At 34.6% G+C, this 134,467-nt stretch overlaps 7 protein-coding genes across 19 annotated transcripts; 4 read left to right on the top strand and 3 right to left on the bottom strand.

Annotated features, from left to right (window-relative positions):
* The first annotated feature begins 13,552 nt into the window (after nt 1-13,552).
* LOC129923758 (uncharacterized) lies at nt 13,553-17,609 on the top strand. Its single transcript, XM_056016282.1, has 3 exons — nt 13,553-13,824; nt 14,212-16,622; nt 17,347-17,609. Exons 1-2 carry the CDS (start codon nt 13,553-13,555, stop codon nt 15,812-15,814), a joined length of 1,875 nt encoding a protein of 624 aa, XP_055872257.1. The 3' UTR covers nt 15,815-16,622; nt 17,347-17,609.
* Nucleotides 17,610-25,261: 7,652 nt separating this feature from the next.
* LOC106073162 (F-box only protein 5-like) lies at nt 25,262-32,682 on the top strand. Of its 5 annotated transcripts, none has more exons than XM_056015818.1 (5): nt 25,262-25,358; nt 28,339-29,306; nt 29,951-30,071; nt 30,567-30,704; nt 31,447-32,682. In XM_056015818.1, exons 2-5 carry the CDS (start codon nt 28,339-28,341, stop codon nt 31,687-31,689), a joined length of 1,470 nt encoding a protein of 489 aa, XP_055871793.1. In that variant the 5' UTR covers nt 25,262-25,358; the 3' UTR covers nt 31,690-32,682. The 5 variants fall into 5 exon arrangements, with proteins under 5 accessions (XP_055871793.1, XP_055871795.1, XP_055871792.1 ...); XM_056015820.1 differs by lacking the exon at nt 25,262-25,358 and adding an exon at nt 25,797-25,925; XM_056015817.1 differs by lacking the exon at nt 25,262-25,358 and adding an exon at nt 26,060-26,396.
* Nucleotides 32,683-33,945: 1,263 nt separating this feature from the next.
* Nucleotides 33,946-48,787, bottom strand: LOC106073160 (tRNA-splicing endonuclease subunit Sen34-like). Of its 2 annotated transcripts, XM_056015816.1 has the most exons (8): nt 47,816-48,787; nt 43,701-44,718; nt 42,294-42,431; nt 38,818-38,918; nt 37,863-38,172; nt 37,135-37,293; nt 36,551-36,746; nt 33,946-35,122 (listed from the first exon to the last, which is right to left on the bottom strand). In XM_056015816.1, the coding sequence occupies exons 2-7, from the start codon at nt 44,311-44,313 to the stop codon at nt 36,559-36,561; spliced, it is 1,509 nt and encodes a 502-aa protein (XP_055871791.1). In that variant the 5' UTR covers nt 44,314-44,718; nt 47,816-48,787; the 3' UTR covers nt 33,946-35,122; nt 36,551-36,558. The 2 variants fall into 2 exon arrangements, with proteins under 2 accessions (XP_055871791.1, XP_055871790.1); XM_056015815.1 differs by having other exon boundaries at nt 33,946-36,746; nt 47,816-48,786.
* Nucleotides 48,788-48,980: 193 nt separating this feature from the next.
* Nucleotides 48,981-65,656, top strand: LOC106073163 (zygotic DNA replication licensing factor mcm3-like). Its single transcript, XM_013233653.2, has 20 exons — nt 48,981-49,314; nt 52,171-52,283; nt 52,406-52,528; nt 52,791-52,876; nt 52,991-53,121; nt 53,542-53,700; nt 54,364-54,443; nt 54,547-54,655; nt 54,831-55,018; nt 55,966-56,063; nt 56,693-56,901; nt 57,228-57,317; nt 57,497-57,581; nt 57,983-58,109; nt 58,938-59,091; nt 59,501-59,641; nt 59,882-59,979; nt 60,166-60,245; nt 60,368-60,461; nt 61,523-65,656. The coding sequence occupies exons 1-20, from the start codon at nt 49,246-49,248 to the stop codon at nt 61,722-61,724; spliced, it is 2,436 nt and encodes an 811-aa protein (XP_013089107.2). The 5' UTR covers nt 48,981-49,245; the 3' UTR covers nt 61,725-65,656.
* LOC106073161 (uncharacterized) lies at nt 65,388-71,735 on the bottom strand. Of its 2 annotated transcripts, none has more exons than XM_056015761.1 (5): nt 71,592-71,735; nt 69,916-70,193; nt 69,536-69,692; nt 69,239-69,388; nt 65,388-66,794 (listed from the first exon to the last, which is right to left on the bottom strand). In XM_056015761.1, exons 2-5 carry the CDS (start codon nt 70,081-70,083, stop codon nt 66,595-66,597), a joined length of 675 nt encoding a protein of 224 aa, XP_055871736.1. In that variant the 5' UTR covers nt 70,084-70,193; nt 71,592-71,735; the 3' UTR covers nt 65,388-66,594. The 2 variants fall into 2 exon arrangements, with proteins under 2 accessions (XP_055871736.1, XP_055871737.1); XM_056015762.1 differs by having other exon boundaries at nt 71,598-71,694.
* Nucleotides 71,736-78,102: 6,367 nt separating this feature from the next.
* On the bottom strand, nt 78,103-83,263 carry LOC106073164 (60S ribosomal protein L19-like). The gene is made up of 6 exons (XM_056015763.1): nt 83,179-83,263; nt 82,751-82,857; nt 82,024-82,158; nt 79,575-79,683; nt 78,364-78,474; nt 78,103-78,252 (listed from the first exon to the last, which is right to left on the bottom strand). The coding sequence occupies exons 1-6, from the start codon at nt 83,181-83,183 to the stop codon at nt 78,138-78,140; spliced, it is 582 nt and encodes a 193-aa protein (XP_055871738.1). The 5' UTR covers nt 83,184-83,263; the 3' UTR covers nt 78,103-78,137.
* A 165-nt stretch (nt 83,264-83,428) lies between these two features.
* Nucleotides 83,429-130,273, top strand: LOC106056319 (protein argonaute-2-like). Of its 7 annotated transcripts, none has more exons than XM_013213010.2 (23): nt 92,824-93,040; nt 102,956-102,979; nt 105,944-105,988; nt 108,566-108,610; nt 109,031-109,271; nt 109,969-110,089; nt 110,265-110,446; nt 110,626-110,762; nt 110,907-111,041; nt 111,336-111,423; nt 112,187-112,270; nt 112,409-112,472; nt 112,680-112,751; nt 112,841-112,888; nt 114,847-114,969; nt 118,071-118,204; nt 118,611-118,795; nt 119,476-119,635; nt 120,063-120,153; nt 120,378-120,572; nt 121,407-121,643; nt 122,086-122,285; nt 124,979-130,273. In XM_013213010.2, the coding sequence occupies exons 1-23, from the start codon at nt 93,022-93,024 to the stop codon at nt 125,085-125,087; spliced, it is 2,739 nt and encodes a 912-aa protein (XP_013068464.2). In that variant the 5' UTR covers nt 92,824-93,021; the 3' UTR covers nt 125,088-130,273. The 7 variants fall into 7 exon arrangements, with proteins under 7 accessions (XP_055871735.1, XP_055871732.1, XP_055871731.1 ...); XM_013213005.2 differs by lacking the exon at nt 114,847-114,969 and adding an exon at nt 116,476-116,598 and having other exon boundaries at nt 92,825-93,040; nt 124,961-130,273; XM_013213009.2 differs by lacking the exon at nt 114,847-114,969 and adding an exon at nt 116,476-116,598 and having other exon boundaries at nt 92,826-93,040.
* The last annotated feature ends 4,194 nt before the right edge of the window (nt 130,274-134,467 follow it).

Here is a 134,467-nt window from a genome sequence, read left to right as displayed (position 1 = left end):
ACTACTTCACGGTTAGTTTATCCTGGGTTTTCAAAAAAACAAAAACATGATGAGATGAATGCCAGGGATTAGCTTAGCTATGGTCAGAACAATGTCGCCCACACAGCAGTTCCATCTTCTTCATGCAGCTTATCTATCCAAAAGAACCGCAAGTGCCCACACAGTTTGGGATGAGTGGCGTTGCAAGCTCAGTCAGTGTGTGGCACTGAGTGCTGCAAGCTGCCTAAGGCCACAGGATTTTTCCTCATGGTTGATTCCCATAGCTTTTCCCCATGTTTGGGTAATCATTAGAGATTGGTGGAGTCTGGGGCATCCTTAAAATCCAAAGTTCAAAATCAGTCTTTATTGAGATTTTGTCATGTATCAGTTTTAGAACCCCTGTAATATTTGGTGACTAGTAGTCACTGAACTATTCCGTGCTAACTGCATGAGATTTTTTTCCTGGTCGGGGACTGACCACGAGGTGGACACCTCAGTAGATATTAGACTCTCAGAGCGAGAGGAGTGCTATGGATATTTTTGACAGCAGAGTTATGTATTAGTATTGAAGTATTGAAGTTATTATAATTGATTTGAGTTCAGAACTTATTTCCTTGGATATGTATAATGTGTGATGGCTGAAGTCGCCAATATCTTTTGTGATATATTATTGTGTGAATAAAATTCAAGTCTGCTACAAGAGCGTTTATTAATAATTCTAAATGTTGTGGTCGGAGAATTCAGTGTGTTAGTGTTCTCACGCACCTGCAAATCTAGTGCGTGTGAGAAAGTATTTAGTTAACAAGTCAGAGAACATTAAAGTAGTACCAGAAGAGGTATCTACAACGCACAGAGACATTCGCGTCATCACGCCTACAACAAGAACCAGGCCGTGACAGATTTCACCCCAAGACTCTCAGTTCAGAACCAAAGTGCTGTTATCACTTGGCCACCACACCCCCTCTTTCACTACTTTACGGTTAGTTTATCCTGAATTTAAAAAAAAAACCCATGATGAGATGAGTGCCAGGGATCAGCTTAGCTATAGTCAGAACAATGTCGCCCACACAGCAGTTCTATCTTCTCATGCAGCTTATCTATCCAAAAGAACCGCAAGTGCCCACACAGTTTAGGATGAGTGGCGTTGCAAGCTCAGTCAGTGTGTGGCACTGAGTGCTGCAAGCTGCCTAAGGCCACAGGATTTTTCCTCATAGTTGATTCCCATAGCTTTTCCCAATGTTTGGGTATATAGCTGCAAATCAGCAGAGGTTTGGAATTCAGAGCCCCTCCAGCTGAAAGCTTACTGGTTTAAGCACCACTTAATTGCCACATGTGAAGGCCAGCAATAGCTACAGTAGATCTAGAATACTTTAGATCTATTCTAGACTTCTGTATCTGTCTTAGTATCTAGATTCTATTTAATCTAACAATCAGTAACAGTAAGATTTTAGAATCATTTAGTTTAGAGTAGAATGAGTCTAGTCGATAAGATTGTGAATCATATTATATTATAATATCTATATTTAAATCAGAATAGATCTATATTTTAGGTCTATTCTCTAAACCTAACTTTAATTTGTAATAAATTAATGAATGATTCTACTAGTCAATTTAAATTAATAATTAGTTAGTCAATTAATGGATCTAGAGTCTAGAGCTAATTAAAGTAATTAATATTAGTTATAATACTTCAATATTAATTATTAGGCCTATAAATATATTATTTCAAATTTCATGTTATTAAATGTAAATTAATAGAGTGTAATGAAACTATTACTTTTAGAAAGAAGTACCTTTACCATTAAAATTTAAATCATTATTTATTCCACTGCCCAAGAAAGGAAACTTGGAGCAATGCCAAAACCAGGCATAGAACGATAAAACCACCTGAACAAGAAAATACTAAGGCTAAACTAGCCTAAACTAATGACTAAAAATTAGTCTAACTAATTTTAAATTTACTAAGGCTAAAATAAGGTATTTTCCAAAGAAAAGGCAGGGCTTCAGACTCAGAACAGGTAGAACTTAGAAGCCCTGTTCATCAGCCTGTTGAACAAATATTTAAAATCAAACTGCTAGATCTAAATGAAAAATGCCTTGAATTTGAGCACCATAAGAAACCAGTGTACAAGTTCATTGACTTCAAAATGCTTTCTTTTCTATAATGACTCCGATGAGTCTACAACTCAGTCAACTGCTATGCTTGAACTTTTATTTTACTTTGACACAACTTTTAATTTTAAGTTGAACTGGGCTTACTCAGTCTCAGTTACTGGGCTTACTTAACTTATTCACTTATTGGGCCTTACTAAACTTACTTACAAGTTTAAGTTACTGGTAACTGGGGCTGTGTTACACTGAATGTGACTGAGTGTTAGGGTAGCTAGCCTGAAATTAAATTAATGCCATAATGTGATATTTGTTACGCTTTCGATAACACTTATGACTTACAAACTGAATTAAATTTTACTTGGTTGATCTAGATTCTAGATCTAGATCTAGATCTATCTGTATACTCAAATATAGCACGTTTATTTTGCGTTTGACAACAGACTTCTTTTTTTTTTTTTTTTGACCCGGAATTAAAATGTTTTTATTAAGACTTATCGTTCTTGTCTCGAAATCTGGTATGCCAGGTTGTTAAAATAATAAAATGGACGGGAAGACTTCTGAAATACATAATAGAGATAGAAACTATACTAGATCTATATAATTATTCCGAAGGCTAATGCAGTAGTTAGACTTACATCCGCAAAATAACAGAAAAAAAATCCGACTGATTAGTTCCATCTCACGCGCCAATGACAAAGACTCTGAACAAGGCAAGCATAGCACATTTGTGAATTTAAATTTAAATATCAGGTGACCGAGCCTCGCTCGGATGAATAATTTGTTAAGGAAGGATATATACCCGAAGTCATTTTGAGAATATTTTTGTACCAGGTGGCCGAACCTCGCTCTGTTAAATAATTTCGGAAGGTTATATACCCGAAGTCATTTTGGGAATATTCTTGTAATTACGAAAATGAACGATCGGATAAAGACTACTAATCTGAAGAGTTGTTTTAGTGTTCTGTTAGTTCTAATTGTAGGCCTAATTGTACATGTCGATTAAATTTAAAGTCTTTTAAGTCCTCCTACAGTCTAGACAAACTACAGCTCACGTCCGTCTTATAGTTTTACAATCTATCTTTTGCGTAAAACTATTGTAGGCTTACTATTATTGGCTTGGAAGAAAGTCTTTGCAATGTAACTTCTCTACGTTATAGGGTAAAACATGCACTTAGTGACAAAGTAAAATGGCGCATTTTTTCTTATTAGACTTAAATCATGGCATTAGTTTTCTAAAGAAACGTTTCCGTGGGGCACCTCTGTTACGCCAAACAATATGCTCGTTACCCATACGGGATACGTGCCCTGCCCAGCCTGACAGTCGGACTATAGGAAGTTCATACCGGCTTTTGCCATCCATCCATCCTTGTGGTACTATGGCCTGCTTTTACACATCCATCCATTCAGATCTCTCCTGGCCCTAACTCCAAGCTTTTTACCGAGGTTTATAGTTAAATCAAAAGAGGCTGCAGTGTACTCAAACTCGTTGACCGCTAGATGGATATCATGTTTAGTGTGAGCAAGTAAGGCGTAGAGAAGCTGTGTTATGACATACATACATACATACAAGAATTGCTCGCTTAAGAGTATAGGATTACATGACTGATCCAAACTAATTGATACTATTTCACTTAACATAAGCTTTTTTTAAAAGTATTTTTTATTTTGCGTGTTTGTATTAGTTGTTTTGTTTAAAGCTCTACTGCGCGATACAAGTAGCCTTCATGCGAAAACTCCTTGGCTGTAACATATTAGTATATATGAACATTTGCACTAGTTAGTCTAGTTGTTCAGTCCACTTGTCTACTATATTATAGCATGGATGCAGTGGCGTATAGCATCCATGGCGCGAAGGGGTTCAATGAACTCGGGCCCACGACCAATAGGGGCCCACAGCTGTGGCGTAGAAACCATGGCGCGAAGGAGATCATTACGCTTGGGCCCGTGACTCGTGGCCAGTTGAAGCCCACAACTTTGGAAGAACATTTGTTCGTTCATTTCAAACACTTTTAAGTCGTTTAACTCTGTTAAGAAGCTGTAAAAAAAAACAACACTGACTTTTAAGACGCTATTACTTATATGCAGTCATAACTGAATCAAACTTTATGACATAATTACTTATTTTTAAAAAATGTACGATCTTTACATGGGAATGTGCTGCCTGAGGACTGTAGTAGGGACCTGGAGCGAAGCGGAGAAGGCTGTCGTTGGTCCGCATTCAGGTTGCTGGTGAAATGACTGGTAGAATTAGTAACAAGACTCTTGGAATGCAAAAGTCTGTTATGTGTTTGTCCTGGTAAATAAACACACTTATTTATTTACTGTAGAGCCTCGTTAAGTTGCCTGCCTTAGAGTTACAACAATACTGTCTCTAATTCAGTCACAAGAAGCACTGGTACTTGATTTCCAACATCAATTTATGCCATCTTCCATTTAACTCGATCCTGTCTTTATGGTCCCTTAAACTATGTCTAATTCATTCTCTAATTCTTTTGCTGCTTTCACATTTGATAAATTGTTATGCTCCAATCAAGTGTTATAACACACATGCTAGTCCGCACAGCTTTTCAGACGCTCTTGAAAGAACTGGATATCGCTTTAGTAAACCGTTAAAACGTTTAATTACAGGGAAAATGGCCGTCGAGTCTTCTACTCAAAGCTTCTCTATTCTGCCTTTCCTTAAATCCGGCCCAAAAAGCAAAAGGTCCTACCTGCTAACCCTTGTCTGAATAGATCCGACGTGAACGTACAAAATGGTGTATTTAAAATGTCGTTAAAAATCATTTTTATCTGGAGGCAGCAGAGTTTCTAATTCTGAGTTTTCCTTCTCCCTCGGGCATGAGGAACTCGTTAGCTTTAGGTGGCACCCAACCTTTTGTTCTACACGCTTAGCTCCTAAACGTTATCACTGACAGCACCTTTGGGGTGGGATGCGGCTGGGGGGGCGCGAGACAGCGGGAAGATTGGTCATGAGGCGACATTGAGGCCATAAGGTGAAAATCTGCAAAATCACTAACTCAGATTTGACAATATGTTTCAAAAGAGAAAAGAAATAAAACAGATTCCAGGAACAACATTTTAGACACATGCAGATCTAGGTATAATAAAAGACCAAAGACTGACTCATTTATTTCAAAATAAAATGCTGCACATGTTTGAATTGATTGTTGAGCGTCTCGCTTATGACACACAAGTCCTAGGTTCGATCCTCATACTAAACAATTTTTGTCAAGGACAAAAAAAATTATAAATATTGTTATAGCTCTACATTGCGCACTGTCATTAGGTGCGAGAATGTGCACCATGAGACTGTGACGATACGAAACTTGCATACAAAAATTCTTTTGAGTTTTTCCCAGCAAATCGTGGGAAACTTTTAATTTAACTTGAAACAATTATTTTCCTGTCCACCCATAACTAAATTCTTGTAGAATTTATCTCCCCTCGCACTGTTTCTCATGGGACGAACCTCGACGTAAAACATTAACTAGCTTCTCTAGAGCTAACTTTTAATTTTTGACCGCTGTACAGGTGACCAGCACACAATAGTCGCTGCACCAGCGCTACACGCAGCCCCCCCCCCCCCGGTAGGATACGCACCGCTCTAAGAATAACATTGCACTCGGGCTGGACAGATACATATTCGCTTAAGACTTTACTCTCACGGTAGGCAACAAATATTGACCATAATACTGACCTGACGCCTGACATCTCCGGTACATCGATACATGTGAAAAAATCAGCTAGATTTCTTCCCCACCCGTTAAACAAAATGCCCCAACTATATATAGAGAGAGGCCCAAGCATTCTTAGTTAGGCCCGCTAGAATTCATTCAGTCTCCTCTGTTAGGAAGTTTATTAGTGAGGTTTCATTAGGGACAAACGGGTGAGTGTAAATATTTTACTATACTGTAATAACTTAAGTGAGGCAACTCAACGAGGACATAGACGTTTATTTACATAGAGACATGACAAACACAAAGGGCATCTGCCTTGAGTACAGCATCTCCTTATTGGCTCTCTACATGTCAACATCCTGTTCTAGTTTGGTTACTAGAAGTGCGCATCTCTGCACTAGCCTGGATGCACGTGCGCATGGCAAAGTCATAACATTGCCCCCGTCTTAGCACTTTTCGTCCCGAAAAGAAACACTGCAGTGGAGCTTTGACAGTTCAGGTGGAGGTCGATCGGTGGGAACCACAGACGTTAGGGTGTCTGTTGCCCACAAAGTCATCTGCACAGTTTCCCGTGGTCGCTACGCTTGAGGCGATATCGTGGTCGCTGCTTCAACCTCATGACGATAGTCGCTGATGCCAGCCAGATAACACAGGGAGAGTTAGTGGAGGTTATGGTTGCCAGCCACGTAACACAAATGGAGGTTGTGGCGATCTTTGTAGATTCCAGGGTTGTTGTTCCAAGACGCTGAGTCAGCGGACCTTTTCCATGGATGTCTCGTGACACAGTTGTAGGCCTACTGGTAGCCATGGTTTCAGGCACATAGTCTTTCTCAGCCTCATCTGTTTCAGGCACATAGTCTTTCTCAGCCTCATCTGTTTCAGGCACATAGTCTTTCTCAGCCTCATCTGTAAGGTATGCCGATGAAGCATCCTTGTAATGTTCTTCCACCGCTACATCAGGTTTCGCTGGAATTAATTCACAACCGTTCAAGTCACTCTCTCTGATGTAGGCAGAAGTACACATTTCTGTCAAATTCAGATCTTGTAGCTGGGTTTCTTGGCATGGGCACTGTCCCCGCATGGCGCCGCATATACAGTTCATGTCAATCGTCTGGATGCAGTTGCCAAGCATCGAGTTCTCTCTTATGCCGCTGCCAAAGTCAAATTCTTTGTTTCTGTCTCGGCCATTGTTGGGGCCCGTATTCACAATTTCACCCGACGTCATCCAAGGCAAGGAATCAGAAACGGTCTTCAGGCTTTCATGGTTTGAATTCTCGTCAAAGGTACTGACAGATAAACAGAGGTCTTTAAGGTCCACAGCAGCCAGCTTGGACGCAGACCCAACGTTGTCTTGATCTGTCCAGCTCGTTGCAGGTATACCAGGAACAAAAGTTTCAGGCTCATAACAGACTTCTCTAGTTTCTTCATTTGTTTCTTTTCTTTCAATTCTGTATATCCCATTGATATCGCTGCAGCAATCGTTGTCACGTTTCTCGCCATGAAAGTCATCCCCGCCAGACTTGCCCACAACACAGTCACAGAAGGCGCTCCAATCCCCAGCGCCTCCATCACCACTGTTTGTGCGGCCACAGTCCTGACCAGGCAACTGCTCCTTCCCTAACGAGTTTATTCATCCTTTTGTTTGCGACACAATGTTATCACTTTGGTCTATTTGGCCTTCTACTGGCAACACACTTTCATCTACTTTGTTCCACATCATGCTCCTCATCTTATTCCTAATCATGTTCAATTGTTTCTTAAATGCATCCCCACAGTCTTGGATCTTGCCCATTACATCAACAATCCCAGGCTCAATTTCAAATTGATAGGTCTCCGGATCTTCCTTTTCATCGATCAGAGCTTGCCGCAGACGAGCCGTGAGCGTTTCCCTGCTACCGACATGTTTTAAACCTCGGTCTCGAAGCTCTTGTCTTAGCTCTTTAATTAAGAGCTGATGTAATAGCTTCAACGATGCCATAGAGATCTAATCCTACCTCCTCTCGTTGAGTTGCCTATAAATCCCACTTCTGACACCAATTGTAATAACTTAAGTGAGGCAACTCAACGAGGACATAGACGTTTATTTACATAGAGACATGACAAACACAAAGGGCATCTGCCTTGAGTACAACATCTCCATATTGGCTCTCTACTTGGGCGGAAATCGTTAGTCTCTTCATGTCAACATCCTGTTCTAGTTTGGTTACTAGAAGTGCGCATCTCTGCACTAGCCTGGATGCACGTGCGCATGGCAAAGTCATAACAATACTTATCTTATAGGAATGTGTGAGTACACATTAGTACACAACCACGTTCCCCGTCATTACATTATGACTTTATTATGTATGTACATTGTACTATTTTATGTCGATGCTATATCTTCATATATTATTATTAATGCCGCTATGGTTGTCTACCTTTGAAACCATAGTTATTATATTTGATTTGTCATGTTTCACTCATTCCTGTATCTTAGTGATTGATGTAAACAATAACCTTTCGTGAATCTAAGTAGTATCTAAGAACTTAGATCACAGTGCTCTAAACTTACAGAGCCCATATGAAATTAATTATTTCACATTTCTGTTATATCCCTCATACATATTATTATGTCTCACACACTTGTGAACTTATAGTTCCTTGGATGAGTTTAATTTTGATTAATTATATCAAACCCTTATCATTGTATCTCGATCCCTAGAATTTTATTTTCATCTTATCCTTTAGTATACTATGCTCATTCCCCATTTTACTATAACTGATTACTTATCGTCGTAATCAAATTTAATGGATGAATCTTGACTAGTATCATCCTACATTGTATGATAACACATTTATTGTGGTTATCTTACTTGTATCTTTTTTTATTATTGAGTTATATGCGTGCTTTAAGATTTTATACATGATTGTCTTAAATGCCCTATTGGGATTGATACCAATGCTTGCATCTGAATGATTGCAAGGCATATGGGACTCCCTACTCTATGCCTTGTCTGTCTTATCCCCAGCCCGATTGCTACACACGATTGCTACCCCCGATTGCTACACACGATTGCTACACCCGACTGCTATAACCACCAGATCTCCACCCAAAGCTGTAACCGGAGCAGACCACACCAGATACTCCCCCCCCCCCAATTACATACCTGTTAGCAAGAAGGCATTGCCTACTGTCCTTGGCCCTAACATATTACCCAGTGTCCACAGTGCCCTATACTGCCCAGTACCCGGCCCAAACTGTCCACTGCCCAATAGCTATTGCCTAATGCCGACAGATTAGAGCAACCTTCGCAGCAGAAGATAAACTGGTGTTGAGTTAGCACGGCTCTCTACGAGCTAGAGATCACAGCTGAGAGATCGTCCCACTACAACTTAGTCTGCAGCACCAACCATCTCTACTGCTAAACAGGCAGCGGCCTCACGCTAGAGCCCTAGAGCCAACCTGCCTACAGCATAGAGAACATCCCGAGCCGACGTCCTAAGACAGAGCCGGATGACTCATCCTTCTGAGTGCCAGTCCTACGACCGCCAGAAGACGACCCACGGGCTAGCAGCTAAGAAAAATAAGTAGCCAGACATAGGAACATTCTTCTCCTCCAATCACTCAATAATTAGCAATCCATGATGAACAGTTATGTTAGATATTAGCACCTTCATTTCATTTCTTAATTATAATTTTATTTGATCATTTTTCTTTTGTAAACTTTCATTCATTAAATTATTTTTATTTATGAACTTATAATATTGGTCTGTTCTTACTGTTAGTTGCGGTGTGCCTGTACAAAATCTTATATGTGAGCGGGATAATTAATAAAATTTCCCCTAGACCTAAACAAACCCGCCAATTATTAACTAATTAAACATCTCGTCACAGAGACACGCTAAAAGATAGAGAAAGTCGAAGATCTAGGATGTAAACAAGAAAGAGTGCTGCTATTATTGGTTACGCTAGTGGTATATTTGTTATCGCATTACTATTGTTCTATTATTAAACTGGTGTTTTGATATATCCCTTTCGTTAAGGTTCTTTGGGCTCGCTGTTGGCTGAGTTACAGCAATATGTTCAATGTTTTCTTGGAGGTTCAGAGTGTGCCGATTTAAATTATTCAGACAGAGGATTCCAGCGGTGGTTGATTTTGAAACCAATACGATGCCAATGCCCACTCATTCTCATCGTATGACCTCAAAACCATCCATTCGAAGTTTGTTTTTTTCTTGCGGTGGTTTATTTTGATACCAATACGATGCCAATGACCACCCATTCTCATCATATGACCTCAAAACCATCCATTCGAAGTTTGTTTTTTGTTATCGGTTTGAAAGTCTAACCTACAAGATTTCAAAAGAGAGTTTGTGTTTTCTGTCAAGAACTTGATACCAGCTCTTGACGGCTAGAGCTAATATCAGAGATGACGATAAAGTAAAGAAACACACTAATAATAATAATAATAATAATCTCACACTTCGGACACAAATTCGTATTTGAAATTGTTATATTGATTTACAATTAAGCGTTAACCACCAACATTGAAAATAAAAAGAAGTAAGTTGATGTTTATTAATATATCAAGTTAGCAAACGTTTCGAACGACAGTAGGGACTATAATATGTAAAAAAAAAAAAAAAAGTAATAATATTATAAAGTGTTTTGTTTAACCTTTGTGATTCCAGAACTAGACTATAGTAAATCCAGAGACATTAATACTTGGCTACGATGGACTTTCTCTGTCTGTCCCTGCATGGGCGTAGCCAGGAATTTTTTTTTTGGGGGGGGGGGGGATTTTTTCTCCCCCCCTCCCGCCGCGAAAAAAAATTATATGTATTTGTGTGTGTGTGTGTGTGTACATAATCTTTATTACATTCTGACCCTTCATTCTTTCGGAAGACGTTTATTGTGCACTAGAATAGGTTCTTCCATGAGTAAGTGGAAAAATTGTAGACTATATATACTAGCAAAGGGGTCTGGGGGAGCGCTAGGAGCTCCCCCAGCGCGGGGCGAAGCCCCGCCGCCAAGCACTATTTCTGATATTGAAAACCAACAAAATGCATATTCTGAGGTATCTACACTGCATTTTCCTGCTATTAAAAAGTTCTATCTCAAAAACCTAATGTGCTATTCTTAATGTCTTAGACCCTCCCTCGTCGTTCGGCGCATTTGCCATCAAGCTGTTTTCATAAAATTGTAGACTCCCCGCCATCACTATATTACTAGCAAATGGGTCTGGGGGAGCGCTAGGAGCCCCCCCAGCGCGGGGCGAAGCCCCGCCGCCAAGCACTATTTCTGGTATTGAAAACCAACAAAATGCATATTCTGAGGTATCTACACTGCATTTTCCTGCTATTAAAAAGTTTTATTTCAAAAACCTAATGTGCTATTCTTACTGACTTAGACCCTCCCACGACGATCAGAGCATTTGACGTCAAGCTGTTTCCATAAAAATCTTTCACTGGTAATGTCTGAAGCCTCTTCCCACCTGTGACGAACCGTTTTAGCTCACTCGAGGTATCACTCAGGTCTAAGCATTTAATTAATTTGTTTACTCGCTATTAATCATCAATTTTATTAATTTAGCCAATCAAGCGCTAAAAACACAGCCACCACCCCTCCAATCCAACCCTACCCCTTTGGCATCGATGTCACATTTGACTATCCCCACCTTGACACGTGTCACACTTGACTCTTGACAAGAGTACACTCCCTCCATCTATCGTGGCAAACATCCGTTGACCCCCCCCCCTTCCGGGAGCGGCTGGTCACTTCAAAGTGCCCATTCAACTCAACGCCTCGGGCAACGCTGTTCGTCTGGCACTAGCCTTTGTCAAGGTATAATCTCCCTTGATGTGCCGAGCTCTGATAATCTCCCCTTCATAATCCACCTGACCACCTGGGCTGATTTCCTGGACTTTCAACTCGCGCCTTCGCGCAATGTCTATCTACCGGAAACGCCGTCACGGTCAAGCGAGGATCTCTTTGTCAAAGACGCCAGATAGTCTAGACCACCTTTGCACTTATCTCCCGCCACTCACCCCCCCCCCTCTTTCTATCCACGTGTATATGGACAAACTTCATCGTCCGATCTCATTCACGCTGGAGAGCCGACAGGGAGCACATCTATCTCTTGCTTGAGCTCTAGACTATTTTCATTCCCTTATTTCACTTGGATTGGTGGTATGTAACTTAGTAAAGTGCTTGAGAACCATTTTACTTAGTAATGTATATATATATTTGTGCATTTATTACTACATTATTTGTGTACATATTTGTGCATTCTTATCATGGATAATGTAAGTAGATTACTGTATACTTATATTTTATATCATGACTTTTGTGGCTAAATGTTCAAACCAGCTGGACTAGAGTTTATTAACAATTCTTACCAGATGTATTTAGCTCTTTAACTATTATTAATTTAACTCGGATATATTAGCGCTCGGCACGAGCCCTCAATGTATTATCATTGATTAATTCCTTGGCAGGGAATTATCAAGACACTTATGTAAACATGTCGTATTACTGAGTATGTATTTACTTATGCTCTATGTTTACTTATGTGAGAGCACGGGCGAGTATCAGACGTTGATCTCCCCTTCCCCTTTCATCTCATTTATCTTAGTGATGTATGTACTTGCTATTCACCGTGATTGGTGAGCGTCACTTATATAACTTATCATATATCACTTGTTACTGTTTGTTATTTCCCTTTATGGGAGTCCCCATTATTAATGTTATCTCCCTTGATGGGACACTATATTCATTTGTTAGGTCCCTTTGATAAATATGAAACTAGCTTATGGTTTCTATACATCAGTCTGAAGATGTCCTTCACGGAAAGGCATCTACCTCCCAGTGTTATCATTATGGCTAAACCGACGCACACATCATATCATTGCAGCTTTTATCTATAGGCTACATCCGCCTGAAATCTTAGCAACCTAAAGCTGATAGCAGATTTGCTGGCACCAGATCTGTAGACATCAGACCTACTCATCCTTCAAGAGTCCAAGTAACAACGCTAGCCACAGACTCGTCACTGGCTTAACTGATTGGTAGACGCAGCTTAGCTCTGCAACCATACAAGTTGGACTGCACACGGAGCCTGGATCCGCTACGCCAGCCCACCAGCAGACAGCATCAGTACCAGCCACACCCGTCTCATCAGTGCGGCATCGGACCAAAAGCTAAGCAACCAGCCTAATGACACTCAGACCTCTTGGTTCTAATATCTGATGATGATAGTCTCCTACATGTAAATACGCTAGATCCTATTCTAGCAACTGTACAGCATTTCACCTTTCATTACCTTATTTTGTATAGTAAACTGTACATAAGTTTACATCTAAATATAGTATTTGTTGACTGCATTATAACGCTGTGCTTGTAGTTTATATGTGCAAGTAAGGATTCTCAAACTATAAAATCCCCTAGACACCCGAAACGGCCAATATCTTAATCCGACTTGTCACAATGGCGAGCCTCGTCCGGGATTTACCCAACTAATACTTCAAGCACAGCAGGCAACTCCCCAGTATTTTAACTATCATCATTGTTAGAGCACAAGACTATAGAGTGTCATTCAGAGCTATTTTAATTTTCTAATTTTGTATTGCTGTAATTGTACTTCTTTTACAGGTTCTTAAGCACCAAACAAAGGTTAATACCACCTTTCCTATTACTCTTAAGTAATTGCTTTCAGCAGCTCCGTCATCGTCTCCACCTCTTACTCTACCTTCCGCTTTTCCCCCCTCATTACCCACCACTCACCATCCTAGCACCCCTCACCACCATGGCCAGTGGCACACGCTCCAAAGCGGACTCTGACATGAAACAAAAAATAGCTGAACTCAGAGAACTCGCGGCCGTCCTGTATGACGATGAGGCAAAGCAGAAAGAATTTGTGAGGGCAGAATTTGAGAAGGAGAAGAAAAGGGAACATGAAATAGCTATGGAAAGAGAGAGAAGGGAAACAGAAGTAGCCATAGCCAAAGAGAAGGAAAAAAGTGAAGCTGAAATAGCTATAGCTATAGCTAAAGAAAAGGAAATCACGGAGCGAGAAAGGTAAAAAGAAAAACAAATAACTGAGAGAGAAAGGATAACCGCGGAGAAAGAGAACGGAACCGCCAGTCAAGCTTCCTCCGGATCTCGCCCGGCTAGCCCTGCCTCCCAGCAAAGTTCCTCAAACGGCCTACCCCACATGCCAATGGAGCACTTCGACGACAAGACAGAAAACATCGAAGTTTATCTTGTCCGCTTCGAAGAAGTTGCGAGCTACTACGGTCTGCCAGAGGAGAAATGGTGCTTCCGGCTATCCCAATGCCTCCGAGGCAAAGCCTATGAAGTATACTCTAAACTCCCCTCCGGCCAGCGAGAAGACTACGCAGCCCTCAAACAGGCGCTACTCGTCCAATTCGAGCTGACTGCCGAGGCTTACCAAAAGAAATTCAGGACATCCCGCCTAGAGCGCCGAGAGACCTACGGTAATCTCTGCGACAGGTTGGACAAATACCTGAAGAGGTGGCACACTCTTAGCGAACTGCCAGAGACCTTGGACGGCCTAATGAGCCTCATACTCGCAGAGCAGTTGCTAGAGTGCCTGCCGAACGAAGTCAAAATCTTTGTTAAGGAGCAGCAAGCCGCTACACCAGCCGACATAGCTTCAGCTGCAGACCGGTACGCGACTGCCCGCAAAGACGTTAAGGACATCAAAAGTAAGACCTCGGCCTCGGACAAACCAGAGGGCCAGCCCACTTCTTCCAACAAACACGCTCCTGCTAGCCAACCCTCTCCTTTTACTAAACCTCATCACCAAAAAGCACCAATCCAACGACCAGCCACGCCTACTAGCTATGACAGACGAAGCCACCCGCCTCGACATGGCCAGACCAATAACCATCACCGTGACCGGAACAGCACGAGTGATCACAGGCCCAATCGACAGCAGCAGGCTCCACGTACTGTGTCAGCCATGACTGAGCTCCCTGAACCCTCTTTGCATAATCAGCCATCGCCTCTTAATGAGGAAGAGGAGGACTATTACGTCATATCAGCGCTGACCGTGGCCCCTGTACCCACTGCTTGTGGCCTTACCCAACCGATACCGCCTCACTCCACCGTATCACCTCCTGGGGTAGAGACTATTCTGATTAACGGATCTCCTGTCCAGGCACTATTCGATTCCGGATGTGAGGTGAGCTCTGTCATCAGCAAAGCACTGGTCGACCCATCGGATCTCACTGGTGGATCAGTGACGGTCCAATCTCTAGACCGTGACATTCCTCCGAAGGTGTATCCTATCGCTCGGGTCCACGTAGAATGCAAGTATGTACATGGCACCATTGATGCAGTAGTCATGGACTCGCCAGTATACGACTTTGTTCTAGGCTCCAGGTACATACCTCTAGGAGTTGTCAATAAACCATACTTCTCTCTGCCTGTCGGTAGAATGACAAAGCAGAAACGTGGCAGCAACCAGCCGGTTGGAAGCCCTGGTCGCCACTCTAACAAACCCTTTACTGGCTCTTCAGCCAAGCTCAAGCCGCGCCACCCTGGCACTGGCACTGCTAGGAAGTCACGAGGTAAGCGAAATACCTACACTCGTGAGAGTTCTTGTAACTCCCGCTCTTCAGCTATCAAACCACTAATGCCTGGCACTGATCCTGCCAGGAAGTCCCAGAGGAAAGTGAACTTTCACTCTCGTGAAAGTGGGCCTCATCACGGCTCCACCCACACTATAAGGCCACTCTTCCCTGACATTGACCATGTCTGGAAAATTAGAGGTAAGCCGATCAATCGCACTCACGAAGAAACGCCTCACTATGGATTTAGAGATAAGCCCCGTCCAACATACGCGCATTGGGCCCTCCGCCATAACGTCCATGCCACTTACTGGTCTGCCCCAAGAAGGAGATGTACCCAGTCCTATCTACCCGGCCTATTTCCCCAGGGTTCCAGAATTGCCCCTTCCACGTGGCAATCCGCCTGCGGACAGAACATAGGCGACAGCGGACCCTTAGGACGGACACCCCTCTGGACCTTGGCAACCTCTTAACTACTGGGAAAATTTTCTTGAATGCTACGACCGACAGTAGACGAAACTTGAGCGATACCAACGTGAGCACTTTATAGATCTTTTAACCAAGACCTATCTTACGCGGGGAGGGTTGTGACGAACCGTTTTAGCTCACTCGAGGTATCACTCAGGTCTAAGCATTTAATTAATTTGTTTACTCGCTATTAATCATCAATTTTATTAATTTAGCCAATCAAGCGCTAAAAACACAGCCACCACCCCTCCAATCCAACCCCACCCCTTTGGCATCGATGTCACATTTGACTATCCCCACCTTGACACGTGTCACACTAGACTCTTGACAAGAGTACACTCCCTCCATCTATCGTGGCAAACATCCGTTGACCCCCCCCCCTTCCGGGAGCGGCTGGTCACTTCAAAGTGCCCATTCAACTCAGCGCCTCGGGCAACGCTGTTCGTCTGGCACTAGCCTTTATCAAGGTATAATCTCCCTTGATGTGCCGAGCTCTGATAATCTCCCCTTCATAATCCACCTGACCACCTGGGCTGATTTCCTGGACTTTCAACTCGCGCCTTCGCGCAATGTCTATCTACCGGAAACGCCGTCACGGTCAAGCGAGGATCTCTTTGTCAAAGACGCCAGATAGTCTAGACCACCTTTGCACTTATCTCCCGCCACTCACCCCCCCCCCCCCTTTCTATCCACGTGTATATGGACAAACTTCATCGTCCGATCTCATTCACGCTGGAGAGCCGACAGGGAGCACATCTATCTCTTGCTTGAGCTCTAGACTATTTTCATTCCCTTATTTCACTTGGATTGGTGGTATGTAACTTAGTAAAGTGCTTGAGAACCATTTTACTTAGTAATGTATATATATATTTGTGCATTTATTACTACATTATTTGTGTACATATTTGTGCATTCTTATCATGGATAATGTAAGTAGATTACTGTATACTTATATTTTATATCATGACTTTTGTGGCTAAATGTTCAAACCAGCTGGACTAGAGTTTATTAACAATTCTTACCAGATGTATTTAGCTCTTTAACTATTATTAATTTAACTCGGATATATTAGCGCTCGGCACGAGCCCTCAATGTATTATCATTGATTAATTCCTTGGCAGGGAATTATCAAGACACTTATGTAAACATGTCTTATTACTGAGTATGTATTTACTTATGCTCTATGTTTACTTATGTGAGAGCACGGGCGAGTATCAGACGTTGATCTCCCCTTCCCCTTTCATCTCATTTATCTTAGTGATGTATGTACTTGCTATTCACCGTGATTGGTGAGCGTCACTTATATAACTTATCATATATCACTTGTTACTGTTTGTTATTTCCCTTTATGGGAGTCCCCATTATTAATGTTATCTCCCTTGATGGGACACTATATTCATTTGTTAGGTCCCTTTGATAAATATGAAACTAGCTTATGGTTTCTATACATCAGTCTGAAGATGTCCTTCACGGAAAGGCATCTACCTCCCAGTGTTATCATTATGGCTAAACCGACGCACACATCATATCATTGCAGCTTTTATCTATAGGCTACATCCGCCTGAAATCTTAGCAACCTAAAGCTGATAGCAGATTTGCTGGCACCAGATCTGTAGACATCAGACCTACTCATCCTTCAAGAGTCCAAGTAACAACGCTAGCCACAGACTCGTCACTGGCTTAACTGATTGGTAGACGCAGCTTAGCTCTGCAACCATACAAGTTGGACTGCACACGGAGCCTGGATCCGCTACGCCAGCCCACCAGCAGACAGCATCAGTACCAGCCACACCCGTCTCATCAGTGCAGCATCGGACCAAAAGCTAAGCAACCAGCCTAATGACACTCAGACCACTTGGTTCTAATATCTGATGATGATAGTCTCCTACATGTAAATACGCTAGATCCTATTCTAGCAACTGTACAGCATTTCACCTTTCATTACCTTATTTTGTATAATAAACTGTACATAAGTTTACATCTAAATATAGTATTTGTTGACTGCATTATAACGCTGTGCTTGTAGTTTATATGTGCAAGTAAGGATTCTCAAACTATAAAATCCCCTAGACACCCGAAACGGCCAATATCTTAATCCGACTTGTCACACCACCTACCATGAGGACCTCCATGAATGAGTGGCGTCAAGTTGTACTAGGATATCATTGCAACTCTTCTTATGCGTAATTCATTATGTCGGAGAACATTTCCCGCAAACCTCATGCGTCGTTCTCTCACAATCTTACTAAGGGGTCGACTCCCAGTTCGGCATAGGATTTCCTTGATTTAGACCCGATCTCTATAACTGACTCCTAAAATCTGTCTTAGCCATCTTTGTTGAGCTACATTTAGTGTTTTTCGATTTCGGTAGATGACTATTCACTGCAGTTTATTAATGGAGCCCTGCCACTGGTAAAAATGTGTAACCTCTCTTGAATGCGCTCTTGGAATTAAGTGACTGTAGTTTGCTTTAGATTTTATATCGAAAAGAGAAGTTTTATCGTCAAAAACTTCTGTTGGGGCATTTCTACCTCAAAATGCTCTGTAGGGAGATCTTACACTCAAAACCATCTGGAGAGGTTTTAAACTTAAAAAAAAAAGCCATCTGTAGAAGAAGGGTTTAAACTCAAAACCCCCGATTGGCTTGGCTACGCTCAAATAATTTTAGTGTGTAATTTGCTTTTTTTTTATATTGAAGATGTATTTTAGCACCAAACCCCTCTGAATGGGGGTTTAAACTCAAAATCCCTTTCGGCAACGCTCATAGCATTTTGAGTGCGTAATTTTGCTTTTTTTTCTTACACTGAAGATGTATTTTTATCCTCAAAACCCCTTTGACTACACTCATAGATTTTAGAGTGAGTAATTTTCTTTTATTTATATTGAAGAGGTACTTTTTAGCTTCAAACTCCACTGGAGGGGAATTTAAACCCAAAACCCCTTAGACTACACTCATAACATTTTTAGTGTATAATTTGCTTTGTTTTTATTATTAAAGAGGTATTTTTTACCTTCAAACCCCGCTGAAGTGGGGTTTAAACTCAAAACTGAGTCAAAACCCATTTAGCTACGCTCATAACATTTTAAGTGCGTAATTAGCTTTTTTTATATTAAAAAGGGGGTTTATCGTAAATTTTAGACGGGGTTTTAAAATCAAAATCTTCCTTAACTGTTCTCTTGTAATTAGGGGATTTTCGTTTGCATTTTTCTTGTTTTGTTTTATAGAAGAGGGGGAGTTAACTGCAAAAACGCAGGTAGGGGGTTTAAAACTCAAAACACCTGGTAGGGGGTTTTAATCTCAAAGCCCCTAGTAGGGGTTTTTAAACTCGAACCCCCCTGGTAGGGGGTTTTAAACTCAAAACCCCTTTGGTTGTGCTGGGGCAAGTGGTGGTTTAGTATTAAAATCTCACCTAAAATAAACAAAATCAAAGCAAAAAATCAGTCACTAAATTCCTACTCGGGGGGGGGGGGGGGGGTTTGAACCCCAAACCCCCCCCCCTGGCTACACAGCTGTGGCGTAGCAACCATGGCGCGAAGGAGATCATTACGCTTGGGCCCATGACTCATGGCCAGTTGGTGCCCACAACTTAGGAAGAACATTTGTTTATTCATTTGAAACACTTTTAAGTCGTTTAACTCTGTTAAGAAGTTGCAAAAACATTGACTTTTAAGACACTATTACTTATATGCAGTCCTAACTAAATCAAAGGTTATGACATAATTACTTATTTAAAAAAGAAAAGGTACGATCTTTACATTGGAATGTCTTTACATTTAGATTACTCATTTTTTGTCACACACTAAATTTGTCTTATTGGTTTGAGGGGGGCCCACCAAGATGCTCTTGAACCCGGGCCCACTGGTACCTTGCTACGCCACTGCATGGATGGGTTGCCTGAGTCAGCCAGGAAAAGCAATAAATTGACAGAATTTGGCAGAATTTAAGTCGTTGATTAATATGCATGACTATAGATTGACATAGGAACATCATAGGAACACGCGTAAGGCGTGATCATCTTCTTTTCTTAAGTTACGTATGTATTTTATAATATAAGATTCTGCTCGAGTACATTGTTTGACTTTCCAGTGATCACTAGAACTTCTTGTCGCCATGTAAAATAAATGTGCGTAATACAATTAACAAGACAAGGGTTTTTAATGAAAGACATATTAGGAACTCAGTTTATTGTAAAAATACAAGCGGTGTTACGCTGTCACTTATGCAAATGTACATTAATACGAATATGTTACATTGGCCTTACAAGAATTTTTTTAGGCGCCAGGGGAGCATCAAGTGGTCCTGACTCGTCCAATCATTGCCATCCCTTGTGAAGTGTCCGAAAAGAGTGGGAGAAATACCTCTTGATCAAAAGAAAGGATTTCTCCAATGTGTCCGAAAAGCCCCCCATCCCCAACCCCTCTTAAAAAAAAACTGGAAGCTCATTTAATCACATCCGTTTCATAATCATGTCTACGGCTGAAGCGAATAGGCCACGAACCATGGGGGAGCTTTTCATGTCCATAATATCATGCAGCGCTTAAAACCGTTGGAGAGCTGCCACCTCGGGTGCGACTCCCGCGAGCAACGTTGTTGCAGATTCGGAACGAGTGGTTAGCGAGTTTTTATGACCTCTTACCTCTTACCTCGTGACGTATAGGCCCCCCTACTCGGTACTGCGCTTCGTTCTTTTCATTTCCTCTTTGTCGACGTTTCTACCAGGGCACCACGCTGTGGTCAGTAAATCTGAACTCCCCGACTCCCTCCCTCCCCTTTAGCCAGTCTGCTAGGACTACGAGCTTGTATAATAAGAAAGCAAGGTGCGTTTCTATTGTTTACGTGTTTGTAGTTGGCAGCTCTATTTGTCTACTATGGAAAAATAGACCTACAATTTTATGCGTTTCAATAAACTGGAAACTATTTGAATACTTTTAAATTTAAGAAGAGGTTTATGTATGGTTTATGTATAGTCTGCTGCATGGGCGTAGCCGGGGGGGGGGGGGGGGAGGTCGGGGTTCACCCCCATCTGAAATGAAATCCCCCTCTCGCTAGGGGGGGGGGGTGGAATTTTGTAAATGGTTTTTGGCTTTAATTTAATTTATTATAGTTGAGATTTTAATGTTAAACCATTACTTCCCCCCAGCGCAGCCAAGGGGGTTTTGAGTTTAAAATACCATCTTCCACGGGGTTTCGAAAGAGCATCATGGGGTCGTACTGTGGAAATTGGCAAACAAATTGCAAAGAACAAGAGAACAGCGCTGACAGTATAAAAGCGTTAGGAAAAAAAAAAGCAAGGTCAATTGCGTTAGTTCCAGCTTGAATAGCCTGATGCAGCCGAATATTCCGGGCTTACATAAGTCTCACCAGCCACATAAGAAGGCACAAAACCCCAGTACATAGCACTCAGCTCCTGGTTACAAAACCACGAACTATATATAAAGCAAACTACAGTAACCAAATTCTATAGGCGTAGCCAGTCAGGGTTTTGGGTTTAAAAATCCCGTTCAGATGGTTTTGAGTTTAAAAGCTCCCAACAGATGGTTTTGAGTTTAAAAGCCCCCAACAGATGGTTTTGACGATAACACTCCCCTTTTCGATAAAAATCTAAAGCAAACTACAATCACCGAATTCCATGAACACAGCCAAAAAAAGTTTTTAGGTTTTAAACACCATTTCCAAAAAGAAAAAGAAAAGCTACAATTACTAAATTTGATGAGCGTAGCCTATGGTCTGTTGAAAAGATTGCTTATTGCATATACTACGTATATATTAGATAGATGTGTGCCAGTTAGGCTCTACAGTAGTATAAACAGAAACGACAATGACGCATTGTATCATTTGTACTCGTTAAGAGGACATGAAGATTTTAAATTGATTTTAAAAATTCAGAGATCGCTATTGAGTTATAAGCGGGGGGGGGGGGGTGCAATGTTCTGACAAGGGGGGAGGCGAACGCGATTTTTTTTTCATGTAAAAAAATCTGTGGTATTTTCATTGTAGTTATCAGTAATAGACGTCTTGGCTGGCTTGAACATGCTCACAGAATGCCACAAGGTCTCCCACATGACATTCTGTATGCCGTGTTATGGTGAGGCGGGAGAGCTGCAGTTCGCCCATTTTAAATGTATATTGATGTATACAAACGCGACATTAAGGTCTTCTAAATCAACAGCAGCAGTTGGGGAAAAAGTGACCCTGGACAGATCAAGATGGGAAGCAAGCATAAAGGACGGGTCCTTGATAACAGAAATAGAAAGAAGGGTTAAAATGCAAGAGCATCTGGTAATTGCAGATTCCTAGCCTGTGACCGCAGCTGAGTATAAAGGAGTGGTCTCTTTAGTCACATGAGAAGTTGCAAAAGATCCTCTCACGAGACGTAGGCCTAAAATGCCACAGAATATAAATCCACAAGTCGACCCGCGGTGTAGCATATGCCGCTATTTACTATTTAGTAACTATTTTTTCGCCGCGAAAGTTACGTGGGGTAACTCTAGTCCGACTTGCAGAAATAAAAGAGTTATCTTTCCATGATGCGTGTCCCGCATGGTCGGGCGATGAAGAGAATTATATATATAGAGAGAGAGATATTATAGTATTGATTAAGTAAAACCGATTTTGTAACCGATGTTTAAAAACTACCAAAAAAAAATTGCGTCTTTCATCTTATCATAAATAGGCTTGTCTTCGAAGATTAATGAGGAGGGCAGTCCTACATATTTTGCCACATCCAGAGCAGACATAGCCATTGTCCGCCGGTGGCACTAGCGGATCCAGAACTTTGGAGTGGGGGCCGGCGATTTTTTTCCAAACCCTAACCCTAGCGCCCAGTAAACCCTAACCATATGCATAAACGTGCGTACAGCATATATATATATATATATATATATATATATATATATATATATATATATATATATATATATATATATATATATAAGACGACATAAGTGTTTTCTTGCATTCTTCACTGAAGAAACGCATTCTCCTGACCTTAAGACCCCAATTAAAAAAGGACCTTTTGAATAGTGTATAAGAATAAAAAAAAAAAAAAAAAGCAGTGTTTCTCAACCTTCGGCGAAAAAAAAAAACCAGTCATGTTGAGGCCTTTTTCTTGGGAGTCTGGGGGAACGCTGTATGCTTCTCCAGTGAGGTTCGGGGCGAAGCCCCGCCGCCCAATTCGTTTTCTTGCACTCTTCACTGAAGAAAAGTATTCTCCTGACATCTACAGAACATTATTAATCAATTGAGTTCATCCTCGGTCACTTCATCCCCGGTCACTTCATCCCCTGGTCATTTCATCCCCTGTTCTTTTCATCAGCTGATCATTTTACCTAAAAAAGTAATCATAGAAATCATTAAATAATATTTAATTAATATTTAGTATATTCATTTTTATTTACATGACATAAAGTGTAACACATTAGATAAGAATAAAATTAAATGCTACTCGAAACTATAAAACTATAACATTTATATATAGAAGTCATGTAAAATGGTTTTTATATGTCCATAGATATTAGCAAGATAGATAGGCTATTGTAAGTACAGAAGACGATGTTTGTAATTCTCTTTGCCTATAACACAATTTAGAACTTTAATGTTTAAATGAAATTAAAGCAAAACTTATATAGGCGACATGATATCCTGTGGATGGGTGAAGTCAGCCTTTATTAGAAAAAAATAAAACCTTATTTCAAGGCTAAAAATGACGCGCCCATATTCAAGAAAGAGCGTTTGAAAAATAAAATAAAGTGAAAGATGGTCGTCAGGAGTTATCAGCAGCATGATCATTAGTATTCTAATCGTTCTATCTCTTAAATGATTTCCACTACTTCCAGCACACATTGGCCTTTGATGATAAGTTATCAGCGGCATGGTCATAATTATTCTAATCATTCTCATCTCTCAAAAGATTTCCACTAGGCCTACTTCCACCACACCTTGGCCTTTGATCATTATGCCTACGTCATGCGCAGGATAATATTAGGCCTATAATATTACACCCCCACCCCCACATCCAATAGAAGCGCTATAGCTAAGTACATATCCAGATTTACAATACATTATAAGATTTTTCATCAAGAATGTAAAGTTGAAGGCGAAACACTATAAACGCATTAATAACAGGTAAAAAAAATATCAAAAAGCATTATACATAATCATATTTATATTGTTATGACTTTGCCATGCGCACCGCCATCCAAGATAGTGCAGAAAGAAGGTGCGCACTATCTGTGACAAAACAAGTCTGATGTTGACATTAAGAGACTAAGGATTTCCGCCCAAGAGAGAGCCAATATGGAGATGCTGTACTCAAGGCAGATGCCCCTTTGTGTTTGTCATGCCTCTATGTAAATAAACGTCTTTGTCTCGTTGAGTTGCCTCACTTAAGTTATTACAATATATTAGATAAAATGAGAGCTTAAAGTCAAAGCCCCACTGCACAATTAAACAATGAATAAGAAAAATATTTAATTGGGGATCAGGAAGTGACCGGGGACAAAATGACCAAGGATGAAATGACCAGGGATGAGGTGACCGGGGATGAAGTGACCAAGGATGAAATGACCGGGGATGAAGTGACCGGGGATGAAATGACCGGTCACCGGCATATGCAAACTAGGCGGTCGCCTAGGGCCTCTGATTGGTGGGGGCCTCTTGCATGACTCAAATATTTTTTTTAGAGAAAAAAAATGCGAAGCATGGATCAAATCTTAAACATAGCAGAACCAAATGGCTCTATGTTTACAAGCCTGGCTCTAAATGTCTACGAGCCTAGCTCTAAGTCTCTACTACGATTCAAGAATTATTCGAGAATGTTTAGATCTACATATGTTAGACTACATATGTTAGAAGACCTTTTTTTTTTTGTGTGTGAAATGTCGAAATGTTATTTCTAGTCTGGTGATCATAAATCGTCCTGGAATCACATAAGCCTATTGCTATCGGCGTTATATGAATTTAATAATTTTAACGTATTTGTTAATTTAGATATTGATACACTAAGGTTTTGAATTCATTGCATATTTTTCGGTCTTAATTTTTTGCTTTTCTATTTCTTTTGTATAGCCACTCTATTCACTTCGCCTAGGGCCGCCTTATTCGCTCCGCCTGGGGCCTCAAATTACCCAAGGTCGGCCCTGCAGGTTTCAATCCTTTTCGCCGCCATCCCCCGTTGAAACACGTGAAACTAAATTTTTTGGTTGTTTCTCCATCAGAGGATGTATATTCTACTATGAACATGTCAATCTTGATATTATGGTAGCAAGGAGATCGAGATTTACTATACGATTCATAGGTTAATATGCATGACTAAATGCATGACGCGTAGGACGTAATCATCTTCTTTTTTGAAGTAACGTCTGTATTATATAAGATAAGACAAGTCTTCTAATTTGTTCGCCATTTTCACCCGCATTTTTTAAAATTATTTTTCTAACTAAATCGTCATAAAAATCTGGTGCGTTTACCAAATGCTGTAATTTGATTGGTTGTTATCTAAAAGATTCCCAAAATTCGAAATCATGATTGCAAAATTACCCACGTAAAATGTACATTTGTTTGTTTCTTAATTTTGTTATTTACACTGTTTGATATCATTAATTATTAGATCTAGAGTGTATCTGTAGTTAAGATCTTAACTATTTAAGCTCTAGACTAGGACATTTCGATAGCCACTCCCATTTTTTTTTTTGCATAATCCTGGCTTAGGACTTAGATTCTAGACTAAGTTAGAGCAAAGGGTTGAACTTCAACTTGGGCCTGCCTTGTTAAATTTGTAACGTCAATCTTATATATTGATCATCTCCTCTGTTCTGTGATTTTTCTCCTAGTCGTGGACGTCGTCAGGGTTTGATACTTGTAGATCTAGTGATAGTGACTAGATCTAGAACCAGATTTTTACCAGATCTATCATTTAGTCTAGACTACAACATTCACGTTCATCAAGATTTACATTTACCCTAAGAGTCTAGATATAGATATAGATAAGTAGATTATAGATATAATTGATTATTAACTTATGATAAATTTAGTCTAGTGTTTACGTGCCTAAAAATTCGCGGAATCTGCAGCTTGAGCTTCCTGTGCATGGACTAGCTAGACCTAAGTTAGGCTAAGTAAGACCTACTCTAGACTAGATCTATCTATCTAATTCTAATCTAGTCAATTCTAGTCTAAACTCTTAGATTTCTAGACTCTAGATTAGTCTAGATCTATTATTCTATACTAGATCTATATATAGTATATAGATCTAGAGTCTAGATTAGATATTATATTAAAGGGAAACTCCCATGGTTTTTCAAATTTTAGTTATTGACATATTTGAATTCTGCGTAAAAGTTGTAATAGTAAACATTTTACCATTTTTTATTTAAATGCTTAGAAACATTTATATTTAATAAATTAGACAGTAAATTCTTGAAATCTCAAAATAAAAAGGGGTTCTTTGAGATTTAGTTTTTAGGTTAGGTATACGTCACTTCCATCAACAATACTGAAAAGGAAACTAGATTTAACCAATTGTATCGCTTCATTCTTACAGGCTCTTGGACTTAGCGACGGCCTATTCCAGAGCTATGGTCACTATGGTACAGTTATATATACATGTATAGGTAGATCTAAAGGCATTAGGATAAGCATGAAAAGTAACATTTTCATCTAAGCCTCTCCCTTTCCCAAGAAGTAAATAGATCGTGTGTCTGACTGATTCGAAAAAACTGGTCAGTGTAAGGCTAGTCTAGACTATTGTACAGTTATATATAGATAGATAGATTTAAAAGTATTAGGACAACCAACTCGAGAAAAAAAGTAATATTTTCATCTAAGCCGCTCCCTGTACCAAGAAGTAAAAAGATCGCAGGTCTGACTGATTCGAACAAACTGGTCAGTGTAAGGCTAGTTGAGACTACATGTAGTCGGTCATGACAAGACAACCAATCGATAGTTTTTGTTGTGTGTTGAGTGGTCAGGCGAGAAAATACACACTGCCTTGGTTAGTCAAGCATGTAAATCTACTTTTAATACACATTTTTTCTTTGCTTACAAGATCCTAGATCTAACTGCATAGACAAAGTTATATTTCTTTTACGAGAATGTTAACTTTGCTGTATGGTCTCCCGTTATACAATAAGTCAATAGATTAAATTAGTAGGCTAGTGTGACGTCACATAAAAACCCTGTGAATGTCTGTTTTGGATGCGCAGGAAAATTACGTCAGAAAAACATCTATTACTAAGTTATTATTGCAAATTTTAAAAAAAGAATAATATATTCATTATCTGTAAATCAAAACACATATTATATAAAAAAAATTTGTCAAAAACATCGGAGTTTACCTTTAAATACTAGGTCTAGATTAGATTCTTGACTATTTGAGTCTAGATCTAGCTAGCCTAGTCATCATATTCATATATATAGTCAGAAGATCTCATTATAATCTCATATAATAAACTAGCCTTTATTAAGGTGTGTAAAGTATGTTTTTATATTCTCAACTACTGTAGCTTTACTTTATTATTTATAACTACACTCTACAGTAAACTACAGTTACATCTAGATATAGTCTAGATTCTAGTTAATGTTATTATCATCTAGATTTATACTTTATTTCTATACTACTCTATAGTATAGTATAGGCTTACTAGTTACTAGACTATATATATTAGTATAGACTACTAAAGTACTATAGATCTACTGCCAAATGTGTACCACTTTGACTTTATTCACACCATGATAGTATAAAACCATACTCCATAGATAAGATAGTGATCATTTCATGACATATTTAGATCTAGATTAGATCTTTAAAAACTGGTGCAACTCAAATCTACAGTGACTGTCAAGTGTATTACTAGTGTTAGAGTGTGACAGTGTCATGCAAGCAGCAAATGGAAATGGCATTTATGACAATGTTTACACTGCTGCGTTAAGAAAAGAAATCACACACACTGCTGCATTAAGAAAAGAAATCACTCTAACTCATTGCTGATATAAAGTTTTAATTAGACACTAAAACTCAGTACTAAATTGACTGCAATAATTAGAATCTCTCATTCTCATTTTGACATTTCCCACATCTAAGAAACCCCTTGTTTCTGGAAAATTAGCAAAATATTTTCCAGATTACTAATATACATTTTTTTTTTCTAAATATAATGTCATGTTTCGAATTCTATTAGCTTGTGTGTAACTTTTGCTAAGGTCTAATACTTAGAATGACTGCTAGTCGTTAGATTTGGGTTCTGGATTGTCATTTGGTGCTCTCGATAACACCTAGTTTGAACCCTGCCCGCTGCTATCCCTCATCGTCCTGAGGGAGGTTTGGGCTTGGAAGTAATTATTTTCAAATCTGAAGAAACATCCAAAATATGCCAAACATTTTAGTAGTCACCTGGTAACTGTCATTTGTTACACACAAGACTTTTGTCTAATAAAATTACTACATTTAGTAATATGTACTTCTTATTGTAGCTGATTGTTGCTTTACAATACAATGGATTAGCCGATTTTAAAAATAATTTTTATGTTTAGATGGAGTTTGATGAGACACAAAAACTTGAAAGTTGGCAAGATGAAAAAAAGATGGAGAAAGTGGAGTCATCAACCTTACCAGATACTTTTATTTTTTCTACACCTCTTTTGCAACGATCCAGAGCAAAAAATAATTTAGGACTAACCAATTCAAGTATTGACAGTGGTTTTGGTAGCTCCTCAATTTCTGCTGCCAACACTTTTTTTTCTCCTGATGATGAAACAAAAAATGCAGGACTGTTGAAATCTGACTTTTCTCCTGTAAGGGAGCTCTCTGGTTTGCAAGGCAGGAGATTAACATTTGAATCAAGTGAAATTCAAGACTATTTCCCATCAACCGATTTAACATTGTCATACAGCAAGTTAGAATTGTTGGAAGGAAACATTGAAGATGAGAAAGTGGAAGAAAATTTTATGGAATCCACAAGCACTCATGAATCTACCAAAGAAGCATTCCCTAAAAGTATGCAGTGTTCTAGTCATTCTAGCTCATCACTTTCCAGTTCTGAAACTGACTTGGAATTTAGCCTTCAAGAAATGTCTCTTGATGAGCTGTCCTCTCCTGGCTCATCAGGCTCCAGGTCTTCTCCAAGTTGCATGAAACAGAGTGCAAGCCTGGACTCATTAGACATTGTGCCGCATTCACTTGACCAGAGCCAACAAGATCATGAAAGAGATGGAGACAGTCCAACTCACTTGGGTGACTCCCCCAGAAGTAGACACTCTTTTCAGAAATACTGTCATAAAAGAGATGTGACACTGACAAGTGATCTCACCTCTTTGCATAAAAAAAGTTGGTCCAAGTCACTGAAGAAAGTTATTAAACATTTCTTGCCACCAGAACCATCTCGGCTTATTGGTCGTAATACAGGAGTAAGAAAATTTGACATCATTCATCATCTTAGTGTGAACTTTCCTTCAATAGTGCAAAGAATATTCCAGTTGCTAAGTCCTTCAGATCTCATGAGGTACATTTACTCGTTAATATTTAGATAAATATAATATGTAGCTACTCAACTAACAGTGATTATATTTACAAATGTTTTTCATAAAATGTGTTAGTACTCTTAGTAGTTTTAAACCAACACCCTTGTAAGTGTATGGTTGTGTTTTGAAAAAACAACATAGGACTTAATTGCAAGCATCCAAGTTTTTATGATTAACAGCGGCTGAAGCAGTGAAGGGAGGGGACCATATTTTGGTGTTTCAAAACATTGATGTCAGTGAACTGACCCTATATTTTATTTTCTAGGAAGGATAAAGTAGTTCTTAATATCTGACTGAATGGACGTAAACCATTTGGCTATCTCAGCTGAGGATTTCAAGATTTAATGCCAATGTAGAATAGGAATTAATTCAAGATGTGACTTGAGCTGAGTTGTATTTGCTGGGTGTCTAAAGACAGCATAGAAACGTGAGCATCCACAAAGGAAATTAGAAGTTGCGCTAGATAAGAAATGTAATGTAGTTGTATTTACAAATTCAGGTGGCACGTAATACATATAGGACATGAAACAATGTAAGTCCAAACTGATCATGTATATAATGACATTTCATTAACCATTAATTTATGACAAATAAATAGTTATTTTTTTTTAATTATTTTTTTTAGTGTTTGTAAAGTGAGTTTAAATTGGGAGAAGTCTCTGAACAATGATTCTAAAGCATTCCAAAGATACAATCAGTATTTATTAGAGTCTACAAAGCAGTCCTATCTAAAAGAAAAGGACAAGGTTGGTACTTTTTGATAAATTCTGGTCTCTATATTTTATTAAGATTATTTATATGCATACAGAAGCAGCTAATGATTAATCCTGCTCTTCCTATCTCAGGCAAGAATAGATTTCATTACCGGTACTATAACATTTGTTTTATTTGACTTACTCTCTGCCAAAATAAAAAAATCTATAAATTCATATATTTATTATACCACACATACACATTTATTTTATAAATAAACTTAAAATTAAATTTTTTTTTTGTTGAACCTAGACTACAGACTACAAAGCAGTGGCTTGGTCCATGAAATGTTTAATTGCATTTTGTATAATAAAAATTGAAACCAATAATTGTTTCCCTATTGATCTTTACCTAAAGAGAAGAAAATACTCAACATATATATTCACTAGACCGTCATAGAATATATTGTGAACAAACAATGACATTGTTATTCCACATGTAGTTTGTAGATAAATGCATTATTTAAAAAAAAAAAAAATCTTCTGCAGGAGAATAGTTCTGTGGAGAAGCCCTTAGAGGAAAATCTACAAGAGACTTTGACAGGTACAAGAGGTCTTCTGACCACTTTACAATCACAAGCCATAACACTGACAGAAAGTAAGACAACAGGATTAAGTTCATGCCAGGTGAGTACTCATTGTAGATTTTTATTCAATTTTCCTTGGCATAGACTTCGAAAGAGCTTTCACCTCAGCAGCAAAAAAAAAAAAATGGCTAGAAGAAGATTAGTTAAGATGGTTTCTTGATACAGATGTTACTGAGAATTGACCCCACCCTTTGAAAACTTAAAAATCTTGAGAAAAAAAATTATTGGATGAAACATCAATTGGCCGATCTCTTAATATCGGCTTTGTTCTATATAATACTATCCTCAATTAGCTGCATTACGCATATACTTTTTCGGCTAATAACTGGACTCAACAGAATGAGACAACATATGTTCTGGAAGCTAAAAATTGGGACTAGTGAAACTTGCCTTTGTGGAGCATCACCAGAAAATGCCAACTATGTCCTTTATCAATAGGCCCAAACAAGACAATGATCCCGGAACCATCCTTTTCAAGAAAAAACTATTATGAATTGCCTGATCTGGAAACTACTATGCAGTTCATCTCAAATATTTATGAACCCTCCAGCATAAAATGAGAACGTAGAAAAATAGTCCGCATTATGTCATTATTACTTCTTTTTATATTAAGTGAAATAAGTTTACTATCTTATGGCACTCCTTTGAACTTAACAGCTTTAGAACAAATAATGTGTTCAAGTAGCAGTTTTCGTCAGTGATTTTATAGCATTACTTTTTAAATACTGAAGAAGAAAAAAAGACTGAAATAAATGTATATTTGATAGTTTGTTTTTTTACAGACAAATTATTTCCTGACATGTGAAGACACCCTTCGGAGATGTCCTCGGTGCCAGAACTCTGCTCTTATAAAACCTGCAGAAGATAGGGCGACATGTCTAAATGAAAAATGTGGCTATGACTTTTGTACACGCTGTTTCTCTGCCTTCCACCACCCAAAGCGGTGTAAGCCCTTGTGTAGATTGGTTTCCACTGCAGGTGTGGCGGGCACTAGAAAGAGCAAAAAAAACCTCAAACGACTGTGATATATATTTATTTTTATTTCTAGTCAATTGTATATATAATATTTTTAGTTTCTGCTCTGTAAATACTGTGTATTGTATATTATTTTAATTTATTTATTAAGGTAACCTTTTCATATGCTCAAATTTTTATAGGATAATAAATTTTTTCTAGTATTTAATTTAATAGTATGAATTCTCAATAGTAATTTATTTTATGTATGGTAATAGCATTTATCTCTTGTTTTGCTAGTTATCTGATCTAGTTCAATATTTTTGATCCATCAAGACATGCATTTGGCAAGAAAAACCATTTCCTCTTGATTTATAATAATTTCAAGAAATGAAAATTTTGGTAATAACCCAAAGCTAAATCAAAATACAAAAACTTTTAGATTTGCCTTTTGTACAAACTGGCAGCATAACTTTTAGGATTATAGTGCACATAACTAAGAGAGATTACTTACTGTTTATATGTTGAATGAAAGATACTTCTAAATAAAGTGTAGTCATTATATTTATGATTTGCTCATTATGTTACATTTTTATGAAATTTATTCAAAATGCATTTAATCATATTAATTGTTTCCTTTTTAAATAGAAAAATCAAATTTTACTTTAAAATAATATCTGTATTAAATTTAGAGAATAAAATCTTGTAATCATCTTTATTTAAAGAAACAAGTTGCAGAAGAGGATGTAGTCCAACTAAGAATACCAATTTATTGTAATATTTTATTATGGGATTCAGTTTGTAATCTAAAAATGTTTTATAAATATTTGTGATAATGTTTTTTAAAAAAAGTGGTAAATAATACTATTCAATACCGGTAGTCTTTTTTTTCTTCAGAAATCATGTACAAAGTTTTGATAATGTATATTTTCATGTCAAACTTCTTAGTCTTGTGTATATAATGTATATTTATTATTGATTTGTTTATATTTACCCCTGATTTGTTAATGTTTTTATTAATTTATTTAGTTGACTGATAATAAATAGCTATATATGGAAACTTATTGATGTTGTCACTTAAGTGTTATATTTTGTTGTATCTTAAAAGCCTTCTTTATTCATACAAATTGTAACTCTCAGGTTTGTATCATTAGTATCTAAGAAAATCAGATGAAGAAACAGGCTTGAAGAACCATTTGCAAATCAACAATGCATTGTGTCTTATTATGTAGAAGCTCATCCATTATATTTTCATCCACTTTTGAAATCAATAATTAAGTTAGTTTGATAAACAATTAGAATGTAGCTTGTGAGTTAAATTTAATATAGAGGGTTTTAGGGTTGTCAGTTTAATATGAGAAAGCATACACTAATTTGTGGGCAATGTAAAGGGAGAAGGGTATCACTTCATATTTTTGATGGTAATATTTAGGTAAATTAATTACCAAAAAAAGTCTTGGATGCTTTTAGTTTGATTATGGTACTTTAAATGTATGAATATTTCTGTTTGATGATCAATGTCATCAGTAAAGAGCATGCATGCTGTTTCAAAAACAAGATAATGGATGATAAATAGAATGAAATCTAGTTCATTTGTAGTGTTTTACATTTCTAATGTTTCTTCAGATTTGAAAATTATCATCCTAGCCTAAACCCTTTATGACATTAGGAGGATGTCATCTGGCAGGATGCAAACCCAGGACCGTTACGTCCAGAGTACATGATCCGAAACCATCTTATGTGCCAGGGAATGTGGAAGTGACTTTCAATTACACTGTTAACATTGGAAATAACTAATATCATTATTATCAAACTCCATTTGAATGAAGGCTTGAGAGGCTCAGATCCACTCGTTGTTGTGTGAGATGTACGTCACCATACAGGTCAATTCTGGGGTAGTCAAATAGAATGAGATAGTTTTCTCTTACAGCAGGCTACCATGAGTCAAATTTGGCCTGAACAATAGGAAATATTAACCAAGAGGACAGTGGCCCATCCTGCACTGTGCTATAATAGTTTGTTCAGGCTTGTCAGGGCACCTCATGTGCTCCCAGACTTTTTGGGATGTGTAGCAGCACTGAAACCATTTTTCCATTTCTATCAAAAAATGAAATAGATTGTTGACAGATCATGATAGAAACCCACAGGCTGCTCAGTAGTTGGTGTTGGCTCTCAAAAATAAACTTAATAAAATGACAATAAAAAAATAAAAATTCCATTGTAAAAACTTAAGACAAAATTAACCCCTCAGGCCCTCATTCCAATGGAGTTGGATGATGATGAAAATCCCTCCAATGTTAAGGACATGAATGCAAAATAAAAATGACTAAAGTTTTGTCAACATTTTTATTTTAATAAAAGATGCAGTGTAAAAATGAATATTTTCTCTCATGAAAACAACATTTTTGAAGGTCATACAAACTACCGGAACAAGATAAGGTCAATAAGGGTTACTGTATTGCACCAAAAAAAAAAATCCTTTGTCCCTGAGAGCCAGAATGTTGGAGAACAATTTTCAATCTACCTAATAACATATTTAGTTCACCCTTAGAAGATCTGCAACAATAGAAATATATATATTTATAATATTTAAGTCTGCATTACAATGTAAGTCATTACAATCTTGCTATCAAGAGACAAAGTGATCTTACAAGGAAATAAGTGTTATACAATGGCTATATTAGATATTTGTAACCTAGGCCTAGTACATAATTGGGTAGCTGCCTGGTCGTGCGGTTTGCGCGCTGGACTGTCGTTCAGATTTATCAATGGTCCAGGGTTCAAACCCTGCCCGCTCACATCCCCCGTCGTCCTGCGGGAGGTTTGGACTAGGAAGTAATTATCTTCAACTTTGAAGGAACATCCGAAAAATGTAAAACATTTACAAAACAGCTTTGATTAAAAAAAAACAACCTCATTTTAATGTGACATACCAGCATAAATTTGATATGATTTTTACTTCTGTGATTTAATAATGACAATGTATACAACAGTTGTGTAAATTTAGCTTTTATATAATCACACTACTAGTCTGGTAATAGATTTTCTCATTTTGTTTAAACTACCTCTGTACTTTTAGGCGGGAAGAAAGTGAAAGCTCCTAGATTTGAGTCACGATTTGCAAAATAAGGTGTAGGTGGTAAAAGTAGAGACTGTGTTCATGGTACTGGTGACACAATACCCTGTAAGCAAATGGTCTCAATCATGCTCCAACTCTGACTTATGACCCATTATTTAAAAGTCACCTGTTCTTGAGACCGTACTAGCGAGGGGGAGGGGGAAAAAAACATACAAGTACCAGTAATAAATAAAAGTTACATAAATGAATTTAAAAAAAACAACAACTTTGCAACACAGGATCAGAATGGATGGCTTCTTTGTCATGTGGTATGCACACTGGACTGTTGTTCGATATTCTCGATGGTCCTTGGTTCAGACCCTGCCCACTGCCATCCCCCATCATTTTGCCGAATGATTTGAGCTAGGATGCAGATTACTTCAACTCTGTAGAAACATCCAAAACATGTACATTTTACAAACAACAAAGGCTATATTTAAAAAACTGCTACAATGGAGGCCATTACAACTTTCTTCTCTTTACAATTGTTTGATTTGAATTTCATTGACAACTTTTAAATTTGTAAATATACAACTTATTTCATCAAATAATGAAAAGAAGAAAAAGCAAAAAAAAAAAACAATGACTAGATGAAGAATGGAATGTAGAAAAAATGCTTTAAAATTTTATACAATGCTATCAGTGACCTAATGACAGGCAGTTAATCTATTTCTATTATACTGAATTTGGATTGTTAGAATATTTTGTCTATGTCTATTTCTATAATTTATAACTAACAAAATGAACCATTTTGTTGATCAGGTCTTTCTAAAAAGTGTGAATAAGATTTAAGATAAAACTTTTTTTTTATGAAATTTATTTCATTAGCTTTCCAAATGCTACTTTCGTAAATGTATGCCACAGAAATACATTAGTCCCATGTCACACTGGTTTACTCAAAGTTTACAATTAATTTAAACCAGTGCCTCTTAAACATTTGCAGTTGATGCCCCCCCATCTCTGCCTTAGCTAGATGGGGACCATGGGGAGTGATGTAGGCTTTCACAGTGGGGTCTGGAGGAGGGCTTTTAAAATGTAATGAAAAACAAAAGAAACTTAAAAGACATAATTATAACACAATTTTCGGTTTTATTTTGTAGAAACGAATGTTTAGAATCCAAATTTACATACTAGATGTTTATTGAAACTAGTCCATTTATCCCCAGCGCCAAGCGTTTTCTGCATTCTGAGCTTCAGAACTCAAGTTTTCTCACAATAAGAAGTCAAATAAAAGTAAAAAAGGATGGGCAGGTCATATTTTTCTTGCAAGAGTGTAAATTTATTATTTTAATTTTAAAAATGTAGCAGAATAAATTTAGTCTAATAAAGAAGGAGGCAGCATTGGGCATACTATTATGTGAGAACATCGAGTTACATATGTAATGGGTGTCATCATTGTCGTGTTAAATGTCTTGCCCTTGATCTTTTTATTTTTTTTTTTGTCGCACAAAAGTTGTCAACGATGTACAAGTCAAGATTGATTTTCAATCATTCTAACATAAAGTTGAGAAGTATCATCTTAGCAGAGAAGTTTTGAAACCGATATTAAACATTAGTAATAATCTCATTTTACCTGGTTGATAATCAAATATGCATTTTAAAGACCTGCTTTGATCCACTTTTTAATATTGATTATAACTTTAATAGCAAACCATTAAATATGTTGTTTATATTAAACATCAATTCAGAATTAACTTTCTCTACCACTTCAAATATTTGGTTTGAAAAAAAGAACTCCTGAGTGATCAAGTTTTATCTGCAATTTTTGTTTTTTTTTAGCTGTAGAGAATCAATCAATATTTATTACATTTTACCAAAAAATTCAAGTTATCCCTGTCCACTTTATGGATGTATAAAGAACTTTTCTATTGTGATCCACACTGCAAATTAAAGCTGTCTTTCTCACATTGGAAGCCAGTCTCCCATAGGAAACAATCTCTAAGCTTGGTGTTTCATCATATTGATTTTTACAGATGGCGATATAATGTGAATGGTACCTTGCTGGGTCACCTGTTAAGTTTGAACAAAAAAAAGTTTTGGATATTAAAATCTAGCACAAAAAAAAAATATATATATAACCCAATGTAATTTCGTTATATGTAGTGATTCCCTTCTCCTTTTAACAGTTAAAAAGGGTGATGTGTAACCATCACAATGACCAACCACTTTTACTTTCCAAAGTAATCAAGTACAGATCAGGGTGAGTTCTAAAGGACATCCTCAAATCCCAAATTAAATTCCTAGCTGATATCAGAAAAAAAAAAAGAACTATACAATTTTGAAACCATGCCCACCATCTTTGACTTTATTTATCTAAACATTTACTCTTGATATTACTAAGAACTGTGCCCTTTGCTTTGATAAGTCTAAGAATAATATAGACACAGTTTTCATTTACCTGGATAAACTAAAAAGTCCCCGCCAAACTTGCTTCCTGATGTCATGTAGAAACCTTTCTTCCACAAGTCCTTAAAGACTAGATATCGAATCAACTCTTTCTCTGTGTTCGGGTATTCCCAGTCTTCATAGATATGAAGGCTTTGATTCCATGGGGACTCTGTTGAAAGGCAGCAACATGTATTTACATAAAGATAGTAGCAAAAATGGTTGTATGCAAATGCGACATGAAGCTCTTCAAAATCAACACTAGCAGCTGGGAAAAAGTAGCACTGAATAGATCCACATGCAGAGAGAGCATAAAGGAAGGGTCTCGGATTGCAGATGTCATACACAACATAAGCAGAAAGAAGGGTGTAAATGCAACGGCGCCTGGTGATTACATATGCCCAACCTGTGACCGCAGCTGTGTATCAAGGATAGGTCTCTTTAGTTACACAAAAAGTTGCAATGGGAAAAGATCGTCTCTCGAGACATAAAATATATTTAAATGGTACACATAATTCATAAAATATAGAAAGTTGAAGATAGACTCTTAATAAACCAACATATAGCTTTTAGAAGGACATTAAAGCTTCGGACCTGTATTGTTATCCCTGTCATCAAATGAACTGACTTGAGTGCTTCAATATAATGTATGTTTGCCTGTTCTAACTCACATATCATTGATACTATAAATATGACAACAAAGACAAATATAAAAATATTCACATTTTACATCTTCCTCACCTGTGAATATCTGAACCAATGCATGTTTTGATGACGGCTCAGACTGGACAATGTCCTGAACTGTAAGCTTATCTGTTTCATCATCTGTATCACTGATTGTATTGGTGCCATCTCCACCTCCAGGATTTCCAGATCTCTGTGGATCTTCATTTTTGCTAGGGTCAGATGCTGTTGCACTATTCTCTATCAAATTATCATCCTGCTTGCTGGAACTTTGAGCAAGTTTTCTTTTCTTGGCTTTCTTTCCAGCAATGATATCTTTAAATCTGTGCTGCACTTCCTGTTGACGTACTTCCTGGTAAAGTTTTTGCTAAACAAATAGAAAAGAATATTTAAATTGCTGCTAATTATAACTACTATAACAAAAAATTGCTTTGAACCAATGGTGCCAATCTATTATATCTGGCAGATTTGTAAAAAAAATAAATAATATTTTTCATTTAAAATTCCACTGTTTCTCTCGTCTATTAATAGTTTTCTGACCTAGATGACTGCCTGGATAATAATTTACTAAATTTTCTTAATCTTCAAGATTAAGTTCAAGCAAATATAGTCAAAACAAGAAAAGCATTAAAAATATTTTTTAAAAAGAGAAAACCTCCTTTATACAACTTATAGAGCAATTTTGTTTTCTTTTAATAACTATTAACTAATGAATATTAGATTTAAACATTTTTTACCATGTCCTATCCCCCCCCCCCCCCTTTGAGAATAAATCCTGGTTAAAGAGTTTTCATCTAGTGTGGCCAATAAGCTAGTTGTTCTTTTCCCAATGATATGCATCCACTGTCGTATTGCCAGGACAATCATTAATAGCCATTTTCGAGATCCATGTACAGGTTCCGCCCAGAAGGTTTTTCCCACCCAGAAATTTCCCCAAAGTTATGAATTGAACAGAGATATTGTAATGAAAGCTGAAACTAACTCTGATGTGTCTTTTTTAATTTCTAGTTACCTGAATCTTTAAGTTTTCTTCTCTAACTTCTTTAAAAGCCTTTTCTCTCTTTATTTTCAAGTCTTCACTAACTGGATCTTCCTCGACCACTACTGCAGCTTCTGTAGACAAAATGGTCATAAATATTTATTATAATATAGGCTACAGTATTCCCTTGACTTTTGCAGGGGAGATGTTCCAAGACCAATGGCTGCCTGGTTGTGCGGTTTGCGCGCTGGACTGTCATTCGGATTTATCGACGGTCGAGGGTTCAAACCCTGCCCGCTCCCATCCCCCGTCGTCCTGCGGGAGGTTTGGACTAGGAAGTAAACTATCTTCAACACTGAAGGAACATCCGAATTATGTAAAACATTTTACAAAACAATGCAAAAGTCAAATTTCTGCAAAGTGGAGACGCAGTATTTAATTTCATTTACGTACACTATTTTTGGATATGTATAGTGTTGCAGGACATCGCCTAACATTTTAAACCCCTAAATAACTATCGCCCTTTTCCTTTATGACTTTTACAAACTTTCAAAACGCTCCTTAAATGTTCAGCAAATTTTAAAAGTGCCATACAGCACTGTACTGTATGTCGCATCACAGTATAAAAAGAACTGGTATGTACAGTGAGTGTAATGTTTGTAATTTTTTTTTTTTTTTAAATTTGTGATTATAATGCAATCTTTGTGATTTGTATGCAATAATCTGTGGTATTCAATAAATCTTATTCTTCTTCTTCATTCTCATTGTTATGTTGGAGTGTTCAGATGAGTAGACCAATACATGAGATGAACTGCGCAGTGGTTTCCAAATCAGGGAGCTCTCCATATAGTTTCCTTTCTATTGGGGTGATTTGGGGCCAACGTCTTATACAGGCCTCTTGGTAAAGAGAGCAGTTTTGGAGGACATGGTCTGCATTCTCTGGTGATACTCCACATGGGCAGATTTCACTGGTTCCAATTTTGAGCTTCCGGTACATGTGCTGTAGCATTCTGTTGTGTCCGGTCCTGAGTCGAAAGATTAGACGTTAGTCTTGTCGGGATAGCTTATAGCAGTGATGCCCAAACTACGGCCCGAGGGCCGGACGTGGTTCAGACCGGCCCGTTAAATCATTGGCACAAAAGATAGAAAATAGAAAAAAAAAATTAAAAAGGTTGAAAAATTTATTTTCTATGTTAGCATTCACTTTTTCTTTGATGGATTTCACTCAAATTTTTCTTCTTGTAGTAGTCACGTTAATTATTTTTTTCTATAAGAGCACAAGTTGTTTTTTCGGCGACAAGAATTAACAGTTGTTTTAGAATCTTGGATAGTTCTGCGGCTGTCTTGAGCTAGCCATGTCCTTGACATCTCATGTGTATAACACAGCGCATCTTTTCTGCATCATTTTGATTCGTGTTCTTCTGACACCAACATGATTGGTGCCGTTCCATGTAACATTTGTTCGTTATTGAAATGGGATGGTCGAAGAAACGAAAATTGGAAGTTGAAACTTTCAGGAAAAGTGGACAGATCTTTTTTTTTTGTGGAACATAATAAGTCAATATGTTTGATCTGTACAGTAATATTTTTAAGTAACATAACATAAAATGCATTCTAAAACAAACCATTACAAAAATATTGAGGCATTGTTGTCTTGAGCCGCAAAGAAAAGATCGGAAAGTTACGTCAAAAGTTGAGTAAAGTTTTGCGATTGGCGAAAATATTGACCAAGAAGTCAAGAAATGAGTCGGCTGTAACAGAGGCTACAGAGTTGCTCACATTTTAAGAAGAGAAATGAAGCATAAAAAAGTGATTGCTGGCAGAGATTGAATAAATTCGTCCATAAAAAAAACAAAAGTTGTAGCTTTCAGCTTTTCTGCCATGAAAATTGAAAAATGTGTGAAAGATGTTAGTGAAAATCCAAATTCAAAACTAAATGACAGAGCAGCAGATTTCGAAATCTATTGCCACTGAGGAGTGACACCAACTGGAACTGATTGACTTACAAAGCCAGACTTCCCTGCTTGAGAAATTTCGTCAATGCAGACAATTGAATTCTACACCTTGTTGTCCTCATGAACCTTGCACATTTCTGAAATTCTGGGTATGATCACAATGTTTACAAGAACTTAATTTAGTGGAAAACTTTCAGTTGCCAGTTGCCTGAAACCACTGTTACATATTGATTTATGTGTGTAAGTAGATCTACAGCATACATGGGATTGTGATAAAACTATTTAAAATGTTTTAGTCTCTATTTCTTTTTTTATATCTTTCGTTAATGTCGGAAATTAAAATGGCCAGCAGGACGTATAAGGTTGGGCACCACTGGCTTATAGTAAGCGTCATCTTTCTTGTGATTTGGATGAGAGTTCGACCATTTCTCATTTATTTTATTTATGATTAATTTCTTCAATTCTTCTGGATAGAGTGCAGAGTTTTTTAGTGAGTTAGTTCTCCCACTCCTGGCGAGTGTGTCAGCCTTCTCATTTCCTTCTAGTTCTATATGAGCTGGTATCCATTGAATAACAGTTTTTTTGCTGTTGTTGTTGAGCTTTGTAAGTGCTGTTCTGAGGTTTTTAATATATGAGGAATCAGAGTTTTGCAGGCTTTGGAGGGTTGTTTTTGCATTGGTTAGAAAGACAAGCTGACTGTGTGGAGAACTTGGATGATTTGCTAGTGCTAGTGCTTCCCTTTCTGCTCTGTGACTGTCAGAGAGCTCTCCAGTTGCAATGGATTTTTCTAGTTTTCCTCCATCTGGCCATTCGATAAGTATTCCAGCTCCTCCATTTGAGGTGGCTTTCTGGGTTGAGCCATTCGTGTAAACTCTGATCCACTGATTGCTAGGATAATTAGTATGTAAAAAACAGTTCACTATTTTCTTGAGCTCTGTTGGTCTGTAATCAGATCTTCTTTTTATGCTTTCAATATGGTCCCTTATAGTAGGAAGAGGGCTTTTGTCCCAGGGTGGAGATTCATTATAGTGTATCGAGGATTCCAGAGTAATTTTTTCAAGTTGGTGTTTCTTTTTTAGGTTTAGAGATTCCTGTGTGAAATTGGTCCTTTTGAGACGTTTTTTTGTGCCAGTTTTGTGGATTTTTGTTCTGAGTGGGTGCCTCTCCATGGTTTCCAATTTAGTGAATTGGGAAAGGATTTTTATTTCTCTTCTTTCATCCAGAGAGATCAGGGCAATAAATCAATGGAGTATATTTTTTGAAAACCCATGGTAAAGCCCTTCTATTCTATGAAAGTCATTCCCCGAAAGTCAAAGGACCACTTATCTTTATTTAGAAAAAAACTATAGCAATACTGTGAAAACAACTCACTTTAAGAAAATAATTAAATTTTTCTCTGTATAAAGTCAATCTGATAATTTGAGATCCTATCCTCTAATAACAATAAAAGTATTTTTTTCAAAATTGATAGAATAATAATTTATATAAGTGTTTGATTATAATGAGTTGGAAATAGGTTTGGCAAACCAAACATAAAAATGAAAATATGCTGACCTATATCTACTAATAGCTTGGCCTCCTCTGGCATCAGCTGTAAAGGAAGCCCCAGATAATTGTTTTGCCGGGGTGCCCGCGGTAAACAGCCAGTCAGCTTTCCAATAATCCTGCATTCCTCACGCAGCATCTGAACATCTGAAATACATTCATATATATATTCTAACATATAGCTTAAGTAAACACATTTAAATATCTAATCAAATGCATATTGAGTTCAGCTGATTCTATCAAACTGGAGATTTTCAAAACAAAGGTTTAGCACAGTAAAAAGTAAAAGTAAAGTTTTCTTTTCAGACTTAGTGATCTATAGGGCAGATGATAAGGTCATCTGTTTCTTTAGCCAAAGTTAACAAGCAGGGTTTCATGTGGCCAGCAACAACCAACCGCCTTTACTTTCCCCAACTAAGGTCAGGTACCCATTAGAGTTGGGTGAACTCATGGGTGCTAAAAAAAAAACAAATTCAAAATCTCAGTTGTCACCCAGGACTCCAGGTTCAGAAGCCAAGCGCTTAATCACTCAGCCACTGTGCCCCCTTAATCACAGTAATCTTTTAGTTAATTTTAAGATCCGGTTTACATTCTTTAAGCAGTAAAATTCAGACAGATATGAAAAGAGGAAGATTTGAAAAGATTCTGAAATAAATAGACAAAATAAACAATGTCAAGGATGCCATATAATTAAAAGATCCCTTTTGCCTACTGAACAACAAATAAGCTTGCCAATTTGATTCTACAGTGCCAAAAATTGCTAAAAAAAATATCTACTTTTGTATTAGTACTCAGTGCACCAGTGTACTCAAAAAGTTTGCTATTCAATGATTTGACTCCATTTTAAAAATGAAAATCCTCCCTGGTGAATTTTAAAAATATTATACACAGATATAAATATACATGCTAATCATCTTTGGTTGTACTATATTATATTTTTTGCTTAACGTTACTAAAAAACAGTAGATATATATATATATCATATTGTTAACATTAAATCTAGTAAATTATATGAGCAATGCTGATCTAATTTAGAAGGCTAGTCAATTTTTTAGATCTATTTTATCAATTCGACATTACAAACATCTTGATCCCTTATCATACTGAGAATCCTATTCTCAACATTCTCATCAAAAGCTTAAAGCCCAAGAACCTCCAATTAAATTTTTTTAAATTTCATAATAGATTATAGATTAAATAGATTACTGATCTAGAACTAGATCAATATCTATACTGTCATAATTATCTTCTTTTTTTAAGTAATGTCTGATAAGAGATACTGTCTATAGTTCTATAGATAGATTCTATATAATAGTCTATATATAAATATAATTATTATAGTATATATTTTATCTAAGAAAATTAACAATATTATATATATCTAATTTTTTTTTCTTTCAAAATAAGCTTCCTTACCTTCTGCATTCCAAAGAAAAAATGATCCATGAGTGTAAAATATCTTAATTTTACCATCCAAATAAGCATCGGATTCTATGTAACTAAGTGAGCTTGACTCGTCACTTGAAGATTCTTCTGATTCTAAAGAAGTGTATTCATCATCATCTTCGTCATCATCTTCATCTGATTCTGTTGTGTCATCATCATCCAACACAATTTGGCTTTGAGTTTGAGGAAACTTTGGTTTCATAAATACTCCGCCATCAAGAATAACTACATCATCATCATCATCATCACTAATAATCTGTGCTGATTCAGGCCTGTCAACTGGTTGAGGTACGGTAACAGTAGGTCGATGGTTTTCTTCAAAGACTTCAGGTTCTAGATCTAGAACTGTTTTTGATTTGGGCGATTGTGACTGTGTTGGAGATGACAACAACATCGTTTCATCATCATCATCATTATGATCATTATCATTGTTATCAATATCAATTTTAACATCATCAAGATCATCTGCTGGTATTGATCTAGATTTTCTAACATCATCTGACACTGTGATGTTTTGTAGGTTTGAGCTCGACTTGTCACAATCTAACAACAATTCTTCTTCGTCATTTATATTACTAGCCATTTTATTTTATATTAAAATGATTTTCTTTCGCAACAACTAATATAATTAAATAGATTTATATATCTGATCTATTCTATCTCTATATCAAACATTTTCCATTTGAATGAGGTAGTTCGTTTTTCTGACCTACTTTAACCAAAGTCACGTGATAGTAGGACAACAAAGAGGAGAATGGCCTTTTCTTCCTATATTTCCATTGCTGTTGCTCCTCTATTTTTACGAAATTTTACATTTACAAACATTTTAAAATATACAGAGTACATCAACGAACTCCCTGAATGTTCCAATAATTATACAAATGTTTTCATAAAGGGCCAAGAACTGTTTAAGGATAGGTTTAAATTATCAATGATATTTCCTTTATAGTCATGACAAGCGTCAACACTTTGCCGATGATAGATCTATCTTATCTTCTTATATAATACAGACGTTACTTCAAAAAAGAAGATGATTACGTCCTACGCGTCATGCATTTAGTCATGCATATTAACCAATGACTTAAATTCTGCCAAGTCACTGGTTTTCCTGGCTAGCTCAGGCAACCCATTCCATGCTCTAATAGCACTAGGGAAGAAGGAGTATTTGTACAAATTTGTCCTAGCATATGGGACGAGGAATGTGCCTTTATCTTTGTGTCTTTCAGAGTATTTTATTAAATTTTGTTTTTGTATTTGAAGATTATGGTTCAGTGTTTTATGTATGATTGCTACTTTACTTTTGAGCCTTCTGTCCTGAAGGCTTTCTAAATTTAGTGATTTTACTAAAGGTGTTACTCTAGTCAAATGTGAATATTCGTTTGTTATGAATCTCACTGCTCTATTTTGTGTCTGTTCCAGTTTCTTAATGTTTTCTTGAGTTGAGGGGTCCCAAACGGAGGATGCATATTCTATTATTGGCCTAACCAAGGTTAAGTAACATTTTAGTTTTATGTTCTTATTTGATTTATAGAAATTTCTTTTAATAAATCCTAATGCTTTGTTTGATTTTTTTGTAGTTTCATCAATATGTGGATTCCATGATAGTTTTTCATTTATTATAACACCTAGGTATTTTGCGTTTTTAGTCTGTGATACTGGTTTGCCATGAATAAGATAAGTGGAATTAATTTGTTTTAGTTTTTTTGTTACTCTTAACAACTGACATTTTTCTGGGTGGAAAGACATGCTCCAATTTGATTCCCATTTCTGTAATTCATCTAATTCTCTTTGTAAAATATCTGTGTCTTGTGTTGTTTTTATTGTTCTATATATTATGCAATCGTCTGCAAATAATCTGACTTTTGTTCCTGAACTAATGCAATTTGGTAAATCATTTATGTAAATTAAAAATAGTAGTGGACCCAAGACTGTACCTTGAGGTACACCTGAGTTTACTGTTATCGGTGTTGATTTAGAGCCATTTATTATTACAGTTTGTTCTCTCCCTATCAGAAAGTCTTTAATCCACTGATGCAGTGGACCATTAATGCCGAAATATTTTAATTTTTTAAGCAAACTATGGTGGTGAACTTTGTCAAAAGCCTTAGAAAAATCTAGTAAGATAGCATCTATTTGTTCACTATTATCTAAACCTTTTGAAAAATCATCAATTAGTCCTATTAGTTGTGTTTCACATGATCTATATTTCCTAAAGCCATGTTGGTATGGTGTGAGGACATTATGTTTGTCTAAGTGGTTTATGATGTTGCTACATATTATGTGTTCTAGGATTTTACATGTGATGCTGGTAAGTGATACTGGTCTGTAGTTCCCTGGGTCAGATTTTTCTCCTTTTTTAAATAGGGGGGTGACATTAGCTTCTTTCCAGTCCTTTGGTACTCTGCCCTGGTTAAGTGAAGCCTGAAAGAGTATTTTGAACACTGGGGCTAGCTCATTACTTAGTTCTTTGAGTAATCTAGCTGGAATACCATCAGGTCCAGAAGCTTTATTTGGTTTGGTGTTGGCTAATAGTTTTTGAATTCCATTTTCTTGTACTACTATATCTTCTATGTTGTCTACTTGGTTCAAATTCAGTAATATGTCTTTGTCTCCTGGGGCTGAGAATGCTGATGCAAAGTATTTGTTTAGAATGTTTGCTTTAGTTTCATTATCATTATGTATTATGTTATGTTCATCTTTTAATGGCGCTACGCCTGTTGTTTCCATTTTCTTAGACTTAATGTATGACCATAGGTTTTTGTTGTTATCTTTAGATATTACATTGTTTATGTATTCACTCTGCAGCTGTCTGCTTACTTTTTGGGTTAAGTGTTTAATTTTTATATACTTTTTGTAAACTCTTTCTGCATTAGTTTCTTTAAATTTTCTATAGAGGTTTTCCTTCTGTTTACAAAGCTTCTTTAGTCTATTATTAAACCAGCATTTATTTATTTTGTTTGATGTGTATTTAGTTGGTATATGATTTTCTATTATGCTTTTAAGATGGTTTTTAATGAAATTCCAGAGGTCATCGACTGGTTGGTTAATGTCTTTTTCTAATAAGAATGTTTGTTGAAAGTTTAGTGCAGCTTGGTGTAGTTGTGTTAGGTTACATTTATTCCAGAGTAAGATTTTTCTTTTGGGTTTTGTATTGGCTACTGCTTTTATCTGACTGTGTATTTTTATGATCTCATGGTCTGATAGACCAGGGATAATTTCATAATCAACTACTAATCCAGGTCTGTTGGTTAAGAAGAGATCTAATGTGTTGTTTAATCTAGTTGGCTTTTTAATGATTTGATCTAAACTTAGGTTGTGTAAAGTTTCTATGAAAAGCTCATTTATGTCCTTAAGGTTTTGGTGTTTATCTATGGTTAGTGTTTTCCAATTTATATCAGGTAGGTTGAAATCACCCATAATCCAAAAAACTGCATTTTTATTTGTCTCTTTAAGTGTAGTAATCTGATTACATAGTTCCTGCATGTATTCTAAACTAGAATTTGGTGGTCTGTAAATGCTGCCTATTATTAGGGATGTTGAGGTGGTATTAATTTTACAAAATGTTGATTCTACATTTTTTGAGTTAGGTAAGGTAATTTCTTCTGCTATAAGAGTGTTTTTTATTGCTAAAAGAACTCCTCCATGATTATCAGCCCTATCTTTTCTAAAAATTTCATAATTACTATTGAAAATTTCTGCATTATAAATTTCAGGATGCAGCCAAGTTTCTGTTCCTGCAATTATGTCTGGTTTCTCACATTCTAATAAAATTTCTAAGTCTGCTGTTTTGTTCCTAATGCTTTGAAAATTTATAACTAAGGTTTTAAGGTATTTTGGTATTACTTCTTTAGTAGGTTTGTTTAGTGAGGCTGTTGTATTAATTTTAGTAGATTTAGGTTTAACAGGAGTGGATCTGGCTAGTGGTTGGTGAGTTTGGTTCGGGATGGTGTTTAGGATGTTGTATGGGTTAGAAGTGTCCGCATCAAAGGAATCAAACAGTCCTGATGTAAACTGAGGTAACCCACACGGTACACAGTGCCATGATGCGTCTTTGATCTACATTCTTAGATTCTACTTAGATCTACATTCACATACAGAAGAATATGTTTTTACAAACGTGTCTTGTAAGATAAAAAAAAAGGCTTGGTATAAACTACACAAACACACACACTTATATTTATATTTATAGGCCTATATATGGGATAATATGCATATTAGTTGAAACATTATTTTCATCAACTTCAGCTATTTTTTAACGTTATGTATTTCATATTCCGCCAATCACAAATACACTATGCACATCGATAACATTAAGAATTATTTTTTGTATTAAAAGTTCTATCATTTTTAAGAAATTCACAAAATGTTAGGCCTACATTAAAGTTTCACAAATGCGTCGACGAAACAGATCTAGATCCATTTTATTACTTAGAAACCAAATTTAACAATGAAAGGGCGGGGTAAGACACATTTAAATTGGCCTGTGTAACTGTAAGAGTAGATCTCGATTTATCCTTGACTATCAGATGTGTTATTTGTTCGCTAAACAACTGAAGCCTATTACGCACAAGGAAAACTCATGGCAGTCTTTTTATCTTTTCTAACAACTAGTCGACATATCGACTACACACTAGCCCTAGAGCTATCTGACCAATACACACTGGTCTGATGTCCAACTTGTAGTGTTCAAGCTTGTTTACTTTTGGGCAGAGAGGAAAAAAAAAGGGGGGGGGGGATGAAAGTGTTACTTTTTTTTCTAGGACAGGTTACCCGAATGCTAAGAACTGTAAGTGTAGTCATTCATTGTAGATCAAGAAATCTTGATCTCAGTATGGCAGATTATAGGCCAACGCTTCGGTACCTTCTATCAAAGGTTTAACTATTTGTTTTAGTTGAAACTATTAAAAAATGTATCTCTAGATTCTCCTGTTATTAACAAATTATAGTTTAGCGCTAATGAGTAAATTGAAACCACTAAATATTGACTTAAAACGCTTCAGATTCTCACTGCAAACTAACTAAAACTAAGCACGGTGCGCGTTGTATACACACAACCACGTGACTCGGGGGGAATTCGGAACTACCTCAATGTATCATGGGCAGCGCCATTTTTTTTTTATATTTCTTTGTAATTACTTCCGTAACACGAAATATTGACTTAAACCGCAAAATATGGCTCTAAGATCTATCTAGATCAAGAGTGTAGAACTTTTACTCGGATATTTTCGGTCATTTAATATTTCCCGCGAATTTTTTTTTTTGCAGCAGCGCGATGTTTCTTTATAGATCTACTCTAGATCTAGATTATATGAAAATTAAAGTTTAAATTGAATCTATCAAAGTCAATTCTAAGTCTATAGTCTCAGATTCTATTACTGATAGTAGTGATATATCTAGATTATTCTAGATCTAGTTGATAGTATCAGAGATCGCAGTTCGCTGTCAATATCTACTATCTAGTCTAGATCTATATTTTCTAGATTCTATATCAATAACAATTTAATATTTATTTATCATGGCTACTGAAATTGATCAGCGCCTACGTGAAATTCAAAGAGAATATCTTGATTTTCTGGATGATGATGTAAGACATTTTAACCTAGACTGGTCCTAGACTAAAAGTTAGATTAAAACAATTAAATGTCTTATTATAAGATTATTTGTATTAGAGATCGCTAGATAAAACTCATGATTAGATTAAGCTAGGTCAGGTGTATGGGCCACATAAAAACTTACTTTGACCTGAGGGGCCGAAGCCAAAAATCAATTGCAAAGAAGCCTACTAGTTTTATGTAAATTAGAAACAATAGATAATACAATAATATAATTAATGTCATACCTGTCCCTTACTGGCCTTACTTAGCTAAATTAGTAGTACTATTTGCTAATCATAAATTCCTAATATTACTCACTGGTACACATTGTGACATTATATATAATAATATATATCATTATTATCTTTATCCTGATGCTTGACATCCTTTCTGGGATACACGTTTATTAATGTCAGGTTGAAGCTTGTTTGTAACTGACACTTTCATCACTGATAACAAATTTTGATCAGATAATCTCGAACGGTGAGGTGTTTTTGTAGCTTTCAATATGGAAAAGAACTGCTCACGGAGATCAGTGCTTGCAAACATAGCAAGAATTCTGGCTACAAATTTTTGCAATTCAACGTACCGTTCAGGTAAATAACTGTAAAATTTTGGCACAGCCACTTATTTATAATTCACTTTCAACAAAAAATCAGACTGCTATATTCTATCAGCTCTAGTTGCACATTACCAGCAGCATTTTTAGAAGCAATTGAAAATGGAGATACAAACAACGAAAATTCTTGCTCGTATGAAACGAAGTCAAGAAAAGCATCTATTAACGATTCCAGGTGTAGTACATACTACATATTACTACATATTTACCTAATGTTGGAGCCGTATTTAATCTTTGTAGTTCCTGACACGTTGAGGAGTGAACAAGGTTTTCTCTTCATATTTAGTTTAGTTGTAATTTTGCTTGAAAGCACTTCATGATTACACGCAGTTGTGACAATGTTGTCTTTACTTTGATGCTTCAAATTCAAGTATTGCAGGTGATCAGTGAAATCAACTTCAAATGCAAAATCCTTAACCCATTCGTCACTTTGGAAATGTTCAACATTTCACCTTTCATGTTCAGAAACAAAAACAATACAATTTCCTCACCAGTGCAAAAAAATCTCTTCAATACTTTATGACAGTAGAGCCAGCGGACTTCTGTGTAGTAGGGAACACAATCAAATTCGTGTTCAATGTCATCCAGAAACATTGAAATTTGGCGACGATTTAAACCACGAGCACGAATAAAATTGAAAGCGACTGAAACCAGTCTTATGACATACATGTTAGAACTGTAATTGCTGTGTTCAGAATGCTTTTTGGTGATGCAATGAAAATGAGCAAATTTAAAATTAGTATCAGTCTCTCTTAATTTTGTAAGCAGCTTTGCATCAAAACCATTTCATTTTATGGTTGGTGCGCCATCCGTTGTTAGACTAGCTAGCTTTACCGAAGGTAAATTGTACTGCAATAGCAGTTTCTGTTATTTCTCACAACCTTCTTTGCTTGTTGTGGTGTTAAGCATAGAACAGAGCTCAAGTGTGAAGTAGCTCCTCATGTATCTCCACAATCCTGCCACATGCCCTTATGAATATAGCCAACTGTGCTACATCCATTACATCAGTTGATTCACGGAGAGGCAATGATAAGAATTCAAAATCAACTATTTTGTTCTTGAATTGTTCACGCAAGCTGACTGACTCGTCATTTATTCTATCTACCACAGTGTTCCTAGTTAACGTTATTTCTTATTTTCCAGCGTAATAGTCTAACATTATTTTGATAATTTTTTAGGTGGCCAAGCGGGCTGCATGCAAAGTGGTCGGCCCCTGAATGCCGTGTTTGACATGCCTGATCTAGATCTAGAGAAAAAAAGATAATAAAGTTAACTGAGGTTAATGATAAGGTAGACTAGATCTAGGTCTATAATATATATATAACATCGTCTAGACAGTCTATTATTAGTAGATACCTATAGCCTATCTATAGGCTCTCTAGTATAATTAGTATAAATAATACAATCAACAATGCATGATATCTTATCCTATCACTCAGTATAGCCTTCTGTAAGCAGTTTGCAGTCACCATTGCAGTGTTATTTATAAATGAAATTGAAAACCAAGTCACTCACTGTTTGTTGCCCAAAGTACCAAATTAGAAGATTGAACTAGAATAAATCTACCCACCTCTCACAACCGTGAACACCTTAAATTGTCACACATTCACCCGTTTGGGCATAACCACACAACTTGGTACCTAGGTTAGATTTTTAACATGGACTACTTACTTAGACTTAGGTCCTCCTGTGCCGTTCGGCGCATTGTGGCACTGTGCGGCAAGCTGTCCCCATAAAGATCTGTCTTTGGCAATGTCTGAAGCCTCTTCCCACCTGGTGTCCACTGTTCAGAGGTCCTCCATGAAGGCATGGTGCCAAGTGATACGAGGATGTCCCTGTTTGCGCTTTCCTCATATAGGCCTCCATGTCATTGCAACTCTTGGTACAATCAACATCATTTAATAAGTTTTTAAAATAAAATCTGGATCTTACTCTTAGGTTTTACTTGTATAAAGGCAGTCAGTCCTTTTCTCAGAAGTGAGTTCTTTTAGCTGCAAAGCAAATTTCAAAATCTTGAAAGCTCTCCAATAATGACTTTTTTATGAACCATAATGAACCCCCATTTTAAGGAGGCACAAATGACCTATTAGTTGTTTTACAAATATCTCTGTACATCTAGGCACAAATGCTTATGGAACAAAATGATCTGGGGGATGCTTTAGAAATAAAAATGTTTTGGGCATAATTATATATTTTTAATGTAATCATTGTTTTTCACTCTTACCAGAATGATCAAGGTATTTATATTCAGAAAGTGAGAGACATGGTGTCAAACAATGAAATTCGTATAAAAGTTAATGTCAATGACCTGAGGAGAAAGAACCCCAAAAGATGCTTCCAGTAGGTATTTATAGTAGGCTACTGAGGACTGTAAGAAAAAATAATAATTTCAATAAATTTGAGATTTTGTTATTGCGTTCTGCAGCTTTAATTACAAATTCTCATTTTCTAAACCATAACAGGCTTCTTAATGAATCATTCGAGGAGCTTATCTGCTTTCAGCGTGCTTTGAAAGATTTGATTTCCTCGGCTGATCCCTTGTATGGCAAACAACATGAGGAATTTTTCATTGGATTTGAAGGGAGGTAATGAATAAAAAAATTATATGAACTTCTTAGTTTTACTTCTGTTTCCATTACTTCCCTAATCATACTATGCAACATTAATTAGTTGCCTCGGCATTCATGAATGAAAAAAAAAATATTTACAAGAGTAGTTTTTTTTTTAAACTAATTTTGAAAAATGTGTTATATTTTCTAATGTTTATACCTCCCAAATTTGATGTATATGTAACTTTGTAAGACTTTATCAACTTTATAAATTATTGACTTTTTCTTCATATTACAGTTTTGGAGATAAGCACAATACACCAAGATCACTAACAAGTAAATATCTTGGAAATATGGTGTGTGTTGAAGGCATTGTCACCAAATGTGAGTTACACTTGTGGCGTTGGGCCCAAACTAAATGCTGACTTTGTATATATTAGTTTTCTATAAAAATGCCATATAAGCTTTCTTAAAAAAGATTCTTCTTTTCTTTTTCAGGTTCTTTGATTCGCCCGAAAATAGTTAGAAGTGTCCACTACTGCCCAGCCACCAAAAAGACTCTGGAAAGGCGTTACACAGATCTCACATCTCTTGAAGCGGTTCCAAGTAGTGCAGCATATCCAACTAAAGTAAATTTTTCTTTGAATTTTTTTTTAGATCTAACTTAGTTTAAAAAGCATGGTTAATAGGAACACGTACAATATTGTACTGCTTCTATTCCCTTTGTCCCTTAGAAGATAAATAATTACAATAATCTTGTCCATGAGATTATAAAGCTGTCCCTGTGATGTGATGTTTAATAGATGTGGTTGGTGTTATCACGTCAAAAATATATTTTATCATCTCTTCAGCAATAGAACTGTTTCTCTCTCATTAAGTTCTTGCTGCCATTCTTATTATGTATTTAATACATCTAAGGGAAAATATAAGTCTTTGGCTGTAACCATCAAATTGGATGTTCAATTGTATGCTTTCATGTTAAGTTTAGCTGTTACAATAACAGATACATAAAGATAACTTGTATGATTCATATACTAACAACTATAAAGGATGAAGATGGAAATTTGCTTGAGACGGAGTTTGGCCTGTCTGTGTACAAAGATCACCAGACTTTCAGTATTCAAGAAATGCCAGAGAAAGCGCCACCTGGTCAGCTACCTCGATCTGTAGATGTTATCATTGACAATGATCTTGTAGACAGTTGTAAGGTATGTATCATGTTAGAGGTATAACATCATCTTTGTCCCATTAGGAGTTTGTAGAGACATTCAAGGCAGTGTGCCTTAAGTCTTGCTTTCAAGATCATCTGCATTGTCAAAGTTTAAAAACATTTGTTAGTCAGTGCCAAGCCAACTGATTGATGGTCACATGCCCTTCAAAAGTTGAACTAAAATCTGGCTTTACTGAGTGAAATATGATTAAAACAACTGCTTTGCTGGCTTTCATTTAATATAATTTTAGTATTAGAGATTTCAGAAAAGATAGAAAGAATGAAAGATAAAACATATCAACTAGATTAGCCAGTTTCATCAAAATCTGCTTGAAGCACAGATTTTTTCATCACACCATCAGTTGTACCCCATAAAAGAAATAAGATTTCATTTCATACTTCTGTAATTTAGTCATGTAACCCATTTGGCTACCTATCAAGATAGATAAGTTCGAATCCTGACTCATGCTTTGCTTGCTGAGTACCTAAGTGCTATTCTGTGTTTTTGAAAATCAAAACATAATTTCCGACTCGTATAATGTATAGTTTATCCAGCTTTTAGATTACATTACCGAAAAAAAACTAACTTATGTGTATCTTTCTTAATTATTTTAATTAGATTATTTATCTGTTGTTTTGTCTTGATTATTTAATTTTAAAGCCTGGTGATAGAGTTCAAGTTGTGGGGATGTATAGATGCTTGCCTGCCAAAAAAAATGGTTTCACAACAGCGACATTTAGGTTTGTTTATAATGCTTTTTTTTTTTCATTCTACTTAGACCTTTTTATTTTAACTGATATTGAAATTAAATTAATACATCTTTTGCTCTATTTAACCTGACAGAACTGTCTTGATTGCCAACAATATATCCTTATTGAGCAAAGAAGTAGCTCCACTCTTTTCAGCAGATGATGTCGCTAAAATTAAAAAGTTTGCAAAAGATAAGAAACATGTAAGCTTTTTTTTTTGTTTGTTTGGTTGTAGTTGTTTTTTACAACTCACAACATATTCTTTTTTTTAACTTAACTCTTAATCTTGTAATACAAAAAAATAATTATTTATTTAGTTATATTGTGCCAGAGATTGTTTAAAACTATTTTAATACTAGCTTTGTTTGCATTGGTTAGGATGCATTCGAGTTGTTGTCTCGCTCTCTGGCGCCATCTATTCATGGACATGATTATATCAAGAAAGCTGTTCTGTGTATGTTACTGGGAGGAAATGAAAAAGTTTTGGAAAATGGAACGAGGCTAAGAGGAGACATCAATGTTTTGCTCATTGGTGATCCCTCAGTTGCCAAATCACAAATGTTGAGGTATTGAGTTCATATTAAGATTTGTTATAATTATTATATGACTAGTTTTATATTAGCGTTGGCTTATTTTAAGGCTATTAATTCAATGACAACAGAATTAACCTGTCTTCTTAAGGGACCCATGCAAAACCAGCCCCCTTGTGTCGTTTAGCTATTGACTTTCTCCAGTTTGTCACTAACAGATTCATCAGAGAAGGTTATACTTAGTCACCTACCTTGACCATGCAATGCTAATATAGCTGAAAACAAACAGCAGCGAATTCAGAATAGTTTTGCAAAGAAATATAAAAACCTCTCCCACCTTGACTTTGCAATTTTATGCTAGCAGAAAACAATGTTACCAAGCTACATTGAGTTCAGAATAGTTTTATGCAAGTCTTAATGTGATTCAGCAACTGCTTTCCTGCTGCACTAAGTTGATTTTTTGAGTGCAAGAATCTACCAAGGTGAAAACCTTTTGTCATCAGTGCATCTACAACGTTGAAATGTCCTTATACCTTAGAAACTGATCACTCTATAGGTACTTGCACTACTTTGTTTCTTCCAAACCTATACCGTAATTGACAATTATTTTTTTTACACTGATCTAATATTTAGACCAGATTCTTCATTACATTTAAGCCTTATCTGCTCAGAGTTTACTTAGATTAGTTTGGAATTATGTATGTTGTACTTATAAAGCACCTTGACTTAACATTAGATTTATTAATAGTGATATACAAGTTCAATTATTATTATATAGTACCGGTATCTAGTTAAGAACTGTTCTCAAGAATATTAAATGAGATTGTATCTATTTAGAAAAAACAAATTAAAAGAAGTTACATATTTTATTCACTACTCTGAGAGAAAGCATTGTATAAAAATGTTTTCCTACTATTGATACATGAATCTGTTGTAATGCGTTAAAAGTATCTTAATAATGTTATCTTATACTCTGTTCTCAGATATGTGCTCTTCACAGCACCCAGAGCTATACCAACAACTGGTCGTGGTTCTTCTGGTGTTGGTCTTACTGCTGCAGTCACAGTGGATCAAGAGACTGGTGAGTCAAGAATTTTTAACAAAATACAATACATATATACAATATTTTGTCAAGATGATTAACCAAGTTGTTGGAACAATTTTAAGAAAATGTGACAAAGCATCAAAGGTTTCATGTTTGTTAAGTTTCAGATATCATGCTTAATAGTTTATTTAAATAATTATAAAAAAAAAAAGCTACCCTATAAAAATGTTAAATTTTCACTTTCAAGCAGTCTTTTTACTTGGGTATTTTGTTGTCTGATTTTTTTAAGTTTCTCAGAATTATATTTCAAGGGATTCTGTCATTCATTAAGACATTTTTTTTTTTACTAAAAATGTAAATATTTTTACTAACAAATAAATTTGTTAATAAGCTCTTATTTTTTACTCTATCTGGATACTAATTGAACATTTTAATAAATTTATGTTGATTTGTTGCATTTGTTGCATTTACCAGTATCAAGCAGATAGTGTTTGTAAAGTCCAACTAACATTAAGAAGTGTTCAAATTGTATTTTAAGATTTAAAATGAGTTGGTAAATAAAGATAGAAAATAATGGAGGATAGACTGTGTCTTCTAAAAAGCTAGCTACATTTTAAATTCATTTTAAAAAAGTATGCTTTTAACACAGCTGTGACACTTTTCAGGTGACAAACGTCTTGAAGCTGGTGCCATGGTGTTGGCAGATCGTGGTGTTGTGTGTATAGATGAGTTTGACAAGATGTCTGACATTGACCGCACTGCCATTCATGAAGTTATGGAGCAAGGTCGTGTGACTATTGCCAAAGCTGGTATCCATGCCAAGCTGAATGCCAGATGCAGTGTATTAGCTGCAGCTAATCCAGTTTATGGAAGAGTAAGATGTTTTACATTTAATTTTAAATGGAAAATTTCTTTAAGGAAAATAAAATAAAGCAAGACTATTAGTTTCTAGAAAATAAAAATTTTAAAATAGTCAAAACTTTCATTAAAATTTTAATTATTGAAATGAACAAACTCAAACTATAATACTTTAAAAAAAAAAAACTTAATGTCAATTAGACATTTCTTTTTATATTTTCCATATGCACTGCTACATAAATTTATTACATTTGTAAAAATTCACCACTTTGTTGGTTTTTTTTTAACTTTAATGGAATAAAATATATTCATACTTGTTATCATTTCTTTTCTTTAAATTAGTATGACCAATTCAAGACCCCAATGGAAAACATAGGATTACAAGACTCTCTATTGTCTCGTTTTGATTTACTGTTCATTGTACTTGACAAGGTAATTATTTCAAAAAAAAAAAAGAAAAATTTTTTTTTTCAGTTCTTGTTGTAATCATTACTTACAATTTGATTACATATATTTGTTTAAACAAATTTTATTTCTATGACAAATTTTTTCAATCAGTCCTGGTTTTTGTAATGTATTTATGTTTATTTTGTTTATTGCATTTGATATAGATGGACCCAGATTCTGACAGGCAGATTGCTGAACATGTTCTGAGGATGCACAGATTTAGAGTGGCTGGAGAACAAGATGGAGATGGTAGGTGTATTTTATATACATATATAAATTATCTTTTATCAGTCATATGTTGTGGGTTTCCATTGTATTCAAAGAAAATGGCTAAACTTTTGTGTAATAATGTTTTTAAATTATGAGGCTGGGTGATAAGAGGCAATTGCTTTTTCCATAATACATTAAGATAAGAAAAGTATTGGTCAAAACTAATGGAAATTCAGTTTCACTACTATGTCCACCTCAGCATTACTACTTTAACAATAACAAAATATATATTTATTTTAATCATAATCTTCCTTTTTTTTTCTGTGTGAAGTGGTTACAGTTTTCATTTGTTTCTGTTTTTCTGCTTCAATGGTTGAATCTTCATATGGTGGTGTTAAGTTATATATTATATCAACTTTTAAAATTGTTCTTATTTCTAGTACTACCCATGGGAAACTCAGCTTTCATGTTGGCCACCCAAGATCCTGATGCTGACACTCAAGAACTTCAAGAGACTCCAATATATGAAAAAAGAGATACATTCTTACATGGGCCAGGAAAGAAAGGGTGAGATAAATTTACAAATGTCAATAAAAAAAAAAGTTTCTTTCTGGTTAGAAAATTATATAGCTTATTGTATATTACTAGTATATGTAAAGATTTGTTTTGGAGAGCAGTGTTATCTCTTGAATTATGTGATATGCTAGTTTGGAAGTGCTTCTATTTGAACACACGGAAGAAACAGTGTAGAAGATATTTTCCTTGAGATTAATGCCTTCAAGCTCAGTTTAATAAAACAAGTAATCCAGCAATGAACAAATTTACATAAAACAAATCATTTGTACAATTAGTATAATAACTTAACTGACATATAATATATATTGTTGAATAAATAAAGCAGAATGAAGATATTGATGATCAATAATTATCCATTAATTTTTCACGACCACGGAATAAGGGCCTTGATAGTTTTACTTCTCTTATATAGTCTTGTACATAGACTTTTCTGGATCATTTAGATAATTAATAGTTTTTTCTTCAACTCTCTTCAAAGCTCATCTGTTTCTATAATCACTTGTCAATGAGCTTAACAACCAACCTCCTTTACTTTCTCCAACTAATGTTAGGGTGAACTCAGGGTTGTCCTAAAACAAATCCTTCTTCCCCAACATTTGAACTTGATTTCTTGGTTCAGAAGTCTGGGACTTTATCACCTGGCCACCATGCCCATTAAGTATTATAGCTATGGTGTTTTTTTGCCTTTTCTCAAATATAGTAGAATTATTGTTATAAATAAACTAAAACACGCTTAGATGTGACTTTTCTTTTGATAAATTATGGCATCAAGTATAACTCATTTTATATTGTCTCAAAGAATTTTGTTGTTATTTTCAGAGAGAAAATTGTCAGCATGCAGTTCATGAGAAAGTATATCCATATTGCTAAAGGCATGAAACCCATCCTTACAAGGGCTGCTTCTGACTATATTGCTGAAGAATATGCAAAATTAAGAAATCAAGATAACTTAACACAGGACAATATTGCAAGGGTAAGACCCTTACCTATATATATCTCAAGAGAACATTATATTTATCAATTTATTTTAAGTGATGTTACTTTTCTGTTAAATAACAATTTAGGGATTGTTAATTAATTGAGTAATATAGCTGAGAATAAGGAAAGTCTTTATGAGAGGCCTTTTCTTTTTACATCACAAGGTACACTGTCCCACTAATGTGCAAATATACAATTACTTAATAATAATTTATAGGATTTAGTCCAGCAAGAATGATTTTAAAATTTATAAAATAGAAAATTCTTTAAAAAAAAATATTTTTTTTAATCTTCAAACTGCTGTCATTACTGTCCGAAGTTATCCAAAGCTCAGTCTGTTAATTATTGCATTCCTCATTAACACTTCTTTAGCACTTGATTATTAAATTTTTTTCTTCTTTTAGACTCAACCAGTCACTGCTCGAGCTCTTGAAACAATCATTCGTCTGTCCACTGCCCATGCTAAAGCAAGATTAAGTAAGCATGTTGAAATGCAAGATGCCCAAGCTGCGGTTGAGCTGGTGGAATTTGCTTATTTCAAAAAGGTCAGTTTTCCAAAAGTGACCTTTTCAACTTTGTTGATGTTTGTTAGATTTTTTTAATTAGTAAGTAGTTGTAAATTGTGTTAGAACTAAAAGGACTTATATACGAAATAAAAGCTTGTAATTATATGAAGTGATAATGCTTCCAATACAAATTTTAGATTGTCAATGTTCATTTAACCTTTTTTAAAAAACAATAGGCTATTGAAATTCAATATTACTTTTTCAATCTTTTCTTTCTAGGTTTTAGAAAAAGAAAAGAAATCTCGTCGCCGAATGCACAAAGGTAGTGATGACAGTGAAGATGAAGAGGATGAAGAAGACAGCCCTGCTCCTAAAAAGTAATTATTATTAGCTATGTCTGTCTTTGATCATTTATTTCAATCACATGAATGTTAAAAGAATATAACATTGTGACTAATCTGTAAACGTTTGATAGTGTTTTAATGATATTTAAAATAAAAAAGTATGAATTTATCACACTCCTTCAGGATTTGTTGTTTCATGATTTATTGTTTCTAATTTAGGAAACGAACCTCAAGGTCACAGGGTAAAGATGGAGATGAAAGTGATCCGTATGACTTTGAGGAAAGTGTGGAAGAACCAGGTAGCTTTATTGTCATTGACAGAAATTACAGTATTTAAGCTCTGGTTTGGCTGAGATCAGCCAATGTTGTTATGTTTTTAATGATTATTTTTAATTAAAATGTACTTGATCTTTATGTTCAGATACAGCTACAGTCATTGAAGAACAAAAGAAGAGAAGATTATCTGGCTCTGCCCCCTCTACTCCTGCAGCACCCACACAGATAACAGAAGAGAGGTGAGCAGTAATTGAACTCATTTTTAAGTGGATTAGTCTAGCTTATATCAAGTCTGGTCAAAATCTTGTTCATGCCATTTTTCTCACCTCCCATTCTCTGATGAAGTTGACACTTTTCACACTTTTTCATTGTCAATTACAGAATTTGAATCAATCAAAAAATTAATCAATTAGCCATGATTAATTAATTCTGTTTTGTATGGAAAATGTAATAAACTTGCAACCTGTGGCAATAATCACAATAATGTCAAGAATTAGGTCATTCCAAATTTAACTAACAATAAATTGATAAATCCATATTTTATTGCAAAGCATTTAAGCCTCTCATTGTTAAAGCATGAGTTGGAATTCAGACTTGAGCAAATTTTTGTTTTTTTTAAATTGCTTATGGAAAAGCAGCACAGAAACCTTCTACCAGATGATTCAAAATAATTAATGCAATTTCACTCAGTATAATCACGTTTTATATTTATATATATAATTTAGATAACCAAAAAAGAAGTCATGGCATACAATACACTCATTTTTTCCCCCTCCCCCTATTACTGAAGAAATGGGGTGACTATGCCACTGCTTGGCTACCTATCAAGTACCCCCTATTGGATCATAGCGCACTAAATATGCTTATAGAATGAAGTATTTGCTGCACAAAAGCAATTCAAAAAGAAGATGCAATCAATCCAATTCTTTCTAATGCTAGTTGAATTTTAAAGCACATTCATAACCTATCTACTCCAAGGTGTTGCTGTATCAATTCAAAGTTGCTGTAATGCTTCATAACTAATTATATTACTGAAAGTTTGTGCATGGTTTACAATAGCATCTATACAGTTGAGTAGATATGAAACAGAGACCTTAAAGCTACCTGCACTGTTTTCATAAGAAATTTAATATAATTTGACACTTTTTTTTAAATCTATTTTTTTTTTCTTTGTGCTATTTTTTATCTTAGAAATTATTTTGTTGTTTTGATCTCTCTCTCTCTCTCTCTCTCTCTCTATATATATATATATATATATATATATACATGTCTGTAATTAACTTGATATGCTTTGTTTCAGATTAAAAGTGTTTAAGTCATCTTTGAATCAGCTTTTCAAGAAGTCCCAGACACAGTCTATTAATCTGGACTTGGTTAAAGAACATATGGCTTCTCAGCACAAGGACACACCTTATACAGAGAGTGAAATTTTGGGTGCTATAGACAAAATGATGGATGAAAATCAGGTTATGCTATCTGACAATGTTGTATTTTTGATCTAAGAAATTGAGAATGTTCTGTTTAGTTATGATCTTAAAAAAAAAAATCAATGCTATATTTTGAATTTTTAATATTGTGATTAAAATGTATTTCAGTAATGTATTTTTTCATCAATTTGATACATTCAACTATTGTTTTGTATGTTTGTGTAAGTCTTGAAATATGATACTTCCATTTCAAATGCTTAATACCTTAGATTAAATATAAATTATTGAAAAAAAAACCAACTCAAAATGTAAAATTATTTAGTAAATGTAGAAAATAACTTTGTTCGAATACTTTTTTTTTTAAATGAAGAAAAGATTTTTTTGTATGCATGATTAATAATTAATTTGACTACTAAAAAGATCAGAACATTTCCTAATATTTTGCTGCCTCTGTGGGTTTGTGAAATGGCCTGAGCATATTAGTTCTTAACCAGATGTCTTAGGCCCACCAGATTGGGCGGAACCTCCAAAAATATTTTCCCCATCTTAAAATCTAGCCTATCTTACATAAAGGGTTGGAGAAGGGATCACCTTCATCTATCCCTTAGTCTGTTGGGGCACCACACAAGATTTTTTTTACCATCTTTCTCCATTGCTCTCAGTCTTTGTTTTTAGATACAATTTCCATTCTTTTATGTTGTCTTTCCAATGCGTTCTTTTGTCTGCCTTTTTCTTCTTTTTCACGGTGCTGTTTCCCAAAGAAAGGTCTTTTAGAGCCCTGAGGACCTTGTTGTATGGCCATAGCGTTTAAGTTTGCTCTTTTTTACAGTAGTTAGCAGGTCATTGTGAAGACCAATTGCTGTATTGATCCTGTTTATAATCTCTTCATTTGTGAAATGATACCTAGGATCTTTCTGTCATCATCTTTCCTTTTGAGTTCCTCTTGGAACATAGGCCTCAGTAAAAACATGCCACTCTCCACAGTCTCTTGCTAGTCTTTTAATGTTTTCCCAGCTCTTTCTTGTCCTCTCTGCTTCATCTAATACATTGCGTTTCCACATTCTTTTTGGTCTTCCTATGCGTCTTTTTGCCCTGGGGGTTCCTGTAAGGCCTGTCTACTCTGTTGTTGGTATCTTTTCTAAGGGTGTGATCAATCCATGTCAACTTTTGCTCTAAGATCTGCATCTCTATATTTCTCTGTCCACCCATCTCCCACAGTTTGGTGTTTTCTATGTTGTCAAACCAGTGTATTTTCAAGACATATTTGATGATGGTCTGTACTTTTGTTGTTGCTTCAGTTGTTCTCCATGTTTCAGAACCATACAGTAGGACTGCCTTTTTTTTTTTTTTTTTTTTTTTTTTTTTTTTTTTTTAAGATTCTTATTTTAGTCTTGTTAGAGATGTAGGGAGATTTCCACATTGGTTTTTATGTGTGTGAATGTCTGATGTGACATTTAATGACTTCATCTGTACTGCAGCGTCTGTTTCATTGTTTGGATCCTCCACTCTTGGTCTGCAATCAGCTTCCAAAATTCGCAAGCATATAAGAATGTGGTCATGACCAGAGAGCACATCCGTCTGATTTGGCGTTGAGGGCTATGCCTTTGTCTTTCCATTTTTAATTTTTCCTTTGTTTGACCTGTTATACAAGAAAGAGACAGATCGCTGATCTGTAACAAGTGTGAACGCTTTACCAACTAAGAAATGTTTCCATTTCCTCAGCGACTCAACAATGGCATATGCTTCTTTCTCAACTGAAGAATGTTTTCTTTCACATTTTGTTAATGAGCGAGAGAAGAAAGCAATGGGCCGGACATCTTGGTTGAGGGTAGCTGCAATGGCTATATCAGAAGCATCCGTCTCAACGGTTAAAGGGCGATTCGGATCAATAGTATATACGGCGGCTTTTTCAAGCTCATTTTTCAAACTTTCAAATGTTCTTTTGACTTCTTCGGAAATTGTTGATTTCTTGTTAACAGGCTTATTTTTGTTGAGAAGTTAGGTATCCACTGTGAGTAGTAAGCCAGAAGACCCACTACTCGTTTCTGTTCACGCATGTTCACTGGTATGGATAATTCCCTTAGAGCGCGAAATCTTTCAGGATCCGGCTTAAGTTGTCCTTTGGAAATCTCGTATCCTAACAGTCTCACTTTAGCAGTGCTAATTTCACCTTTTGTTTCATTAAGAGTGATTCCATACTTTTGAGCACTATCAAGAAATCGCTGTAGGTTTCGGTCGTGTGATTCAGAGTCCATACCGCAGATGGTCACATTGTCCACATAAGCAAAAGTGTCAGTGAGTCGTTCGTCTTCGATGATTTTGTCAATCGTACGCTGAAAACAGGCGACTCCATTCGTAACGCCAAACGGAATCCGACAGAATTGATACAGTTTTCCCACATGCTTCGAAGGCTGTGAACAGCCTTTCCTCTTCTTTTATAGGAATCTGATGGTATGCACTTTTCATGCCTTTGTCTTTCCAGAGTGTTTTGAGTTTTTCAAGTGTTGCTATGGACTGTGCAGTTCTGGCCAGTAGCATCTGAGATGATAGCTCCATGGTATTGAAAAGTACTGATGCTTGTCAGCATTTCGCCTCCAATACTGATATCCCTTTTAAAGCCCTGTTATTGGTCATAATTTTTTTTTTGGTATTAATTTGCATGACTATGGAAGTCTATGTGCATCACTATGTTATCTGCAAAGCACATGTTAACAGTAATTCTTCCTCCTATGCTTACAGTACCTTTGTAGCCCTCCAGAGCATCTTCCATTATCCTTCATTATTATTATTGAAAAGAGTATAAACCAGACCCCAATGTTGTTGAAGTACACTGCACTAGTGAGTACCCCATACCATACTCTGGAAAGCTTTCTTGAAATCAATAAAGACATGAAAAAGATTATGTTAGTGTTAAAAGTACTTCTAGCAGAGAAGAGATAGTTGGGAAGAAATGAGTTGTTGTTTTTTTTTCACTAAATAAGAAAAATAATTGATAAGATTTTTTTTTTTTTCAAGTTTGATGTGTTTTTTTACTTGAAGCACTTGTAAAAGCATTAAAAAAAAATAAGATGTTTACAAATCTTTCATGCATTTTTTTTGTAATAGTTGTAAATACTTATGTATTATATTTCGTTAGTAAACTTCAATGTATTATAATAAAGTAGATAGAGTAAGCAGGTATTATATTTAGTACTGGTATTATATTTAGTACTGGTACATTAGTTTCCCAGTCAACTTGTTCCATGTGCTAATAGTTCTAGGGAAGATAGAGCACTTATAAGAATTTGTCCTAGCCTACAGACAATTACTATGGTTAGTGGGAAGCGTGGTCGAGAGGCTAAGTGCGCTTGAACTTGGCTTGTCTTGGCTACCTAGAAGGGGGCTCGAGGTCCGACACCTGACTCGGGCAGAGTTGCGTTTACTGAGTGCCTAAAGGCAGCTCCTAGATACTCCCTCCCCCCCCACTGGTCCACAAATGAGATTGGACCAAAGCGCTCTGAGCATGCTATAAGCATGAAAGTAGCTATATAAAATCTACAATAAATGGAGTGGTGTATTTAGACTTGAAAAGGCCCTAAGCATTTGAGATTTAAAGTCCTGCTAAATATTTCATGGGGGGCCCTATGCTATAGATGTGTTGCCAATAGGGGAATCTGGTCCAGGGTTTTCTTGTTTTCCATAAAATTTGATTTATCTAACAATATCTTAGAACTAATGCTTTAATGTACTAGAAACAAATTTTGCTCACAGAAATATGTACATTTTTATTTTGAATGCTTGATTATATATAATGAATGACAAAAGTATAATTACAATTTATCCTTTTATTTAGTTAACATAACAAGGCGGAGGGGGGGGGGGGTGTTAAAAAAAGGATCTATAAATATGTTCGTGGAGTCTATTGTTTGTCACCCTCCCCTTTTTTTTTCTTGCTTCTATATATTGGTCTAAACAACAAGGATGCTAATTTTGTACAAAGAATGATAGAGCATTATAAAAAAAAAACTGTACAAAATATATACAATAAAAATACAAACACTCTTTGCATAAGTGCTATATCTAGAAAAAGTTTTTGAAACAAATGTAAATTACTATTTGTCCTTAATATTAGTATTTTTTTGCACACTTGTAAACAGAATAATGACAAAATGTCAGCTAACAGTGCCTTTATATGTCGATACAAAAAAAAAATTGGTGTCACAATTTTCACAATTATATAGAATGAAAAAAAAAAAAGATTATCATACAAAGATATATATATGAGTAATAGAATAAATTCCAAAATTAAATGGCACAACCAAGTCTAAAACCAAGATACCATTTCATTATGCTTTTTGGAATCAACCTGATACATTTCTGAGAAAACTTTCCAAAAATATCCAATATACATACATCTTAAACACAATTAGGTCAGTACAAATTGCTCTTCACTATAATTTGCTTTCCTTGATGCAGTATTAGTACAACTATAATGCAATTATGCTGCCAAATTATTTAAATTCATACATAAAAAAGGTATTGTCAATAAAATGTAGTAACTACAAAAACAGTTTACATGTTCAGCAGTTGGTCATTATCTTCATATAAAAAATGTATTTTTAAAAGAAAAATAAGATTTTTGAAGAGAAAAAAAGTTAAAAGGAAATTATGAATGTTTTGATTTAAAAAATAAAAAACACAAAACTTTATTTGTTAGAAAAAACACTCTCTAAACAAGTTTGCTTTGATTACAAACAAAAGTCAGATGTAAATAGAAAAAAAAAAAGAATCTTAATCTGTAACAATAGTAAAATGGAATGAGATAAATGTTGAGCCTTCAACTAGGTCATTTTAGAGTAACAGAAAAGTTGTAAGTCTAAATTACAACTTTTTTTCTTTTTTTTTTTTAGAATTTAAAAAGATTTTTCCTTCAATATAATAGTAATATTACCACCATAGTACTGGATTATTTATTCTTTGTAAAATCCATAATTTCAAGGATAAATGCACACAAAGAAACAAAAGATGCAATAATTTCAAAGGCAAAGCTAAAATGAAACTCAAAAGGATCATCATCATGGTCTTCATCTAAATATGGAATGGGAAATCTATAACGTCCAGGATGGCCAGCAGCAAACACTATCACCATTGTAAGGGGCAACAGAGCTGTAGTAAAGAAAGTGTAAGTGTTTTTACTAACAAAAATATTTTTAAGTACAAATATGTTTATGATTAAGTTTATAATTTTAGTAAGAGTATAAAAAAAAAAAGGAAAACAATTTCTTATCACTAAGGCAGTACAGTTGACCAATTTGAATTAGAGCTTTTGACAAAAGGTATGGCTAGCTCACACATAAAAATTATTATGAATGTAATTTCCTGCTAAGTTAAAAGTAACCTGGTTAGTAAATTTTTATACACAAAGCTAACAAAATTGTTACATTTTTTATGGGGGTGTGGGGTATTTCTTGAAAACTGAATTGAGTACAATGTCAGTTCAAAATGCAAAAATTAGCATTCATTCAGCCTCATGCAGAGCTGAAATCTGCCTTTCAAAGCCTGTAGGCAACATATGAGGGTGTGTGCACTTTTCATGTCCAAATCCTATACTCTTAAGCAAGCAAGCAATTCTTGTATATATATTTATATATATATATAAATTTTATTTCGAAAACGGCTCTAACAATTTTCTTTAAAATTGCAAGGTACGTGCATATTAATGAGAAAAAAATTCTCAACTCATTGGCCACATTGGGAAAACTCGAGGTTGACCGTTATATCGGTTTGAAAATGTCTCATTATCGAAAAATTAATTTTGGCTAGAATGTTTTATGAATGAAAATTTTCCGTGACGTGAACGGGAAAAACGCTGCATATGTCACTAGGCTTACTGCATTACACTAAAATATTTCTTTGCAAACAAGAACGAGTTTTAAAGAATCAATAGACCTAATTAAACATTTGCTCATCATCTTACTGTAGATTGATTTATTATTTGAACTATGAAAGAGAAGTAATGAAATTAAATGTGCCGATGTATGATTAGTTATTGTGTTTTGAAGGCTTTATAAATTGATAACACTTGAATTGCCTAGAGCGGTGTAGATACCTTGTACTTTGTTGTTTATTTTGCTGTTGACCTTCAGCTGTTCTATTTCAGCTAAAACAAGTAGGCGCCTAAGCTGGTCTTTTAAGCGTTTCGTTATTACATTGTCCACTTTTTTAGCTCAGCAAAAAAAGACTGCCTTTGGCATGCGTTCGTCTGAGATTTGTTTTCCATATAGGATACCGCTCTGTCCAGCATAACTGACGGACTTAAAGAATTACCTCTATTCAAAGGCCCCGGATACACAATTGAGACCAAAGAAAATCTGCTGCCGAGAACAGAGGCGGACGTAAAAAGAAAATCTTAATCGACCACCGGTCGATAATGGTTATGCTTGCCCTGGATGTGGCAAAATATTTAGGTCACAGCTGGGGCTGCGTAGCCACGGGAAACACTGCAATCGCCATTAATCTTCGGAATCGAATACAAGCTTTATTATTTATTTTTTTTTGCTGGTGAATTATTACCATGTGTTCGTGCTTTGTGTCTACTGTCCCGTACCAAAACAAAGGAAATGGTCATAACACAGCTTCTCTACGCCTTACTTGCTCACACTAAACATGATATCTAGCCAGCGGCCAACGAGTTTGCATACGCTGCAGCCTCTTTTTATTTAACTATAAACCTCGGTAAAAAGCTTGGGGTTAGGGCTTGGAGATGGAAGGCCCAGGTGAGATCTGAATAGAGGGATGTGTAAAAGCAGGCCATATCCCTCCACGGGCTGTAGCACCACTGGGATGGATGGATGGCAAAAGCCGGTATGAACTTCTTATAGTCCAACAGTCAGGCTGAGCAGGGCACGTATCCCGTATGGGTAACGAGCATATTGTTTGGCGTAACAGAGGTGCCCCACGGAAACGTTTCTTTAGAAAACTAATGCAATGATTTAAGTCTATTAAGAAAAAAATGTGCCATTTTACTTTGTCACAAAGTGCCTGTTTGCGTCACTTGATGTTTCGTACTAAAGACATAATGAATATACTAATTCCATAATTAAATGTCTGAACGTAACCATCTAAGAAGTTACACTGCAAAGACTTTCTTCTAAGCCAGTAATAGTAGACCTACAATAGTTTTACGCAAAAGATGTAAAACTATAAGACGTACGTGAGCTGTGGTTTGTCTAGACTATAGAAGGACTTAAGATACTTTATATTTAATTGCCATGTACAATTACATTTAGAACAGAACATTAAAGCAACTCTTCAGATTAGTAGTCTTTATCTGATAGTTCATTTTCGTAATTACAAAAATATTTCCAAAATGACTTACGAAATTATTTAACCGAGCGAGGCTCGGTCACCTGATATTAAAGTATTGTGACCAACCTAAGGAAGAGTTATAGTGGAATTCTAATGAACTGTTAAATGATGGAATTCTAATGAACTGTTTAAAGTTGGAATTACTTTACTTAACAGAGAAAATGCCACATTCAAACTGAACAGTTTAAAATTTAAACAATGAAAGTCATATCAAAATTTATATTAAAAAAAAATACTAATACCTGTAGCCAACGTTAGGGCAAAGTTAAACCACAACAATCCTTTGTACATTGTCCCTTTAGGATGCATAGTGTAAAATACATTGAGAAGGACAGCAGGCAAAAATATGACTATAGACATAAGCCCCATCGCCTGCACAGCATCATACCAAACTTGAATTTAAAAAAAAAAAAAAGACAAAATAGAATGTATAATTAAATTTTGCTGTTGAGTTATCTTTCTTAGCTTAAGAGTAAAGTGTGACTTTTTAAACAAGAAAAGAATGTATTACATAGTAAAAGTAAATGTACAAGACTCACCTGGAACTCCAGGTCTACTACTAAAGTAATCATAAGCACCACAGATCCATTTATTCTCCATCTCTTCTCTTTGACATGTCATCCAAACCCCTTCGTGCCATGACATCTTAGAACGTCTCCAGCCTGCAGCCCAGTAGGGTGCCGCAATAGCTATAAGCTGCAATAAACAATTTTTTTAAAAAGCACTTAACAAATAAAAAATTAATAAAATCTATCCAGGTGCCATTTTTTTTTTACATTTGTAACTGAAAAAAAATTTTCATCTCAATTAATTAAATTGTCACCTTGAAATATTCTTATGGTTTATATTATGTATATAAAAAGGATATTAATGAGAAATAGAATTTGAATTTAAAGATCATGCTTTTTATTGTCAATACCTGTAAAAGGCCACTGAAAAATAACAGAAATGAAGATAACTTGAGAAACAAGCTACCATTTCCACAGGAAAAACTCAGCTTGGTTTCCTCGTCATTAAATGCATAGGATCTCTGAGCTTTCGGGAGTTTAGGGTCCACTGCATAACCTCTTGGATTGCTAGAGGCCATTGTAAAAAAAAACAGCACCAAAAAAAAAAAAACTTTTAAAATGTACTTTCAAACTTGCATGTGCTCTTGCTTGTGCCCGAAAGTAGTTCTAATACAAAATTGTAGTGATCCTGTTTGAAAAAAAAATTCAAAGAATAGGAAAATAAATTTTGATCATTATGTTAAATTAGAGAAAAATTTGATAATACGTAAGCCAACTACTTAAATGATAATCTCTACTGACACTTTTACTTGAATAAGTTGGTGGTGATTATTCAAGAGTTGGTAGAATCTACATTCTGGTATAAATCTTTACATGATACATCTAAATAATCTATATAGTGATTGTTTTTTTTCAATTTTGGTCTACTCTAGTCATAGTGACACATTTCCTATCAACTTACTTGACTAATGACTGGTCTAGTCACTAGTGTTACAAATACAGAAATAGATCTAGAACTTGTCCTTTGTGGTGAAATTCTCAACTTAAGTTTTAAAATTTGGATTTTGAAGATACTAGTGCTAATACAATCTAGATGATGCTATTAGAACTAGATTCTAGAAAACTAAGTCTACTTTTTTTTCTATGATCTATCTAGCTGCCTGGCCATCGAGTATGAATATGTGCGCTGGTCTGTAGTTCAGTCATCTCGATGGTCCAGCATTGATACCCAGCCATCCTACAAGAAGTTTGGACTAGGAACTAGATTATCTGAAGGAACATCCAAAACATCAAAAAGTAAAACAAACAACAGTCAACAGAAGTTCTCTCATGTATTCATGTTTGATTTTATACATTTAGATATATAATCTCTCTATATATGGCTATATTATATATATATATAATAGATCTATACTAATCAGTGATCTAGAATCACAATAATGTGACAATATATTAAATAATAGATCTCTAATCAAGATCTAAAATCTAGATCTAGTACTAGTCTACAAACTACTATTACTTGACTCTTTCTAGAATTCAATCCAGATTTAGAGTAATTGACACCAATTATAATCTAAGACTAAGTAACTTTAGTAACTTTAAATTTAATTTTTAAACGAGTTGTTTTTAATGTAGATTTAGTAAGTCAATTAAGTTGAATAAGACTAGAATCTAGCATTAGGTTAGCTAAGTTCTAAAGGCTCAGTTCTATTAGAGCTGACATTGACATGGATTTGACATGGATTATCATTATGGATTGGATAGTCCTAAGTAGTCTAAGACTAAGTCAACTAATAAGTCCAGGTGAGGATAGTATACTTAGTATACTAGTAGTAGTAGTAGTATAGTCAATTATAGTGATAATAGTCATTATTATCATTATGATTATTTAAAAATAATATTTTATTTTATTTATATAAATATAATGTATAGATCTAGAATCTAGATCTAAAATCTAATAAATTAATAAATAAATTTTAATAATCTAGATCTACTAAATCTAGACTTAGATTAGTTCTAAATCTAGGTGTCTAAATATTTCTAAACTAAAAATCAAGAAAGGCTAAAACTATACAAGACAACTTACCTTTACCTAAACTAGAGTATAAATCTACCATTGAATTGAAGAAAACATGTAAAGTCGGCCATTAATTCAAGCGTCGTTTCCTGATTCATACCTGCGATTTACCTGTATTTTTTTATTCCCAGTTATGGTATCGATTACATTTGAAAAGTTGTTGTTATTATAATAAAAAAATGATTCTTTTACTTACTCTTTAATATTATATCAAAATGATGATACAAAAATTATTTCATGATTTTATTAGACCTGTTTATTAAAAGAAAATGTGAATTACAATGAAAACGTCATTGTGTTCGATTACTAATTCATATAAAATCGTGTTCGACTATTACTACAGGTAGGAAAATCCCTTACCTATGAAATTATAAACTAAACAAACAAAAATCTTGCACAGTACGGGGTGGAGATTAAAAAAAAAAGGTTTATTAGTTATGTAGTTTTTATTAGATTCGGATTTTCGTATGATGAATCGATTTATGTTGGATTAATTTTGCATACTGACGTAATTTACAGTATTGGAAAGGTATTTCTAACATATTGTCAGTAATGTGCAAAAAAACACGAAGATGTAGCGAAAAAAGCGCATGCACACACACTTAGAACTAGATTGCTAGAGACACAAAATTATTGTCTTTATCCTATAAATTACAGACGTTCCTTCAAAAGGGACGATAATTACGTATCGTATTGCTAATCTAATTGGGCATGTTAATTAAAGACTTAAACGCTGCTAAGTCACTGGTTGATTGGGATAACCCGTTCCATGTTCTAATGACACAAGGCATGGGCGTAGCCAGGGGGGGGGGGGTTCTTGGGGTTCAAACCCCCCCCCCGAAATGAAATCCCCCCTTGGGGGGGGGGGGGAGTCGGAATTTAGTGACTGATTTTTTTGCTTTGATTTTGTTTATTTTAGGTGAGATTTTAATACTAAACCATCACTTGCCCTATCACAACGAAAAGGGTTTTGAGTTTAAAACCCCCTACCAGGGGGGTTCGAGTTTAAAAACCCCTACCAGGGGGGTTCGAGTTTAAAAACCCCTACCAGGGGGGTTCGAGTTTAAAACCCCTACCAGAGCTGTTCGAGTTTAAAAACCCCTACTAGGGGTTTTGAGTTTAAAACCCCCTACCAGGGGTTTTGAGTTTTAAACCCCCTACAGTTTCAAAACCCCCTACCTCTCTTCTATAAAACAAAACAAAAAAAATGCAAACGAAAATCCCCTAATTCCAAGAGCACAGTTAAGGAAGATTTTGATTTTAAAACCCCGTCTAAAATTTACGATAAACCCCCTCTTTAATATAAAAAAAAGCTAATTACGCACTCAAAATGTTATGAGCGTAGCTAAATGGGTTTTGACTCAGTTTTGAGTTTAAACCCCACTTCAGTGGGGTTTGAAGGTAAAAAATACCTCTTTTTAATAATAAAAAAAAAAAGCAAATTATGCACTAAAAATGTTATGAGTGTAGTCTATGGGGTTTTGAGTTTAAACTCCCCTCCAGTGAAGTTTAAAGCTAAAAAGTACCTCTTCAATATAAATAAAAGAAAATTACTCATTCTAAAATCTATGAGCGTAGTCAAAGGGATTTTGAGTTTAAACCCCCCGCCATCTTCAGTGTAAGAAAAAAAGCAAATTACGCACTCAAAATGCTATGAGCGTTGCCGAAAGGAGTTTTTAGTTTAAACCCCCATTCAGAGGGGTTTGGTGCTAAAAATACATCTTCAATATAAAAAAAAAAGCAAATTACACACTAAAATTATTTGAGCGTAGCCAAGCCAATCGGGGGTTTTGAGTTTCTTCTACAGATGGCTTTTTTTTTAAAGTTTAAAACCCCTCCAGATGGTTTTGAGTCTAAGATCCCCCTACAGAGCATTTTGAGGGGGAAAACCCCCAACAGAAGATTTTGACGATAAAACTTCTCTTTTCGATATAAAATCTAAAGCAAACTACAGTCACTTAATTCCAAGAGCGTATTCAAGAGAGGCTACACATTTTTACCAGTGGCAGGGCTCCATTAATAAACTGCAGTGAATAGTCATCTACCGAAATCGAAAAACACTAAATATAGCTCAACAAAGATGGCTAAGACAGATTTCAGGAGTCAGTTATAGAGATCGGATCTAAATCAAGGAAATCCTATGCCGAACTGGGAGTCGACCCCTTAGTAAGATTGTGAGAGAACGACGCATGAGGTTTGCGGGACATGTTCTCCGACAAAATGAATTACGCATAAGAAGAGATGCAATGATATCCTAGTACAACTTGACGCAACTCATTCATGGAGGTCCTCATGGTAGGTGGGAAGAGGCTTTAGACATTACCAGTGACAGATTTTTATGGAAACTGCTTGACATCAAATGCTCCGAACGGCGTGGGAGGGTCTAAGTCAGTAAGAATAGCACATTAGGTTTTGAAATAAAACTTTTTAATAGCATTAAAATGAACTGTAGATACCTCAGAATATGCATTTTGTTGGCTTTCAATACCAGAAATAGTGCTTGGCGGCGGGGCTTCGCCCCGCGCTGGGGAACTCCTAGCGCTCCCCCCCAGACCCCCTTGCTAGTAATGGCGGGGAGTCCACAATTTTATGGAAACATCTTGATGGCAAATGCGCCGAATGACGAGTGAGGGTCTAAGTCAAAGTCAGTAAGAATAGCACATTAGGTTTTTGAAATAGAACTTTTTAATAGCAGGAAAATGCACTTTAGATACCTCAGAATATGCATTTTGTTGGTTTTCAATATCAGAAATAGTGCTTGGCGACGCTTCGCGCTGGGGGAGCGCTAGGAGCTCCTTTACTAGTAATGTCGGGGAATCTACAATTTTTTCACTAACTCATGGAAGAACCTATTTTAGGGCACAATAAACGTCTTCCGAAAGAATGAAGGGTCAGAATGTAATAAAGATTATGTACACACACACACACATAAATACATATAATATTTTTTTTCGCGGGGGGGGGGGGAGAAAAAAATTCACCTTCCCAAACACCCCCCCCCCCGAAAAAAAATCCTGGCTACGCCCATGACACAAGGAAAGAAGCAGCGTTTGTATGAATTCGTTCTAGCATACCGTATGGAAGAAGAAATGTAGCTTTATATTTTTACAAAGCTTATATTAACTATTAACTCTGGAAAAAATTTTTTACACGTTTTATCTCCCATACCCAATCTCGGATCAAGCAGAAATTTTGCACACTTATTTCTTTTACCTGACTAAAAAAAATTAAAACGAACTATTGGTAATGAATAATTTTGTTTGGTATCTCAAACAAGGGAAGGAAATTGAAATTGACAGATGTGGTGGTGTAAGTTGAATTAGCCCTCTTTATACCTCGTAGAGAGAACAGTTTGAAACAATAGATAACTATAAAACCTTCTATTTTCATAAACACTTTCCCGGTACAGTGGTTAGTATACTGGCTGAAGGAACCCGAGGTAGCTTTAGCCTTCGGGCTTAAATTTAGTTTGTTTAACTGTTTCTTTTAGAAATGCATTTAAAATGCGATCAAGGCAAGATTCACCAGATACCCCATTCTCCCCCCTTTTTCCCCAAATGGTCCAGACAAGTGATAGGATCATAGCGTATTGAGAAAGCTAAAAAAAAAATGAACTTGCACTAAACAAAAACAATTGATAATAATATTTCTAATCATTTTAGTCTTTATTTATTACAAATTTACCAGTACAAGACTGATCCAAACTAATTGATAAACTACCCTTGATACATTGGTACGGTAAGCTTTAGGGTTAAAAAAATGCATTTTTGTTTTTCTTGTCTTATTAAATTGTGTTTTATGTATTCCTGTACGGTATTTTTAAAGCATGGTTAAGTGTAATGTGTAACATTACTACTTTGTTTTTAAGTCTTCTGTCACAAAATGTCTTGTTTTAGTGATATTGTCAATTTTGTTACTCTACTCAAAATGTGAATATTCATTCGTTGTCAACCTTAAAGTTCTCTTTCCCCAATTAGCATTTAGTAGTTAGTATGACAGAACTTACTTAACTTAGCAACACAAATGAAAAAAAAAAAAATATTTTGACAAACCATTTCATAAATGTGTTGCAAATTTGGTAGATATAAATATCCCCTACTAAAGAGCCTTTGTGTTTGTTAGGCCTACTATAAATAGTGAATAGTTGTAAAAGTGGTGTATTTTTATGAAAATACTGCTTGCACAAATGATTTAAAAATTAGATTTTTCACTCTAAGAAAAGAAAAAAAGTAGCCATTGCATCAGAACTTTGAATGGTCTAAAATATTATGATTTGATTTGATTTTAGGCACATCGGCACAATTTAGGCCATGTCGTGCCCGCAGTCCCTCAAGTACCACTCTCTCTCTAAACAACAAGGGCCAAATTCTATACAGTCCTATCATTAAAATCAAGGTTTATTCACAGTTACTAAAATATTATGATGTCGGACTTTCTTTTCTAGTTTACGAGTTCTAAATGTGGGACGGACATTCCACACATAACCAGTAGCGGATAGCGTCTTCTCCTTTAGGGGGGCCATTAAAGAATTAGTGCTTTGGTTTCATTCCTGTGACGATCTTTTCCCTTTGCAACTTCTTCTGTGACTAAAGAGGCCAATCCTTGATACACAGCTGCGATCGCAGGTTGGACATATATAATCACCAGGCGCCGTTGCATTTTCACCCTTCTTTCTGCTTATGTTGTGTATGACATCTGCAATCTGTAACCCTTCCTTTATGCTCTCTCTCCATGTGGATCTGTCCAGTGTCACCTCTTCCCAGTGTCGATTTTGAATAGCTTCATGTCGCGTTTGCATACATCCGTATAACGTAAAAGTGGGCGACCAGCGGCTCTCCTGCCTTCTATTAGATCGCCATACAGGATGTCCTGTGGAAGTCGACCTATTGGCATTCTACGAACGTGGCCAAGCCAGCCAAGGCGTCTGCTGCTGATAACAGAGCGGATGTCCTGGCACCCTGCTCTTTGTAGCACTTCTTCATTGGTTATGTTATCTTGCCACCTTATTTTAAAGATCCGCCTTAGGCATCGGAGGTGGAAGACATTCAGCTTTTTTTCCTGCCATGAGTAGGTTGACCATGTTTCACTTCCGTACAGCAAGGTGCTCAACACACAGGTCCGGTAGACTAGGGCTTTAGTACTGCTAGTCAGCAATATGTTGTCCCAGACTTTTTTTTGCAACCGTGACATGATGGCCATTGCCTTGGCTATCCTGTTGTTTATGTCTTTATCCAGTAGAGTGTTGTTGGATATGATGGAGCCAAGATAAAAGTGATCAACAATTTCTAGTGGTTGGCCATTAATGCTTACTTGAGGTGCAGTGTTTATGATTTGGATAAGTATCTTAGTCCTGCTTTGACAGATGTTTAAGCCGAACATCTTGCAAGCAGCAGATAGTTTGTCAACCAGGGACTGTAGCTGAATATCAGAATCAGCCACAATAGCTGCATCATCAGCATACAGTTCCCTGACGAGTAGCTTCCTAACCTTGGTTTTTGCCTGCAGCCTTGATACATTAGTTTTCCAGAGGATCTTGTATGGAGAAACACACCTTCGTTTATGTCGTACGTATAATGCAGTAGACAGGAGAAGAATATGCCAAACAGTAGGTGCGAGCACACATCCCTGCTTGACACCACTGCAAACCTCAGAAGGCGCTGATTGGGCTCCATTGAATTTGACAGTACATTTAGTTTTCTCCTGAAAACACTCAATGAACTTCAGTAGTTTGGGAGGGCAACCTATTTTCCTCAGGAGTTTGAAAAGGCCACTTCTGCTGACCATGTCAAAAGCTTTAGTCAGATCAACAAAAACGATTTCATTATTTGAATGAATATACTGCTAGGTAAATTGAGTTTGTAACTGGGTTTCCAACACTTGAATTGTCTTGTTATATTGCTAAATTACTGTATGTAACAAGGAGAGACTTTTTTAAGCGCTAGCAGTGCAACTAATAAGCTTTTCTTTGTACGCTACTTCACAGTAGATTGTCAAATTCTATTATTATGTAATATGTAGCTGCCCTAATAATTAGTACTGGTCAAGTAGGAGCCTTTAGTAGACAGTGTAGTAATGAAATTCACATTAAGTTATTCTGTACATAGTAAAGTACCATACGGTACCAGTTAGGGTGAATGTTCAGTGAAATTATGAAATAAAAAACATTGTAAAAACTGAACTAGTCATCAGTTTCCACATTAACAGCTGCATGTTATGGGATCTCAATCTTTTATGAGGCTTAAGTTTTTACATTTCAAAACTTTTAGAACAAATAAATGTGGGTATGACTGTTGACAGTTGCACATAAATGAACTTTCCTGTGTAGTAAGGAAAATTTTTCAATACATTAATGAGATGAGACATCTGAGTATGGTATAACTTTAAAGGTCCACATAATTTGTAAAATATTATAATTTGTAAAAAAAAATAAATTTTGTATCATGAATGATTGTAGGCATTTTTCATAAATCTTGAAACTTTTTAAAGCAACAATATTTGAAATGAAAAAATGAAACATCCATTGGTAACACAGATTGAGAACATTTTATTAGATTATTATTTCTTAGGGTCTTCAATGTTTTTCAATAACTCATCCCTCTTCTGGGCCTGGCGCTCTTCTCGTCTCTTGCGAGCTTCTTTGACCTTCTGTCTGCGAGCTTCTGCTTGGTCACTGAAAAAGATAATGAAAATAACAAAATTAGAGCACTTGTAATAAAAAAATTAATTGAAATGTATAGTTAAACTTTAAAATGTCCTAAAAAGTTATTAAACAAAACATTACCTAAGTAATTTAGATCTGGCTTTCTCTGCCTTTCTCTTGTGAATGAATTCCATAAGAACTCTCTTGTTCTTGAAACCATTACCCTTGCATTTCATGTACAGTTCATGATACCTTAAAAAAAAAAAATTGCTTTAAATTTAGTCAGGTCTCTAATGCTATTATAATGAACATACAAACTATAATCAGTTCTCACAATCACAGATTTGTAGAATAAAATATATCTAGACTACTCAGCAACCATTTTCTTTTCATATAATTCAACATTTTGTTCTACCTCTTATAAGTATAAATTGATAAAACATATTAAACTAAACAAATATAAGAATTATGAAAGTGATATAGAGAAATGAATGGAACATAAAATGGAAGTAATCTAAAAAAAAAGTATTTTGCCTGTTCTCGATAATAAAGATGAAAAGGACAGGTAGCATGTTTTTTTAAGCAAATAAAAGGATCTATTTTTATTAATAACTAGGTCAGCCACATCACATTGCCATTAACCATTTCACCACTAAGCAGTTGTAAGAAACTATCTATCCCATCCCTAAGAGAAGGGATATAACTCTGTATCAGCTATTTTAAAAAATCGATTTTTTGACTAAATTCACAGAAAAAAACTAATAAAACCTAACAAAACCTTTTTATAATAGAAAAGACCTATGGTTAAGCATCATGTTTGAAGTCATAAATAGGCCTACAGAGCTCAAAAACATTAAAATATCACATCATATTTAGTTGCCTTCCAATCTCCCGTTTCACTAGATCTAACATATTCAATACTGGATCTAGCATCAATTTTTTATTTATTTTCACTACTATCGGTCTTAAATGCTTCTAAAACACTTGCCCCAATCTTTATATCATTCTACAGCATAAAAATTAATATTCCCATTAAAATCTTATTCTATTAAAGCCTAAACATAAGACTAAATATGTTCCATTTTCTAGGCTAGCCAAAAAAACAAAAAACAAAACGTAATTTTCAAAAAATCATAAAAATCCAATCTAACATGCTGCAGAGACAAAATAAGCACCTAAAAATAGCATCACTATCGCTCTTCTAGGTCAGAGTTAGTAAAGGTATAAATAGTTATTTAAAAACTAGCAGTGCGTGCGTAAACGAAACAACCCAAAATCGACGATTGCTGGCGACTCCAGTTGTCAACCAGTAGCGGCGACTAGTTGCCAAAGGGTTAAGAAACTATACTTACAAATGCTTGTCAATTTTTTTAGCTTCCCTGTACTTTCTCAATAGTCTGCGAAGTACTCTCATTCTCCTAATCCATAAAATTTTTGAGGGCATACGGGCATTGGCAGTACCTATTGGGAAAAAAAATATATTAATATGAATAACATCACACTAGACAGATCATTCTTTTCACCAGGTACAAATAACATTGTCTTCTACACCAGGTAGCTTCAATCAAGACTAGTAAAATACCAGTAGGTCTACAATACTAATAATTTTACTTATAATATTCTGAACTTTCTTGCTATATAGATCTCGGTTGTAAAAAAATAGTAATTGTTAACTAAGATAAGAAATTATTTGTATTTTATAAATAATATATAAATATTTATATACAAAAACAGATAGTAAAACATTGAAATATGAAATTTAAACAAATTTAGGAAGATGGACATAAAAATGTATTCATAAAGCCTAAAGTATTTTACCCAGTTACCTCCAGCTAAAAAAAAAAATTACCCGAAGGGAGATCTTAAGGCACAGTGATTACCATGTAAAAAAGCTCAACAAAATACCATTTTGATAATCAGATCACCAACACTTGGCTCACTGACATTCAGTTCATAGAAAGCAATATCTATATTATAAAGTAGAATGTGAGGGGTATGTATGTATGTTACTTATAGACATCAAAACCGCTTGACCAATCTTGATAAAACTAGGCAGGAATGTTCCTTGGGTACCAACTTAGACCGTAGTGTATGTATTGTAGCCCTAAAACAAACTTAAGACCCTCAAAAAAAATAAAGTTGTCCGACTCTATTACAGCTATAGTATTTTATGGATCTAGGCCATGTCTACAATGTTGACATACGAAAAGATAGAAAGGATTTAGACCTAGATCTAATTTTAAGAAATACACTTTGCGCAGATAGTTTTTTACTTTGACACATGAAAAGACAAAAGAAGATCCATTAATTTCATTATATAATAAAATTAACCTTCAATTTTGTGTTTCAAAAGCATTTTTTACATTAATTAGTTGCTTATATCTGTGATTACAGATTTCCTGACGAACATTCTTTCATTAGACAATTCCGTAATGAATCGCGTACTAAATATTAATTCGTTTAATTGTTTACTTTATAATCCCATCCCTAGATCTAAAACTCTAATTCAACTCTAAGATGATAAAACTTCTCTTCGCACGGATAGTTTTATACTTTAACACATAAACATATTAATTAAAGTCCATTCATTTCATATTTTGATCAAATAAACATTCAAATTTGGTTTTCTAAAGCTACATTCGTTTACGACAGCTGCGAAGCCGAGTTGAGATCTAGATCTATATTCATTCATGAATCGCGTACTAAAAATTATTTCGTTTAATTGTTCACTTTATAATACCATCCCTAGATCTAAAACTCTAATCCAACTATTTTAACGTATAAATATATTAATTAAAGTCCATTCATTTCATATTTTGATCAAATAAACATTCAAATTTGGTTTTCTAAAGCTACATTCGTTTACGAAAGCTGTGAAGCCGAGGTGAGATAGGCCTAGATCTATATTCATTCATGAATCGCGTACTAAAAATTATTTCGTTTAATTGTTCACTTTATAATCCCATTCATTTAACAAAGCTATCGCTCTTTTCGTTTTTAATAGATAAGAATGTATCGACTTCGGGTAAACCATTTTTGCAAAACTAATTTTATTTTCGCAGCGAAAGAGAAATAACGTGAAAGGATCATTAGCTACGTTTAACATACATCTAAATCCAATCCACTAGATTATTCAAAAGCAAATGTTTTAATTTTTAAAAAAATGGATTTTCCCCTATTAGCTATTTTGATCTGATAGCTTCATTCACACTATTTTTACATTGACACATTCGCTTTACTTATTACATTATTATTTCGTTTAATTGTTTACAAACACTCTCAGTGACTATATCGACAGTAATGCGCAAATAAAGACCCGCGGGTCGCGGGTAACATATGTCTAGTTATGAATATAATGCTAACACATTTAATCAGTAATGAAAGTACTTAACTCTGGACTAGCATTAGACATTTGAACTTTTTTTTTTTTAATTTTTATGTCTATAAAGGAGGAAAAATTGTATTAACTGGAAACATTTTTTTTTTCCTTCAAAATTCTATCATGCTTTAGAAAGTGCCATCCTGTACCACAATCCAATACAAAAAAATTGTTAGTGAATCCATTATTGTGAACCTTTTCATTGAACCAAATAGTCAATGAGCCAGTTGTGTATAAAATAGACTTAAGCTGAATAGGAATAGTGTCAGATTTTATAAAATGGCTAAATAAACAGATCTATAATAAAGTACTAAATAAGTGATGGGAAAAAAATAATGATTTTTAAATTATAATCTGGTGCAAATAATTTCTGTACCAACTGGTACAAAAAGATAACAAATAAACCAATACCAATTACGAACCTTTTCTTTTACCATGTCCCATGTGACGACCTTTTCTGCGAGCCTCAGCATTTTTGCGAACTCTGGCACGGGAGTGAACCTTTACAGGTTTACGAATGATAAGACCATCCTTGACCAACTTTCTAATATTCTGACCTAAATAGAGTGAAATTTAAAATCCCTTTTAGCTCTTACAAAAAATTATACCGATATTGCTTTACTTATTTATATTACATCATTTATAGATTTAAAAATTGATATGGGCTATAATTATATATAGATCAAGAGGAAACTACTATCTGCAGACACCACTGACTTCATAACACTATTTTTCTTTACATCCAGAATCTAGGGCCAAAATAGTTTATAGATCTACTAGATCTAGTACAATTTTTATTTTTTATTTTGCTCCAAAGTTTTCAGATACAAATCTTTTAGTTTTGATGTGTAGCTTTTCCCAGAAATCCAGATTAATGCACTTAGGTCTATAATATAAATATAGCTAAATCAAGAAATTTAGATCTAGTCTAATCTAGATATTCTGGGTCACTGCACAAGGAAAAATATGATGTCTGCAGGTGAGTTTTCTAGATAGATCTAATTCTAAATATTTAAATTTATCTCAAAATCTTACTGAATTTAACTGAATAATAACCTTTCTAGATCAAGATCTAGACTAAATTCTAGACTATACTGTCTAGATTCCTCTAGATCTAAATTCTATTAAAAACATTATTTCTTCACTCACGTGAGTTGGCATTGGCTATTTCATTAGTTTCATTAGGATCCAGCCAAATTTTATTTTTGCCGCACTTGAGCACCTTTGAAGCTAAACGCTTCTGTAACCTTAAGGTACTGCAATATTTTAAAATACAACCAAAATGTAAGTCTAAATTTTAACAACAAAAAATAAAATAACGGAGGATATCAAGTTTAGTTAACCATTAACTCAAAAAAAAATCTTAAGTCGCCATGTTTCTGTCGTCAGTATTGACATGCTGTTGTGCAACTCATTAGTTTAGTTTATATAAAAATTTTTGACATAAATTAAGGCATCTAGCATTATATATTGTGTAGCTTTTGCATCTAATATAATAAATGACCGAACAATAGGTATCTTATAACATTAAAATGACTTTAAAGATGAGATTTTTTACACAACAAGTTGGGCCCTACCTCATGGTGGAAAGTGTCTTTCTGAAAGGAAGTTGGTACGTTCAGTGAGTAATTAGGTCTTCGCTATTGCGCTGAAGTGAGAAATAGTTCTGAATAATAAAGGTTATATAGTATCAATTTTAGCAACTTATGATAAAGAGACATAAAAAAACAATTAAAAACAACAAAATCATTGTTTAACTTTTGTTGAAAAATATATTGATAAACCTTTATAATGTTAGGGTAGAATTCGTCTTTATTAAACTTCTTTTTACGCCTTGACATTGTCATTTAGATTTGGAACACTAGACTTGTATCAATATTGTGACCCGAATCGTTTAATTTACTACAAAGTTAGTAAATCTTTATAGTTTCTAATGCATTATAACATTATAGAAAAGGTTTTCTTAATAATTCAATAATTAATTATTTAAAAGGATGCACGCATTTAACAATATATAGATCTATATTATTATATACGGTGGTTCAAGTTTTTATTTTATAACTGTATCAGTGCGCCGACATGTCACTGTTAGATTCTACATGACTACAATAAAAAGGAGAAAAATCTTTACTAGTCTAGCACAATTAATATTAAAATTTCTGTAAACTTGTACAATATCTTAGAGATCTATATTTATATAGGCTAATCCTTCAGTCCACTAATTAGTGATATTGGTATAAAACATAGACCATCTACAAATAGACCTGAAGTCTAATTTACAGAATCTAGATCTAGATTCTCTCGTAGTTAAAAAAAGTAGTAGGTCTATAACATGGATGTGTATCGTGTCATGCCCACCGTAAAAAAAAGAGGGGGGGGGGGCTAGTTACTAGATCTAGTAGCCTACTAAGTAGGGTTCTAGTGTCGGGCTCTAACAGAAAAAGGATGATGCCTTGGCGTTTTTTTTTTAGTTTAGTTTTTTTTTTTATGTATCTTGAATACGTACAAGTATTTCAAGGCTTTTTACATGAAGGGGAGGTATGCAGAGGCGAACACTCAGGCTACCAAGTTGTCGGGGCCAAAATATTTCTGGCGGTGGGCCTGATCTTGTGGTGCTTTGCTCCCGTTACTCTATAAACATTATCCCTTGATTTATATGATTTATGCTTATGTTATGTGTCTACGATGTCCGTGGCCCGGCCATAGATAATTGGAGGCCCTTGGCGAAGTGAATTTGGTGGCCCCAAATGAAATTGAAAATAAATAAAGAGAAAAAATAATACTTAATTTATTTAAAACCTACTGTAGGCCTACTCCAACAATAACACTGAGGACAAATTACGCTATTTTTTTTCTAAAACATTGTTTTGAGTCCTGTGCGAGGCTCCCTACCAATCGTAGGCCCTATGCTGCTGCCTAGTTTGCCTATGCCTAATGCTGGCCCTGATGTCAGTAAGCTATAGCTATAATGCTCGCGCTCACATAGTCTACTCAAGAATTTTGAATTAGGTTTGCAGGCAACATTGGCACTACTTGCAAAGCATATAGCGAGTATACCCATTCGAACGACATTTTCTACTATCGTTTAACTCTATTGGTTTAAAAAATATTTCATTTACTGTACCAGACATTGACAAGAACAAAAACATAGGCCCAATTTATTAATATAAAAGTATATTGTCATTTCTGTCTTTTAAAAAAAATCAAATTCCTCCTTCCTTTTTTTTTTTTGTTTTGTTTTTCCACACCAGTCCCCATTCGATTCAATACAAGTAAATTCCCTCAATCTCATTTTCCCATCCCTTTTTTTTTACAAAGCTTGTATCAACTGACTGTCTGTCTGTCTGGTAAAAAGTGTGCACTCGTTCTTTCTGCCACACCCATTCTAGGATCACGTTGAAGCTTAGCACAATTATCATTGGCATAGACAAGACATGAATCAATAAGAAAAAATAGCCAATTAATCAATTAATTACTTGTGATTAATTTTTTTGTTTGATACCAACATAGGAAATTAATCCTCCAGTATTAACAGCTGCGGCTAAATATGTAGGGTTTGGTTCCCTTAGATAATTGAAAACATTATTTCTCCCACACCCATTCTCGGATTAAGTTGAAACTTTTAAAATTATTTATTGTACCTAACAAAACAAGAATTAATTTAAAAGTTAACAGAACACTGGACCGGATATAAATAAGTGGAAGCCCCTTGCAGGATTTTGTTGTGGAGGCTCTCCACACGTTTTCGAAAGCTATAATAAAATCCTCTTAATAATAATAATAATACTTCTTTATATAAGAATGCCAAATTTACTAGAGAGAATCAGAATACTTGTAAATGTAATTTCATTTTCCTTCTTTAAAAAATATTAAAAATTTTAGTAGGCTAAAGAAATTTTTTTTTTTTTTTTTTGTTGAGTTTGTGGAGAACAAAGCGCTGCGTATATTCGGAGTCATATATATAAACAATACATTACGGTCACGTTACAAGCGTAGACCCTATATCTAACCAAGACAGAATTGCTAACCGTGAGATTTAAAGGTAAATTGCGAAAAAAAAAAAAAAACACTGTAAAATTTGGATATTTAAAAAAAATTCTCTTTTGGAGTCCCCCGCCCCCCCCCCTTATTTTTTTTTATTGCCACAAATCAACATAATCACCTCTTGAGGAACCTACATCTTGGACCCAGGGCCGGTTGCAAGATTACTATGTCTAAAAATATTTTACTATCGCTTCATCTTTGAAAGAAAAGTAGGCCTACATCAGTAGGCCCGTCTAATTGTTATAACTATATTTGCATAGCAGTTCTATCTAGTTTTGATATTCGCGTTTCGCTCTGGTCCACTCTGTAATTCGTGGTGCAGAGATAAATGTAAGATGCTTTATGCTGCCTTTTAGATTCTTAAAAAAACAAAAAAAAAAACAAATACAGCTGTAATCAAGTAAAGATAAGTAAAGAATCCCTTTCAGACAATGCAATCTATATGTCAGATGATATATATAATCAAAGTTGATTAAAATCCCAACCTCCATAGGATTTCGAAAAATCGGCATTTGTTGCATTTCAGTCAGAAACTTCATGTTTGCTCACCCTTTATGTTTACGTAAGGAAAGTAAAAGTTTCCCGTTTCTCTGGATAAAGGTTAACGAGCAGCCAGCACAACGACCAACCGCCTTTACTTTCCCCAACTAAAGTCAGGTACCCATTAGAGTTGGCTGGACTAAGGGGTGCCCTAAAAATCCAGAAATTCAAAATTCCAGTCATCACAGAGATTCAAACCCAGGACCCCAGGTTTGGAAACCATCGCGTCCCCATCCTTATGTTTAGATTGCCTGATTTTTTTTTTAAATATTCGTTCCCTCGCAAAGTATACTATGGTGGATGATGCTTGGTCAAGAAGCTTGAGGAGGGGCTATGTTTTGTAAGGCTTTCGAGCAGAAACTTACGAAAAATTCAATGTATTGTTATGTGTAATGAGCAATTGTACTAATAAGACATTATCGTGACAACGTCCAATCGCTTCTACTTTTACCCAACTTATGCCAGGTACCCATTAGAGTTCGGTAAACTTACGGGCGTCCTAAAAATTAAAATTAAACTCACTGTCTTCACCGGAATTCGAACCCGAGACCCTTCGGTTCGGAAGCCAAGCGCTTTACCACCGCGCCACCTTATTATTAATGTAGTCAACTTGACGATAGAATAATTTGCGAAACTTGGAAGAGCCGTATGTATCCTAGGTGCGGCACAGTGGCAGAAAACCGCATGATAGAAGATGAATAGGCTATAGAACCGAACAAATCCCACGTGTTGAAGAAGACAGAATAGTCCGCCATCTCCAGTCCTATCCACTCTGCCGTTCCTCACGCTGTGGTGGCGGTTCTAGAACGTCGCTGTGCATGACTCGTGACCTCCCTCCACAACAAAATTGCTGGTTAATGGGGTAACCTTCGGGCAGAGAAAAGGGAGTGCGGTGAAGAACCAATCTCTTATTCCAATCAATTACATTTTTTTTAAAGTCTTAAACAACCTACACAAATTACTATTTAGATATAACTAATGCCTACGTCTGTCTTCATCATATTCGTTTTCTTGCTGCGTAATGAATCAACGTTTACCAAATATTTGATTGTGCATTAATGTTGCTTAAGAAAAAAAACTAAAACTAAAGATAAACATTAAACATTTTTTTTTAGCTCAATTATAAGCTAAGGCCTACTTAAGAAGTTAACCGCCCCCTCCGGCCAATAAAACCTAAAGGAAAACGACGTTCTCTAAAATCCATAAATGTAGCCAATGGGGTTTTGATGTTAAAACCCCCTTCCAGTAAACAGAAAAGTAAAGCTACAGTCACAGATTTACATAAGTGGCTAAAATTTATGAGATTTATTTTATTTATTTGTTTTTCTACCATTCACTAGGCTCCATTAATAAAGTGCAATGAATAGAAATATTTGACCTACATGTTTTTAATAGAAGAGTAGCAGGATATTTCACCGTATAAACACCTCAAAATTGGCTTTTTTTTTTTGTTTCAAATACAGAAAATAATGCTTGGCGTCAGGGCTCCACCCTGTACCTCCTAGCTGGCAAGCGAAGTGTGTCTACTGTTGTTCCACAAACTCAAGAACAACTTATTCTAGGGTGCGTCCGATAAAATGAAAGGACTGAAGTAATGAAATGAATTACGTGTATAATTATGTTTGTGTGCCTATGTCACGGTGTGCAAAGAAAAAAAATCGTTCTCCCCCTCCAAAAATCTAGACTATGCCCATGATATTTATGACAGGCGTAGCTATGGTGGGGGAAGAGGGGATCCAAATGTGAAAATCCCACCGGGGTCCCAATTCTGGAGCTCCCCCAAATGAGTGTTCAATTTTTTTTTTACATTAAATATTAAATATTACGCCATTATCCCATGACATGTCATGATGTCGAATGTCAGGGGCCCCTAAAAAGCTCAATCCCCCCCCCCTCCGGGCCCCCAAATTAGGCTACTAGCGACGCCACTGGTGTTGCATTTAAAATAGAAGTACCGGTAAGTGTCTCGCCGGGACTGGCAACAGATAACGTATTTTATATGTTACTAGGTAATAGTATGTATAATAGAGAAGCACATTTTTTCCTTCATTTTTTTTTTTACATAACTGTAAACGCCTTTTAGTCTATATTTTTTTATTACAATTATTTTGTATAGGAGGAAAATAATTTTGGGAAGAAGAAGTAATACCAACAGAATGGGAAACGGCTCTTATAACCCCAATACACAAAAAAGGATCCAAGTTAAAGTGCTGTAATTACAGAGGAATCTCTCTAATAAATGTGACTTATAAGATACTGTCTAGGCTTATAACTAAGAGACTTGGAAAATATTCAAAAGAAATCTTAGGTGACTACCAATGTGGTTTCAGACCCAACAAATCCACAACCGACCACATCTTCACACTAAGATGTATACTAGAAAAATGCCATGAATACAACATACCAATCCACCAACTCTTTATAGACTATAAAATGGCTTATGACAGTATCAGAAGGAAATACCTATATGACACTCTACAGGATTTTGGAATACCCAACAAGCTGACAAGACTTATACATATGACATTAAACAACTCAAAAAGCAAAGTCATAATACAAGGCGAACACTCACAGGAATTTAGGATTAAACGAGGATTAAGACAAGGAGACGCACTTTCCTGCATGCTTTTCAATTTAACACTGGAGAGAGTTATAAGAAATATACACATAAACACAAGGGGAACTATTACTAACTACTTCAGGAGAGAAAACATGGGTCCACAACCAACAAGGACGATATACAGCCAACCTCTACAATACCTGGCTTATGCCGATGACATTGCCTTATTGGGTAAAGAAACCTCTGACATCGCTAGAGCCTTCATACAACTAGAAGAAGCATCTCGACCAGCAGGACTTGAGGTCAATGACAGTTAAACCAAGTACATCACAATGACAAGAGACAATCAAACAGAGGGACAAAATATCAAAAATGACCTACTAACAGAAATAAAGGAAAGAATAGCAGCAGGCAACAGGGCATTTTATAGCACCCACCATTTACTTAAGAGCAAAACGATTTCAAGGAAAACCAAGAAAATAATATACAAAACCATAATAAGACCAGCAGCAATGTATGGAAGTGAGACCTGGACACTGACAAAGACATCTGAAAATTTACTTAACACTTGGGAAAGAAAAATTCTTAGGAAAATCTATGGTGCCATACAGGATGAAACAGGGTGGAGGACACGCACTAACCATGAGTTATATCAATTATATGAAGACCCACCAATAGTGAACGAAATAAAAAAGAACAGACTACGTTGGGCAGGTCACCTTGAAAGAATGTCAGACAACAGAGGGGCGAAAATCGTATACAGGCAAAAACCAAAAGGCAGGCGACCCAAAGGCAGACCCCGAATGCGATGGATAGATGACGTGGAAGCAGATCTGAAGCAGCTTGGGGTTAGGGCGTGGAGACGAAAGGCCCAGGAGAGATCTGAATGGAAGGATGTGTTAAAGCAGGCCAGAGCCCTCCATGGGCTGTAGCGCCACTGGGATGGATGGATGGATGAAAAATAATTGTTTCAGTTTAATCCAAAGAGTGCATTGTTTTGTAGGTTACGCGGACGCAATTGTTATCTAAAACTTTTGCCACGTCTAACAACACAGATTGTCACAGACAAGCCATTGTTTGCAAGCAGAGGTCGTTTTGGTTCTTTTGTCGTCTTCTACTGTCGTTTGCGATAGCTTTCCATTGGCTAAACACGCAGTGCATTCTACCTTATTTTCTGAAAATATATTTTGAGTACGGTACTAGAGAACTATTTTATTAGGCTACCTTTTATAAAAATCTTTTCACCTGCCTAATCGATTACACATTCAGACTTATCTGGAAAAAAAAATCGACTAAAGAATCTTATTTTGCGGTTTCTTTAAACAAAGTAAAATAAATTTAGTATACACAATTAATAGTTGTTTAAACAGAAAATAAACTGTATATTTTGCCATATCATATGCAGACTTTTGCAGACAAAGCCGTTTTTTTTTTCGTCTTCTGCGCCTGTCTTTAGCAAGAGCTTTTCGTTGGGCCTCAAATGTGTCACGCGATCTTCGTGAGAGCTCTCCATCTGTCTCTTTCAGTGGCTATCTGCTGCCAGCTGCTTTCTTCTGTGATAGTAAGGGCAACATGGTACCTGAGTTTATTTTTATAGCGCTTCAGTTACTCTCCTTTAAAGCTCGCCAAAAAAAAAAAACGATCGCGTTTGGAAAACGGTCATCCCCCATACGGGATAGGTGTGCTACCGACCTATTCATTGGCCTCCTACAGTCGTAGAACGACTATGGTTCATCTCGAACACTATCTCAAATGGCTGTGGAGCCCTATTTTGGAGAGACACTCCCGTCCACATATATTGCATGTCAAGGTGGCTTTCGCTTTGGTGGTAGAGGAGCTGCCCATTTTCCGTGTGGCACGCTTTTCTTCAAGAATCGAGGCCCATGTTTTCCCGCTGTCTTTAACTTTCTTGGTCACCGTCTCTCTCCAACTAGTGCGGTCTAAGGCTATGTCTTCCCAATGGTCAGTATCAATGTTTACTGATTTTAAATCCCTTTTTATAATAATAATAATAATCTTTATTGTCCGTTTGGAAATTTGTCTTACAATTTGTGCATTACACCAAACAAAAAACATTATAACTATAAGAAACCAAAGTGTACATTCACACCAGACTCACTCATAATTTACATGTGACAAAGTTTATACCAGATTGTTCTTATTTAATGATTTGATTGCCAGGGGAACAAAAGAGTGTTTGTGTCTGTTTGTCTTTGTTATCGGTGTCTTGTATCTCTTTTGTGATGGTAAAATCACAAAATCCTGACACAAAGGGTGATTCTTTATTTCGAGGATCTTGTTAGCTTTTTTATAGTTGTTTGTCTCAAACAACTGCCCAAATGGGGTTTGTTTTTTGCCAATGATTTTACCAGCAGCATTTATGATTCTATAAAGTTTATTTTTATTTTTAATGCTCAGATTGCCATACCAGGCAGTGATATTGAAACTTAAAATATTGCAGATATGAGCGTGATAAAACATAGCCAAGGCCTTTTCGCTAACATTAAACGCAGTTTTTCTTGAGCCAGACGCAAGTTGTCCGTACAGGATGATTTTCGGGATGCGATTGTCCTCTATCCGGCGAACATGGTCCGAACCAGTGCGGCGTTGCCTGAGGACCGTAAAGATACTGGGAAGGCCCGTTCTCGGGGGGATCTCAGTATTACACACTCTTTCTTTCCATGTTATTTTTAAGATCCTTCGAGGGCAGCGCAAGTGGAATGGGTTTAGCTTTCTTTCTTGTTTTGTGTAGGTTGTCCACGACTCGCTTCCGTACAGTAGCGTACTAAGAACGCATGCCTTGTAGATCTCCATTTTAGTCGCTGTGGTGAGCTTCTGGTTTTTCCAAACACTTGGTCGGAGTCTAGCGAAGGTTGATGCGGCCTTCCCCTTGCGTTCCGCAAGGTTGTTAACGCCGGAAGTGGTAATGGTTCTAAGCCCACCATTACCTATAAAAAGCTTCCAATGGCACGCGTCTCAAATAACCTCTGACAACCAGTCCAACTCCTGGCCTTCACGTGTGGTTCAGCAAATTCCTGTTTCGGTGTGTGCAAGAAGGGCACAAACATCCGCATAAAGAAGCTCAGTAACAATCATCTCTTTAATTTTTTGTATGGAGAGTGTTACGGTAGAATTAGGTGGTTACTATACAATGATATCCTCAGAAGTTAAATCCTATATGACTCAAATTCCAGAGTATGTATCGGATAATCTTGTCTAGGGGAAATAAATAACAGAATCCCTCTTTACGATATAAAACTATTTGATTATCCAAGTATAAATCGTGAACAGATTGAACACAAACTATACATTTATTTTAACATGAAAGTTGAAACTTATTGACTGACCCTGCTTATTGTTTTCCCATCTCTAAAATTAGCTTCTCCAAGACAAGTAAGAACCAGAAGTCCGATGTAACCCTACCAGCTCCCACCTAACACAGAGTAATCCTTAACCAACTAACCCAGTGGCGTAGCTATTATAGGGTGGAGGAGGAGGGGGAGAAATTGAAAGTGTTCGAATTTATTTTTTACATTAAATATCACGCAAAATGCAGGTGGCCTCAAAGAGATCAATTTAAGGCTCCACCGGGCCCACAAATAATGGCAAATTCCTAGCTACGCCACTGGACTGACCAACTTTATAGTAAGCGATGTAATATCTGAAAGACAGATAAACACATCGTGTGGTAGACAGATACACACATCGTATTCGTATACGATCCTGATGATCCAATATTAAGCCCCCCCCCTTTTTTTTTTTTAATAGTTTTTTGTCTTACATCTAGTCTATAGATTTAGAGATCTAGATCTTGAAAAAGATCAATGGGTATCCAAAGAGTCGAGCAGAACTAGCAACATTTTTTTCCTTCTCTTAACTTCCTCCTAGGTTACTAGATCTAAAAGTTAGCCTATAAATTTTAAAAATTTCATAATCTAATCTATAGATTTACTGTGAAAATTATTGACATCATGTTTATATATTTTAATAATATTCGGAAACCAAAACGTAATAAACCAAAATAACCCAAAACAAATAGATCTATTCTAGATCATTGGCAAATTCAACTGAGTCATTGGTACTGTATTGGTTGTGGCCTAGCTTTCAGCACAGAGTGGTAGGGTCAATTCGAGGCTGTGACCTATATTTTAACGGAAGAGGAATACACACTCATTGACCGCCATGAATGTTTGTCGGCGGTAGTGTAAAATATTTACGCCAATTATAAAACCATTCCTTTTTTGGATTCTGGTTATTTTTTTTTTCGGAAACAAAAATGTTTCCAATTCAACAAGGTAGTGGACTATATAATCGCTAGATTACTCATTACAAACTTAGAATGGATTAGAATTTAAGTCTAGTAGATTTGTCTGGCGTCTAACAACACAAAAAACACTACTAAAACTAAAAAGAGACAACACTAGATTACTAGATAGAATATATCAATCTAGATCTATATAGATCTAGATCTAGTAGTAGAGTCTAGAGATCTAAATCAGACAGTCACACACTGCTCAACTACTGACACCGTGACTGTGTGTAAACTCTAGTAGTACTAGACTACACAATAGAAATACAGTAACATCTATATAACAACAGTTACTCAGTAGTCAGTGCTAAATACTGTCTTTAATTAATAACGAGACAGATCTACTCTCTAAGTCTAGAAATACTAGAATTTAGAATTCTAGATATAGTAGTTTATTTAATTCGGACATTACATGAATTCGGACATTCGCTGTTTTTGTGGTCATTAAATAATTATTTCAATATTTATTATAAAACTAGCGCGCTGTATAATGTGCTTGTCCATTTTCCAATGATTCTGACCCAATTTCCTTCCATTTAGCTGTCTTTTTATGTAAGAAAAACGAATTTCAAATTTGTTAGTTAGGTTGTTGTTTTTTCCTATGTTACCCGGATGACTTTACCTCTTCCTAGGGTTAAGACTATATTTTTTGATTGGCTAAGTCTATACTAATGAGCCCGGCAATATTTATTCTGTTTTTGGAGCAAATTTATTTGATTTATAAGCCAAATTGTTTGATTCCATACAAAAAAAAATTATTAGGGTGTCCGAATTAAATTACGATTTTCTTACCAAAATTTATTTCGGACAGCCAGTTTTGGACATCAATGTAAATGAACTTATAATTTTTCGTTTTTTTTTTTTTTAATAGAGAATAAATGGGCAAATGTTTGGAATGCTTAGATCTAGACCTACTAGATAGATCTAGATTTATATAGAGAAAATATAGAGTATTCAGCTATTTATGCAAGAATGGCTATCCTAACCTGTACTATACTACAAAGATCATCTGCATTAGAAATTTATTAAATTAATAAACAAAAAACACAAACATTCAACACACATCTAATCATGCAAACATAAAATGTCTAAAAGTCTGTGTAGAAGTCACTATCCCAGTGACCTAATTTTGGTAGAAGAAGTGTGTTCATATTTTTATTTTTGGTGTTCATATTTATGCATAGTTTGAAAGCATCTTAATGATTTCCTGTGAGGGGCTATGCCTGGGGATCTTAAAATTTAGTAAATGTTAATGTAGAATTAAAATCTGAGTATATTGATGCCTAAATATATAGACTGTTCGAAATAAATTATGGTGTCCAGAATCAAATAGTGTGGGTCAAATTTGTCCGAATTAAATGAAAACACATGGCCTCTTTGACCTTAAATATAATAACAAATATAGGATAGGGGTACAAATATAAGTAGTCATCCTTATTCTCCTTTAACTAAAGAAGATTTTGATACTTCATTTTCTTTTCTATGTTGAACCATTGTCAAATAATTCGCTGTCAAAGTCAAACTTTCACATTTGGGCCTATATGTGTCCGAATAGCATAAACTACTCTAGATCTATGTCTTGTTATTAAAGTTATTTAAAGTTTATTGACTAAAACTGTTAAGTATGTTTGTTACTAGATCTATAATTAATATTTAGATCCTGGCCCATTGGGTAGGACAAAAATCTAGATTATCTAATTATTTTCCTAACCCTATTGTTTGTAATGTAATAGATAAGATTTGGACTGGGTTTACTTTATTATTATTAGACTTTAAGTTTAGTCAGTTTAGCTTTAGATGTTTAGTTAGTCTTATCGTAAGGTAGTCTACTTTCCGATATTATAAAGAATAATTTTATTAGTTCTAGAGTCTAGATGTAAATCTTTGTCTTCGTTCTGATTTTAGTGAGTGTTCTATTCTTTAAAATTTACTCTTTTTATCATTTATCTTTACTCATTCAACCCACCCTTGCCCTTAAATCAACTTAAAATACTTAATCATTAATGGCCTTATATTATGCTATCTTTAATTTAGAATTTTACTACTAGAATTCTAGATATAGTCTAGAAAATGTAGTCCAGGACTAGTGACATCTAGGTTTATTCTAGATCTAGATCTAGTAAGTTTGGTTGATTTGACAGAACAATTGAATTTTTGATGTTAAACTCTGCTGTCTTTTATAGTTAAACTGACATTGCCATGAAGAACATTACTTTATAATAATCTAGACTCTAGACCTATAATCTAGAGTTAGAAATGTAGGCTCTTAACTAGTATGTCTACTTCTAATAAGGATTATAAAAATATTTATATTACAGGACAATAATTTGAAGAAAAAGTAGAAAATAATTTTTACTTTGACTAGACAGTTGAGCAATAGGTGACTTTACTAGTATTGACCTGTCATAGAGTCTGTGAAACTGTTTGTTGTGTTATTTCAAAGTGTAAATAATTTTTTTTTACCTTCTTCATTTCGGTAAATTTTACTTAAGAAATTGAGGATTATTTGAATTAATTTGTCAGATACACACATAGATCTAACAAGGTAACGAAAAATTCCTCAATCTTCTAAAGTGTGTTTCCAAAAACATTCAGTCATAAGAATTTTTCCCTTTCATTCTGACCTTGTCATACTGTCAGTCTAAATTGTCCTGCCTTACATCCACATTTTATAATCATTGAAGCCTGAAAGATTTATAATTGTGTCTGTTGCAGCCCATTTTTTTTTATTTTTTTTTATATGGTGCTTGTAATAAGAAATAAAGGAACACTGAAGAGTAACCTAAAACAAGGCTTTATTAAACTAGAACGACACATGAACTGACGAAAGAGACTTGGACTGTAGCACACTAGATCAATGTTGTGAACACATTCTCACGACGTTACACAAACATAAACAAATAGTAACTATTTCACCACATTCACCCCGCCTAGAACTAAAATAGCAAGTATAGTAATATAGTAGGCCAATAGCATAAATAAAAGAGAATGCCAGTGCCTGTAATACAATAGATCAATAAATAGTGTCGAAATATTAATTTCTCTTGTAAACAATAGTGAATGGTGATGCAAAGAAACCTAAAAACCAGTATCTGTTGTATGACTTATAAACAATTACTAGTTTCTGTTTTAAATATTAACAAATAGTGTAGTAAGTAGACATGTACGTAAGTAAGTGAAAAGTAAACTCTAATATCAGTAGCAAGAGATAAACAATGCCAGTTTATGTAGAACATATGTAGTGCAATAAAGGAACAACTCTAGACTCTATAGTTCGGTCTGGTTCTTCTCTCTCTCAAGTTGTAATGGGGTTGACTATCCTGTTCTACAGTTTGGGAGTCACTAGTGAGTTCCTGAGCGTCAAGTGGGGTATTTTCAAGAGGAAGCGCTCGGAGGTCCTCAGAGCCTACCAGGGGTTCTTTCCTTTCTTGTATCACCGTAGGGGTGTTGACTGGTACTTCCGTGTTTTGAGTTTCTGGAGGATATTCATTATCCTCACCCTGAGGGAAGAACGAAGGTTCACTTGTTGTTGTGGATGGGGAGGGGGTGGGAGCCAAGCGTCTTAGAGAGACCGTCTCCTCTTTACCGCTGGGCAACCGTACGACAGCATATTGGGGGTTGCACATCAGCAATTCGACTTCCTCCGTGAGAGGATCATACTTTGAAGATCGGTTCTCTCTTCTCAGCAACACTCTACCTGGGCTAGATAGCCAAGTGGGGATAGATATCCCGAAGGAGGATTTCCGGTTGAACCGGAAAACTCTCTCATGTGGAGTTTCGTTTGTTGCCGTAGATAGTAATGATCTAATCGAGTATAGGGCCTGGTTCAAGACAAGCTCCCATCTCGAGATCGGGAGATCGAGGTCTTTCAGTGCTAAAGTAACAGCGTTCCATAGAGTTTTGTTTAGTCGTTCAATTTGTCCGTTGCCTGAAGGATTAAAGGCGGTTGTTCTACTTGTAGCTATTCCCCTCTCGTGCAGAAAGGATTGCACCTCCCTCGACATAAAGGACGTACCTCTGTCAGAATGGACGTACTCTGGCATCCCAACAAAGGAAAACAGCTGATTGAAACACTTTATGACAGTGGATGAGGACATATCGGGACATGGGTAGGCAAATGGGAAGCGTGAGTACTCATCACCATTGTTAATAAGTATTTATTGTGAGTAGCAGATGGGAGTGGCCCCTTAAAATCAATGCTTACTCTCTGAAATGGTTGGGTAGCTTTGATGAGGGTGCCTGAAAACTGTTTGAAGAATCTAGGCTTCAGTTCAGCGCAAGTTTTACATTGGTTTACCACTTTGCGGACGTCCTCGCAGGAAAAAGGTAAGTTCTTGGTCCGAACGAAATGGAGGAGTCTCGTGACCCCTGGGTGACAGAGGTTGTTGTGTAACAGTTTGAGGTCTTCTCCAGTCATTGCTGACGCAAAGTGGTTCTTGAAAAGGTATCCGCCGCAGCGTTTTGTTTCCCGGGTCGATATACGACGTCATATTGGAAACAACTAAGCTCCAGTCGCCATCTTTGAATCTTTTCGTTTTTGATCTTGCCCTTGTTCTGCTGGTCAAACATAAAAGACACTGAGCGTTGATCTGTAACCAATGTGAAGGGTCTACTGATAAGGTAATGTTGCCATTTTCTCAGGGCTTCTACGATAGCGTATGCTTCCTTTTCCACTGCTGAGTGTCTGCGTTCACTATTAGTGAGTGTTCTTGAAAAGAAGGCGACAGGACGGCCGTCTTGATTAAGAGTGGCGGCAATCGCAATGTCAGAGGCATCTGTTTCGACTGTTAGTGGTCGATTGTAGTCTATCGTCGACACAGCAGCGTTTTCAAGTTCGTGTTTTAGCTGTTTAAAAGCTTGTTGTACTTGTTCAGGGGGAGGAAAGGCTTTGTTGTTCACCAATAAATGGATCTTGTTGGAGAAATTTGGGATCCATTGAGAATAATAGGACAGTAGTCCAATCACCCGCTTTTGTGATTTCATGTCTTGTGGTGGAGGTAGGTTTCTCAATGCTTGAAATCTTTCGGGGTCTGGTCTTAATTGCCCTTGTGAGATTTCGTAGCCTAGGAGGCATACTTTATTAGTCGCAATAGCACTTTTATCATTGTTGAAGGTGATACCGTACTTTTTAGCGGCATTAAGAAATCTCTGTAGATTCTGGTCGTGGCTAATGGAGTCAAGTCCGCAGATGGTAACGTTATCCACGTAAGCGAACGTGTCCTGTAGCCCTGCCTCCTCAATTATTGTGTTGATCGTCCTTTGAAATGCGGCGACTCCGTTTGTCACTCCAAAAGGAATGCGGCAAAACTGATAAAGCTTTCCGCCAGCCTCGAACGCCGTGTACTGCTTTTCATCATCCCTGATAGGTATCTGGTGGTAAGCGCTTTTGAGGTCAAATGTACTGTACATTGAGTATTTAGATATTTCCTGCACCAGTTCATCCACTTTCGGCACGGGATACGCGTCGAGGTAAGTGAATCGATTGATGGTTTGGCTATAGTCGATAACCATTCTCTTTTTGTGCCTTTCATTCGTTGTTACAATTATCTGGGCTCGCCACGGGGACGTGGAAGGCTCAATAATTTTGTCAGATAGAAGTCTCTTGATTTCAGTTTGAATGAATTTGGAGTCAGGCATAGAATATTTTCTAGATTTAGTGGCTATGGGATGGCAGTTAGGAGCCAGATTAGCGAAGAGGCGAGGGGCTTCAACTCGTGCAGCTTTCAGCGTACAGACCTGGAGAGTGCTTCGTTTTCCTTCAAATGGGATCATCAGTTTTTCGTGCTGGCTGATGAAATCTAGCCCTAAGATTACATCAGATACTAGTCCATCTAGTAGTGAGAGCTTAACACTTTCATATTGTTCATCTTTGTACTTTATTTTAGCGAAAATGTGGCCGTGAGTAGTGCGAGAAAGATGTGTAGAGGCCATGTAGATTCTGTTTCTGGACGTTTCTAATTTCCATTTGTACCTTTTAGCAATTGAAGAAGATATATAGCTTTCACTGCTCCCCGTATCTACGAGAGCCTTCAATGGTACTCCATTGACGAGTATTGAAATAGTAGATTTAGTAAGACCGGACGCTGGTGTCGATGCCCAGGAAGATCCAACGGTTGTAGTCCGAGACGTGTCATCATCTGCTTTCACTATGGCTGAGGTTCTAGATTTGAGTGTCTGTCTGGTCGATTTACAGACTTTCTGGAAATGGCCCCTCTTACCGCACAAGTTGCATGTAGCGTCACGGGCCGGACATCTAAAGCGTTGATGTGGGCTGTTTCCACAAAAGAAACATCTTTTACTAGTCGCCGCACTCACCTCGTGTTCTACTTTTGTCATTGGAGAAAGGCTCTCCTCGTCGGCGCTAGCTCCACAGGGAGTTTCAGAGTGGATGTTATACGCCATGGCATGGTTATGGGCATATTCGAGTTGTCTTGCCTCTTCATAGGCGCACTGTAGAGTTAGAGTAGATTTCTCTAAGAGTCGCAGCCTTATGCTGTTTGAAGCCAGTCCAGTAATGAAGGCGTCTCTAACGAAGATATCTCTGTGTTCTTCAGCGGTGACAGCTTTGAAGTCACAGTCTTTGGCCATACTTTTAAGCTTAAGTAGGAAGGAGTCAACGGTTTGTCCGTTCTCTTGTCGACAAAGAGTTATCATGTGCCGTGCAAAAATTTCGCTTTTAGGCTTCACGTAGACATTTTGTAGAACTTTGATTGATTCTTCGAACGTTGTACACTCACTTATGTACTGAAATACGCTCGAAGAAACGTAGTTTTCTAGTAATTTCTTTTTGTCAATCTCGCAATGAGAGACTGAGGAGATGAAATTCTCAAATGTTCTCAGCCAGTGCAGCCACTTCTCGGCAGCCGATGGCGAGCTAGGCTCTATGTCTAGCTCTTTTGGCCTAAATAGACGTTCCATTTGTATTACTACTTTTACTTACAGACTGAGAATAGTGTTGAACGAAAATCCAAAAAAGATACGTGAGGCACATAGATCCATGGAATTGAAAATTTCTAGTTTAATAAATTGTAATAAGAAATAAAGGAACACTGAAGAGTAACCTAAAACAAGGCTTTATTAAACTAGAACGACACATGAACTGACGAAAGAGACTTGGACTGTAGCACACTAGATCAATGTTGTGAACACATTCTCACGACGTTACACAAACATAAACAAATAGTAACTATTTCACCACAGTGCTCAACTGATAGATAGCTATTAAATGGGTACATTATGAACAATATAATTGTTATCAGGGTACACTTTTCAGTGTTTGGCAAAGTTAAAGTACTAAGTGCCTGCAGAACTGGTTGCCTCTATGTTACCAAATTAATGTTTAAAACAATGGGACTAGGTACATTCCAACACATATGTTGCTGTTTGTTTATATATGAGTGTTTCTCCAGTACTGGTATCAAAAAGTGTCACATTAGGTCAAAAATTAAAATGGAAGTTTTTGGTTTCATTTTAAGTGTATTCATTTCTTCACTCATTGTACTTTAAGAATTTATCAATAGTCAATAGAAAATGAATTGGAATACATACATTTCCTCAGCAGTGCCGGCAAAAGGGGTACCCACTATTGCATTTCAGGTGCATCACCGGGACACCATTGATGATTTAAGTACAACTAAATGTTAATTTGTTTGCTTTCTTAGCATAATTTGAATGTTTCTATTGTATTAATCAGCTAGATAGAGAAATTGAAGTTTTTTAGCACTTACGTTATGTTTGCGCTCAATTTAAAAAATGGGACACCGTAGCACCTGTAACACTACTGGTAAAAGTTTTTTAAATAAGATTTTTTATAAGAAAATAGAATTTATGCTATACTTGCATTGTAGCTAAATATATAGGCTATTATTATTAAATAAACTCCACACAACTCTCCCTTTGCAGACACTGCGCCCACCCCTTTGAAACCGTAAACTATATCCTCTTTGAATGCCCCTCCCTAATCCACCTTAGGCAGACCCTACTTCCACTACAGCCCAACATAACCAACATACTGTATGGCAGTGCTGAACAACTGAAGAAAACAGCACACTTTTTTTCATTGGCACAGTCTGCAAAAGAGCTCACAGCTCAGCAGCAATAAAGCTGGCTAGAAGAAGAAGAAGAAATAGGCTATTATTTGCTGCAATATCTCAACAATAATTCAAGCATTTATTATAACATAACTATTATATCACAAGATGTTGCAGGTGCTACAACGGGACACCAATATGAAATATATAGTTTTTTTTTGTTAATACATGCTGAAATAATTTTTTTTTTAAGTCTGTAAATACATTACCAATTATTCTTTTATCAATGATTCACAAAATAGTTTTCTATAACCACAAATGAATGTACTAGACCTTTGTGTGTGTGTGTTCAATAATCATTTTAAAATATATTAGAAATAACTGCCTCAAACATGACCTAATCATACACTAAAGCAGCTTTATGACTTTCAATGCACCAAGAACAAGATCCAAAACTAGATTTACATATAAATTGAAATAAAGAGTAGATTCAAATCTACACAATACCTTTATCTAGATTAAGACTTGTTTAGTGTCCCGTGAAGCACCACAGACAATGATAAAACAAAAAGGTTTACATTAACTTAGATAAAAAATAGTATTCTATGTATTTTAGATCAAACTTGAGAATAATAAGCTTAATTCTTATTATAATTCAAAACTTTGATGAGAAAACTACTTATATCTAGATCTCTGAGATTTTCTGCTATCATTCAACATGAGGCATTTCAGGTGCTACAATGAAGAAATGTGGGACACCATGTCTATTAATGTCTCCTGTTAATTACTATGTAGCCTTTTCCCAAGAAAATGGAGCTTATTGTGTACAAAGCAGTATCAGAGATACAATTAAGTAATTCCCATCTCATTAATAACTTTGTTTAAAAAAATATTGTTCTTTTTGTTAAGAGCGTTTGAGGTGCTTCACCTGGGACACCAAGAGCTATTTTACTAAAATTATATAAATTTTTATAGTTTTTAAGAAAAATTACACTGTGTAAATTAATCATAGATACTTTTAGTAATAGAAACACAATTGGGAGCAGAATCCTTTACTTTGTTACAATTGATAAAGGTTTAAAATTTCAAGTTAAGTGGGACACCATGTGATGCACCTGTGACACATTTTTTATGGCGACATCTAAGTAATACCAAAGTAACTATAAAATAAAAAGATATAGATAATGCAATAACATTATATTGTTAACCTATTTCAACAAAATTGTCTGTTGAATAATCTTTGCTTTTAGTAGAATATTACTTCAACCAAAGCCTGGTATTCCATGTTACATCAAAAGATGCCATTTTGTGCACTATTTCACACATTTTCTACAATTTTAAAATTCCACAATGCACATTTCAAGCTCAAAATATCACAATTTATAGATAAAAACCATTTCTATGTGAAATGAAAAGAAAATTGTGACATTTTAATAAGAAGTTTCTGAGTTATAGACTTTTTAGTGATCCAATACCTATTTGTCACCAGTACTGGAGAAACACTCATATATTTCGGGTGTTCCTTCAGATTTGAAGATTAAATCACATCCTAACCCAAATCTCTAGCCAGATGACAGGATGGTTGCAGACAGGGTTTTAACCAGGGACAATCAGGTTGACAGTCTAGAGTACATACGATATGACCAGACAGGTCAATCCCCACTACCACACTGTGTATTTAAGTATTACATAATTTAGCAGTAATTTAATACTAAGTACATGTGTGTATTTTTTTTATTTTTTTATTAATATGGTTACCTTTATATTCAAATGCATTTAAATGGGAGTATAAAAATGTCTGTTTTGAAAAAAAACATCTGTAATAATTTTGTTTTAATCTGTATCATAGTGACTCACTATTCAATTTTCAGGCACATTTGGTCAGCCCTCTTCTGGTGAGTCTTTCAGTTTTCATACTCTCATTTCATACTTAGGAAAGACATTTCTATGACCTAATAGATTTTTAAAATCTATTATTTAATTAGATGCACAAATAGCTGACAAGTGAAGAATAGCAATATATGTAGTCATAAATATTCACGTCTGCATGCATGTTCTAATTTTTTCCATTATTTATTCCACATTTATACTCATTGTAATATTATATGTAATGGCTTAAATGAAACTGATTTTTTTTTTTTAAATATTTTTGTTTAGGCTTGTATTGATACACTTCTAAAGGCAATATTATATTTTTATATGGGTCATTCTTTAGAGTTGGGTACCAAATGGATTTTTATATTATGCTAACTAATATCAATAGTAGATTATTAGGGAGTATAATAAAAATAACAACAACATAGTATATGTTGAGTAGGTCTGTGTAGAGATGTAGAGAGCTAACCCAACCAACACCTCATGAGCATAGAAGGTATCAACTCTCACACACACATTTGAATAAAAAGCTTGAGTATGATCTGCCTGCTATAATTATTAGTGATTACTCTACTTTACTATCTATCCTTGTTGACAAATTGACTGTGCTTTTCCACATTATTCTATTTAGACTCATCTCTTTTCTTCCCGAACCTCAGGTTGTCCTATATAGCCTTATGTTACCTTAAATAAAACACATAAATTTGAATATTATTTTTGAAAATTCTATTTACATCTGATATCCTAATTTTAAGTCTTGACTCATTTCTAATATTCAAATATAATATTTAAAAAAATATATAGCACTTACATTTCTGAGTTAATTAAAATATCTTTTTTTAATTTTAATGATTGTTTCCTCTGTGTGAGGAAGCTCAGAAATCAGATGGTAATTTTTAAATTTATATCAGCTCCCACTCTTGTGATCCTGCACTTAGCGTCTTTTTTTTTCTAAGCAGGTTGTATAAGATATTGATAATACATTTATCTGTTCCAAACCAATAAAATAGATTTTGGTTATTTTTTGAAAGACACATCTAAGTAATATTTATAAATATATCTATATTTAGCCTGTATATGGTGGCATTGTCACATTTACTTAATAAATCACTATCAATGTATCACAATTATATATCTTTGTGTGTGTGTTTTGAATATTAGTACAGATTATTGTGAAGAGAGAAAAAAAAAGATTTAAACAATTTGTTTAAAAAAAACTCAGACAACTTCCATTGAAGCTTGACCTTATTCAATTGGTGCAAAAAAAAGTATGATGATAGTTAAGGCAACCTATCAAAGGGATACATAAATGTAGTTATTTCATAGATTAGAACAAATATATATGGATAAATGCCTATCATTGTGTTGATCCTTTGCTTTATGATGTTTGTGTGGCATTCTACTAGAGATAGAACCTTGGACAAGACAAAATCCATTTTCTTGTCCCCAACCCCACCCTGCAACTAAATTATATATCTATTTTTAATACCTCTATTATCTCATAATTTATAAATCTTCCTTCAAAAAAAAAGTTTAAATTCTACTAAGATTGTTTTTCTGGCTAATCATGGAACCCATCACATTATCAAAGAGACTTGGAAAGAATGAGTTCTTTATAAGTGTTTGTCCTAGCTTATGGAATTGTAACAATTTTGTATATTAGTATCTTTCTATTAAGTATTTTTTTAAAGTTTTGTTGTACAGTTTCTTACATACAATATCATGCAGATGAATTTATTATGCATTAAAACTACTAGGTTGAAATGGGACAGCAAAGACTGCCATACAGCTTAGCTTAGCACAGATAAAGGCATTAAAATATTAAATGAAGAAAGAGATTAGCATCTAGGGGAGACAAGAATAAGAAAATGAATCTTAATAAGGAACTGTGTACTTATGTGATGTATGTTAACATTTTTCTCTTTAGAAGTCTTGATTACATATAAATAATATAAAAGCCAGCGTTCTGAATATTGAATTTTTTTTTTACACTGTCCATTAAAAATATTTTATGTGTTAGTTTATTGTTTTTTTTCTTCTTAATAAGTAAAAAAAAATTGTGTCACTTAAAACAATTTAAATAAACAACCATAATTGTACAAATCACCCAGTTGTTAATTTGCACTTTATTAATTATGAAATTGATAGCCTCAAAATCATTTGTCAACATTGCCTGAAACAATCAATAAGATGTCTACATTGCTAGTCATAGTGGAATAACAATTCTACTAAGTTGCAAAACTTGTACTTGCATCATACCAATACTGGACCTGATTTCACTTTTCTGTTCCTATTGAATGATAGAATCAAGTAGCCTTTGCTTTTGTCTGTCAGCTGCATCACGATGAAACATAAAAAGCTTGTTGTTTTTCTTATTTGATGTTGTGCTCATTTGTCATCTTATCATCCATTACTACTTTATGCATGCTTTGACACTTTTTTTTTTTCACATTTCTGCTTAAGGTCCTTAGTTTAGATCTCCAACCTTCTCTGTACTTGACATCATTCCCATTTCTTACATTATATTAGAAATCAAAATTTTCCCAGAAGATTTAACACATATTTCTTTCTTGTTCTCATTCTATTGAGTATTTTGAGCAAATAAATATGCTGTTGGTTGCTTGGCTTGTATTTATGGTGCGATGAATGTCTTCAAATCTGAAGTAAAAGTTATCAAACATTATTGCCCCATACTAAAACTATGAAGACAAAAAAAAATCTTTTAAATACATTTTTTTTTCGTCTTGAAGCAACACCTATACTCCCAATCATTTTTTTTCCTTTAAAAAAATATTCACTTTATTAATCTACACTTGGTATGGCATAAATTATCATCTTGTTTTTTTTTTGTTTTGTTTTTTGGTTATTTTGATCATGTCATCATAGCTCATTGATACATTTGGGAAGTGGGATTAAAGCATTAACAATAGGCTCATTTTTTAAAAACGCTAGTTAAGTCTTGGGTCTTTATTCTGTTTTTCAAGGACAAGGCATGCCGCCCACTTTCTTGGGACAGCACTTGGGGAATGGTAGGTATTACAGTTGTTAACATTCCTACACATTTCCCCACTTTGCAAAAAAATATTTTAATGGTGTTTTTTTTTTTTTTTTTTTTAATATTGAAAAATATTTTAAAATCATAGTATAGCATTAAGAAAATTACTGTCACTGACTTGAATGTATTTATATTAAGTAGTTCATTTTGTTAAAGAAGTCAATATTTAAAAAAAAATAGCCTTAAAAAACAAAAACAAAAAAATTCAAAATAAAAAAAATAATGACAGTAGAACATTGATACTTTAAAATTAAATAAGTCATCTTATGGTTAACAACTTAATACATTTAACCTCTTGAAATTTTTAAAACCATGCTTGTTTCTATTATGCATCCCGCAAAACAGTTTTGATCCTTTGAAACATTTGATCTGTGAACAGTTGTATTCTTTTGTAAGTTTTTGGTCTATTGATTGAAACCAAAAGTTCAATATGAAAAGTAGGCTTTCCTACAGAAGGCTCCCATTTTTTTTCCTTCTGTGGCAAGTCAAGTTATAAAGGTACACCTCGTCAAGAGTAAAATTAACTACTGGACTGGTAGCAATGAAAAAACTCTTTAATAGCACTTAATGGGAAAAAAAAATATTGTCCAAACTTACTTAGCTGAGTAGGTGGAATGTTTAAACTTAATACTGATTAATAGGGAATATTTTTTTTAAGTGGTAAAGAAAGGATTACTTTATAAATTTGTTGAATCAAAGATTTTGTTGTTTACCATTATATTTGCTGTATCAGTGTACTACTGTATCTCAATAAAATTCTTCATTTTAGTATTTTTTATTTTTTTTTAGAGATTTTGGCAGGGTGACAGTGTACCAGTTTTAAATAAATATTTAAGGGGAGAAGAAAATATTCTTGAGATTTCAATATCCTTGATACTAATAATTTAAAAAGTACATTTTCCTTATTGCAGTTTGCTTTAAACTAATATGGCTTTCTTGTAATTATTGCTTGTTTATTTTAAATATAATTGATTATTTAGTATCAACTTAGGTTAAAAGAAATAATTGTTAGAAATCACAACTTATACTAATTCTAAAATGAAAATATTCTTATTACTAGTCATCTAACAATTGAAATAATAGTTTCTTTTATATGAACTCCAAAAGCACTATATAGGCCAAATGTTATTTAAATATTGGCCCTGTAGCTGGCCAAAGTTATTAAAATGTTGAACATATATTATGCCCATTATTAAAATTTTGAGCCAATATAGTGTACTATTGGTGAGATTTCTTACAACTCAACTCTTGAATAAGCTGAAAACATGACTAAAATGTATAAAACTAATAAACTTCATTGCTTTTCATGACAGGTTTTTTTCTTGTGCTCTGCCTCTTTCTGTTAGTCAATTTTGTTTCTGCTTTGTGCTTTATTATATTTATTCTAGCTATGCTTTCAAACAGACAATATTAAACAACAGTTTGCATGTCTATTTGTTTATAAAAAGAAATTTCTACAACTTCTGATCTTTCAGCCTTAGACTTTAAAAAATATGAAAGCCTTTTGAAATAATCTTTTTTCCCCCTCATAAATTTCTTTCTTTTGTCTGCATAGAAGTGGCTTGAGACATTTTCACAGAGTTTTCTGTTTGAAATGGGTTTTTTTCCTTAACGGCAATAAACAAAAATCATATCAAAATATTATTTCATCAAGAAAGATTGTTTTAAATTTATGTAATAATTTGCATCTAAAACATACTAGTACTTTGTCACATTGCACTCAGTGTATGCTGATGCACCAAGGTCTATTCGCATACGTTGCACAAAATGTGAATCATAATCTATTGCTCTACCTAATATTGGTCCCTGTTTTACTTTGAGTTTAGAACGTCAAAAATGTTCTGCCTAACCACATTTTGTTAGGTGTACAAAAGTTATACCTTATTACAGGTTTTTAAAAATTAGTTCATTTTCTTACTTAATAATATTCTTTTATTTTTGTTGGGTTTGTTGAATAACATTTTTTAATCATGTTCTTAGAGTTTATTGTTAACTAGCAATTTCCTCCTTATCTTGTTCACTTTACAGGCATTTTTCAAGTCTGTTTTAAATTTCACCGTTTACTAAAAAAGTGAACATTACTTAAAATGTGTCAAGTTTTTTAAGCATTTAGTATTTTTTAAATCATTTGGATAATTTAACATACTAAAACAATTAAATGTGAATTTTGTTTATGTATATGAAGCAATATCTTATTTTTAAAAAAATTTTTTGGCATATCGCTCAGTGACAAAATTGAAAAATGCCTGTGCTCCTACCTACACTTGCTAAATTTATATGTCAAAAAAGAAAAACACCAAAGTAATGTTTTAATGAATGTCTTTTACTTGGGGTTGACTGGCCTTAGCAGGTGTAGGTTATATTCACCTGTGCATCTTAAAGTTTGTATATTTGACTGCAACTATAAATGAAATCGCTTATTTTTATTTAACTTAAGTTATTGAAATGATAGATATTAGCCTATTAACAATTATGGCATTTTGTAATGGTAATGATATAAATTTACTTATTGATTAGTGTAATAAATGTTTTTTTTTATATGTGTTTCTAGGTCAACCTGGCATTCCTTTTCCATTTACACAATTACAGCAAGATGGTATGTATTTTATACATGTGAAGGGCTTTTATCATAAAAAAATTATTAATGTACATTTGTCAAAATATGACTTTAAAATAAAAAAAAATCTTGAAGAAAAATATAAAAAATTCTTGAAGAAAAATAAAAATACATAAATGCAAATAAGTATTTTTTTATTCAGTTTTGTATCTAAATGAAAAACACCACTTACATTTATGAAGTTTAAAAAGAGTAAGTTAAAAAGACTTATAATGACTTTTGTCACTGTGTTTATATTATTTGAATTTTTATATTTTTGAAAAATTCTTTTTATTTATAACTTTTTAAATTTTTGAGATTGAATCAAATTAACTGAAGATATTTTATTTAATTAGTTATGTACAAATAATTTAAATTTTGTTAACTCTTTTTAAAGTACTTACATTCTTTCTACAACAGTGCCACCGCCACCAGTCGTCACTACCCCTATTGGCCCACCAGAACAGCCTCCTCCAAGTTTTGGACAACCCCCAATTACTCCATTGGCAGACTTTGTTTCTCCACCTCGCCCTAACACTGGCACAGAGGGCAGAACCATATCACTACGAGCAAATCATTTCCAGGTCCGTGTGCCTAAAGGAATCATCCACCATTATGAAGTTAATATATCACCAGACAAATGTCCCAGAAGGGTTAACAGGTAGTTTTTTTTTTTTGTTCCTTACTTTGTCTTTTTAAATTTGCATATCATGTGATAAAAAAAAATAGAGACGTATAGTGATTGTACCACACCTGTAATGAAGATCTGATTGTAAGCTCCCCCATTTATTTAGGCTTACATCATCCATGCAAACTTGAAATTTGGACTACCTATTGCCCTTGTTCCTTTAGAATTCTAGTTTGCTTGCCAGTTAATAATTTTATCTAAATTGCTCTGTGAACTAACAAATAGTAAGCTTAAGGCACTTCTAAAGCAAAATGGACACAGTCACATAATGTACACATTTAAAAATTTATAAATTAATTAATTATAGCTTTTATATAGTGCTACTTTCATGCTTATAGCACTAAATAAACATTTATAAAGTAATGGTGCTTTGCCACGTGAATGTCAGTTAGCATATGAGAATGTCCATTCAGCAGTTCTTGCAATTTTTGACATGCTTGCTTCTGCTTTGTTTTTTCCACACACTTATAACATCAATGTCATCAAATAGTTGCATTTGAATAATGGATTTTAGTATGCACACCAAATTACTTGAGAGTTTTATTTTGTATTTATAGATTTATGTCATTTTTTTATTAAGGTGCCTTTAGTTGACCTAGTACCTGATTTTGTGTTGTTAAATTTATTTAAAAAAAATAGATTCATTGTATTTATATGTTTCTAATTTCAGAGAAATCATTGACACTATGGTAACAGCCTATCAACAAAAGATCTTCCAAGGCCAGAAGCCTGTGTTTGATGGCAGGAAAAATTTATATAGCAGAGAAGCTTTGCCTATTGGCTCAGAAAAGGTAACTCACTTAAAAGCTGTATGTTTTTATTAGCTGCATGTGATTTTGTTTTTTACATATTTACTGATGTCACATGCTGCAAATTTTTTATAGCAATGAAATTGTTAGCACTTTCAATATTTGCTTGAAGAATAGAAATGTTATATAACTGACAAAATTTTATTTTTTAATACAGGTTGAGCTTGAAGTTACTTTACCTGGAGAGGGACGAGATAGAGTTTTTAAAGTTGGCATCAGGTTTATGGGACAGGTCAGTCTCTTTGCACTGGAAGAAGCGCTGGAGGGACGCACAAGACAGATACCAATGGATGCTATTCAAGCTCTGGATGTGGTCATGAGACATTTGCCAAGTAAAACGTAAGAAATTTTCCTTTAGACTAAATCTAATATATTTTTGAAAAAATAAATTATGAAATACTAAAAATCTATTTATTAATGTAAAGACAATTATTTTAATGTAACAATGTAATCAACTAATTCCTCAGTTAAAACATATGGTCTACAAAAAAAATATTCTGTCATTTTATTTCACCCAGGTACACACCTGTTGGGCGCTCATTCTTCTCTCCACCAGAAGGTTATGACCATCCTCTTGGAGGAGGTAGAGAAGTATGGTTTGGTTTTCACCAGTCTGTGCGGCCTTCTCACTGGAAAATGATGTTAAACATTGATGGTATGTCAATTGTTTAGGAAGAAAAGTCAGTCCCAGTATATGAGAATCAAATATTGATTAACTTTTAAAGATAACTGGTAAATTTAGTTTTCTGATTGAAATGCTTTCTTTTTTACAGTGTATTTTAACCTGTTTATTCTCTAGTTTCCGCCACTGCCTTTTATAAAGAACAGCCAGTAATTGAATTTATGTGTGAAGTTTTAGACCTACCAGATATAGGAGAACAAAAGAGGCCATTAGCTGATTCTCAACGTGTCAAATTTACCAAAGAAATCAAAGGTATGTTTTTAAAATATTGTCCCCCCTTCCCCCCTTTAAAATGACATCTTTTACCTGCAAGTGACTTTAAAATTTCTATAACTTTTGTTTTCCACAAGCTTTTTGATATGTAAAAGTGATTTTTATTTCATAGAAAATAAATTTAAAATAAAAACCAACTATTTCATGTTTTTTTTTTTTTTTGATAATCTGATGGCTTTATAGAAATATTCTTGTATAAGTTTTTAGTTAGATTTGAATGCTTGTGTTTTTTTGTTGAATAATAACTCTCTGTTGTTTTATAACTGTGCTCAGGTTTAAAGGTAGAAATCACTCATTGTGGTGCTATGAGGCGTAAATACAGAGTATGTAATGTTACCAGAAGACCGGCTCAAACCCAATCGTAAGCAATGTTTTTTATTACTTTTTATTGAACTTTTTTTTTTAACATATCTCCCCCCCCCCTTTTTTTTTTTTTTTTTTTTTTTTTTTTTAAATTTCAATAATTGGGCCACATTTTAATAATCCTAACATACTTTTTAGTTATCTGTTACAATCTTTAACTATCTATATCTGTTGCAATGAAATATAATGGTCTTCTCTTTTTTCTGGAGCCCACATTTTTGTTAAATTTTTTTCACCCTGTGCAATGTAATTTCTCTGACATAGACATATGACTTGATTTGACTTGATTTGGAAAGATCAGCCTTATAATGCCCCCCCTCCCAGCAGACATACTCATGTATGCTTTAGGTCAGGGAACTCTAGTATCACTTTTACACTTTTACTTGTCTGCCCCTCCTCCCTCCCAGTCACAAGAAAAAGTTAGTCCTACGCAGGGCCGGTCCTAACGATTGTGGGGCCCTATGCGAAACGGATTGCGCGGGGCCCAGTCTGTAGGGATAAGGATAATAAGTGAAAATTGCATTTTATTCATTCTTTACAAAGTACAATACCTTGATCAAGTTAACTTTACGAGCCTTGCGTGTAGCAAAGTCATACAGTATATTATCAAAAATTTTGTTTCCTAGTAGGTAAAAGGAACCTGTATAAGAAATTTCATGTGAATCTGTATGTCAGTTGATGTGATCTCTTGATCAAAGAGTGATATTTTGGCGTATACTTACAGATTGCTTTAAATGGTTAATTTGTAATTTTGCTTTCAGATTCCCCCTTCAGTTGCAATCTGGTCAAACTATAGAATGTACAGTTGCTCGCTATTTTATGGAGCGCTACAAAATGAAATTACAGTAAGTCTTTTAAAAATTTATATCAAATAAATCTTTAAAAAGAAATAATTACTCTTTACTGTAATATCCAGAAATTAATAATATTAAAAATAAAATTCCTATCTTTTCAAACAAAATAATGATACATATGTCTTCCAGACATCCACATCTACCTTGTTTGCAAGTAGGACAGGAACAGAAACACACATATCTGCCTCTAGAGGTAAAATATCCTGTGCATTTATTTTCAATACTTTTCATGTGTTTATTTAGTCATTTATTAATGTTCAATCATACCTAAAAATTGAAAAAAAATTATATGTTGCATTTTTACAAGAAAATATTGATGCTTATTAAATTAGAAAGCTTACAATATTTTTTAGATTAATAATTTCCATGCATGAATTAATTTTTTTTTCTTATGTTTAAGGTTTGCAATATAGTTGGAGGTCAGCGCTGCATTAAAAAACTTACTGATATGCAAACTTCAACTATGATCAAGGTAATCTGTGACTTAAATAACTTTTAATATTTACATTGAATTAATAGAACATAATTAATCTTATAACAATGTTTTGATCCTTATTCCAGGCCACTGCCAGATCAGCCCCAGACAGAGAGAAAGAGATCAACAATTTGGTATGTGTTCTTTTGATTTTCTTGTAAAAACTACTTTAGTGACTATTTCAACTGTTCTAGATTAGGATTTTTTTATTTTTTTTTAGTTCCCTTTATTAATCCACTGGGGCAGATGATTAAAAGTTTATTGATTCTGTAGCCAACAGTCTTTATGTGTCTAGTACAACAACCAATCCCTGAACTTTTTGCCCAATCTGTTGAAGCTGTGAAGACTCAAAAATATCTGAAAATCCCAGAAACAAAAAGGTTATCTGCTGATATTTGAACTATCAGCACCAAACGCTATCTAACTAAAAACTTCTCTGCGTCAACAAATATATGTTATAAAAACTAGTTGAAATCTTTAGGGCATATACTAAATAATTATGTTCAGAGTGGGTTTGCAGTTTCTTTTTATCCCTTTTGGACATTTATATTAAATTAATATGAATGAAAATAGTTATACATGTAATTAATCTTTTTTTTTTTTTTCCCACCATTTCAAATATATTATCATTTTGAATTTGAAATTTTAACCATTGGAATACTTGTTTTGTTATTGTATTGTTTCTGTTTCAGTGAACCATAAAAAATGATTGACAAATGTTTTTCTCTGCAGAATCTCTTTGATGCTTTCATTTGAGCACAATTAATGCCCACTATTTCATAGTTAAATAGACACAAGTTTCCATGAATTATCATCATTTACAGATTTCTTTATTTCAGGATTTTAGCAAAAAAAGTGTTAGTTCAGGGTTTTTTTGTCACACTAGTTCTTATCAGTATTTTTTTAAAATTAATTTCATATTTCATATAACTTCATATTTTTGGGATATATATATATAGAAAGAAAATGGGTATTTCATAGTATTACAATTGTGGTATGAAAAGTGCTATGTAAGTGTTTATGTATTTTTTATTTATATTCATACAATTTTTGAAAGGAATTTTGCAGAAATAGAACAATCCTGATTGTTACTTATGTTTCATGTTTTCTTATTTGTATCTATATGATTCAAAATTAGTAACAATATCCTAGTAATGGTGATCATTCATACATTATATAAAGTGTCTGGCAAAAAAAGTCTGATGAGAAAAAAAAATTATATTGGTTTCAGTTTTTTTTTTTTTTTTTTGTTACTGGTATTTATAGTAATAATGTTTTTTTAAAGTATATGTATTTTATTTATTTTGAAAAGTTTTTGCGATTATTGAATTTGTTAAAAACAAACTCCTGTAAACTTTCCTGAAGATGATTGTGCAGAGATTAAGTTCATATGTTTCTGGCAAGAACAGTTGTGACTGACCAGCAAGGCATGCAATGATTCCCAACATTCATGTGTTGGCATTTAGATATGTTTTAATTTTTTTTTTTTCAATATTTTTTATATTTAAAAATTTTCATTTAATCATAAATTATTTTAAGACAAAGGCGCAAAGCTTCATAAATGTAATCTTATGTTAAGCACATTCGCAGTGACCATTGTTTAAATTTGAATTGGTCATGTTCACTACAGTTCTCTGGACCAGTTGTGTGCATGCCCCTCATAATGTTGCGTAATACCACTCAGTCAGATTTGTTTGTTTTGAGGATAGCAGGAATGAAACATTTGATCTAGTCTTTATTTTACATCCAAAGCCCATCAAAAGTAAAAAAAAAAATTTGGTTCCTGAGATCCTCTTTGTTTGTTTCTGACTACCTCATTAGTTGTGACAGACTATTATGTTGATAATATTTTAAAGTGTGCCATCATTTTTATCATCATCATCATCATCATCAAAAAAACAATAAAAAACCTGCTTTTATTTGTTCCATTGCTTCCTTACTGGCTTTATTCCTTGATCCAACTTTCTATACTTGCTGCTTCCCACTTTCATCAGTACAGACATGCACATCATCGTCACATATATGTTTGACACCATTTCAGTCTTTAAGGTCGCTGCTGGCGGCCTCATTTCATACACACCTACTTTAACAGGTCGCCAAAGCTGACTTCAATAATGACGTCTACCTGAAGACGTTTGGCATTTGCGTGAATTACGACATGACAGAGCTTAAGGGGCGTGTCCTGCCTGCCCCCAAGTTGCAGTATGGTGGCCGGGTAGGCCCAGAAATACTACCATTTCCCTATTGGGGCTGGTCAACTATTTTTTGTTTGACATCTCATTTTAAAAAAGATTCATTTGCTTCTCAGTTGATTTAGATTAATGGTAAATACAGTCATTTGTTATCTCGCAGTCACAAAAAATGAGAGCAAACAAAAGGTCATTGCTGCCAGTCTCTCTCTTTCTCTCACTTTTTTTTTTTGCGACTCTTTGATTTATGCGTAAATGACCAATACTGGATGTAATCCTTATATTTGTTTTTTTGCCCTGGATCATAACAAGTTTCATTTTACTAGACGATGGCTACAGCAGATCATCTTACCTTTATCTCATAACACAAGCTTGAAATAATAATAAACCTAACTTCTCATTGGCTCATATACTATATAATTTAATATATATATATATATAAGTAAATAAATAATTTTAAAACTGAAGTAACACAAGCAAAGCAAGCTAGTTTTATTCATAAGTCTGCTGTAGCCAATGGCTTGTGACTCAGTCTGCCCTACTGCTCATGTGGTCAAATATATATAAATGTATATATATAACTGTTTCTGTCTGTCTTGTCTGTCTCAGTGTTTTGGTTGTAGGCTGAAATTAACAGTAGCATGCCAACATGCTGATAAATCATCTTATCTTACCTAAACCTTTTCTTGCTAAAAAGGTCGACACAAGAAACCATTTAATAGACTCTTTAGTGAAGAAATAACATTGCAAGCATTTTAAATACATTCAAAAACTACACACTTTTATATAAATTATATTTCAAAATTATTGTGAAGCTATTTGAGCTGCCTCTTAGAACTTTGGATTGAACTAGGTTCATGACAATCATGATCACATTTGTTTCCTTTATTGTTTTGGTGTATTTCAACTGGCATGTTTGTTTCATTGAGACTATCCTTCTGTCTTAGGGAACTTGGTATCACACATCTAAACACTTTTTTTTTTACTTTAATTTACCAATATCCCTCCCACCCCATTAAGTTCATTCATTCAATGTTCATCCAAGCTTTTTTTTTTTTTTTTTTTTTTTTAATTTCAACAAATAGTCTGCAATGAGTGGTATTTCACAGGGTTTTATTATGTTATTTAGTTAATAATTTTTCTGCTTATTTCTTGTGGCAGTCATAGGAATTCTCTAAAAAGTATAAATTTTTTTTTTACATTTTAAACTTTTTTTTCTCCCTCACCAATTTTTTCCCTTCAGAAATATGGCCAGGTCAAAGAGATTTAAAAAAAATATTTTTTGCATTCATCTCAGACTTCAGTTTGTAGCTGCAACTCAACCAGATGGATTACTGAAACAGAAGACTCCAAGATTATAACTTAAGGAAAAAAAAATTTCTTTTATTTTTTTAGAAAGATGAGCACTCAACATTTTTAATATCATCCGTTTTCATCATACGTTATATGAAAATAAAGAAAACAAGGATTCATTATTCTCACAAGGCAGTGTTCGCGCTGGCTTTTTTCCCTTTCTCTTTCCCTTTGGTCAGATACGTAAAGCGAATTTCAATGCAGACCCCTATCTACAAACGTTCGGCATCAGTATTCACACTCAAATGATGGATGTGACGGGCAGAGTGTTAACTGCTCCCAAATTGCAATATGGTGGACGGGTAAGAAAACAGATCACTGGGTGATTTATCCTGTACACTTGTTTTCAATCAGTTGAATATTGATAAATTTTTAGAAATGAAACAATAAGGTGCCCATAAATAGTGTTACTATTCAGTGTGAGATTTTTTTTTCCTTTTAAGAGGGCCATGAGTTTTAAACTAGCTTCTTTTTTATCCCCATTAGAATATTTAGCAATAACTAGAAATAATTTAAACTAACAAAACTTTGCTTTAAAAAATGTTAAAGATAGAAATTTGAATGAACTGATAAAGCAAACAGAGAACAAGTTTGGATTAGAATTAGGGCGAGTAACTAACCATGACCTGGTTCAGTGTTATGTTTAATGCATGAGTTTATTTTCTTTGTTCACTTTTTACCTGCTCAACCTCACAGAATTTATTTTATTTTGGGTACAAGTCACAAGCCACAGTTCTTTTATTCAACATCTCTTCTGCTCTTTAGTTTCCAAGTCATTTTGAGAGGTATCAGTAGGAACAACAATTAATTTGGGGCACCAATGAATAAGGCTGCCACAATTAACTTTTATAGTAGTTGTAATAGTTGAAAAAAAAAGTTTTTGCTCTAGATCAGACTCTATTCAGTCTAGTTGATGAAACATACATTACATTAGTACATAATTAGATTGACCAATTAGCTTAGGTCTCTTCCAATGTAAAGCCAACAAAAGTCACAACCTGTCTGTGTTTTAGTGATGAGTAAGCATTCATTGGACCTTAATGGAATGTTGCCTGTTCCCTTCACTAATAACTCTCGATGTATTTCATGACATAACTTGAAGTTGGCCCAGAGACTTTCCTCAAAAACTAACCAACGTTTTACTTTGACAGTTAGGCCAAATTTTTGTAAGACAGAAAAAGATTAGTTCGAAACAAAATTAGAGATAAAACTGCTTTGCTTTCATTTTTAACAGTTTAACAAAGTTAATTTTAATTAAAGTAATGTAGCTAATGAAAATTTAACCTCATAACCTGGAAACTTGTTTTTTTTTTTTTGATAACTACACACATTTGTTTTAATAAATAGAGGAGCACTTAAATAAACTAATCAAATGAAAGATTATTTGCTCATTAAGATTCTAAAAAACTCTTTTTTGTGTTTCGTATTTTAAGTGTCTATATTTTTGTGTACTCATATCTAAACAATTCTGTACCAAGTAACTTCTTTAATCTTTAATATTAATTTTAGATCTTAATATTTTTTAACAAAGTTTTTTTTTTTTGTTATTATTGTTATTCTGATTTAGACCATAAAGAAATCATTTTAATTTTACAAAAATAAAAGTTATAAAACTAAAAAATTTGTCTTTATTCAAGAAAACAGTAAATTTTAGTGCTATTAATTTTTTTTATATTAGGTATGCTTATTAAAAAGTATTTAAATATAGAACTATTTTTTCAATCTTAGATCTTCAATAATTGACCATTTCTAATTTTCTCCACTTCCCACCTAGACCAAAGCCCAAGCTGTGCCTAATCAGGGTGTGTGGGACATGCGTGGGAAGCAGTTCTACCAGGGCATTGAGATCAGAGTCTGGGCTATCGCCTGTTTTGCTCCTCAGAGGACTGTTAGAGAAGATGCTCTCCGGTAAGTAGACCTGATTGTAATTGAAATATAGCTTTATGTAATGAGATCAGAGTCTGGGCTATCGCCTGTTTTGCTCCTCAGAGGACTGTTAGAGAAGATGCTCTACGGTAAGTAGACCTGATTGTAATTGAAATATAGCTTTATGTATACATTTTATTTACAACAAAGATTTTTAAGTGTTTAATATAATTTAAATCCAGTGAGAAATCGCTTAATCTATGCAACTTGTCCCTTAGATGACATTTAAAAACATGTATGGGGGTAGTAATCATTTTGCTGTCCACTCAATATGTAAAGATTAAAATTTTTGTATAGTATAGACCACAGAATCAAAAGTCCAAATGATCATCCTCAACATTTTTTTTTATTTGCTTTTTAGTGAACATTGTTTTTTATTTGCTGACAGTAATTTCACACAGCAGCTCCAGAGAATCTCAAATGATGCAGGCATGCCTATCATGGGGCAACCTTGTTTCTGCAAGTATGCAACAGGACCTGATCAAGTTGAACCCATGTTTAGGTATTTGAAAAACACATACCAAGGGTTGCAACTCATTGTGGTTGTGCTACCTGGAAAAACACCTGTTTATGGTGAGGAATTCTTTTTTCTTAATTTTTTTTTTTTTTTTTTTTTTTTGTAAAATGTTTTTGCTTTAAAAACAAAACCATTAAAGAAATGTAACAAGTAATTAAGCAAATATGTCTGGAGGCTGTAATGAAACATATCAAAACTTTTTCTTTACATAGATATAACTTTATTAGTTCTTCCATTTTCTAGACTTAATTAACAAATCATAAATAATGATTATTAGCTATAGGCCTGGCAATCTGCAAAATCACAGAAGAACACTTTTATGCCTTTATGCAATGATGTTATTGTGCTTACTTTAAATGAATAATAATTGTTCATAGTTAGTTTTGTTATAATGTGAAAGTGAAATAATTTTTTCAAAATTCATTTCTGTTTTCCGTTTCCTTTCAAGGTATGCATGGCAAATTCCATTTTAAGGCTAAGTTGATTGCTGTCCCTGCTTTCATGAAATTTCTATTGATGTTTAGGCTGAAACTAACTGTTCCCATCCCGAACATGTACATTTCCCTCATATGTGCCCAATGTTCCACATGATGTTCCCCTTTTTAGGTCTTGTTGATAGACACCTCTGATGTAGATAAAATGCAGTACAAAGTATTTCTTTAATATTGTGTATAAGATGATACAGTAAATGATCAATCAGAAGTCATCCCATGTTGTTTGCTTGTCCTCTTAACAGCTGAAGTGAAGAGAGTTGGAGACATTTGCTTTGGCTTAGCTACCCAGTGCGTCCAGGCCAAGAATGTGAACAAAACCACTCCACAGACTCTTTCCAATCTCTGCCTTAAGATCAATGTTAAGCTTGGGGGAGTCAACAGTATACTATTGCCAAGTATCAGGTATCATGTACAGAAATAGAATTTTCTTTCATTGGTAGAAAAGAAAATCTGGACTATCTTTGATATATCTTTTATTTATTAAAAAAAAATTTAGAGTTAATTACAATTAGTTCTAATTGCTATAAGTTAGGTATTTGAAGGGGAGATACTCCCACTTTTAGTACTAGGATGTAGTAATGATGTTTTAATGGCTAACAAAACAATTTATAAATAGCTCAAAAATTGTAATTGCCAAAGTAAAACTAAATGTGTACATAATTAACAGAAGTTGAATTGACAGTTCTGTTATTTAAAAATGATGTGCTAATAGAGTCTAAACAAGACATTATTCATTTTACATGTAACTATTAGCTTATAGTGCAACATTTGTATCTCATAAAGCAATTTTTGTACTCTTCTTTTTACATTTTACTATTTTTTTTATTAGACCTCATGTATTCCGAGAACCAATTATATTCCTTGGTGCTGATGTAACACATCCACCTGCTGGAGACACCCTTAAGCCTTCTATTGCTGCTGTGAGTGAAATTAATATGTTATTATTTTAGTCCTTAAATTTTATTTTACACTTTTTTTAAAATTGCCGTTTGTAACTTGTCTCTATATGTTGTCTGGGTATTTAAAAGGAAAAGAAAAAAAATTTCACTTCCCTTTTATGAAATCAATAAAACATTGTATATTTCCTGCAATTTATTTGGTTATTTTTGTTTTAATTCATCTTATCTGTAATAATTATTTTCAGGTTGTAGGTAGCATGGATGCACATCCTAGTCGTTATTCTGCAACTGTCCGTGTCCAGGAACACAGGCAGGAAATTATACGAGACCTAGCCACCATGGTGAAGGAGCTACTCATACAGTTTTACCGTTCCACAAGATTTAAGCCCACCAGAATTATATTTTATAGAGATGGTGTTAGTGAGGGCCAGTTTAGCACAGTCAGTATTCCTTTTAATGTTCTCTACTACTTTCTAAATTTTTTTTTTTTTTTTTTCAAAACTCATATTGTCCTGGTTATAATACCTGCATATAATTATATCATTTGTTTTGTTAGACCTCATTTAGATTTACTAAGCAAAAGCTACTTTTTTTCAATTAGTTCATGCTTTAGGTGAAAGTGTATATATTTGTCAGTTTTCAAATTTGTATTTAAATCACAGTAGGTAGCAACTGGGGCTACGTAGCCATGGTAAATACTGCATTTCTCATTAATCTTTGGAATCAGAAAACCTTATTATTTAAAACACAAGACAACACAGCATTTTGTATGTTTCTGTCATAATAGTTGTGTTTTCTTTTAAGCTATATTATTCATCAGATATTTTTTTTAAACAACGAGAAGCAACCTAGTAAGTTTAGTGCAGATTGATTCAACTAAACTGAAATGATCGTAAACAGTGTTAAGGGTTAGTTGACTTGTGTTGATATCAAGTAAATAAGACAGATTGAGTGGATTCTTTGTCTTCTCTTAAGTATGACACAACTCTGTTATTGAAGCACAGGCAGCCAACTCTTTATACTGTCTTTTTCAGGTCTCATTTTTTTTCCTAGACACCCTTGTGGCATCACAGAATTTTCTGATCTTTTTTTTTCTTTTCTTAGTACAACATACATGAAATAATAAATATTCTAATTAAAATTCGTTATTTGAAATAAAGCTCTAGGCTAGGCTAAAAATTTACACTTGTCTTGGCTTGGAAGACAAACATGTGAGAGTAGGCTGTCATTTTTATTTTTTGGGTGACTTAATTTTTTGTTTTTTTCTCTTTCAGGTACTAAGTCATGAATTGAGAGCTGTAAGAGAAGCCTGTATGAAGCTGGAAGTAGACTATCAGCCTGGCATCACATTCATAGTTGTTCAAAAACGACATCACACTCGCCTTTTCTGTGCAGATCGCAGGGACCAAACTGGGCGTAGTGGTAACATCCCTGCAGGAACCACTGTTGATCAAGGGATCACACACCCTACAGAGTTTGATTTTTATCTCTGCTCTCATGCTGGTATACAGGTAAGATAAACTTCCTGTTGAGGATTTAGACTAGGACACTGAAATTTCTACTTAGCTGCTGTGGTACACTTATGAATTATAGGTGAAAAAAAAAAAGTGGCTTAATAAAACATGTACTTCATCTTTGTTAGATTTATTTACAGGGATGTTAAACTAATTTTTTTTAATAAACTTATCCTTTTTGTTTTTATTTGTTCCAGTGATAAAAAGTTATTAGCCTATAAAAGTAGCAGTTAATTAAAATACAATTTATTTGAACTGATGTGAAGGTTTATCTTTTTGCTCAATGTAGACTAGTTAAATGTTTGACCAGTGAGAACAATGTGAATTTATTCAAAATGAAGAAGTAAAATCACAAATATTATGTTTGTATTTTGTTGTTGTTTTCAAGAGAAATTATTATGCTAATAAAAAACACAAAAACTTTGTTTCATTGCTTCAGGGTACCAGCCGTCCATCTCACTATCATGTCCTCTGGGATGACAACCGTTTCAATGCCGATGAGCTTCAGATCCTAACATATCAGCTGTGCCATACTTATGTGAGGTGTACACGGTCAGTGTCCATCCCTGCTCCTGCCTACTATGCTCACCTGGTGGCCTTCAGGGCTCGCTATCATCTGGTTGAGAAGGAACATGACAGGTGTGTCTATGCAAGGTTTCTTAGGAAACTATTTTCTTGCTCTCTCCTGGATCTTGTTGTTGGTTACTTTTTTTATTTTTTATTATTATTATTATTCAAAACTTTTAAAAAATGTTCTGCTTGCAGGGACTTAGTTAAAAGGACTTGTTTAGGAAATGTAGAACTTGTTAAAAGCATTAGAAGAATCCTTTATGAATGACATTACCTGCAGTAATGTATTTACGTGGTACAAGGCTTAGGTTTGAAACTTTTATTAAAATTAAAATGACCACATAGTAAAATTTTACAATTTATTTACTATGATTTGGGCTCTGTCACAATCTATTTTGGCATTTAATGATCCATTATGTAAGAATTCTGTTGATAGAACTAAGAATTGGCAGGAATGCTATCTTCAATGACCTAAAAAATCTTTCTTTAACAACGGTGTTCTATGAAGTTTGCACAGTTCATATAATCTAAGTGATGTTTTCTTTCTAGTTCTGCCAGAAGGTACGAGTTTCATTATTACATTTGAAAGCATGCATTTTTATTTGATATGCAACACTTTGTCATTTCATTACAGCTGCTCAGATATGTTCTTCTTCTTCTTTTTTAAATAAACCCAGTGAATAAGCAAAAAAAAACTCTAAAAATGTGTAACATAGAACTCTTATTTTAAGAATTGTATTCATAAAAATTGTACTCTATTAAGACAATTCCCCTTTTGTAAATTGTAAAAAAAAAAAAAAAAAAAAAAAAAAAAAAAAAAAAAAAAAAATGAAATATACAATAGCATATTTTTGTATTTAAAAAAAAAAATTAAAACGTTAGCAATTTAACCCTGATTTTATGAAACCACTATAAATTTGAATATGTGGATTTACACTTTATAATAACCAAATTCCTGGTTTACAATAACCCTTTAGTTTGACAGCTACTCAAAATATTGAATATAAAATTTGAACTAAGATTTCTAGGTTATGATTTCTATTCAACTTGGCAGTGCATGTGAAAATTTATTATATAACCTTTTTTTACGATTCTTAATCATTTATATTTATTTATTTATTTTTATTCTAAAAACTTGAAAATATGACAGCACTTTATATTGAATATTGAGTAAACTATTTAATTCTATACATATATAAGCCAAAGCTGACTGACTCATCACTAATTCTCCCACTTAGGGGTGATAAAAAAAATTGAAATTTCGCCCAGTTAGTCCTAAACAAATGCTTGGAATAACTATGCATTTTTCTAAATCAGTTCCGCACTATTAATGATCACTAAGGACCATTTCTCCAAATCGATTTTCGTTAGGTTTCTTTCTATTCTGTCTTTTTTTTTTTTAATTTTTAATTACGTCATACTATGTTTTCATTTCCTCTTCCTTTTTTTTATGACACAGTAGAAATAAACAAAAGAGCGATGGTAGTGAGGGATTGGGGGTTATAATGCTGGCGACTGAAGAATCTGGTCAAAATAAACAAACGTTTTTTTCTTAATGGCTCATTGACTCCATGGGCTGTTTGATGAGGCAAAGTGACAGAGTATACAATAGGGATGAGCTTTGTAATTCTTGCCTTTCCATTGAAAGGTGCAAAAGAAAAAAGGATTAGGGTTTAGGCAAAGTGTGATAATGATGGATCGGGAGATTGAGGAAAGTGTTATAATGCTGGCTTTTCCATTGAATAATGCAATACCTAGCAGGGTACAGGTATTAGCTACTTCTAAAATAAAGTTTTAAAATATTTAGTTTGTAAGGCTAGTCATAAATTATTCGAATTTCAACTTGGATTCAACTGCTTTAGATGAAAACAATTGAGTACATAGTTATGAGAAGGTCATCATCATATTCTAGCATATTGTTATGACAATGCCATCACCACATTCTAGTATACACTAATGACAATGTCATCATCACATTCTGTTATTTAGTTATGACAATGTTGTCATCACATTCTAGTATATAATTATGACAAAGTCATCACCACATTCTAGTATATGATTATGAACAATATAACTTGCTTTATAGTGGCCATACATTGTATTATCATATTATTTATTCCTACACTTCAGACACAGCAAGACTAGTAGCATCTTACATAATAACTTTTATTAAACATTTTCGACCAGCTACAAGATGATCATTTGAATCTCCATTTGCTTAGTATTTGTTTAGAATGGTGACAGTACAGACACAAAAGTGTGTTTAAAATCACAATAGTATTTTTTGAAAAGTATTTTAGAATCTGAACTGATAATAGTTTCACTTGCTCTTTTTATGCTAGATTCTAATATTATACTCTTTTCAAGGTAAGAATTAAAATATTTGTCATATCTGACAATATTCAAATTTTATGAGAGTAATATTTTGATGTTTGTTTTGTCTTGTCACTGACCTTCTTCATTGTCCTCATTGTCATCAAAACTTACATTTAATTTGAAGGTTATGAAAAAATGGTGAGACCATTTTGAATCTGCTGAACATAAAATACAAATGAACCTAATCTCCACTTTAAACTCAGTTCTTTAAAACTTTTCTAAATCTAAGAATGTTCAAAACATAAAAAAAAAACTTGTTTGTCTTAAGCTTATGTTGTCTCTCTATTTATTGTTTGTTCCCAAACTCTTTGTTTGTCTAGGGTGGGGGGTTAAGCCCCGCCCCTATTCTAATGACTCTCACGTCCCAGTGATGACCTATTTTCCAGTGGTGAAGGCAGCAGGCACTCAGACAACAGTGAGGACCGCAACCCACTTTACCTGGCTCGGGCTGTGACTGTGCACCCTGACACCTGTCGAGTGATGTACTTTGCTTAACCATCAAGTAACAGAGGAAGAATTATCAAATGCCTACCATTACCAACGAGTTATGCTAGCAATTAAAGCTGAAGCTACCAGATTATCTCCTTAAATCATATTGTTCTAATGGTTAATGAATTGTAAGCTATGAGTCATTAGTTAGTAAACAATTATTGTTTTTGTTTATTTTGTTTGATAAAAAAAAAATCAAATTTCTTTGGCTGCATTGTTTTATGCAAATAGTGAACAAATGCTTGTTCATTGGTACTTAACAAACAAACTTTTGTATTGATTTGATGATGGAAAATAAGGGTCAACTCAACATTTATTTAAAAATGAATGAGACTTTGACTAGTAGCAAATGTGCTAAAAAGTCCAATTGCATCCTATGGTGCCAATAAAACTTTGTCTTCACTAATAGCCACTTTGTGGTTGGTAGACATTCTGTATTAACTTATCACATTGATCGGGGAAAGGAATTGGAATTTTAAAAGTTGAGGAAATAAATTACTGACATCATTTTATGTAAGCTTTTTTTTTTCCATGTACACATTATTTTTTTAAATAAAAAAAAAATTAATGTCAATTTGTCAATTTTTTTTAATTTAATTTTTTTGCTTTTATTGTTAACTGGCTTTTGCATTTCTAGTGACATTCATTCTATATTGATGCTATAAAATGTTTGCCTTGACCACAATAAGTCTGTGTAATAGTGTTGGTAAAAGGGAGAGCATTAATGAGTCGAAATTGCCAATGAAAGACTTCAAGAATAGTAGGGGAATCTGCTTCCAATTGTGTGTATTTTATTGAAAACATTCTTGACCTAACTTGTGTACCAGTGAAACAGATTGTGACCTTTTTTTTTGTTTGATGTATTCATTATTCCCTTGCATAGTATCTCTGGATGTTCTGAGAAAGTTTTTATTTTATCATGTTTGAATTGTGCATTTTGAAAGTTCTAAAACTTTTTACAATTTTTTTGTGGATTTCTGTTATTGGATTACAAATTCATAATTACATCTGTTGTTTTTTTTTTTAAATTGTTTTTGCATAGCAGAGACCTAAACTAACAAAAAAAACAACAACACATCCTGTTTTACAGGAGTAGCATTTTATTTTCTAAATGCAGATGAAACAAAAGGACTACCACAAGATCAATTTATGAACAAGATTTCTGTGTCTGACAAAGCTTTATGTATATTTGTATTTCTTTGTTTGTTAATTATAAGATCAAAAGAAAAGTCAATTTGTATGAATCCCCCTTATTTTTTTAAACATTGAAATCCTAAGCTTTTAGTGTTGTTGTTCTTTTTTAAAGGGAATTCATTTTAGCATCAAGAGGCTCATTTGTATCTAGACTGCAATATTGCAGGGCTGTGTGAGGATCATAGACAATTAGTTCTCCACAACTGGACAATGTTTTTTTTTTTTAAAGAAACTGAAAGAAAAAGCTACCCTTTTTTTTAATGCCAAATGCTAATTTTAAAAAATATTGATGATTATAGATTCATTTTATTACTGAAACTGAATGGGAAAATTATGAATAGTTGTAGCACTTGTTTGATACAACATGAGCTTTTTGTTTCATTGTAGATGAGCCTGATGAGCCCACTTAGTCTTACTTGAAAGGATCAAATAATACACTTTTAAAACCCTAACCAATAAATCCTAACAAAACACCCACTGGCTTAACTTGTTATTTTTTTTTAGAGAAATCTTATTACTATTATACTTACATTTTTTCTTTTGAAGATTTTTTTTTCCCTAGATTTTCCTAATAACAATGTAAAATCTTTTTTCTTAAAGAGAAATTCCATGTTGGTTTCATATTTTCATTCAACATTAGACACTAGATGGAATATTAGGCTTTAAAATTGCTATCAAAATTATTTAAAAAGAAAAAAAGGTTTAATGGGAAATAGAGTATATAAAAATAATTGGAGTTTAACCTCTAAGGCAGCGGTTCTCAACCTTTTATGCTCGGCGACCCTTTTTACAATCCCCCACTCTTCAGCGACCCCCCCTACCCACACACACACATACAGCAATAGAAGAATAGACAATAACAATTTTTAACAATTAATAATCTTCGATGGTCTTAGGCGACCCCTGGCAAATCGTCAATCGACCCCCAAGGGGGTCGCGACCCAGAGGTTGAGAACCCCTGCTCTAAGGTTATGTCCTTTCATAAACTTCATTGTATTGCTATAACTTTCAAAATTTTTATTTTATTATTATAATTACATCTGTGGTTTACTGAACCCTCCCCCCACCTCTGTGTCATGTGTTTGGCTTAAACAAAATAAACAACCCACCTCGTCTTCATAAAGTTGTCATGTTAAAATATATAAATGCATTTTATACAACAAAAAAAAAATTAAACCAATGCAGAATCTGTACTTCACTTGAAATTACTGGTATGTATGCTGATACTATTATTGCTAGTAATCAAAGACTGATGTTCTGAAATATTAGACAGAAGAAAATGTACACAGAATAATATTGAAAGCAAGAATTTGAATAAATCCTTTTTTTTTCTTTAGTAAGATCCAAATGTCCCTTTTTTTTTTTACAAACGTTTATATTTTTTTAGTTAGATCACTTTTTTTTTTTTAAACCTATGGTAGATAAACATTATTTGTATTTTTATATTTGTTTTCATATTGCTTTTATATGAATTCTGATAAAAAACAACAACATCAAAACATTAATTTTTGTGTAATAAATACGAGACTAACTTTATTATGTTAAAGCTAGACGCAGCTTTTTTTTTTTTTTTTTTTTTTTTTTTTTTTTTTTTTTAACTTTAATATTTTATGTTTGAAAAAATATTTTTTAAATCTCCCACTTTATCTATTCCATTGTTATGCTGTTTTGAAAAGTACAGGATTTACTGCTCTACCCTTCAAACTTGTATTTTGTAAATGTTTATTTGAAATGTATGCTTGGAAGGGGAATCACCTGAACTCATTTTTTTTGTGCCATTGAACTAGATTTGCATGTGTGCTCAAACAAGAGTATTTTATAATGTAATTTTGAAAAGTTCTTGATCTGAAGAAACTTTTTTTTTGTTTTTTCCTTTTACTGTAAGTGGTGTCTACATATCAAAAAACATTTCACACACATGTAACACCTTAGTGGGCGCCTTGATTCTTGATGGTTCTTCATATTTTTTACTTCATATGTTTGTAATTTCTAAAGTACTTGACAAATACTACTGCAATATGATTTATCTTGTTTGTTTTTTAATTTAACTTTTTTTTTTTTTCATCACCATTTGTCTATGACAATTTTTAGAATGTTGTAGGGGTGTTTGATGTCCTCTTAACATCTGACAGCCATACAATACATTTACTCGAGTCTCTGCTCAATAAGCCTTTAGATGTATTAGATCTATGTTTGACAAACTGTTGACAAAATGCAAGACTGTGCATTCTTTATTTACTTACCCACCCTTAGTTCCCAGCATTTTACAAACAACAGATAATTGACCATGTAAACATAACAAGACATAGTACTAGTATTACATCATTTGGAGTTGTTCAAGGGGAGAAGAGTATAGATCTTAAATTCTTTTATATTTTTCCAGTTTGTTAATCTTTGAGCAAATCCAAAAGGAGCTTTTAATGTCCAATGGTAATATCTTCATTATCCATGAGAAAATTTGTCTTGCAATTTGTGCATTACACACAATAAAACATTTTAACCTATTACAAACAAAATATATGTAAACATTGTCAATATGTGTAATGTTAATTAGTTAGTTCATCTACTTCATTTAGAATCACTACAGAAAAGAGATTTGAAGAACTGGAGTGCAAGCATTCTTATAATTCCAGAAAGAATGAGATAGAAAAGCAAAAAAGAGATTGTAATTTTCATATTTCTTCTGCTAAAAAATATATAAAATATTTATATATCTATAAAGATTTATTTTTCTTTTTTAAACTGGTTGTTGCTATTTGAGAAGGAATTAATAAACCCAAATTTACATGTGTGCATTCTATTCCACTTTAAAAATTATATTTATGAGCTATTTCATTCAATTAAGAATGGTGTGCAATGCAATGTAAAAAAAAAACAAAAAAAACTAGACAATAACTAATAACTCATATCATCATCTCCCTTATAATTTTTATACAAATGGCTGTGACATAAGCACCATAACAATGTATCATTGACAAATTTGAACACACAAATTTATTCCACACCCCATTTTTTTTATACATAGTATTTCTTACAGTATGTTTTGTAATGTGTTAATGATCTTGACAGTATCCAGGAAGTTTTTAACTCATATCCCAGTAATCTTAGTACATTACTAATTGAACACATAAACCCTAGTCTTTTCATCATCTCTATTTTGTTTGAAAATACTTGTTACCCTAATGTTATGTTCTCCATGTAATGTTGATAATATTGACTGCAAAAATTGAAAAATAAATATGCAGTCACATTATTAACTGTTAGTGTGTGCTACATATAGCAACTCTTATATACAAAAAAAAAATCACAATTTAAGAATATCAACATATTTGTTTTGTTTCTTAGACATGAGCATTTGAGTTCATTTGTGCCCATACATACATCATTGAGATTTATAAGTAGTGCCTTTATACACATCCCACCCCAACATTTGCATGTGTCTGTGTGTTTTAATTTTTAACTCTGTATTTATTGACTTGCTGCAGAGTTGAAAGCTAATGGAATATGTGTGAATGATTTCTGTGGTTTTTATAATTTATACTTCAATTGTAGTTGTCAAATATTCAGTTTTACTTCCAATGTTTGAATGCCAAAGTGTGAAATATATTTTGTGAACAATATTTATTGTTTGGTTATGGCCCTTAATTTTTATAAATTAAAACAAAAAATTTCCACAAATCCAGTTCTAACCCAATGTGACTGAATGCTATTTATAGAACTGAGTAATTTATCATTATTTTATTTAACCTTCTCATCATTTACTACTTGACATGTGTCTGCCTATCCAATCAGAAATGTCACAGTGCATCCATTTTTGTTTCTTCATTCAGTCCTCAGACAGCCAGCATTGATAATTGATGAATCCAAACATATTTAACTATGGCTTTTGTATTTGTTTTGTAATTTTTTTTGAAAGAAAATTATTAATGGTTGCAGTCTGTTGAATATGATCAAATACTGGATGTTAAAAAATTGAATCAATGAAACAATCTGATACATTTAAAAATTGAAAGGTTTTTTTTTATTTGTTTATGTATGAACATTGTAGTTTTATTTCCATTGTCATTCTGTAATTAAATGTACATGTTTGAAAAAGAAGATGTTTTATTTATTTTGAAGTTTCATAAGTAGGATTGCCTCTCATAATTATTTAGTCACTAAACTAGGTGAAGTAGAACTAGATATCTGAGAGAATAAAACTGCTGTGTAGAGAAGACAATGTCCACACCATTTGACATTCTCTAGCCCAGTTGCCTATCTTTTTTCATCCTGGGGTCAAATAAAGTTTCAATACGAGTATGGCGGGCTGCATTGCTGAAAAGAAGCCGTGTTGAATCCTTTGATCTTCAGTTTGCACTGTGGGCAGGACTTAGGATATCAGATAGGGCTATAGTTAGCTGCTCCAGCCAATGTCTACTATCCAAGCAGAAGTTTGTTGTGTTTTGATGTCACACTGGCCTTCAGTTTAATGCAAAAATGGGTTGTTTGTTTTTTTTTTTTGTTTTTTTTTTTTTTGCAGATTTTTGTTTACTTAGACGACGACCTATAAAGAGGATTAATTCAGCTTATATCACCACTTCAGCCAATTACAATTTCTTTCCCTTGTTCAAGATATTTTTTACCTTTACCTATCCGTTAGTCTGTTGGAGCACCATGCAAGATTCATCGACCGTCCTTCTCCATTCCTGTCTTTTGCCTTAGTTAGAACCTTGTTGATGTCTAAGAGCTGAGCCGAAGGCTCTTCGAGCTCTAAGTTTGAAAAAAACCTGTTTGGTCGTCCAGCCGAACAGTAAAAAAAACAAACCTGTGTGAACACACAGTTCTGTTTGGGAGAGCCCCTAGACAATGCCTATGCGAAGCATTGCTGTTGACCGATGCATTTGACCCCCGACACGTGGACTAGAGACACGGCCGAAGGCCGAGAATGCACCGGGGACTTCTGCCATTTTCCTTCAATGTACCAAGCTAACTGTGCGGGATCCGCCATTTATGTAACGGTCCCTTTGAGGAACAGCGCATGGATTGGTGACGTGTTCGTGGGGACGTGTTAGTTAGAACCTCTTTTCATGGCAGGCCTGTCCATTCTTTTATGTCTTCCCATCGCTTTCTCTGCCTGCCTCTTCTTTTTCTTGCGAGCCCTGAAGATCTTGTAATATGGCCATAGATTTTTAGCATTTTTTTTTATGATAGTTAGCAGGTCATCATTGGGTCCAAACGCTGCAGTAACCCTGTCTCTAATCTCTTGGTTTGTGATGCGGTCTTTGATTGTGATACCTAGGATCGTTCTGTAGCATCTCAGTTCAATTGCTAAGATCCTTCTCTCTTGCTCTGCAGTCAGCGTCCAAGACTCACAAGCATATAAAAATGTGGTCATGATTTTGGTTCTGAGGGCTAAGCCTTTAAAAGGGCTGCTGTGGACTGAGCAATTCGGGCCAGTAGTTCAGGTTTCGTTCCCTCATCTGAGACAATAGCTCCGAGGTCTTTGAAGCTGCTAACACTAGTCAGCTTTTCACCTCCAATACTGATTCCCCTTTTAAAAACCTGTTGGCTATTGGTCATAATTTTTTTTTTTTGGCATTTAATTGCATACCATATGCTGCGGAAGTCTTGTCAATGCGCATCACCAAGTCAGCTAGTTCTTCTGACCCTGCTAGGCCATCAACGTCATTTGCGAAGCGCAAGTTAGTAATTCTTCTTCCTCCAATGCTTACAGTAGCTTCCAGCCTTCGAGAGCATCTTTCATTATCCTTTCAAGGAACATATTGAAGAGTGTTTGTGAAAGTAGGCAGCCTTGTTTACTCTAACTGTGGTTTTAAACCAGTCCTTAGTATTATTGTTGAAGTACACCGCACTAGTGGCATTCTTGTAGAGGTTCTGGATAACTTTAATTATGTTTTTATTTATGTTGTACTTTTCCATTATCGCCCAGAGTGCCCCATGCCATTACAAATAGTTAACTAATTAGTTGTTTTTTTTTTAATTGATTCTTGTGTTGTCAGGTAAAATAACTAATTATGCAAAATTTCAGCTTGATACGAGATTGGGTGTCGGATAAATAACGTGTACAAACTTTTCACCAGACAGACAGAATGAGTTGATGTAAGCTTTGTAACAAGTCAACATCACACGCCCTATGGAATTTAGCTCTGGTGATATGAAGGGAGAGTAATCCTTGAAGTATTACGGGCACATGGCCTAAATTGTGCCGATGTGCCAAAAACTCAAACCTATCATAAATATTTATTAATCAGAATATCAACTTAGTAACTCATTTAAAAATAAATAGCACATTGTACACAGAAATTGTGCATGTACTGGTTACAATGGAAGTTGAAACCAGAAACTTAGCTTTCATGGGTTTTCTCATTGTCTTCTTGGCAGCAAACATATCAAAGAATACGTCAGAATCAATGTATTTATTACTATTATTTCTTACTAAGATGCTCTGCATCTAGAGGTCAATATTCTAAAAGTCTTCTTATGTTTTCAACACTTTTTAAAAGAAGTGGTTTTTGTAGAGGGTATGAAGTGTAGTGGGAATCGTGGTCGAGAGGCTAAGTAGGCTTGAACTTGACTTGGCTTGGCTACCTATGAAGGGGGCTCGAGCAGAGTTGTGTTTATTGAGCGCCTAAAGGCAGCACGGAAATCCTTATCCACAATAGTCTACAAATGAGATTGGACCATGGCGCTCTGAGCATGCTATAAACATGAAAGTAGTGCTATATAAAAGCTAAAATTTAATAAAATATTTTATTTCATCCAATCAAAAGACAATAATAAATTGAGTCTAGATGGTTATTGATGAACATACCTCCGTAATATTTAATGTGTCGACATTTAAACAAGTTATATTCAAACAAGCAAAATATTTTAAATAACTTATTTAAAAAAAAGGAGGCTTTTATGAAGGAAAGAACTATATATTTACAGCCATTGTCTCAATACTGTAAGATTTTTTCCTTTTTATACCAAACACACTATTCTCACTAACTGATCCATATTTTTGTGTGAATAATTGTGCAAAATTTCAACTTGATATGGAGTGGGAGTAATAACGTGTACAAATTTGTACCAGATGGGAAGACGGGGTGAATTGAAATAAGATTTGTAAAAAAATCTAATCTAGTCTAATAGCGTAGGTTATATTGGCATAACAATCTTCTTTAACTTGCGCTATCTCTCTTGTCCCTCTGATTCCAGCTTCAAGTGGCCTCAACGTGAGGCTTCAATGGAAACGTCCGTTAGTGGACGAAGGCTAACCTAGCCTCCCAACAGATTTTCGTGGTTGGGGTGAAAAAGAACCATGATGACCTACTCTAATAAGTCATCCACGCCGTTCCAGTCACAAGAGAGAAGAGGCCCGTAGCTATAATGACGACCCTTGCACAGTATGCACGGAAGAGGAGGTTACAGGATAGGAATATGAAGAAATTCTTCTTAGCTGTTCGGCTGCTTATATCGTGTCTTGGGCCTATATGGCAAACCCATTAGTAGTCAGGCTTTTGGTCGCTGTGAAACCTTCAGACAGGACGGGTGTGAAGAGCCTGTGTGCTGAGAGAAATCCTTCCCAGCGCTCAAATGGGGACGCATAGACGCTCTGATTCACTAAACGACTTTTTCGTATAGGTCTTTATTTTTATTTTTTTCTCCATGACATGATTTATTCGCGCTAAGGACGCGAAACTAAAATCGTGTAAAAAGGTGAAGTCCGGGTCTTTTTTCATTGTAGACTATTAAAGAGTATAATGAACTATTTTTATAATGCCTTCTTAATTGAGCTTTTTGCAGAACGAATTGTTAAAGCCGTGTATAGGAACATCATCAGTACAAAATACACATTGGAAACGCTTCAAGAACTCACTCATGCCCTTAGTCACATAGACCTGGTCTAATTTTAGAGTACAAAACAAGATTTCTTAAAAATAAATAAATAAATAAAAATAAGGGGATACATCGATTGAGATAACATTAACGTTGTATATGAACATATGGCTATTTATTTTAACAGACCAAAAAGTTATTTACCTAAAAGTTACTATGTGGATTCTAGATCTATTCTAGTCTTAGATTGACTTAGATCTATAACAAAGGGGAAATGTGCCAAACGATAAACCCTATAATACTTTGTCCACTGGATGGGCAAGGAGAAGAAACTAGAGATTTAAGTAAACTAGACATTCATTATAGACTCA

This window comes from Biomphalaria glabrata, chromosome 17 (genome assembly GCF_947242115.1).
Source record: "Biomphalaria glabrata chromosome 17, xgBioGlab47.1, whole genome shotgun sequence".
Lineage (NCBI taxonomy): Eukaryota > Metazoa > Mollusca > Gastropoda > Planorbidae > Biomphalaria > Biomphalaria glabrata.
Note: the sequence above shows the minus strand (reverse complement) of the source record. Positions and strands in the feature narration are given on the sequence as shown.

Bases quoted from the DNA above. Each gene is read 5' to 3' on its own strand.
- LOC129923758 (XM_056016282.1), top strand. From the start codon at position 13,553: ATGGCCAGTGGCACACGCTCCAAAGCGGACTCTGACATGAAACAAAAA. The intron at 13,825-14,211 runs GTAAAAAGAAAA...AAAGAAATTCAG, and splicing joins GAAATCACGGAGCGAGAAAG to GACATCCCGCCTAGAGCGCC.
- LOC106073162 (XM_056015817.1), top strand. The intron at 30,072-30,566 runs GTTGGTACTTTT...AATCTTCTGCAG, and splicing joins ATCTAAAAGAAAAGGACAAG to GAGAATAGTTCTGTGGAGAA. The intron at 30,705-31,446 runs GTGAGTACTCAT...GTTTTTTTACAG, and splicing joins CAGGATTAAGTTCATGCCAG to ACAAATTATTTCCTGACATG.
- LOC106073160 (XM_056015816.1), bottom strand. From the start codon at position 44,313: ATGGCTAGTAATATAAATGACGAAGAAGAATTGTTGTTAGATTGTGAC. The intron at 38,173-38,817 runs GTAACTAGAAAT...CTATTTGTTTAG, and splicing joins AAGAAAACTTAAAGATTCAG to CAAAAACTTTACCAGGAAGT. The intron at 36,747-37,134 runs GTAAATGAAAAC...CAAACTTAACAG, and splicing joins GGACTTTTTAGTTTATCCAG to GTGACCCAGCAAGGTACCAT.
- LOC106073163 (XM_013233653.2), top strand. From the start codon at position 49,246: ATGGCTACTGAAATTGATCAGCGCCTACGTGAAATTCAAAGAGAATAT. The intron at 52,284-52,405 runs GTAGGTATTTAT...AAACCATAACAG, and splicing joins AACCCCAAAAGATGCTTCCA to GCTTCTTAATGAATCATTCG. The intron at 54,656-54,830 runs GTAAGCTTTTTT...TGCATTGGTTAG, and splicing joins TTGCAAAAGATAAGAAACAT to GATGCATTCGAGTTGTTGTC.
- LOC106073161 (XM_056015761.1), bottom strand. From the start codon at position 70,083: ATGGCCTCTAGCAATCCAAGAGGTTATGCAGTGGACCCTAAACTCCCG. The intron at 69,693-69,915 runs GTATTGACAATA...TGTTTATTGCAG, and splicing joins TTTTCAGTGGCCTTTTACAG to CTTATAGCTATTGCGGCACC. The intron at 66,795-69,238 runs GTATTAGTATTT...TCTTTACTACAG, and splicing joins TGCCCTAACGTTGGCTACAG to CTCTGTTGCCCCTTACAATG.
- LOC106073164 (XM_056015763.1), bottom strand. The intron at 82,159-82,750 runs GTGAGTGAAGAA...CACTCTATTTAG, and splicing joins AATAGCCAATGCCAACTCAC to GTCAGAATATTAGAAAGTTG. The intron at 79,684-82,023 runs GTTCGTAATTGG...TTTTCCCAATAG, and splicing joins GGGACATGGTAAAAGAAAAG to GTACTGCCAATGCCCGTATG.
- LOC106056319 (XM_056015757.1), top strand. The intron at 114,970-118,070 runs GTAGGCCCAGAA...CTTCCCACCTAG, and splicing joins AGTTGCAGTATGGTGGCCGG to ACCAAAGCCCAAGCTGTGCC. The intron at 120,573-121,406 runs GTCAGTATTCCT...TTTCTCTTTCAG, and splicing joins GTGAGGGCCAGTTTAGCACA to GTACTAAGTCATGAATTGAG.